The sequence below is a fragment of the Podarcis bocagei genome, assembly GCF_964188305.1.
Source record: "Podarcis bocagei genome assembly, chromosome: 6".
NCBI classification, from domain to species: Eukaryota; Metazoa; Chordata; class Lepidosauria; order Squamata; family Lacertidae; genus Podarcis; species Podarcis bocagei.
This window is the reverse complement of record NC_138130.1, coordinates 20,576,277-20,720,455: the sequence shown is the minus strand read 5'-3', so window position 1 is coordinate 20,720,455 and position 144,179 is coordinate 20,576,277. Positions and strand designations below refer to the sequence as shown.

Genomic DNA, 144,179 nt, shown 5'->3' with positions numbered 1-144,179 from the left:
CTTTTGGCGCTTTTTTAGAAGAAAGCTCAACAACTTTGGGGGTTCCTGAAAAAAGCTCCACAATCTTGGGTCTTTCCAAAGACAACTTTTGGGGTGTCGTATTTACTTTTGAAATATGGCAAGCCTACTCATAGGGCCACATAGGAGCCAACTCATAGGGGCTGAAGGGACTTGAGTCCCCCCCATAAAATTTTGAGGGCCTCCCAAGTTAATGGGTATTGCCATTCAAATGGTGTGTTTGTGCCACATAATGTGATCGACTGAGGGGATAGACGGACACAGTTTTTGTAAAGAAACAGCTCAACAACTTTGGGAGTTCCACAATCAAAGGGTCTTCCTAAAATAATAATAATAATAATAATAATAATAATAATAATAATAATAATAATAATTCAGCAACATTTGAGGTGTCCTGGTTTTTACTTTTTGAAATATGGCAACCCCATTCTTTCAGTGTAATTATCTATGGTTTAGGGTGAAATTCTACCCGTCCTCACTGCCCAGTGGGGCTGACAAGAGCGATGGGGCAAGCACCACATTAGCAGCCGGGCCACACACAGTAGCCGGGCCAGAAGGGGGTCAGGCTGAATGCTGGGCCAAGGATCCAACAGTTTCGACATTGGTTCAGACTCTCTCCTTCCTTTCCCCCAGCATGTCCCAGTTTGGGACTGGCCACAGGCATTTCTGCCCACATGTCTAGTGCAAGGTTACCAGATGTCCCTGTTTCCCAGGGACAGTCCCTGGATTTACAAATCAGCCCCCATACAAAATCCTATCATTCCTATTGAAGTTGAAAAGTGTCCTCGGATTCATTGGAAAAAATCTGGTAACCTTAGTCTAGTGGTCAGAAGGGAAGCTGGCACACCAACATTACTTTCAAGGCAACGGATGGCAGGAATGGGTGGAAGGTCACTTCTGATCAATGCAGATCCCCCAAGAGATGCTAAGCAGTGGGTTGCTCTGCCAGTTTGTGTTTGTGTATGGAGGTTGTATTATTTTAATCTTGATATTGCAAGTTGGCTTAATTGTTTGGGTGAACAGTAAGGTAAGATATAACTGTTTTTAATCAATGACCACATCATCTTGGGAACTGTAACTTGGAAAAGATGCTGAGAATTCATTCAGCCCACTTCACAGATAAGAACAACAGCCATCAGAATTCCTCAAGGAGAGGGAATGACTATTAAACCAAATGTAAAGACATCCATACATCACTGCTGGATGGAAGTGAGAGATGGACCATAAAGTAGGCTTCTTGGGAGAAAAGCAATAGCAAACCTAGACAGCATCTTAAAAAGCAGGGACATCACCTTGCCGACAAAGGTCCGTATAGTTAAAGCTATGGTTTTCCCAGTAGTGATGTATGGAAGTGAAAGCTGGACCAAAAAGAAGGCTGATCGCCGAAGAATTGATGCTTTTGAATTATGGTGCTGGAGAAGACTCTTGAGAGTCCCATGGACTGCAAGAAGATCAAACCTATCCATTCTGAAGGAAATCAGCCCTGAGTGCTCACTGGAAGGACAGATCCTGAAGCTGAGGCTCCAATACTTTGGCCACCTCATGAGAAGAGTAGACTCCCTGGAAAAGACCCTGATGTTGGGAAAGATGGAGGGCACAAGGAGAAGGGGACGACAGAGGACGAGTTGGTTGGACAGTGTTCTCGAAGCTACCAGCATGAGTTTGACCAAACTGCAGGTGGCAGTGGAAGACAGGAGTGCCTGGCGTGCTCTGGTCCATGGGGTCATGAAGAGTCGGACACGACTAAATGACTAAACAACAAAAAAGACATGATCTGTTTCAGTTCATGAAATCCGAAATTAACTTCAGGTGCTGCAGTGGAATGATTTAAGGTTCACTTAAATTGGATATTTTGTGCAAGAGCTCCGGAGTAGATTTGGTTGCAGTGGTTTTGTGAAGCAGGCAAACATTGCTGGGGAGGTGGTGCTCTGCAGCCATTGTTTCTGCCGAATCTTCAATAGATCTGGCTCCTTGCTAGATTTACTTTTGTTTAGCTTTAAGAGTTCCTTTAAAAGCTAGCCTATTTCGGTGGAGGTGGCGTGTGAATAGGGATAAAGAGACCAATTAACCATTTTTCCTTGCCTGTTCCCTCATACCCAGACATGTTCAGTACAATCCCCAGTTTTGATGTATTATTTTAATTAATCCAAGTCTCTTTGATTTCTGGGGGGGAGAAGAAGCAGGTTAGCAAATGTAACAATGCTCGGGAGTTTCTTTATCGTAAAAGACACATAATTTCAAGCATTTAATAAGGTAGATTTATTCTGGGTAGTTTAGTTTGCCCAGGCACTCAAACAGCCCTCCCCAAAGACAACATTAAAAATGTGATTAGTTAGCTGCCATCAATAACACAAAATAGAAAAACGCTCTCTGAAGGGACAGCTTTGTGGAGGGCACTGCACAGTGTGTAGTAAAAAATATATGGCCTAATAAGTTTACATTTGCAGGCTCATTTGTTAAAACTCTTGAATTTCTAATTTGTGTCTGAAAGATAAATGGATAGCACCTCAGTAAAGTGTGAGATTAATACTGATAGATGGGGATTCGGTTTTTTGCTAGGCTCTAACTTCCTTGCAACCCAGTAGGCAGTTTATGGGAGAAACCAAATGTAAATAAAAAGGCCGCACATTATTTACGTTGGTCAAGACCAATTACCTGGGATATTGTTCTTCGGAACTTTATAGTATTGATGCAAATTACCCTTATCTAATTATTGTTTTACTGTGCTTTGGTAATCGGGACTGTTGCAAAGTGTAACTCTCTGCTAAAAGGGACTGGCAGCCATCAGGTTTGAAAAGGAACCCTTTTTGGGGTACGGGACACTTTCACAGGAGATACCAAGCAGATGCCAGAAAGATAAAGGATATCAATGAGTTTTATTTTCAGTTTTCAAGAATTTACAAGTACACATCTTAGAGTCATGTACTTCCAATACAAATACATATCGGACTCCCCCCCCCCCCCATCGCCTTTGTGGTTTCTTCTCTTACTTAGATTTTTAACACTGCATTTTCTACTTTTTGAATTAATCTTGGTAATACTTTTCACTGCTCGGTTTAAGTTAACCCTACCAACGCACTTAGTTGCATACCATGAAAGGAAAGATAAAGGATTTCAAATCGGCTCCGTTAAGTTTCAGTTTGAGATCAAAATCTGCAACCGGAAAGGAAGTGAGGATAATGTTAATAGGAACTTTAAAGAATTATTATTATTATTATTATTATTATTATTATTATTATTATTATTATTAATTTGTACCCCAGCCATTCTGGGTGGCTTACATTATATATAAAAACATGATAAAACATTACACATTAAAAAGCTTCCCTCTACAGGGCTGTCTTCTAAAGGTTGCATAGTTACTCATCTCCTCAACATCTGATGCCATTACATCTGATGTAATGGCCCTCTGCCTGGTTCCCTGTAGCTTCACTTCTAGCAGAAAGGGAACTTCCAGAAGACCCTTGGAGCTGAACGAAGGGGATGGAGACGCTCCTTCAGGTAAAGGTAAAAAGGTAAAGGACCCCTGGACAGTTAAGTCCAGTCAAAGGCGACTATGGGGTTGCAGCACTCATCGCGCTTTTAGCCTGAAGGAGCAGGCATTTTTCCACAGACAGCTTTCCATGTCTTGTGGCCAGCATGACTAAACCACTTCTGGCACAATGGAACACTGTGACAGAAACCAGAGCGCATGGAAACGCTGTTTACCTTCCCGCTGCGGCAGTACCTATTTATCTACTTGCACTGGTGTGCTTTTGAACTGCTAGGTTGGCAGGAGCTGGGTCAGAGCAACGGGAGCTCACACCATCATGGGGATTCAAACCACCGACCTTCTGATCAGCAAGCCCAAGAGGCTCAGTGGTTTAGACCATAGCGCCACCCGCATCCCTTGCTCCTTCAGGCATACAGGGCCTAACCATTTAGGACTTTAGAGGTCAGCACCTGGCTTGTTCATCCCTTCATTCAGTTCTTATGCACCTGGAACTACCCTTGGCCTCCCCACTTCCTCTCCCCACCTCTAGTGTCCTGCCTTTCGCCTGCTCTTTTTTAATTGGTCCCACTGACTTTTCTCTTTTTCTTCTCTTTTTCATTTTATTTCTACTCTCCCCACCACACCCCTACTTATAGGAAATAAACAGCCCCTGGCTGGCAAGAAACCATTGATTATAAATGGTCATAATTGTACCAACTTATAGCTGTGACTGGCATAAATTTCCATCTCTATTTTAATTTCTTCCAAGTTATTCTTGTTTGTTTAGTACGGCGCTCTTTATATTTTGTGTGTAACAGGCAATTAAATCAGGTACATTTTCTAACATGTTCTTGAGGAACAGCCCAAATATCTAAACAGCCTGACCAATGGCATCTGTTCCATATAATCTCATTATTCTCAACATTGAGCAAAATGGTGTAATTACTCTAGGAAGTTTTATTCAGTTGTGAAATGGCTGGTTACATCGTTTTAACCAATGATCTGTAGAAACGCTAATCACACTTTTATAGCTCCTTTCCCAGCAGCAAATACAAGATCTGGATTCTCAAGTTTAAACATCAATGGTATTTAAGGTATTTTTATGTTTTTAAAAACAAACAAACAGGGTTGGTCATGTAAAAACGAAACTAGGCAGGTGTGAGGCACAGGGGGTCCTGAAATGGCAACCTCTGAGATCTCAAGTGGGAATTCAGCCTGGGCAGAAGAGCACAGCTGCTAAAAGGAATACTCCGACAAGAAAGCGTCTGCTTATTTAATCTTTCCTGCTGCAAGTATTTAAGTGAAACATTTAAATATTCTAATAGACTAATGTTTTCTTATGCATTCTGAATAAATACTGCTTAGTAATTGAAACCCTGCCAGCAACTTCATTTGCTTATATTCATCCTTTGCTATCCTGCCTTTCCCTCTGTTGTCATCCCCACCACCGAAATTTGAATTTGTAAAGTGTGGATTCAAGCGAGCTCTAGTATGAGCAGGAGCTACTTGCAGTAGGGTTGCCATATATCAAAAACTAAAAACCAGGACACCCCCACATTGTTACTTGTTGAGCCTTTCTTTACAAAAACGCCCCAAAAGGGCAAATTTTCAGTTGGCTTGCACAAGATCCAGGACAAAGCACCGCCTTTTGGAAATTTCTCCTGGATGTCAATTCCACCTTTGAAATCCCGGAGGTATGGCATCCCAACTGTAAGGCTACTCAGCAAGCCCATGGTTATACTGAGGTGGCTCTAGATGCGGACGTTCAGGCTTTTAATTCCTATGTTATGCCCACTTCAGAAATTCTAGGACAAACCTAAATTCCATGCATCTAACTTCAGATAGCTCTAACACAGTATGTCATAAGGGACAATGTGTTAAATAAGGAGTAAGATGCAAGAACATATAAAAAGCTCCAAGAACAGAGAGCCAGCTGTTCTCAAACTGATCCCGTTTGCTGACAGTCATCAACAACGGCTGGGCAATCACACGTACAATTTATTGACTGGGAGTGGCCGCCGAGACCATAGAACACCAGTCCTGAAAGATCTTGGCTCCCAGTACGTTTCTAAGCAAAATTCAAAGTGTTGGTGCTGACCTTTAAAGCCCTAAATGGCCTCGGTCCTGTATACCTGAAGAAGCGTATCCACCCACATCGTTCAGCCCTGAGGTCCAGCGCCGAGGGCCTTCTGGCGTTTCTCTCCCTGCAAGAAGTGAGGTTAAAGGGCACCAGGCAGAGGGTCTTCTTGGTAGTGGCGCCCTCCCATCAGATGTCAAGGAAATCAACAACTACCTGACTTTTAGAAGACATCTGAAGGTAACCCTGTATCAGGAAATGTCTAATGTTTTACAATTTTTTATACGCTGTAGGCCGCCCAGAGTGGTAGGGGAAACCCAGCCAGATGGGTGGGGTATAAATAATAAAATTATTATTACTATTACAGTGATACCTCGGGTTACAGATACTTCAGGTTACAGACTCTACTAACTCAGAAATAATACCTCGGGTTAAGAACTTTACTTCAGGATGAGAACAGAAATTGTGCGGCGGTGGCGCAGCAGCAGCAGGAGGCCCCATTAGCTAAAGTGGTACCTCAGGTTAAGAACAGTTTCAGGTTAAGAACGGACCTCCAGAATGAATTAAGTTCTTAACCCGAGGTACCACTGTATTATTATTTGGATGTCAATGAGATAAATAACTATACTGCTTTTAGGTGTATGGCTGCCCTAACTTAAAGCCAGACAAGGGGATTTCCACCTATCACACACACAAACCCAACTACAAACACTTTTCTAGGGAGACCTCAACCCCTTAAGAAACCCTTAAGCCTTATGAGGAACGGTTGAGGGAGCTGGGTATGTTTTGCCTGGAGAAGAGAAGGCCGAGAGGCGATATGATAGCTGCCTCAGAATATCTGAAGGGAACATGGAAAAAACTTGTTTTCTACTGCTCCAGAGGGTAGAAACCAAACCAATGGCTTCAAGTTACAAGAAAGGAGATTCCCATTAAACATCAGGAAGAACTTTCTGATGGTAAGAGCTGCTCAGCGGTGGAATGAACTATCTCAGATGGTGGTGGACTCCATGCCTGACGCTACCTGAAGGAGCGTCTCCACCCCCATCGTTCTGCCCGGACACTGAGGTCCAGTGCCGAGAGCCTTCTGGCAGTTCCCTCGCTGCGAGAAGCCAAGTTACAGAGAACCAGGCAGAGGGCCATCTAGGTAGCGGCACCCGCCCTGTGGAACGCCCTCCCACCAGATGTCAAAGAGAAAAACAACTACCAGACTTTTAGATGACATCTGAAGGCAGCCCTGTTTAGGGAAGCTTTTAATGTTTAATAGACTATTGTATTTTAATATTCTGTTGGAACCCGCCCAGAGTGGGCGGGGTATAAATTATTATTATTATTATTATTATTATTATTATTATTATTCATTCGCCATCTGTCCAGGATTATTTAGCTGTGCTTCCTGGATGACCTTTGTGGACTGGGTGACCTTTGGGATCCCTTCCAGCTGTATAATTCTGTTTGTTGGGAGACATTGGGGGCTACAGCATAAAGGAGGTCGGAAAGCCCCATTCTCGTGCTTGCCCCATAATACCCCAACACAGCATCACTCTGAGGCATTGTGGGAGATATTCAAGGTGGCTTTCACATCCCCCATTGTTAAAGCAGGGGCCCCAGCAGCTGTCTAAGAACGCTGTGTGCCCGTTTCAAGATCAGAGCCTATCATTCTTATGGCATTAAGAGGAGTAAAAAACCTAATTCACTTTATAACTGGATGAGCAAGCATGAAAAAAACAAAAAAGTTTTGCACATGCTAGAACTTATAGGAGACTAGAGTTCTGACATGCTCTGCAGAAAATCAAATTGCATGTGTGTGGATACTTTGCCAGCTCTGCAAGAGAACGTGGGGAGAGGGAGGGAATGGAGGGACGGTTATTTGCCCAGGTAGACAAGGGAAAATGAGAAAAATCCCCACACAATTCACAGAGGTACTAATGGAAGCGGGAGAAAAGACTGCTGTTAATCAAATGTCAATAGATGTCTAATAGGAGGATAAGAAGGAGCTGTGTGTTTGAGACCTAGGGGAATGGCACAAAACAGTTTCCCACTAATATTGGTTCAAAAATTAAATGGATCGTTAGACTTCACACATACCTTGTGTCAGCTCTGTACAAACATTCCGTCAAGAAATTTTACAACCGGGCAAGGGGGCGGGGGAGAGAATATCACAGAATCCTCTATAAGTAAACTTAGGATCATGGGTCCTCAGAAGCTCAATTTGTACATTTTAGGATTTAAGAACTGGCCATCTGGGGGTGAAAAACAGATGCACATTCAGGTGAGAGATGACCACATATATGAAGGTGGAGCAGAGAATCTGTGGGTCCTCTAGATCAGGCTCCCTCAAACTCAACCCTCCAGATGTTTTTGGCCTACAATTCCCATGAACCCTAGCCAGTGGTCAGCGATGATGGGAGTTGTAGTCCCAAAAAGCTGGAGGGCCAAGTTTGGCCATGCCTGGCTTCTACGTAAACCCAGCACTTATTTAGGAGACCACTGGAAACAGATGGAAACAAGACTAGGATTTTGACTCACTTGTAGTGTAAAAAATATTATGGATAATATGGCTTGATATAAAAATTGGAATCTGGACTAATATGCAGTTGTAGATGTTTAAAATAAGACTCCATGGATAGGATGGGGGGTGAGTCTTGAGATTTGGAGAATCCCCACACAGTATGATTCTATAGATCTCTGTTTATTTGTACTTTATATTTGTAAAACCATTAAAATACCTTTCTTTTAAAAAAAAAAAATCCCTCCACTTATGTGGCAAATCCATTGGTGTGTAGAGTCTACTTATAACCTGCTCCCCCCTTCATTTCTCAGTGTTGATTAAAACACAGACCCTTACACTTAACAGATGTCATTTGCTCTTACGCTTTTCAAAATTTAAAAGCAAACAATGTGTTTTAACAGCAAAACTCCCTGATCCCTTAAGGCACAATGCTAGAGCGTAAGTGCTTTTCATAAGTGTTGCAGCAAACATTATTCAGCTTTCGCCGGATGGCATTTAAAAGCCATTCAGCTATTCATTCCTGGATCCGTGACCTCAGTGTGGAGGGCCCGGACTCGAGCTTTCTTGTCACCACACAAGTCAGCTTTTGTGGATTGCAGGGATTCACACATGTAATTCCATAAAGAATTTATCCATACCCACAATACCTTGACTCAAACAACTACCTTTCCATGGCAGCAAGCACACACATTCGTGCAGTTCATCTCCTCCTCTTGCACTGAACCAAGAACACCAGGGACTCAGCTACATTAATAAAGAAAAATGTTTTATATGCGTTATAACACTGTGACGCCAGATGGTGCTGTGGAGCCCTGTCTTTCTTTCTTTTTTAAAAAAAAGATATTTATTAAGAAAATTTTTAAATATAAGAAAAAATGAAAAGTAAACATACAAAATAATAAGCAGTTAAAAACACACATTAATTTTCGATAACATAACTTCCATACCCTTATTTCCTCCGATCTCCTCATACTTCCCTTCTTTGTATTCCATTTCAGTTTGTTAGTTCAGCAAATCCTTACCATAAAACTTTTACCCATTTATAATCCTTTTTTCCTATCTCCTAAAGCATTACAGCTGGAAACCGCTTAATTTCTATCCAACATCTTTCTAACATTCATTAATTTTACAATATTTCTTTAAGTAGTCTTTAAATTTCTTCCAGTCTTCTTTCACCGACTCTTCTCCCTGGTCTCGGATTCTGCCAGTCATCTCAGCCAGTTCCATGTAGCCAATCACCTTCATCTGCCATTCTTCCAGAGTGGGTAGATCTTGTGTCTTCCAATACTTAGCGATTAGTATTCTTGCTGCTGTTGTAGCATACATAAAAAAAGTTCTGTCTTTCCTTTGCACCAATTGGCCGACAATGCCCAGGAGGAAGGCCTCTGGTTTCTTCAGGAAGGTATATTTAAATACCTTTTTCAATTCATTATATATCATTTCCCAGAAAGCCTTAATCCTAGGGCACGTCCACCAAAGGTGAAAGAATGTACCTTCAGTTTCCTTACATTTCCAGCATTTATTGTGGAGCCCCGTCTTTCGCCAACGGGATTCCCCCACCTTTGAGGTTTACAATGCGTTTTCCTGAAATGCTTTTCCGATGTGTCTAGATCCAGCCAAGGTCAAACATATGAACTGGCCATAGATAAAAGGTATGGTTGGATAGTGTTCTCGAAGCTACCAGCATGAGTTTGACCAAACTGCGGGAGGCAGTGGAAGACAGGAGTGCCTGGCATGCTCTGGTCCATGGGGTCACACAGAGTCGGACACGACTAAACGACTAAACAACAATAACAGAAGGTATACTTCATACCTGTTTTACGCCTTCAAGGTTGATGTGTATGTACATGTAACAGATATGCACTTTGTAATAGAACGCTATTTATTCTGAAAGTTATAGTTAACATATGGAACTTGTTCCCACAAAAGGTGGTGATGGCCACCAATTTGGATGGCTATACAGTGGATGCTCGGGTTGCGAACGTGATCCGTGCGGGATGCATGTTCACAACCCAGTGTTTGCAACCCGCAGCTGCACGTCTGCGCACGCACGGGTTGTGATTCACGCTTCTGCACATGCGCAAAACGCGATTTAGCACTTCTGCACATGCTAACATTCTCCTTTCCTTCCTCCCCCACAACAAACACTCTGTGAGGTGAGTGGGGCTGAAAGACTTCAAAGAAGTGTGATTGGCCCAAGGTCACCCAGCAGCTGCATGTGGAGGAGCGGAGACGCGAACCCGGTTCCCCAGATTACGAGACTACCGCTCTTAACCACTACACCACACTGGCTCTCATGAGATGATTGGGAGCAAGGAATTCCTTTAAAAAATGATTGGAAGAGGCAGATTGGAAGTGATCCTTTTTGTTTCTATAATATGCATGAGCCAATAATACAACAAAATGGATGAAACCACTTTAAAACCAATAAGGGGAAACAAGTTAAGTGTAGAGGAATTTTAGAGATTCATCAGAAATTTCCAATATGGCTTTGGGTTTTTGTTTTTGTTTTTTTTAAAAAAGACAAAATATTTTGGAAAAGAAAATGATCTGCCATACTCATATGGCATTTGGATATCTACTAATATTAATATATAATACTCAAACCGCTATACTGAATGTAAGAAGTGATATCACACACATTTTTTATTATGGTCCAAAGACCCACAAAAACAGTTTCTAGAGCAAAATGCAGCAGGAATACAGAGAAAACATCCCAAGGCAGCCACTATGTTTTATCCAGAGGATGTTGATTTCTAATTCTTATTACCTCCGAGAGAAGTTTTGACACGGCCAGGGTAATAACATTTGTCTTACCTTCGAGAAGATACTTGAGATAGGTTTCAGAATTTCAAGGTAAATTTACCAATAAGGGTTTAATTATGTGATCCCTGGAAGTAACTTTAACAATGACAACAAGCAGCAATATATTCTGCCAACACAATAAAAAAACCCACACAGAATTCGAGAGGGAGGGCACTCAACACACCAGTACACAACCGCAAATATCAATTTAGGGAAGATGCAACTGCCGTTGTCTTACCAGGTTTTTAATTATGTGTTTGTTTGCTGTGGTGGCCTAATTTCGTCAAGTAGATGAGCCGACATTAAAAGCTGGGGGGAGAGGTAAGTAATCCCCAGGGCGTGAGGTTCACGCAGACAGTTTAAAAGGTACAGGTATGGTAGCATAACGGCACAGCAAATTTGAGAAGGGGGCCTGCATGATGAACAGCGAAAAGCTAGCAAATCAGATTTTTCACAATTAGTTGGACAACAACTGTGACAGGTTCGGCGCTTAGCGTTTTCATTTGTGTGCTCAAATTTGGTTATCCGTCCTCTTTTATGCAAATGTGATGTGACAGGAAAAGCTGAGATCACTCAACCAGGCCGATCGCTCACAACAGGAGCTGGAGCCGCACAGAGGAGAGGCCCAGATTAAATGGACCGAAAGCTGATGGAGAAATGACAAGGAGGAGAGCTCTGGAAATCTCGTGAACTGATTTTCTTATTTTATTTTATTTTATTTTCTATTAACTGATATTTTATTGGGGGGAAATTCAAATATAAAGCAGTCAAGTGAGACAAAAAGAAGGAAAAAGCACAAAACAAAGAACTGTGTAAAGGGGGGGGACATTATTTGAATACATACTAAAAACACCCATAAATTCTTTTCTAAATTTGATATTGTTATCCTAATACAGTGGACCCTCTGGATATGAATGTAAATCGTTCCAGGGGTCTGCATGTACCCCAAAAAATCTGCAAGTAGAGGCGCCGCTTCTGTGTATGCTCAATAGAGCGTTTCTGCGCATGCGCGAGGTGCGCAGAGCGCTTCTGCGCATGCAGGCGAGGCGAAACCCGGAAGAATACACTTCCGGGTTTGCAGAGTTCGCAACCCGAAAGTTACGTTACCCGAAGGTAACGTAACCCGAGGGTCCACTGTACTAATAGAAAGATTAATAGTCTACATTTTGTATAAGTCCGTTCCAAATATTGTCGTATTTATCCAAGCAGAGTCTACGCCTGTAAGCAGTCCGTTTGTAGGTTGCAAGTGTTATCATATTATCAATCCACCGATTAAAGGAGATCAAATCTTCACTCTTCCAGTTCATCAATATCAGCCTCTTGGCTACCATTAGAGCTCGTATAATCCATTTTTGTTGTCCAGTTGTTAACTTCCATATGGTAGATATATAGTTCAGAAGAGTATTCTCTGCTTCTAGTTTTTTTTTTCTGAACAGTCACAGTTATACAATCCAGAACTTTAGTAAGTATAGAACACCAATTTTAAACTTCTCTGGGAAGGTGCATGCTGCAGGACCTCGAATGCCAACGCCGCAATGTGTCAAAGCAGAACAATAAGAAATGAATGCCAGTTGGGAGTATACTTCATCAAAGCCCATGTATTTGCCCTCCGTTGTGAATAAAGGAAGAAAATACATGATGAAGATTGTAATAATTGGGTTATGCATCTTTTTACGGGACTGTGACACTTTATGGAATGGCACTTGAGGAAGAAGGGGGGGGGGAGAAAGAAGAGAATGCAAACAAAGGAAAACATACTAGCCTAAGAGTTACTGGACTATAATTTGTTTATACAATTCACCTTTTGCTTAATCCATTTCCTCTACGGATATACAAATGGTACAGCAATAGAAAGAACTGGCCAGTAAATCTTACAGCACTTGAGGGTTCAGTTACAGTGGTACCTCAGGTTACATAAGCTTCAGGTTACATACGCTTCAGGTTACAGACTCCGCTAACCCAGAAAAAATACCTCGGGTTAAGAACTTTGCTTCAGGATGAGAACAGAAATTGCGCGGTGGCGGCATGGCAGCATGGCAGCGGGACGCCCCATTAGCTAAAGTGGTGCTTCAGGTTAAGAACAGTTTCAGGTTAAGAACGCACCTCCGGAACGAATTAAGTACGTAACCAGAGGTACCACTGTATTACGATGCTTGATTGAGCTGGAACTAAGGCTGCCATGTGTCCTCTTTTTCCAGGACTCGTCCTCTTTATCAGGGGTAAAATTTCAGTCCGGGCGGATTTTTAAAATTTGCCAAAATGTCTCTGGCTATACATTCTGGATGAGACATAGACACAACTGGTGGTTGAAGATTTGCCTTCCTCTTCTCTTCTCTTCTGCCCCCACCCCCTCAGCAATATATCACAACTTCTACAGCCCACATATAGTCGGGATATTTAAAATGAGAGTCGTCATAGAGTCCTCTTTTTTGCTCTTCAAAATATGCCAACCCTAGCCGGAAAGGATGTCTTTAGCCTAAACCTGACTATTCGGAAGTCAAGTTACACTGAATCCAGCATAGTATTGCAGTCCTGGCCACAGGAGAGAAAGAAAGAGAGAATCGTGTGCACAGCTCCACTAAACGGCAGGTATAATTTTGATAGAAAAATTACAGATCAGAGATTTCATCCATTTTTTTTAAAGAAACAGACTCCCACTGGTAATATAAACCAGAACTGCCCCGAGAGCTGGTTCCTTCCATCTCAACCAGTTGAAGAAATGAGCACTTGCATTCTTCTGCACATAAAACAGAGTAGCCTTCCATGCAAAAGAAAGTAATAACCGCCTTTTAAATTTTTTCGTGTTTTTTATATACTTCTGTTATGGCCACCAACTTAAACATGGCCTCAAGCCTGGAGCTGTCTCTGCGTACTGTGAGAGGAACGACAGTTTTAGATATTGCCAATGCAGAAACTGTTTCGTCCTCTCATTCCTCCACCCCAATTGGTCTCTAGCCAGAGCACCCTCTTAAAAGGTATTTTCTTAATAAATAAAAATGCAGAACCCACCAAACTAGTAGCTGGGGCACAACGGAGCCTAGACACTACTTATATCAGTGCTTAGCCAAGAGAGACAAGTAATGAACCTCATTCAGTGTCCTAAGAATGCATACCCCCAACATTTCTCTGATGAAAATAGGGACATCCTATTCAATAATAGGGATGCGGGTGGCACTGTGGGTTAAACCACAGAGCCTAGGACTTGCCGATCAGAAGGTCGGTGGTTTGAATCCCCGCGATGGAGTGAGCTCCCGTTGCTCAGTCCCAGTTCCTGCCAACCTAGCAGTTCGAAAGCACGTCAAAGTGCAAGTAGATAAATAGGTACCGCTCCGACGGGAAGGTAAACGATGTTTCTGTGCGCTCCTCTGGTTCGCCAGAAGCGGTTTAGTCATGCTGGCCACATGACCCAGAATCTGTACGCTGGCCAATAAAGTGAGATGAGTGCCGCAACCCCAGAGTCGGTCACGATTGGACCTAATGGTCAGGGGTCCCTTTACCTTTATTCAATAATAATAAAATAATAATACTTTTACTGTTTATACCCCACCCCAACAGTCTGTTCAGCAGCCTCAGCTTTTGTAGCTGGAGTCAGTCAGGGTCCTACCCTTCCAGGCCTGGCAGAAAAGGTCCTGCATATTCAATAGTAATAATACCAATAATAATTTTACTATTTATACCCAGTGGCGGAGCTCATGCTACAGCACCTGGGAGTGGAGAACAGGTGAGGGCGGGGGTGGCGCGTGTCCTGGGGGTGTGGCGCGTGACTTGTGGGCGTGGTTCCTAGTGTGGGCCAGGGGGCCGCTGCGATGGCACCCCACCAGGATCGTGCTGCCGGGGGAGGTGTGCTCCCCCCGCACCCCTCTTCGTCTGCCAGTGTTTATACCCCAACCAACAGTCTGTTCAGCAGCCTCAGCTTTTGTAGCTGGAGTCAGTCAGGGTCCTGCCCTTCCAGGTCAGGTGGAAAAGGTCCTGCGAGGCAGGGAGCTCACAGCCGAGATGGGTATTTGAGTAGTTAGCAATGTAACAAATAATGAACGACACTACAGGCTGCCTTATGTATGTACATGGAAGTTCATGTTTTAAAATCAAAATTCATTTTTTTTTTCTACTGGAGGCCTAACTCACAACAAGAGGAGAATTTATAACATTTGTATTCCGTCCTGCAGCCAGAAGCAAAGTATAATATCCTAGCCTCACACTCTATATGTAAAGTAAGGCAGAGTTGATCAGACCAGAGCTATCTGGTGATCTTCATAGCCGAGTTGAGGAACGCTACTCACACTGGGACCCATCTCGCCACAATCATCTCCTTTAAACAAAGAGGTCTTAATAATGACAAATGAAATCAGAGAAAGGGACCTCAGCTAACATGCAGGAACTATGAGTGTTTCTGCATTGCAAACTCTGGTTAAACTGTGCCAAGCAAACCTCCCCATTTTAAATTCCTTCCTTCACACAGAGATGGGAAACAGAGCTGGTTACGTTCAAAGGAAAAACCAAGCCACCACAGAAAAGAGTATTTCAATGTCACAAGCTATGGCTGCTGCCACAACGACTGGTTGTAGCTACTTTTTTGCTTCCTCACATCGTCTCATACTTGATTGAACTTGGCAGCCCCAGGATACGTCTCAAGAAACTCGCTTGTATCTTATCTAAATCACTATGATATGCTTGTATCCATATTGGGATCTCAAAAAGTAGCTGGGGCGACACTTTAGCTTGAAAAATCTGAATGGCAGCTGGTATAAATTGATTAAAGTCTTATGAATTTATGCTTCAAGTAGTCTAACCGCCACTTGCTCAAAGGTCTTCTTTTACTTACTTACTTCTGCTTATTGTCTCAACCAATACTTTAATCCGCCCCCCCAATATTCAGGGGATAAGCTTCCCAGTGAGAAGGGTTAACTACCTCTTCCAGCGACCAGAAGGTTATCCTCATCCTACAGAACTAGTATTTGAAAAGGGAAAGAAGAACACAAATTGTGGAAAGATTAAAAAGATAAAATGAGGAAACAGGGAGAAAGGGGGAGGTATAAGGGACCCTTGGGAATAATACCCCTCACCCTGACACAAAGTCCTTTGGGGTCTTTATGTGGCTAAAATGTGGCCTTGAATTTTGACAATATCTCTCGCTTGCCTAGACAAGCTGGAGAAGGCACTTGTAGCCACAGATGACATCTGGGCATCTAGAGACAAAGATGTCACAAGATGTCACAGACCGCCTCTCCCCACAGACCTGGACTTTGCAATCATCATCTGCGGCCCGTATGCAGCCCCCAAAAGATTGCCCAGAAGGGCTGGAAAAGGTTCCCCACCAATGGTATATGTTCTTGGCACCAGTTCCTGGGGGATGAGGCACTTTGGGGCCCCCTACAGGTTTCTTTTATTTGAGGGAGGCAGGACCCCTCTATGTTCAGGTGGTGTTTGGCTTCACCCCCTGTCGCGTAGGGCCCCCTCAATCATCCCGAGAAGTTGGCGCCTCCGTACACATTAATGATGTGCAGGAATTGTGAGAAGTCGCCGGAGAGAAAAATAAGGAAAGGAAAGGAATGGAAAGGCTACTCAACACGCCTGAGTTGAGCTTCTGTTCACCAGATTGTGGGCAAACAACACATTCAAGCTGCTGATCTAAGCATATGCCAGGAACGGAAAAACATTAGACCAATCTGTCCAAAGCATTACTACCCCTAAGTAGAATACTGGGAACCATGAAAGAAATTTTCTAATATCTTAACACATTAAAAATATCTTCTTGTGCGGTCTTGAAGAAAAAAGTTGTGCATTAGTATGTGTTTTTTTTTTTTTTTAAAAAAAGACTATTTTAAAACTACCACAACATAATGAGCGTTTAGTCGACTTTATTGCTGAGTTTTGGCAAACGTGCAACTTTCCTGCGTTTACAAGGAACGGAAATGCAAATTGCTCAGGAAAATGTTAGAAAGACACCTGAACCTTTTAAAAATAGTGTCTTTTTCCTGGTGAGTTGGAAGTTCATTCCTCCCCACCTTTCATGTTACAAATTATCATTTACGTAGTCCCGTGAGCCATATGCTGGCGATTATTCTGGCACATCAAGAACGCGAAACCTTTTCCTGTGGCTTACGCCTTTGGAGCAGCTGGCTAGCTAGGAAGCCATCATTGTGACCGTCTGGAGATTATCGGAAGAGAAGACAGAACTATAACAGCAGCTGGAAAACAAAGCAAAAAATTGTGCAGCTGTGGAGTCTCTCTGTAGGATTATCTATTTCTTTTCCGACTTGCTATGCTATGCTTCAGCAGCAACCTGTAGGAAGGGCAGGCAATGCAGGCAGGTAAAGACAATAATATACCTTACGACTGGGAATCGCATTCCAGGTCATGAAATCATCACCAACTATACATTTGATAAGAAGCCATGCGGTGACTTATAAGGTTAACAAATCACAAACCACATTATCTCAGTGGCTCTAAAAGCAGAGCAGGCTAAACTCTGAACTTTTGATGGAACCAGTTTTCAAGTGGGGACTTTGTAAGAATGTGCAACCTCAACGCAAAATACTGGCCACAAACATTAATTCATTCATTCGATGGGAAAGGCCCAAGAGAGGGGAAACTGACTGAAGAGGAGCCAGCAAGTGCGAGAAAATGAATTTGGTTTCACTTACGGAGACAGACTGCCCCCTAGCCTTCAACAAACAAAAAAACCATGTACATAACAATATTATCGCCATCAACATGTTTCTACTTCGTTTTCAGAAAATCTGGACGGAAAGTGTAGCTTTTGCTACAAGAAGGAAACTTTCCTCAAACTTGGCAACGACCTGCAAAGCATGTGTGTTCTCAAAATCTGGTCTTTGAGCAGATTGGTGGCCTTCTACATCCTTGCTACAGAAAAAAAGGGGGGGGGGGAATTAACAGGTGAGGAAAGCTCTCAGTCAGAAGAAGCATGATCTGCAGGGATTTCAAAAGCACACATGCAAATCAAGGGTCATTTAGTCCAACCCCTTGCAATGCAGGAATGTAAACTAAAGCATTCAGGATTCAGGACACAAGGCCAAGCAGCAGCCCTCTCCTGTTCTTGTTGACAGCACTGAGAGACAAACCACATTTGAATCTATATTCAACACTTAGCTATCATGCCTAGCTTGATAAGACTTTCCCTCCATGAATTTGTCTAAGCCCGTTTTAAAGTGATCTAAGCTCGAGGGAAACACTATGAACTTCTGGCAATGAAATCCATAAACAGAATTATGTCCTGTGTAAAGTACTTTCCTTTGTCGGCCTGACATCTCCTTACCGAAAAGTCTTGTTGGGTGGTGGGTTTCAAGAATTATAGGAAAGGACCCCTTATTGCCAAAAATGAAAGAATGGCTGTTATATTTCAAAAAGTAAAAACCAACACACCCTAAATGTTGTTGAGTCTTTTTGAGGAAGACCCCAAAATTGTTGAGCTTTTTTATGAAAACCTCTGAAATTGTTGAGCTTTTATTAGGAAAACGCCAAAGTTGATGAACTTTTCTTTTCTTTTCAAAAAACACAAAAAAATCCCCACACTTGTGGTTTTTCGATTGACTTGCCCAAGATACAGGGCGAAGCATCGTCTTTTGGAAAATTCCCCCCAGATGTTGATTTCGCCTTTGAAATCCCGGGTGTCTGGCAGCCCTAGATATAGACTTAGCTGAGATGTCAAAATTGGCATGTGTAACCATTTGTTAAAGACTGGAAACCTCTCATGGACTTCTTGTGTGAAAAAGAAAATGGTGTAATGATTACCTGAATTGGAGAATTGAAGATAATGTTTGTTGATATAGAAAGCGGCTTCGTTGGGTGTTGGAGTTGGATTGGACAAAGTGAATATTGTTTTTATATAGCGGATAGATGTAGAATCAGAAGCTCTTTACTTTCTGAATCTTATTTTTCTTTCTCTTTTAATCACTTTTCTCTTTTTTATTTTTCTTCCTTTCTCATCTCCCCCCCCCTTTTTGTGTTTTTTATTTTATCAAGATAAAAGTCTTGGTTTGGTTTAAAAAGGGGGGGAGATATTATGCTTTGTATTTGCCTTTATAAAACTTAAAACTATTTAGATCTAGATAGATCTAGATAGATAGATAGATAGATAGATGATAGATAGATAGATGATAGATAGATAGATAGATAGATAGATAGATAGATAGATAGATATTGAAAGGGAGGAGGAAACTTTAACCACTCTCTCAACACCATGCATAAAGGCGTGGCATTATAATTGCCAAAAATACATTTAGATTTTGCAGGCAAAAAAATCTCATTGAGTGTCATAAAAAGTTTTGTTTCAGGGTGGCTCAGTGGTTTCCTACAACCTAGGCTCAGAATTAACAAGAATACAGACTGACAATAGTTTGAAAAATGCAAGGAGAAAATAATTATTTGAGACAACAACCTGTGTACCACTGATCAAATGATATGCTGCATTTTCTAACCAAGCAAGTATTGAAATAATTTAACATGCAATCCTCGTCAAGTCTCTTTAACAATGTGGAATGTAAATGAACATTAAAATTCTGAAATGTCCCCCTTCACATGATATTAATCAACAAATCTGATAACAAGCTATACTGAGCCACTCATTTTTGTAGGGGAATTGGTTTACATAAAGCGCCCTTTTTGATCAAGTAAATTTTGTCACTTAACAGATCAAAGCCAAAATGAGACCAGATGAGCCATGTTCATTTCAATATTTTCAAATCTGACATTCTGTTATGGTGCTGAAAGGAAAATACAGTCCAGTTAGAGGCCTGACAAAAAATTAAGCATTTAATACAGAGTAACAATGATATGGGAGATTAGCAATTACTTTTTATATAACACGAAAACACTCAGAATGTGGGAAACATCTAGGGACTCCAATGTCATAATGCATTTGGCAATGAATATTAAAAAATACTTTTAATACCTTAATAGATATAAACCCGAAAGCAGATTTCCAATAGATTTTTTTTTAATCAGTGGTACTTTATAAAATACAAATTGGGGGGAAATACCTTCAATAATGAAGTGTTTTGTTTATCTAGTACTTCATCCATTTTCGAAATGTGAAAAGGAAAAAAATTGGGAAGGCTTTGATTTTATGTTGACAGGTTACAGAAGGTGCAAAAGTTGTTTTATTAATTTAAAATGGACCAGTTAAGGTGATAGAAACGAGCAACTTACGAAAACATCAGCAAAACCCTCAGTTGCTTATTTTTTGAGGCAGATCCTTGCTGCATTGCTATCCAGCTGCTTCTGTCGAATCCAGGATATGATTTTGACATGTTGCATTCAAGCTTGGGAAAGTTCTGTAAAACAAGGAAGTTCGTTTGGGGATAAGCAGTGTTTCTTTAATACTAGTATGATAAATTCTGCAGTAATATTTGGCCGTATACACCTGTCTTCTTAAGTAAACTGCTTTTAACTCTAATGTTTTTTTTCTATTTTGTTGTTTTCAAGACTTAACAGTATCTGGTCATTAGGTACTTTTTGCATCTCTTCTAGAATAGGGAAAAAAATAACAATGGCAGGAGCTAGAGCAAAAGCTGGGTAAAGTATCAACCTCTTAGAAGCAATCTCTTGAAGGCACAATAAAAAAAATCTGAGCTTAAAACTCCAGGCCTCCTATTTTGCAGAGATACACATGTACGGGTTGTATATTTGAATTAATCTTTAAAATACTGTATATTTTAACAATGCCAGTTTTCACAGATCATGCGTTTGAAAAGCCAAGAGCTATGATTTAGTTATTTGGATCTATCTAGCAATACAAAGATCTTGTTCATCGCAGATGGCTGGGATTCCAGCTGCGAAAAGGGGACTCGTCCTTATCTCAGCCCCTGGCTTGTAGTGCATCCATTTAATGAGATAGGCAAGTTTGCGATAAACTTGTGGCTCGTGATACATTTTCCAGTGTGCTGAACATGTTACTTTCCCTGCGAATGGAGCATACACAATACAATCCCAGCAGCTGTTTCGATTTCATCTTCCTTTCCGAGAAATCCCAAGGAACTTTTGAGTTCAGCAATCATACATACCAGTTTAATTAAAAATTACAGCCACCTTCCCAATTCATTTTCCAGAGGTAAAGATTTGTGTGACACTTCATTTGTGTAACGATTATAAAATCTCATTTTCCATCTTGCAAGGAAACCTGGCTCAGTTAACTCCCCGAAGACACGGTGACCAACAGAGGTCTCCCCATTTCCCCATCTTAACAGGGAAATCCAAGTTACGTCAAAAGGCTTGCAGTTGAATCCATATCATTTGGGGTTACCGGAGAAAGCCGTGACAGGGGTATGTGGGTATTTTCTGAGATGCCTCGTTCATTTCTTATTTCTTGGCAACGCAATGCAACTGATGCAGGTTATAAAAGCAGCCAGTGTCGCCGCAGGAAACAAAACACGGGAGAGGATTCATATTGCAATTTTCCTGCAAGTAATTCAAAGCATGCGTGTAACCACTTGGAAAGGTAGTCCATCTGAATTGCCTTGTGAAGAGGCAAGAAGAAGCCTAGCATAATTCCCACAAATAATAATAATAATAATAATAATAATAATAATAATAATAATAATAATAATAATAATAATAATAATAATAATAATAATAATTTATTTATACCCTGCCCATCTGGTTGGATTTCCCCAGCCATTCTGGGCGGCTTCCAACAAAATATTAAAATACAGTGGTGCCCCGCAAGACGAATGCCTCGCAAGACAGAAAACCCGCTAGATGAAAGGGTTTTCCGTTTTTGAGCTGCTTCGCAAGACGATTTTCCCTATGGGCTTGCTTTGCAAGACGAAAGCGTCTTGCGAGTGTTCCGATTTTTCCCCGCTTTCCCCCCCTTTTTCTAAGCCGCTAATAGCCTTTTAGCCGCTAATCCGCTAAGCCTTTAATAGCCGCTAAGCCTTTAATAGCCGCTAAACCGCTAATAGTGCTAATCCGCTAATAGGGTTGCTTCGCAAGACGAAAAAACCGCTAGACGAAGAGACTCGCGGAACAGATTAATTTCGTCTTGCGAGGCACCACTGTACAATAGTCTATTAAATATTAAAAGCTTCCCGAAACAGGGCTGTCTTCAGATGTCTTCTAAAAGTCTGGTGGTTGTTTTTCTCTTTGACATCTGTTGGGAGTTCCATAGGGCGGGTGCCACTACCAAGAAGGCCCTCTGCCTGGTCCCCTGTAACTTGGCTTCTCTCAGTGAGGGAACCACCAGAAGGCCTCGGCACTGGTGTTTGAAATTAGCCAGGTGCATTTTGCACACCGTTTTCGACCGCTTGCGACCGAGTTTCAACCACTTGGGGGCCAGGACGGTGCCAGACACCTCCAGCACCTGGAGGTGCATGCCTGAGGATTATTAGATCTGGACCATTCTTGCCCACTAAGACCCCCTCCTGTAGAATTCTATCAGTTATTTTTTATCTGCACAATCAGAATGAATTTCTGGAACCAAAATGCTTCTTCTGTGAAGCTTTAGCAGGAGCAGTCATCATTAAGAAAGAGGTAAGAATAGGGCTGCCACATTTCAAGAAGTAAAAATCCAGACATTTTGACAATTTTTGAAAATCCCCCCCATGGTAATTTTCCTGCCTGTCAGCAATATTAGCTGCCGACTCTCCTGCTTGTGCAGGCCAGCCAGACCCGCCTGCACATATATATTTTTTGATATAAAAAAGAACCCCAGAAACCCAAACATTTGCCCCCGGGTGGGCGTGTAGACCCTCAAAAGACGACATGTCCAGGATTTCGCAGACGTAGGGCAAACCTAGATAGGCCAAGAGGGAGGGAGGGAGAGACTGGTCTTAGATCAAGTGACTTTTCTTCTTTAAGTTCTCAAAATTCTTAACCTAGCTCAAGGTGGTCATCTGAACTAGCCAGAGGTTTAACTGAGAATCAGTCAGTCAATCCATCATTTGAAAAATAATACTCTAGAGCCATCGTGCCCCAAAATGGCAATTAGACATTCCATTTTGGGGACTGGTTTAAGGAGCCATTTGGCACCTAGATCAGTGTTTCCCAACCTTTTTTGGGCAAAGGCACACTTGTTTGATGAAAAAAATCTCGAGGCACACCACCATTACAGCCCCGTGACGTCAGCGCGCAGCGTCACGCCGGGAGGGACGCACGAAAGTGTAGGTTTCAATTTTTTCCCTCCCCCTTGCCGGGGAACCTCCAAGCTTTGGGGGTGGGGGGGAGGAGGCAGCAAAGCGAGGCAGGAAGGAGAGCGCGGCTTGGCTGGGTGAGCTTTGGCAGGGGCAGGGAATGAGAGCCGCGAGGCGGGCGCTGCGGACGGAGGCGCTGCCCGCCGAGCTCGCAGGCAGCCAGGCAGGCAGACGGCGAGAGCCCCGCGCTGGGCAGCCTCTCCTCGCCGTCGCCGCCCCACCTCTCGCCGCCCGACTCGCCCGCCTCCCTCCAGGCAACATCTCGCGGCACACCAGGCAACATCTCGCGGCACACTAGTGTGCCGCGGAACAGTGGTTGGGAAACACTGACCTAGATTATATATCCGAGTTTCTAACACTGCTTCTGGTGGAGTACCAAACTGTACTAAAATCAACATGTCAGAATGATCCAGGCAACTGGCCTTCCATGACGCTACATGTAAACTACCGTATTTTTCGCTCTATAACACACACCCGACCATAACACGCACATAGTTTTTAGAGGAGGAAAATCCGTAGGCATGCCACCCGTAGGCATTTCCTCCATAACACGCACAGACATTTCCCCTTACTTTCTAGGAGGAAAAAAGTGAGTGTTATGGTGCAAAAAATACGGTACATAAATCACCACACAGTAAACTGTATCGCTGTTGATAATAGTAAAAAAAAAAAAAAAAAATCACTAACACATGGTTTGAAGCTAATAAGTAGATAGATTATAAACGCCATTAAAAGTCAGTCATCAGAAGAACGATTATGCATTGAGAACTTAGTACGTTCTTCATTTTTCACTGCATTGAAGCTTAGGCTTACATGTGCACGATGGACAGCTTGTTTCAAGCTTTTATCGGTATGCACGAAACGTAAAACTAGATCTCTTGCAAGGAAGCATTTACTACACCCCACGACATTTTCTAGTGACATATATAAACCAATAACTCTGCAATTGTGACTATATTTTTAATTATTGCATTTAAAGCCTGCCTTTAAGAGAACTCAAGGGGAGTCTCCAAATCAAGCACTAACCAGAGCCAGACCTGCTTAGCTTCAACAAGTTTGCTTTGCGTTCCAGTAATAGACCTGTCTAGAAACTACATTTCCAGCATACGACTCAATGGCTTGAATTTAAAGATAGTTAATATAATAACATATCTGATCCAAGCCTGATATTGGACAATTCCCCCTCCCTTAGGGGTCCCTGTGCCCCATCACATATTGTTCAGACAAGTCCTTCAACTTTCCGTTAGGGGCATACTTGCTTGCAGAGAGAAGAACGGGGTCAAAACTTTCATTCAGATAACTTCTTTAAGCTTCCAACCTCTTCTTTAAAAAAAAACACAACCCAGCATCTGCATTGAGCTCCAACCAATCTCTTTGAAGTCCTAGCTTGGAAATACAGAACTGATTTCAAAGTAACTCCGGTTTTCATTAAAAAAAAGAAGATTTTATTGGTACCATGTTTCAAAAACATAACACGACACATAATATAGTAGGGTACATTGGACCTCGGATTATTAACTTAAAATTCCTCCTTGGGCTATCACAAAATCTTGGAGGAGGAAACAGAAATTTGGAAGTTAAATACTGGGGTAGGGGGCTTATAGCAAAAGAGAAAATAAATCAGAAGACAAATAATTTCCTAGGTGAAATACTGGGTTCTTAGTAAGCGGCAGGAGCTTAATGTACCCCAATAGACAAATAGGGTCCCCTGGCCCCCAAATCAACAAGAAAGAAATCAGTGGGACAAGTTCGCACTAAGGAGAATGTTAACTCCTGTGTCATGATAAAATTTGGAGCATAATTAAGCCCCAGGACCTGCTTCACCAAACTCTTTAGGTTGGTGGGCAAATTTGTAGAGTAGAGACACTGTCATGGGCACCACCTCTTCTATCAGCTACAAGAGAGTATGTTTTTCAAGCCTTTTTTCAGCAGGGTTGGTTCTTCAGTACCTGTGTCCCTGCTTACAAGGGCTGGGCAATATCTGTTTTTCAACATCAGGATATCTCAGCAGCTAGGTACCACGATATGCTGATGTATCACAATGCCTGGAATGTATCTCCCACCTTAGGGGAGGAAGAAGCAGTCAAGATACATCGTCCAGCCCTACTGAGCAAGCCCCCCCTATAGCTCCAGCTCACAGGAGCTGGAGGGGCAGAGCCTTCCTTAAATTGCTCCACTGGGGGCAGGAAGCTGAGTGAACCCCGGTAATGTTCCGGCTCGCACAAGCTGGGGAGGGGGGCTTCCTCAAAGCCACAGGCAGGTAAGGCAGGCAAACGGAGCCCCAAAAAGTGCTTGACCGGAGCCTTCTCAGATTCCCATCCGCCTGCCTACCTGCGCCTTTGCCACCTGCCTGCGCCTTTGCCGTCTGTATTGCCAGCTCAAAATGTCTGAAACTGGCATAGTGATCTGAACGCTGTACCAGTTTCTGACCATTTACCGATACATTGCCCAGCTCTATCTGCGACATTGGAGACCCCTGCACCAGGGTAAAATTCACTCTCGAGTTTCAATGAACCCCTACACTGCTTTGTAACGGGTTCATAGTGGGGGGGGGGGGTTGGAATACACATGAATGTACAGAAAAAGGTTTAGAAATTTTTTTAAAAAATCTCCTCCAGCATTCTCTAAGTTGCATAAGCACACTCTTAAAATAAAAAAATGATAAGGCAAAACACGAAGTTATTTCCCCTAGCCTATTTGAGAAGTTGTTGGGAGACAGAACGGACCCCAGCAAGCTTAAGAATTCGGTAGTTTCATCTTCTCGTTCATTTCAATATAGGTAATCAGACCCCACAAAGCCAGTCAGGGGAGGATGAAGTGCTTCAGGTTGCTAAAAAATATTTGACAATATTTTGAAACAGCTGCTTGGGTCCATAGCAACTCCATTAGCTTGCAAGAGTTAACTTCTCTTAGGTTCCCAGCTTACATGGCTTACCAATAAGGCATGTAGGCAGTACAGTTGTGATACAAAGAACAAATCAAAATTAAAGGCAGGGGGGAAAGACCAACAGTTGCGGCTTTCTTTGTTGTTTTTCAAACCATCTGCCTGAAATGAAAAAAGGAAATCATCAGAACAACTGTTCAACGGGTGATAAAATATAAAGGATGGAAAGCATAACTTTAGAAGGAAATATAACAGCAATCAATTCAATATTTAACTGGCTTAATAGATTTAAAATTGAGTAATTTAAAGCTGATGGTAGTCAGAACCTAGGAAGAGGCCTCGTGGAGTGATGAAGGAGAATAGGCCTGCTGTAAATAGAAGGGGAGGGTTTAAAAAAATAATACTTAACACTGGAGAATAATGGATGCCCAAAACCGTAAAGGCAAAATAGACACATTATAATCTGGTGCAAAATTGTATCTATAGGGTAGATGGCAGGGGCAAGGAGGCATGACTGGTCTGGCTACTTCTGGGTTCCTCCCTCCCAGGAAAGAACCTATGAGAGACCAGTCTGCCCTATCATTTGTAAAGTGATTGGACCAGATTTCTGGATGTTCTTGTTTTTTTTCCCCGTTGTCCCTTATGCCTTGTCTATTAGAGCATAACCCATTTTGATAACCTCGATTTTTATTCTGTGTGCAATTTATTCTTAACGAAGAATAAATAAAATTAATACCTACCAGTCACGTCGCTTTGCTGCATTTCTTTAAACGTGAGCTTCTGCCACACAAGAAAAACAAGCCTTCTTGCTTTCTCAAATGTGAGTGCGGCCATGCCGTTCTTGAAGCAAGAACTCCCTTTGAAAGCCTGGTTCTGAAGTTAGGTAGCCAGCTGGCAATTTAAATTGTGCGTAAAAGGATTTTCAGCATTTGGCTTCAAGGCCAAATTGTTTTATCGTTTATAAGGTTTAAATAGTGATAGTGATTCAGCTCTTTTTGTGAATATGGGGGGGGTGGGGGTCGCCACATGGAATGGTCTATCTTTTTTTCCAATTTTTTTTTCTTTGTTATCATGGGCCATAGTATAACGTCATTATTGCTTTTTTTTTCTTTTTTCCCCAAGACCATTCCATCTCTTTATTTTTTTAAACATCTTAAAGTGATAAGGAGATATATGCAAAGCAGTCATACACTGTATCATTAAAACTCATACGTAAAATACGTACACAAATCCAACAAAAGGCTAGTACATAGTAAAGCCTAAGTATACTACTATGCAATATTATGAATACGTAACTTTAGAGACTTCAGTTTAGTAATGTTATCTATTATTATTTCTGAAAACATTCACAAAGATCTTAAATGCAAATTTCCATTCCATACTTGGAATAAAACAAAACAAAACAAAAATCTATGTTATAACAACTCTTGGTCATCTTGTTGTGTGACCAATTCTTTAAATTACAAAGAACCCAAAGAATTCCGTAATGTTTCTGTAGGAGTAATAAAAACATTGCATATGTTCCTAATATGATGTCTTCAGCAATCATTTACCGAAATGTAAATGCAACTCGAACATCAATCACTCAAAAGACGGGACCAATCAGCTGCTTGAGTCTTATCTGAAATCCAAATTCACCACTTTCACCCAAACTCCTTGAAGTACAAATATGCAAAAGTACATTAGAAAATGCTAATGCAACACAGGAACAGTTCCAGCATTCTCAGCAATCCGCTGAATCATCTTCTCCAAGAACGAGATTCATTGTCATCGTCTTCTTCATCATCATCTTGAAGCAATGAGTCATCTACCAGGGATTCTTCCTGAAACTGAAAAAGAAATGTTTCGTAAGAACCTGCCGGAAGCACTGAAGATATGAAATTCCCTAACAAAAAAAGGGGGTGGCATTCAGGCACCTTTTAGGACTATGCAAATTACTTCTGCAGTTTGAAAGAATGGGGAAACACAATACCTGTGAAAATCAGAATGTTAGCATCTTCCACACCAATTATTGATTACGAAGATTAACAAATGGAGGGAAATTCTAAAGATCATGAGATATACATCTCGTGCTAGGATTCATTTATTTATGTTAAGCCGTTATGCTGCTGCAAACTGTATAATGCTTTCAAAAGCTATCTAATAAATTCTAAACATCACTGATTTATTGAGAAAGTGAAATGAGGTTTGGATAAGGTTGTAGGTCTTGTCTGGACAAGCCAACTTCCAAAATATGATTAATGTTCCTGGCTAGTTTTGGCAAACCACTGTTTAACCACACTTCAGTGTGCATGTAACAGCAAATCATGGCTAGCTACAAATGGAAAAGAAAGTTTTGCAGTTGCACCAGAGGACTAGAGGGGAGAGCATGAGTCATTTGCTCATTTATTTTACATCCAAACCCATCGCTCTTGTTATTATGGACCAACCCACACAGGGCTCACCAGGGCTGAAGACCTGTGCTCTGAACACTCGGCAAGACAGCAGATGAATATTCAGTTTTGGTTAATGCCACATTAAAACATAGTTAAAATAAACTTTTTAATATAAACATGAATTGTCCTGGTACATGTGCTGAAATCACAAGCTAAAACACCCCCCTGACCCCTTCCTGCTACTGCTGTACTGCTGGGAAACAAACCATGGTTTGGCTGGTCATTATAGCCAACCCTGGACTTGTGGTTTCTTTCCCTCCAAGCAATCTACAAGATATAAGCCCTAAACAAACCTTGCTATCTAGTAATGCGCATATATTTTACTTTCATCCTGAGCGTTTTGGATAGGGTTGAACCCGAGTAAGGAGAACACAAGCTTGATACTACTAAGCCAAAATTCTCCTATCACAGAAAGTAACATTATTTATTGAATATAGGTAATTAATTAATGTTTATTTAAATAAATATAATATTTTTGCAATCAACCAATACTACTAATTCAGAATGAGAGAGAATCCATTCCAGTGAGAAGTTATGAAACTAATTTTTCATATATGGAGTATGCATTTTCTAGGAGGTGCTTATGCAAAGGTCAGAGCCAAAACCCATAAATAACAGAAAATATCCTGACATTGGAACAGCAACTCTGACAAAATTTATAGTGAAAGCAATGTAGGTTCTCACTCATAATTTACTCTACAGCTGATACATACAGGACCTGGTGATTACAAATATTCTATTTCAATACTCCTTGGTGTCTGTGCTAGAAGCATTCGTGAAATTCTATCTTAGGAAAAGCTGACATTTAAGAAATACAAAATGCTTGAGGGAACTTTGATTGGAAATCCATTATGTATGGGAATTTATTGAAGAAAAGAGGGGACTGGTTCTGTAATAGTGGAAGAGAACGTAAATTAATATAACCTGGTTAAGTAAATCAGGAAAAGGCCAACGCGTACAGGACAAAAAACATGACTTAAGTCACAGAATGTATATTAAGACTATGAGCTAGTAAAAGGAAAATATAGGTGTGTGCTGTGCCAAAATTATTACAAATGCAAAGTACACAAATTCAGAGAAAATTAAGGATTCCCAATGGCATCACAAGATAGCAAGAGAGAGTTTGCAGTATTTTTACATTCAGCATGTACACCAAGTAAGATCTGAATATCAACCACTTGCAATAGTTCTGCATGAAAATTATTATCTGAGCATGCTATTTTGAATGCACTAGTTTGATGCTGTAGATAGAACCGGAAGTCTCAGTTTTAAATTTCTGCTTAGCCACAAAGCAATCTGGATAGTGATTGGCAACTCACTCTCTCACACAGCTGGTGTAAGGATAAATATGATAACATGACCCCTAAACTACTTGAAAGGGGGAACAGTAAACAAAATGTAATAAATGTATAAAAGTTGCTCCAATGCGCAATACATGGAAATTGTAGGGATATTAAGACGAAAGTGTGTATATGAACTACCCACTCAACTTTTGAATCATAGTCTATGGATGGTGTCTGATGAAGTCTTATTCCTAGTATACTCACTGAAATAATGGACACTTATTAATATATTATTTTACATTTTATTAATATGAAATAAATTGCCTTTCTTCAGTGGGTCAACTGAGTATGATCTGGTTGCATACTATCTCTAAGAGCTTTATATTGACATCCTCTTTTCAATAATTGTTTTCAAGTTTTCTGCTAATATTTCTGTTACCAAAAAGACACACGTTCCCCCAGAGAAAACAAGTGGTATTAGTGTTACAAAATCACCAGAGCTGTTATGAATCCGCAAAAGCTATCTTTATTAAACAGCAACAGTAACAAGTTTTCTATTCCTTCGTCCGTTTGTCAAGGAGGAGGAGATGCAAACTTACTTCTTCTTCATCTGGTTCAGTCTCCTCCGCTTCCATCGTTGAGATATTTGCGACTGGCTTGTTCCAGGCCAACTTCAGGTCTTGCCCTTTGAAGCGAGATCCATGGATAGCAGCCTAAAGAGAACAGCAATATTCTCTTTATAACGAAACATGTCCTCTGGGGGAAATGGTTGAATGGCAACAAATACCAGAATAAACTGCATGCACCTCTGCGTAACTAGGCTGCAACTGAAGTAATTGTCCCAACTCTCAGGACTTTTGTTTTTAGGACAGTATTTCACTATGCCACATGACAAATCACTTTGGAAAATGTGTGTATTAACAAAAGCAGGTTATGATATAGCATTGGGAGGTGGGGTTTTTTTTTGGTGGGGTTGTTGTTTAAAGAACAAATCAACACCCCAGTGGGCATCCCCAAGTCCTTTGGCAAATTTTAAGCCTAGGTTTCAATGCAGGTGTGCAGTATACAAGGTATACTGTAGTCTTAGTATTCTATTGCAGATTACTATTTCAAAGGTAAACGTGCATGCAAGCCTTTCCAGATTTCTTTTGGTGTCTAGACATACACAAGGCAATGAAGAAAAATGATTTTTTTTTTAAAGTCCTAAATTATTTCAACATGCAGGTAGCGTGCTGTTCAGAGAAGCCAATTGTTACTGAACAATCTCCTCATTGGTGTTTTGCTTTTGAAATATTGATACTTTTTAATCTTCATACATTATTACTACTGCCCAAAACGGGGCATCCTGAAAATAAAACTGAGTTGATTTTTTTAAAAAAAAATAAACTTAAAGAATATAACTTATTCTGCCGAAAAGCATTCCATTTTCTGTAAAGGCTTGGTAATTGAAATGTAAAAAAAAAAAAATTTAACCTATGGGATATTCATGCCTTCTTAAGTACCAGCTGCATTAAGTGGCTGCTTTGGAAATAGTATGTTCAAATTAAAGTAACATGAACTAGCATAAATCAGTGTTAGCAACATTCCGAAATAACTGCCACAGTCACAAAAGATTTATAGTACAATCTGAAAGTACAGCATAATGTGAAATGTGGAAACAATTACATGTTTGATGACATCTGAACATGAATTGTGTGATATTAAGGTCCCCAGGTATAAATTTTAAATCTGTACATATAAATTTATGGTCAATTTTAAAAGATTCCATGCCTATTAAAATGAACCACAGGAGTGGGCTTTTTGTCCATGGTCTCATCACAATGTCACAAACTGGAATTTTTAAAGAATACTTATATATGACATTTGGGTTCAGAAACAACTTGTAATCTTTGAAAGAAATTACTGCAACATAAAAATGCAACATTTTACAACTAGGGAACCCTCCTCACCCTTTCCAAGTTCAAATGCACACGACCATAAAACTTAAACCTCTTTCATTCAAGACAGTAAAATATTAGCTACCATTCCTTCAAAGAAAGCTATAACTACTTTGAAGATTAACTTCTACTACCAATTATTATTTATAATGTATTTGATTTGCTAACAAGTAGAAACTTAACTTGCAGGTATTTGATTTATACACTATGAACTTTTTTGTTGTTGTTAGTTTTACAGCTAATCAAGTTCCTCTGCTTGTATTCGAGAAAATATTCCTATCCATAACACAATCAGATTGAAAGTTTTAGGGAAAACACAAATGTGTTGTTCCATTCGCAATGTGCACAGAGGAACCCTCTTCCAGGCACTCAGGGTTTTGGAGCACATCTTTGGGGCCTTAATCTTTCCAAAGTAATTTTGCACAAAACTTTGCTTCACCATTTAGTGATGAAATACTGTTAGAAGCTGCAAGATGTGAAAGAGAATCCTAGTTGACTATCCCTGTGCTCACAAGCATGGAAAACTATATATATTTTGGGGGGTGAACGAATTCCTATGCCCCACAAATAACTCAGAGATGCATTTTAAATAAAAGGACACATTCTACTCTTGTAAAAACACGCTGATTCCTGGACTGTCCGCGGGCCGGATTGAGAAGGCAATTGGGCCGGATCCGACCCCTGAGCCTTAGTTTGCCTACCCAAGCCCTAGACACAAGCATTTTCGTATGATGCTTGGAACGAACCCCCCTCTCCACATTCTGCATGCTGTTGTGGAGGTTCTCTCAACGCTCCCAGAGCCAATCGGTTGTCTGTGCGGTGGCCCGGGGTGGGGTAGGGAGGGAAGATCCCTGCAGCACCAGCAGAAATCCTTCCATTAATGGGACTCCTTAGCTGAAGCCAATCCAAAGTGCTTAAGGTTACATTACCAGACACACTTCATTATAGGAAACGCCCCACCCCCACCCCCCGCAGTCCTCCGTCCTCCAACATCTTAGATTGAAACGGGAAAATGAGAGCAAAGCCTCTTTGTGAGTACACACTCACTTTATTTCAGTGGTTTGGTCTTCATTATTTAATTAAATAACTGAAGCCAGACAAAGTGTATGCTAATACACAACACATGTATTACAGGTAATAGGAAGGGGTAGAACACAGAAGCTCTGTACAATAGTTAGATGCAGTTAAACTCAACCTTACCGCCTAACATGAAAACAAAAAAAGGAGGATATACTTACTGCCTCGGCTTCTGCTCTCGTCTTGAAAGTAATCACTGCATGGAGAGACGAGTCATCTATCTGGCAGTCTTCAATTTCACCATATTGCTTTTTAAGAGGAGGAAAATTGTCACCTTACTGAAATAATCTCTCCTTGATGCATAACATGCAAGGGCTGTTAACAGTTCTGGATTGATAACGCAACCTAATGGTCCCAAATCTTCTAAAATAGTTGTAAAATAAACCATCCCCAACCCATTTTTTTAAAAAAATGGAAGAACAGGAAACTGAAAAATGAAACTTAAGCAAATTTAAATATCAAGGAAAACAGATATTCAATTTATAAATAGGTCACTAATGATAACTTTTATGATTCAAAAGAGCAGCCCAATAATTTATTATGTCAGATGTACTTGAAGTTTGACCTGAAACTTTGCTTGCTTTTGACTTTGGATCAAGAGCGCTATTTTCAGTTCTTAGTTCCACTAAGGGTAGCTTCACATGAGTATGTAAAATAAACTCCACGTAGAAAAAAACATAGGCATCGAGTGTTTTACACAGGTCAGGGAATGGCTGTTGCCTTTCTAGTTAATATATTCACAGTAGAAACAAACAGTTGCAACATACTTCAAATTATGCAACAGCACACTCTTGAGATAATTTCTGTGCAGAAAAGCCAACATGTGTGACAGGTGCCCATTTGTCTTCTCTCTGAATGACTGTTTGCCAGCACGGACGGACAAGTTAGGAAAGGCATCAAAGCAAACCTGCAGTCGTGGCTATAAGAACCAATCATACCTGGCCATTAGACTTAATTTCACATACTTGACAGAACATTATTATGGCGCCCGCCTAGCCTAAGGCCTTCCTCCGGAAGTTAGAGATGCATATTTGATTTATAACACTTTGCTGATTTTCACTGATCACAATCACACTGCAACAGAATGTTAGGTTTCTAAGACATATTATCACACTGAGATCAGGAAGGCAGTGGGGCGGGTACATACCGCAAAATGTGGGAGGAGATCTTCTCGGTCGTTCTCTGTAAAAGCAGAGATTTCAAGTGCCCTTGGACGATGATCCACCACGGCATGGATAGGAACACCTCTTCCCCGACCCCGGCCTCGTCCTCCCCTGCCTCTGCCGCGAGACGCACCGCGACCTCGTGTATGAATTCCTCTCCCACGACCAGACAAAATTCCTCGTTTCGCAGCCTAACATGAAATAACAACATCTAATACAAGCCAAACTTATCCATATGTGTTATAGTAATAATAATAATAATAATATTAATAATAATAATAATAATAATAATAATAATAATAATAATAATAATAAATTTTATTTATATCCCGCCCTCCCCAGCCAAGCCGGGCTCAGGGCGGCTAACAACAATGAAATAGTACAACATTCTAAAATCATTTCATTATAAAATTAATTCAAATCAAATTGATGGCAACCATTGGGCTAGAGTTCTGTGAAGATTACCAAAGGAGGGAGTCAGGCTGTGCCCTGGCCAAAGGCCTTGTGGAACAGCTCTGTTTTGCAGGCCCTGCGGAAAGATGTCAAGTCCTGCAGGGCCCTAGTCTCTTGTGGCAGAGTGTTCCACCAGATTGGAGCCGCAGCCGAGAAGGCCCTGGCTCTAGTTGAGGCCAGCCTAACCTCTCTGTGGCCTGGGACCTTCAAGATGTTTTTGTTTGAAGACCGTAAGTTCCTCTGTGGGACATACCAGGAGGGGCGGTCCCGTAGGTACGAGGGTCTGAACCTATGCTACTGTAAACCTTAAAACATCTCGATGATATACCAATATTGTTATTATTTCCACATTGTAAATGGGGACTCAGGGGAGATTGTCTAATTGCAGTGTTTCCCAAACTGTTTTCAGACTGCAATTCCCTTCATCCCTGACCACTGGTCTTGCTAGCTAGGGATGGTGGGAGTTGTAGTCCAAAAACAACTGGAGATCCAAGTTTGAGAAATGCCAGTCTAATGCTACCTCAGGAATTTATGGCAGAGGTAAGATCTGAGCCAGACTTGCCAACTGACAGCTTATTCCCTTTGCAGCACCACACCAAGTCACCTTGAATAGCAAACCTCTTGAAACACAACCCAGAGCAATTACATGCAACAACTTTCATACTCAGGCACAGATTCTAGGACTCCCAAAGACATTTGATCATTCCAGATGCTTACATCCACCCATTCATTTTCTTATCTCTCTAATATGAGGTAGTGGTCAGTCTGTTTTGTCCTGGGCCAAATTCATGTCTGCCCGATTTAGGAAATACTATGTGCCTGATGCGATTACAGGCTCTCTCCCCATGGATACGCTGCACTGAGTCAGAGATGCAAGGCAGGCAGAGGAACACACAGATGGAAAGATCCTTCAAGATTTTGCCCCTTCTTATTTCCGTATTCTTGGGGACAACATGACAGCAGTATATATATGGTGCAGCAAATCACCTAACAGGGCAGCAAATGCCAGTGTATGAAGTTTACGCCTGGTAAAGGCACTTCCAAAGAAATGAAATATGAAAGAACGCTGATCAAGCTGGCATTACATAACGCTTCGTTTTAATATGCTTTGCAAACCAATAAGAATTGGGAAGCAATAATTAGCAAAATTCAGTTTCAAAGAGAAAGAGGACTAACTTTGCATCAGATGACCTTCTGCCATTCATTTCACTTCACTCTAGAAGTCTGGGCTCAACATAGAATCATTTTAAGGTAATGCATTATTTTCAATGCGCTCACGCTCTTTTAAAGGCAGTGAATCGAAAACAGACATTTCCGTAACTGCTTACCAGTTCTAAACACCAACAGCACCACCTAGGGGAACATTTTGAAAATGCATGCTGCTCCCAAAGTTAAGTTATTTAGATGTTATTTTGGATATAATGCATAAACTTCATCTTCTGGGTTAGGGTGGGATATTTTATTTTATGCGTATGATGTTGTCATATGTTATAAGAATCTATTTTTTCCTAACTGTTACACAAATTCACTGAGGGGGGGATACATGTGGAATAGTGCCGTGCTGACCATCAAAAATGAAATGAACTTACTTCAAGCTGCAGTTCTGTGTACTTTCGTCTTAGTTCAGTGACTTCTTCGCCTGCCTGCATCTTCTTATACAAGTCCAACTCAGTGTCCAGCAGTTCTTTTTGCATCTAAGGGATACTAAGCAATTTAGTATGCATTTCTTAACTCGTGCAGAAAACGTGGGAGTAAATAGCCAGACTCCCATAGAGCATTACAATGTTTCAAGTTTCAGGGGGAACGTCTTCAAAAGAAACATTAGCTGACATCTATGGGATGGATGATTGCTAGGTTAGCATAAGGGCCTACTTCTTTTTTTAACGGGGTATAAATCCAGGAGGGTAATGCAGTTTTATTTTTCTCAAATTTCAAAAATTGTCTCCTCTCCCACACTGAAAACCGCCTTAAAGGTAAAGGGACCCCTGACCATTAGGTCCAGTCGTGGCTGACTCTGGGGTTGCAACACTCATCTCGCTTTACTGGCCGAGGGAGCCGGCGTACAGCTTCCGGGTCATGTGGCCAGCATGACTAAGCCGCTTCTGGCGAACCAGAGCAGCACACAGAAATGCCGTTTACCTTCCCACCGTTTACCTTATCTACTTGCACTTTTACGTGCTTTCGAACTGCTAGGTGGGCAGGAGCTGGGACCGAACAACGGGACCTCACCCCATCGCAGGGATTCGAACCGCTGACCTTCTGATCAGCAAGTCCTAGGCTCTGTGGTTTGGATTTAGCATAACCTTGGTGTGTTGTAATGACCCGCCAGTGACAGGTGAATGGATTCAAACTTCTAGTCAGCCATAAAGGTCACTTGGTGGTTTTAAGCAAGTCACTACTTCTCAGTCTTATCTATTTCGTGGGATTGTGGTGGTGGGAAAGAGAGAGTCCTATGTATGTTATCTTGGAGGATAAGCAAAACAAAAATGTGATCAATGCATCCGCTCCCAGCTTTCCACAGCAAACTTATACATCCAAAGAAAATTGATTTAAAGAAAAGAAAGATTAAAAGCATCCAATGATGACAAAATACAGATACCTGTGTTTTTGTTTTCATGTTTTTCAGGGGAGTGCTTGCTGGAGTGGAGACCCCTTTCAATTCATCCTTTAACTTGGTAATGCTGTTAGTCAAGGTCTCCAGAGTTTTCATGATTTCAGCTTTGTCCTCTGATTTCATCGTTTTATTCTTCTCCAGTTTTGAAATCAGCATCTATTGAAATTACACGTATTACTAACAGGAATCCTTTACACGTGGGTTATTTTTCATCTTCGGAGGAAGTTTATCCAAGCTCCCCACCATCGTACACATTTATGAAGACACCATTTTCTTAAAAAAAAAAATTCTCCATACATAAGGAAAGCTGCCAAATATCCAAAATGGCACCAACATCCATGGAAAACAGCTCCAACTGGAGAGAGGAATTGGACAACCCTCAGATTCTGATGTAGGAACTACAGTCTTGACACCAAACTTAGTGCGCTTAGAAAGATGCATGGAGAACTCTCCAATACAGAATCCCACTAGTCATTCTTGTAACTCTTCTACAAAATTTGTAAACTGTGCTCTCCTCTGTGAAGAGCTGGGAAAGAACAGCTAGGACAACTTGTGGAAAAGCTTGGCGGCGTTTGGCAGATTTGAACTGAATTTGTAGAAGCTCTCCACAACTTGACTTGGGAAGATTTTTTTACGCTGTTAAAAGCCATATTCTTAAAGTAGTACTAGCTTGGCAGTAACACCAGCTGTGAATAGCATGGATTGCTTCAGCTGAGAATCTGGAATTATTTTTCCATGAGCCAGATCCAAAAGGTTCTGTCCACGGAAGGAGTTATCTCTTTCTTGGAAGGAGTGTTTTACCTTCCACAGGGGCTTCCATGAATGAAAGTGGGAGGGCGATTCTTCGCTAGTTCTCCCTTCAGCCCTATGACGTCACCTCGCACAGTTTGAGTGTCCCTGGACCTTCCAGAGTGGATTTTTGGTTGGTGACCCAAGTGGAATTCCACTCAAATAACACAGACTAATACCTAGGATACGGAGGCAGAGGCTTCCACCCCATTAATTCCATCACCACTTTCTGTTTTACTTGCAAAGTTTCATCTGGGTGTGCACAAGCTCACACCACCCCAGATTCATTCATTTTAGTGGGATCCCTATGAGCACTGGAATGATATGTAAGATTTGTGCTTCACCTGAATCACCACTTAGCAACCTTTACAGCACAGGATTTTACAGTGATGTAGCAAGCACTGTATCTTACAACATTGCTTCTCAAACTATGTTGCTGTGGTGGATCAACAACCCACCCACAATATGCCATTATTTGGTTCCGGAAGCATCTTACTCAACCTGGGCTGTGATGGGGTCATGGACCAGCAACTGATGGCTTGTGGACCAACATCAGTCCATGGACCACCACTTTGAGTAGCACTATCTTACAATACATCAATGATTATTAATGTTATTCAACAGTAGTCCAATTGCATAAATGTATGTATTTACCTTTTGTGTTTCAATGTGCTTTTCTAAAATCTCTTGCTTTTTCTTTCTCACATCTTGCTGAAGTCTTAGTGCCTCCTGGAAGCATAAAAACACAATTATTATCACCCACTGTTAAACATAAGCTGATGAGTAACTGCGCAATTCCACCCATTTTACCCATATATACTGTCCTATTAGAATAAACCAATAATGTGGAAAGAACTGATGTGACTGAGCATGGGCACGGTGAAGGTGATCTCCAATAATGGTAGCCATACCACTAACTAGTGCCTATGTCTAAGTGTAGCACAACAGCAGAATCCAATGGGTATTTAGCATTTGTGAAAGATCACATTCAGCCCCTAGTGCAACTATTAAACTCTGTATGCTACCACGTGCACAATATTAGTTCTCAAACATCTTGAGCTAACAATACATGGAATCTCGCCTTGAATCGTTATGTGATATCATCTCTTCCTATATTTATAATTGACAGAGAACAGCAGTATACGCAGTTACATTATTTGACAAGTGTTATTTTTGGACCAAATGCTTGTGTTATATCTGCTCCTCTGGACACCTGTACACTCCCTTACCACATTCAGGATTAAGAAGTGCAAGGTTCCACACTTTGCTATGGGGATGGTGCACCATTGCACCATTTATGTATTTAGAGCTTTTTGTGCATTGCATTTTGTTACAGGTGCCATTCTGGAATTCCACGATTACTAATTCTGCGCTGTTTACAGGAGGATTTGTTGGAGCATTTCTAAAGTTAGGGATCTGGAGGATGCATAACTTTTATGGCTAAATTGCATCTTTCTAGTAGCTAAATTAACAAAAATATTAAAATATATTGGATTTCCAACTAATATGCATTAAGAGCCTACAGAAAAATAGCTACACATAGCAAGGAAATGCAATTCATTAAATCTGGAATGCATTCTTAGGACTGCTTCAGTAAATGTTTCTGAATTCCTTGTTTCCTTTCTGTTTGACCTTTCCATGACTCTTTGAATAAGGAATTGCAAATGAAGTTGTTTTATGTTAACAGAAATATTTACTGGTTCATCACAGTTGTAACTGCACATTTATGGTTTTTTTTAAAAAAAATATATTAACAGAAAGTTTTCCATTTTGAGGCAAGACACAGTAATGACAGTCATATACTTCAGTTTCATAACTTGAACAAAAGTGAAATTTAAAACAGTTTAACAGAGAAAATTTGTCACAAAGCATGTAAGACTCTAAATTAAGGAAATAATTATCGCTGTAACCCTATGTAGCCTATTTTGCTATTCCAAAACCAGCTTGTTCTCCTCAAAAACAATTTCTTAAAGCACTGAACCACCTACATCATGACTTTCAGAGCAAGATACCCAGAAACTCAATTTCTGGTGACAAATATGATTAATATGCAAGGAAATTAGAGGAAATTACTTTTCCCAATGATTAAATACAAAAAGATGCGACACAAATCTGGGTTATTCTGAATCAATGGCCTCTGAGAAAGAAATCTGCATATTTGGTCTCTGCAAATGAAGAAACCAGCCCGCAGAACTGCTACATTAATGAGACTACAGTACTGAGTAATCCAGTCGTTTTCAAATGGAGGTGAATCCCATTCATGTCTGAATTACAATCGAAGAAAATGTGATGCAATAAGAGAAGCTTTCCAAAATATTTGATCAAATGGATTTTATTTTATTGATTTTTCTGTAGTAGCTGAAACAAATCTGAACTTGCAAGAGAAGTGAAAGAAACTCTTTTATCATGACAACTTTCTAAAGTGGTTAATAGGAATACCAGATTTATAAGAAATCAAACTTGTTTCTGAAAGCAGGTTAACTATGGATCTCACCCCCTTTTATTAGAACATATGCATAGAAATTCTAAAACGTTAGAATTAGGTGTTGTCAGGGAACTGCCATCAGAGCATCAGGTGGTGGAGGGACTCAGGCAGGATGAAAGAGACTCAACTGCTGAAGCAGGGACCAGCAGGGGGAGGAGTGGGTCTCTGAGGGAATGCGAGCAGGAGGGAGGGCTCAGGGAGGCTTCCAGCGAAAACAGTGGGGAGGTATCGGAGTCTCCCATAGGGAGACCCATACCTCGCAGGAAACTGTCACGCCGTGAGTCCAGGAGACGCGTTTCCGTTAAGGAACTTCTTTGTTGGAAACGCTTCCGCAGACAGCCACTGTCGGACTCTACTAGTGACTAGAGCAGACATGTCTGAGGAGCTCCGTCACACACGGAGGTTTGTGGGGGCGCACAAACTCTGAGGGAGCACGTTTTCACGCACAAGCAGCTAATCAAACCCTCACAGCAGTCCGACAGTCTTTGTACGCTGCCTGTGCAAGAGAAGGCATCATGAGCGAACCAACCGGAACCGGAGGAGCAGGGGCTGGAGCTGGTCCAAGCTTGGAAGATAGATACCGAGCGTTGGAGGTTCAACTGGCCCTGCAGACGGCGAGGCTGGAGGAGAGAAGGGCTCAGGATGCAGACAAGAAGGGGAGAGCCACTCAATTCCCCAGAAAGGTACCAGGATTGGTGCAGAAATTTGGGGGGGACCCCAAGGACTACCATGCTTTTAGGACAGAGATGCAATATGCCCTTAATGTGCAGTTCGATGAGTTCCCTGATGAGGAATCGCGAGTTGCTTTTGTAATTGGGCATCTTGAGAAAGGGGCTAGAGACTGGGTGCGACCCCTAATGGCAACGCACAATGACATACTAAAGGACACAATGAAGTTCTTTCGTGCAATGGATATCATGTTTTCCAGCGATATTGAGGAAGGGGTGGTGCGCAGACAGCTAATGGCTTGTAAGCAGGGGAGTCGATCTGTCCGTGAATATTGGACTGAGTTTACCATGCTGATTCACAGACTGAGTTGGGATTTATCGGCGGCACCCGTTCAAATGCTATTTGAAGAAGGTCTTTCTTCGGGGGTGAAAGACGAGCTGGCACGGAGCCCCAGGGCGGAGTCTATGGATCAGCTGACCAAATCTGCGCTGACCATAGGAGCGCGGCAGGAGGCAAGAGCCTTGGAGAGGCGGGAAGGGAGAGGGGAACGTTGGAAGGAGTTCCGCATTCCAGACATTCCTGAGCCAGCTTTCCCGCCGGCAGAGCCGATGGAAATCGGAACAGCGCGCGCGCGCGCATTTTCAAAAACCAGCGAGGGAGCTAAGAAGGAGGGAAAGGGCCCCCGGAAATGCTATCTCTGCCAACAGCCAGGCCACTTTGCCAGAGTCTGCCCCCAGAGGAAGGAATGGCAAGGGATGGTGGGAGCTGTTGAGGGGGGAGAAGAAGGGGGAGCGGAGCAGGTAAAAGCCAACGCCTGGTTGCCACAATTGGGGCACTGCAGCCAGGCCAAAGAGCAGTGAAAGTGCCCGTGCCAGAAGCTCCTCGACCTGCTCTAGTGATTGAAGTGTCGCTAGAGCTGCAGAATGGGCACCCCCTAAAAATAAAGGCGCTATTGGACTCAGGCAGCTCCTGCAATTTTATGAGCAAGGAGTTTGTTGCTGAACACCAGATACAGACCATCCCTTTAAGCAACCCCCTGCAGGTGACCACGATTGATGGCAGGGAGTTGTTGGGAGGAGGAGTCCGCTTGCAGACTGTCCCAATGATAATGAGGGTGGCAAGGCACACAGAACTGATAGCGTTTAATGTGGCCACCCTGGGAGGCGCTCCCATTATTTTGGGAATGAGCTGGCTAGCTCTACATGATCCGCTGGTTGGCTGGCATCAAAGAGTGGTGTCCTTTGGTTCAGCACATTGCCTAGAACACTGCAAAGGGGAGAAGGGTTCAGTAGGGGCCCAAGCCACCCTAGCAGGGACTGAAGTAATGGGAAAGGTGAAGGTACCACCACAGTATGCAGATCTCAGCGACGTGTTCAGCGAGAAGGAAGCTGACCAACTACCACCTCATAGACCCTTTGATTGTCAGATCAATTTACTCCCTGGAGCACAGCTTCCCGTGGGCAAGTTGTATGCCATGTCAGACAGGGAAATGCAGGAGTTGCGAGGGTTCATTGACAAGAACCTGAAGAGAGGCTTCATCAGAGAGTCCAAAGCAGCAGGGGGGAGCCCAGTGTTCTTTGTGGACAAAAAAAATGCGGACAAGCCGAGACTTGTATGTGATTTTAGGCGGCTGAATGCAGTGACTGAACCGGTGGCGTTCCCTATGCCCAGAATTGATGATATTTTGACCATGGTGAGGAAGGGAAAGATTTTCACAAAGCTGGATCTAAGGGGGGCGTACAACCTGATACGCATAAGGAAAGGGGATGAATGGAAAACCACCATGTTTACCCCTTTGGGGGCGTTTGAATACCTCGTTATGCCATTTGGATTACAAGCAGGCTCCGCGTGTTTTCAATCTTTTATGAACCACGTGCTGGGCCCTTTGCTCTACAAGAATTGCGTTGCCTTTCTAGATGATGTGTTGGTGTATTCTGAGAATGAGGAGCAACATGTAAGAGACGTCAGAGAAGTGTTGAGCAGACTGCAAGCCAACAGGCTGTGGGTCAAACTGGAGAAGTGTCGGTTCCATACCAAGGAGGTGGAATTCCTGGGGTACCGCCTGTCAGACAAGGGATTGGCCATGGATCCCGGCAAGGTACAGGCAGTGCTGGAATGGAAAACACCCAAAACCAAGAAGGATGTGCAGAGGTTCCTAGGGTTTGGAAACTTTTATCGTAAGTTCATCCGCAACTTCGCCCATCTGACGGCGCCCATCACTGACTGTCTCAGCAGTAAGAAGAAGTTTGTATGGACGGCGGAGGCGGGGCGAGCGTTTGAGGAACTGAAAAGGGCCTTCGCCTCTGAAGAACAACTTCTGCATGTGGATTTACGAAAGAAGCTAAGGGTTGAAACAGACGCATCTGACAGAGCCATAGGGGCGGTGCTTCTTCTGCAGCCGGGGAAGGAGGAGTCGGAGTGGCGTCCGTGTGCCTTCTTCTCGCGGAAGCTGAACAAATCCGAGAGGAACTACACGGTGTACGACCGAGAACTGCTTGCTATTCATGAGGCGTTCCGGAGATGGAGGCATCTGCTAGTTGGTGCACAACATAAAGTGCAAGTGTGCACGGACCATAAAAATCTAGAGTACTGGAGAACGGCGCGAGTGCTCAACCAAAGGCAGTTGAGATGGGCCCAAGAGTTCTCCAAATTTAACTTTGAGATTTGTTATGTGCCAGGCCCAGAGAATGTTAGGGCGGACGCTCTCTCACGCAAGCCTGAATATTTGGAGGGGGAGGGAGCACCCGAAGAAACCCATATCATTCCAGAGGACCGCTGGGTGTGTGGGGCGACTTTGGTGGGGCAAAGGGAATTGGTAGAGGGTACGGTGCAGGATGCATACGCCCAGGGGAAACTCAGGGATCTCAGAGGGGAGGAAGACAAACCCGGTGGTTTTGAGGAGAGAAATGGGGCATTGTATTATAAGGGAGCGTTATATATACCTGAAGGGGAATTGAGGGAGAAAGTACTCAAGCAGCTGCACGATAGCCCCACAGCAGGGCACTTTGGGCAACACAAAACCATGTGGCTGGTTACCAGGGAATTTTGGTGGCCCAAGGTCAGGGAAGATGTGCGGGAGTATGTGAGAGGGTGTGAACAATGCCAAAGAGCCAAGGGGGAGAGGCAGGCGCCGGCTGGTTTATTAGAACCACTGCCCACACCTGAGAGACCGTGGGAAGCAGTGGCAATAGATTTCATGACTGATCTGCCAAGGTCTAGAGGGAAAACAGCCATCATGGTTGTAGTAGACCTGTTAACTAAAATGGCCCACTTCATAGCCTGCTCACATGCGGTTACAGCAGAAGAAACCGCCAAATTGTTTGTAGAGAATGTGTTTAGGTTGCATGGCGCCCCCTTGAGGGTGGTTTCAGACCGAGGGAAACAATTTACTTCCAGGTTCTGGAGGAAGCTCATGAGCTTACTGCATGTAGAGGTTAATTTCTCGACGGCCCGTCATCCTGAAACCAACGGGCAGGCGGAAAGAGCAAATGGGGTTCTCCAACAATATTTGAGGTGTTATGTTAATGACAGAGAGAATGATTGGGTGGAGAAGCTGGCGTTGGCAGAATTTGCCTACAACAATGCAGAGAACGTGTCCACGGGGATGAGCCCCTTTTTGGCTAATCACGGGTGCCATCCCAGAGCCTTCCCAGGGGGGGAGGGGGAGAACTGGAGCGTTCCAGCTGCAGAACAGTTCGTGGAAGAAATGGAAGCGATCCATCGCCAGCTCCAACTCAACTTAAACAGGGCTAAGGAGGAATATAAGAGGCAAGCAGACAAAAACAGAAGGGAAGGTGAAAGCATCAGGGTGGGGGACCAGGTGTGGCTGTCAACCCAAGGGTTGCCATTCAAAGGAGGTTGTAAGAAATTAAGACCCAAAAGGCTGGGTCCGTTTGAAGTCATACAGCAGGTCAATCCAGTGGCTTTCAGGCTCCGGTTACCGAACCACATGAAGCTGCACCCAGTTTTTCACAGGTCGTTGCTGTCACCGTATAGAGGAGACAGTGAGGGGAGGGTCACTAGGGGACCAGCAATGGAGGAGAAGGAACACAGCTACCATGTAGCGGAGATCCTCGATTCCAGGTGGAAGGGAGATCAAGTAGAGTATTTGGTAATGTGGGAAGGGGAACCGGAGTCGGAAAACACCTGGGTTAGGGCAGAGGATGTCAATGACGAGGTTTTAATAGAGACTTTTCATCAGAGGTTCCCACGTAAACCTCAGCCTGTAGCGAGGTTCCGAAGGGAATACTTTGCCACCACCGACGAGGAAGAGGAGTTGGAGGGGTTCCCAGATTCTGAAGAGGAGGAGGATTCAGCTGGCCAGGACGACGATCGATGGAGAGAATTGTTCGAGACGTCAGAAGATGAGGAAGATTCGTTTCGGGGTTTTAGCCCTTCACCTCCCAGGGGGGAGGAATTGGGAGGGGGTGAGGGGGGCCCTGGAGGGGAGGTGGATGTCAGGGAACTGCCATCAGAGCATCAGGTGGTGGAGGGACTCAGGCAGGATGAAAGAGACTCAACTGCTGAAGCAGGGACCAGCAGGGGGAGGAGTGGGTCTCTGAGGGAATGCGAGCAGGAGGGAGGGCTCAGGGAGGCTTCCAGCGAAAACAGTGGGGAGGTATCGGAGTCTCCCATAGGGAGACCCATACCTCGCAGGAAACTGTCACGCCGTGAGTCCAGGAGACGCGTTTCCGTTAAGGAACTTCTTTGTTGGAAACGCTTCCGCAGACAGCCACTGTCGGACTCTACTAGTGACTAGAGCAGACATGTCTGAGGAGCTCCGTCACACACGGAGGTTTGTGGGGGCGCACAAACTCTGAGGGAGCACGTTTTCACGCACAAGCAGCTAATCAAACCCTCACAGGTGTCAATGTTTCAGATATATTGCGCATATTAGCCCTATGTGGCATCTCTTAACCAAAGTTGGGCACCAAACTGAAGGGGTGCTATTCAACTTATTCAGAGTAGACCCATTTAAATTAATGAACATGACTAAGTGCTATTAATTCCAAGAAGTCTACTCTTAAGTAAAACTTAGCTGAGTATCACTCAAGGCCTTTCCCCGAATAATCCAGAACATACAGAGAAATGCAAAGGTCAATAAATGATTCCAAACTGTTATGTTTGAAGACTAAACTGGATAATGCAAGAGTTTCAATTGGTGAATTATCTGATTTACTTAAGATAACATAGATGTGTTGTTAATCTTGGGACATTAGGAAGTAAATTTACCAAGTTTATTTATCTTACGGCAAAATGAAGTATGCAGAATGTCAAATGATTTCTACCACTAGGTGTTACATATATGAATAATACCAGAGTTCGCATCTTCTGATAAATTTTACCACCTGCATCCCTGTTCTGAAGATCTTATCACCTACCCCAGCATTCAAATAAATTCTCATGTCCATAGCAAAGTTCAAATACTAATCACCTTCCCCTAACTATACACTGATAAAAAATTTTCAACTAATGAAAAATGGTTTGCAATTCTGAAAAGGAGCGTGCACAATATTTTGTTTTTATACTAGGGTTTCTTCAGCAAAATACTGTGCAGAATATTGCAAATCTGATGTTGGAAACTTACAGCCCTGAAAGGAAAATGCCGATAAAACATTTTACGCTTGTCCACATCAAGTGAAAAAAGAAAGAAGTCTCCTCTCCGTGGATAATGAGAAAATGCAAGACGTTAAGAGAAGAGAAGCAGCAGCTCAAGGCAGAGATTGTTCAGGATTATTTAACTCTAGAAAAGTGAGATGAATACACCCAAAGATGAAGTGCATTGGAAAAAAAGGTAAGAAGAAAACTGGTCCACTATGTTGTGAAAAAAGTGACGACTCAGAAAGCTATGCAGGAAGAACAGCAGCAGAAAATACATACTACTGTAAAATGTAACGTGAAGCAAAGTTCTGTCCTTAAGATCAACACAAGATTAAACTGCTACTTGGAGCTAAGGGCATTTCAGTAATTGGTACTGAAGATGTTTCTTTCATGCTTTTGAGTGTAAGATCTTCAATAGCTCATTGTGCTTTATCATGTAGAGGTCATCGTTTGTGTTCTTTTGTCCACAGTACAGGGATTAAGCAGGCCAGACGTAATTCATGATGGTATTATTTCTATGTAGGCACTGAATACCAGAAGTTAGGCACCAAACCAAGTCTAATGAAAGTCACAAGATATGAGCAACTCCTAAGTAACTTCCCCTACATTCTCCTTTGCTTCGGCACGTAAATCCTCCTTCCATTTTGCTTTATAATGCTGATATAGCACTAAATCTGCACCTGAATTTCCACTAGCCATGAACTGCTCAACCTTCAGTTTACAAACCCACCACTAACGCTGGCTGCAACTGATTTGGAGTTAAGCGTTTTTTAGCAAGCACACTAGTGAGGACAGGACACTACAGCACAGTTAGCTCGAAAAATGGAAGGGAAGGGAATCTGTTAAAAAGAGGGGAAGACGCAGAGAAGGGGCCATCTTCAATCTAATCGTTGTTAGATGATCAGAAAGCTTTAGGCTGCATCTGGCCTGATCCGATGTAAGAAAGGCATCCTTCACCTACAGGCACAACTGCAATTACAACAGTCTTATCTTTTTGTAAATCGCTTTGGGGTTTTTTTCTTACATTCAAGCGGTATATAAATTATTTTTCTATATAAATAGAAAAATAATTCACATAACTAAATTCTAACAATTGGTCTGAATACAATGTAACAAATCTTCTGCAACCCTAGAAGCCAAGTAAGATCATCAAATAGCATCTAACAACCCACTGCCTTAGGTAGCAAGGAGAAAATTACCCCTCTTCCTAAAATGTGTCCATGAAAGCAGATTCAGGTTTAGCCTTTACTGAGAAGATGCACCAACAAAATATCTCAAACTGCAACTTTTGAAATAATTTTCAGAACTCGACAGAGATTCTGGCAAAGGCACAGTATCCAGCTTCTTCAGGAATAAGCAATCATGGCAAACTATGTTCTAGATGTTGCAAATTTCTAAATAAATTATTGCTGTTTTATAAATAAGCAGAGTTCAATTTACCTGTTTTTTCTTCTGTGCTTCACTAGAATCTAGCATGGAACTGTTAACAACAGGCAACATTTTCTGCGCTGCTTTCAAAGCAGCTGGGTTATACACTGTTTTTGTCAAGCCAGTAGAAGTAGACAACACCTACAGAAGGAAACCATTTTATTTTGCTAGTAAATAAAGAATTCGTAAATATAGGATTCAAAGTATATTACTCCAAGACAGATGCTTGTTGCTGTGATTGCAAAGATGGCATGAACATAAAAAATGGAGTACACAGACTCATGTCAATTTAAAGACAGGCTAGGACTGCCTCTAAGGTGAGAATTGTTTTCCATATGTTGTAGAAAACAATCTACTTGAGCTTTATCAACATGTGCCTCTGTTTCAGCACGAAAGTTGTGCCTGGCAGTTTCTATATGAATCAGATGATGCAATATAAACAGTTAATGAAGAGATGGGAGTTCTCATTTCTTCACTTATTTTGGGGTGAATATTTTAAGTGCTGGCAAGTGATGTAGTTACAAAGTCATAGAATTCCACAGCCGGAATATACCGTATTTTTTGCACCATAACACTCACTTTTTTCCTCCTAGAAAGTAAGGGGAAATGTCTGTGCGTGTTATGGAGGAAATGCCTACGGGTGGCATGCCTACGGATTTTCCTCCTCTAAAAACTATGTGCGTGTTATAGAGCGAAAAATACGGTAGTTAATAAGATCAATTCCCAGCTGCCAGCAATTGCCCGAGATGTTTGTATGTCCCTAGCATCCTAGAAAGAAGCATTATATCCAACATGGAATATGGTTGGTTAAAAAACATATAGCTCAAATAAACAAGCAAGCCAAGCTGCATGCAAGCCAAGCATTATGCAGTATTGGAGGATAAAACACAACAACTCAGTAAAATTGACTTGGGGAGAGATTCATTCCCACTGTGGAACAAGTTGATCACTTACACCCAAGTATACAAGCAAGACACATAAGTACTCTACTGACTACAGAACCCTAGGATATAGTAGCTCTATAGCCAAGGGAGATATCTGCTTAGCAAACCTAAGAATTTCTATATCGCTAAAAAGTCTTTCATTGAAAAACACTAACTATACAGAGTTTAATGTTCTTCTCAGAAGTTCCTAGCACAGTAAAACCTCCGCTGATCCCTACCCGCTCACCCCCAAATGGTTGTTGCTTAACGTCTGAGGATGTCCAGTGGGACTGCTGACTTTCCCCTTTGAACGGCAGATTGCCACCCTGCCATACAAAACTGCTTTTAAACATTTCTCGGCTTCAAGAGAGTTTTGCTATGCAGTACTGAATATTACGGTCTAAGAAACAAGTCTCAGAAATATGCTTCATAAACTTAGCACAGATCTTATTCGTCACCCAAACCCACACACAGGGGGAAAAAACAATAAGGAGGGGAAAGGTGTTAACTCTCTTGCCTCACACTGTGTCACAAATGAAAGGATTCACAAATAAAAAAATCAGAACCAGACTTATTTTGTATTGCGCGTCATTAAATACAGAAGCAATGCTACCAAGTCAAGCAGTTTGTTTATATGTATATTGAAGCTATGTCAAAATAGAAATAGATAACACCTATAGAAGGAAACCATTTTCAAAATATTCCTTTTAACAGTCACTAGAAATGAATTCTGGGCTGCCAAATCTATTTTAAGCATTCTCAAACATGCAAGACCTCAATTTTAGGTTACTTTCCCACCCCCTTTTCTGCAACATTGACCCTATTCACACGTAACTTGCAAGTAAGGCATAAGTATTTAGAACAAGCAGCTGGACTGTGTTCTTAGCATGACCTGAGCCTTTCCCCACTCCTCAAAAACCATCAAATGTTGTATGAACAAAAAGCCCAACATGTTGAGTTCCTGATGCACTCAATCAGAACACCTGATCATGTGGGTGTCCTGTTCATGTGGAGCCACTACTCGTGAGCAAGAGTCTGCACACTGGGCCCTCTGTTAATACAACCACACATAGTGCTACATTTGTGGGGAGAAGGAAAAACACACAATGCTGTGGGCAGGCCTAAAAGCATAGCCCTGCTCCTTGCTTTATGTGCTTTTATGTCCAACATACAAGTAAGATGTTAACAGGGCTTCCAACTAGCTTTCAGAAAGCTTATAGCACTAAGTGTGAGCAATTTTCTCCAAGTCATAGAATCATAGAGTTGGAATAGACCACAAGGGCCTTCGAGTCAAACCCCCTGCCAAGCAGGAAACACCATCAGAGCACTCCTGACATATGGTTGTCAAGCCTCTGCTTAAAGACCTCCAAAGAAGGAGACTCCACCACACTCCTTGGCAGCAAATTCCACTGTCAAACAGCTCTTACTGTCAGGAAGTTCTTCCTAATGTTTAGGTGGAATCTTCTTTTTTGTAGTTTGGATCCATTGCTCCGTGTCCGCTTCTCTGGAGCAGCAGATCCTGAAGCACATTTCACGTATATTGATTCAGCAAAGGCAAGAAGCTAAGTCCACAATCCAAAGGCAGCAGTAGACAAAGATGCTCTACCCACTCCAGACAACCTCTCTTTCCCCTTTCTATCATGCAGTTTTCACCAAGCAAAACAGAAGAGCTCTAGAAGGGAGCGGCATCTCAATCCTGCGGGATGCAGGTCACGCACCCAAGCAGACTGGGCAAGCAGTAAGGCAACAGAAAAAGCAACGTCAAAAGCAAAAAGCAGAACTCAGCAGAAGCTACCCCTCACTCACTAGGAACATTCAGAGTTTTCAGGAAGAAGGCAGCTCCCCCATGCAGTTCCAACTCTTACTGAATATCCTAGACCTCCAAAGAAGTAGAATCACGGTAAGGGATGCCTGTCACCAGATCTCAGAGACTATTTCCAATGGACCATAATTCTGTCCACTCTTCATTCACAGGCCCAATCTCAATTTAGTATTACAAATAACAACCCTGTCATGCAAGCTCCTGCCCAAACCGCAACCATTTAGGTTTCATGAAGACGCCTATATATACTGAAAACTTTATTTCATCTTAACTTTGTCAGCAAGGTTTAGTTGTGTTCAGTTCACTGCAGAGTTCTATTCATTGGGAGGAGGAGGAGACGGAGAGGAAGAAGAAGAAGCATGCAATCATTTTGCATTCACATGTTTAATGGACATTAGAAGCACCTATGCTAAGTGTGCACATGATATTATTGCTATGTGACAGTTCAAGGGCACGATTATTTCCTTACCTTTTCAGTGGCTGGAGTGGGTGGTTTAGGTACAAAGCCCAGCCTTTCCTTCACAGACAGTTTTGTTACATTCTAGGAAAAACAATTAAAAAAAGAGTTTGTGATCATGTGTTTTTAAACTAAACACGGCATTTCTCACTTTAACTGAAGCTATAAGCAAAGCCATTATTTCTCTTAAGCTTCTGCATTTTCAAATATTCTTTTAAGTTCAGTTAGAAAGGCTGGCCTGGTTGGTAGGTAGGCCGGAGAGATGGATCTAGTTCAGCCTCCAGGAGGTTGAAAGAAAAGGTGCTTGCAGCATACGAGAGTAAGGAGCACCACTTTAGCAGTCATGGCCAACAGGTAAGAATATGTCCCCCCACCTTTTGCTGGATGTGGTAGGATTCAGGAGCTCCATTGCTGGCATGGCAGGTGCCCTACCCCAGCAACAAGGAGGTCAAGGTAGTGAAAAGTTGTCAGAGCACCATGGCAACACATCCTCCTGCATTATCACAAGACCCTGTAGCTTTGCAGGACCTTGAGGGTTGGCAGAGAGATGTCAGCAGTTTGGAAGCCATGCTACAAAATGCTTGGGAAGAGCAGGCCAATGAGATGCAGCAACAAAGCTTGCAAAAGGGGCTGTGGAGAGGCTAGGATGAAGAGAAACGCATCAGGGCATCGATGAACCAACCCCCTTGCCTCCAACTAAGGTCATATGGTTTTCCACACCCAGGCTGAAGCTGTGCAGTAGTTCTTGTTTGGATAATATACCAAGAACTGCATGAAGACAGATTGCAAACCGATTTAACAAACGTGAATACAATTCATCAACTCAACAGTGTGCTCTCTGCATTTTCTTTAGAGGGCACACCGTTAAGATAATCTTATAATGGAATTAGGAGTTATGGGAAGCACACAGATATCACAAAAAATAGCAGGGCCATGTCACTACCTCAATCTCCCTAAAACATGTGACAAAATGACACTGTTTTCCATAGTTCCATAAAAACAGAAAATAAAAATTGCTTTGCCCATATTTTTCCACATAAAGACCTTTGCTTAAGTGTATAGGTTTTGCTTGTAAAATAATTGGCATTTTCAAATATTGGTATGATATGTATTTTGTACCAACACTTTTAATATAACCCAACCAGCAGCATAAAAGACAGATCTTTCATCTTTGACAAAATAGTATATCACAAGGGTATTATGCCAGTTATCGTCTAGGGATGTGAAAGGGAGTTTTTTAAAGAGCCTATAACCTGGTCCACAAATTGAAACATGGTTTTTTTACCAGTAGTCTGTAATAGGGGAGGGAAACTATCTATACATTTCAGTATGTTTATTAAATAAAGGCCACCAATTTCTGCTAAATAGAACCTTTTATCAAAGAGAAAATTTCAGTTTAGTTTTACAGATCTCTTAATATTTTAGAAAACAAATATTATACCCACCTGAACAGCTTCTGTACTGGCACTCTGAGCTTCAGCAGGCTCAATGTTACTGGCAGGTACTGGACCTAATCGTTCCTTGACAGACTGCTTCACAACAGGTAAAATGGGCTGTTGAGCTAAAGGCTGCATTACCTTAAAAAGAAAAGCAGATTTTTATAGCAGCACATGAACATTTCAAAATGAACTTTTCACCCCAATACCATTTTTAAATGTTTAAGTGCAGATGTTCTCATTCCTCCATTGCTTTCTAAACTGCAAGTATTCATCTGCTGAAGAAATTTCCTAAGCTAAGCATCAAACACTTTTGTATGAGCATTTATATTTCAGTGCAATTGTTTACAAGGCTGCAGTACTAGAGTAAATTCTAAGTCTAAAAATGAATTACTTCAAAGTCTAAACAGTCTGACAGTTTGTTTTTACTAACCACTGTTGGAATAAATCAGAATTCTTCATTCCGATGTCCCTAGGAAGTGTAGTTCTAAAGCATAAGGTGAAAAATATTCTCCTTTCATGAAGGAGAAGCATGCAAACCTAAGGCTCATGCAGACTAATTTCTGAAACACTGGACTCTTTGGAACATAAAGCTAAGCCATTGTTTGTTTAAATAGTGTGGCTTGTTTGAACATTTGAACTGAACCCAGTCCTGTAGGCTAACCATGGTTTGTCTTCTAGCAACAAGTCCTGATGTGAAGCCGTGATTTTTTTGTTGGCTTGTTTTAACTATGGTTTGGTATTATGCCTGAACAGCCTTGCTTAACCATGGTTTAGTTAGCTACTCTACCCCAGGTGCTTGCCAGGCTACAAAGGAACAATGCAAAAGCAGGTGGAAAAGCAAGCAAACCGTGGCTTAGTTAGGTGCAAATGCAGTTAGGTATATGCAGTTAGGTGTAGTTTAGGTGCAAATGCAGCCACTGAATTACCGGTACATCTGAGCCAGGCTGCTATCTTGTGTTTGTAGCACATCAGATATTAAATGAATTACAACTGCTAACCTTCCAACATTACCCCTGAGGCCTCCTCAAGGGTAGGATGTTTTTGCATAAATAAACACAAGTATACATAAATGCGTATGTGCATGAAAACTAATGTATGTTTACGTGGATTAAAAAAAATAAACAAAATTTAAATCAGGTTTCTTCTACCCCTTTACCTTCTGTATTGAAGTTGACATTGGTGGGGCACTGCCTTCTCTATGCCAATAGACTTTGATGAAGCGATTATTTAATACTGCTTCTGTGCTCGATATAGCTTTCTTTGCCTCCTCATGGGTAGCAAACTGGATAAGGGCACCTTCTGGATCTCCCTGATAAGCAACCTATGATTTTCAAGAAAAGCCAAGAATAAGAGCAGCCACATCCCTTGGGAAAACTGGGAAAACTAACCCCAAACCGCCAGCGTGCTAGACTTTCAGAAGCAAAATGTGACCTGCCTCAAAGGTACCTACAGCTATAATCTAACCAGGCAACAGGAGTTGGATAGGGAAGTGAGGAGTAAGTAGCAAGAGAGAATGGAGATAGAAGAATAACTATTAATACAGTCAAACCTTGGTTCCCAAACACCTCCGTTTTGGAACGCTTCGGCTCTCGAAAGCCGAAAACCCGGAAGTGTTCCGGGTTTCAAATGTTTTTCAGAAGCCAAATGTCCAATGCGGCTTCCACTTGAGTGCAGGAAGCTCCTGCAACCAATCAGAAGCAGGACTTTGGTTGTCAAATATTTTGGAAGCCGAGTGGGCTTCCAGAATGGATTACGTTTGACAAACAAGGTTTCATTGTAATGCACTTGGAACACCATTTCTATATGTACAAACACTGTCCAAAATGTGCATTAGTACTTTATAAATAGTAGCCTTTCTTTCTAATTTCAGGCCCTCTTTTTTACTATATACTGGTGGAGGGGATGACAGAACATTATTTTCCAGAGGGTGAAAACAACAACATGGTCACACTTGCCTCTGCACATCCTTCTGTATAATGATTTGATGTGTGCAGAGCTCTTTTCTTTTAGGAACAGCAATGTAGAAAACCACTGCAAGGCTATCTGAATATGGAAGACATGGCAGTTTTGTGACATCAACATCCCTAGACCAATCATGCTTCATGTCTCTGCACAATCACAAATACCTTTGCTCTAAGGGATGGAAGTAGTGGCCAGAAGTAAGGAGACAACTACAGCAGGAGACAAAGACAATGGGGCTAAGGAAGTGGGATGAGTGCTGAAAGCATAACCATTTATACTTGGCTGTTATATTAACGGTAAAGTGGACTAAATCAAAGAATTTTCAGCTCATCCTTATAAAGCAGGGGTTGCTAACCTAGAGCCCACCTGATGTTGCTAGACTACAGTTTTTTAATCATCCTTGACCACTGACTACACAGGTGAGGTCTGATGAGAGTCTAACAACATCTGGAAGGCCAAAGGTTGCCACCCTGTTAGAAAAAGCACCCTCATGATCTAGGCTCTAATAAGGAGCAATGAAAAAGTCAAAGATACCACCTACCTGCAAATTTACTAAATTTCCAAATTTGCTGAAGTGCTCATTTAGTTTGCTGATATTGTTAAGCTCTGGAGGAACTTTCCTCAATTCAAGTTTAGTATTTTCATTTCCAAATTGCACCTTCTTCTGGAAAGCAGGACTGCTTGTTCTATTAAAGTTTTGCCTGCAATAAAACAATGAGTTGGGGACTGTCTTGAGCTACTAGTAGTAAGTTAATTTGCAACAGGACAGACAGGTAAGATGTGGAATTTCAGTGAAAACAAGTCTAAAGCTGCATTTTAGGAAATGTTCTGGTGTCAACTGAAGACGCTCCTGTCCCTTCGGGCTTTTGGGAGACAGATGTGGAGTCTAACAAGACATCTGGTCTGCTGAGATAAGAAAATTGTTGCAGCTGAACAAATGCTTACATATGTTTTTAATAGCTGTTCTGCAATTCTTACTATTTTGTTAACTGCCCTGAGAAGGGCTGTTTAGAAATGCAAAAAATAAAAAATAAAACATGAGAGTAGAAGGAGTGCACATATTGACACCAAACCATTAAACACCTGATTGTACAGGTGTACGGACAAGTTAAGTGTTGACTATTACACAAAACAACCTGTGACAAACAACCATATCACGGAGAGGGGGATACTCCAAACCAAAAACAGAAATTTTAATTGGAATATCTTGAATGGTTTGGAAAAGCAAACTTGAAACACATTTCATAGTTCAGGCATTAGTATGCAGTTAACACATCTAGCAACTACTCACTTGTCAAACCAATTCTTCTTTGCTGGAACTCCATCACCTGCACCAATAGTTCTTTTTCGGGACTCAGAATCCACCACTATCCTCATGCTGCTTTTATTAGGAGGTTTTTCTGTGTGGAAGAGAAGAGTACACTGATTAATTTTTAAAAGATGTTTGTCTGTGCATTTTATAGTAGGATTTTCTCTCCTTATTACCATCAGCTGACTTATTGCATTTTTGAAACATACTAAGTGCTATACTTCTTCAAACCCAAGGTCCCTTTGGTTCAGCATTGGTCTCCAACAGATACCAAAACCAGATGCTTCAAAAGGAAGTGCAAGAAACCCCACAGGGCAACTATAGAATACATTGCCCAGAAAGCAAGATTTCTTTTCAACTCTTAGATATTTAGCAGATGGCTTATGACTTGAGCCCGAAAGGGATGCCTTTGATATTTTCCAATATTTTTGAAAAAAGAAGCTAGACAAGAGATGGGGGGCTGTCATAGATGCACAGTACAAATATAACATGGGTAGTTCAGGAGAGCCTTGCAGCTTTGCAAACTTTGTCTCCCTTCCTCCCACACAAATTTACCCTTCCTTTTTCAGATCCAACCACGCCTTCCGTTGATACCCTGAGTTTAGGCAAGTCTTGTTGGCACCCAAACTGGTAAAAGTAGAGTTTCCCTAAACATCTTTCTGAGCAAACTGCCCTGGCCTCAGGTGATTCAAGCTGCAAGCCAGGGAACCAAACCAGTCCACCAGAAAAATGAGAAGTTTTGGCATGCGCAGAAAGAATTAAAGGAGTACCATTCTGTACTGTGTGGGGTATTGCAAAGTGAACCAAAGCACTTTAGTTCCCCACAACTCTTCAAGCCAATTTATAGTAAAGCAAGATGAAGGTATAACATCATCTGCATCAATCATATATGTAACATGGTCGCTTTATAATATCCTGAAGCAGCTATACCATTTCTAGTGCCCTAAGTACTGACCATTCCAAGTTTTCCAAAATGCACAATATGTTTTATGGCGATGATCAGAAGCCCAGGTCTCATCATGCATTAGCTGATATCTCTCTCCCTCCCCACCAACCATTTAATTTTAATTTTTCTTTTTTGGTGCATTTTTTAAATCAAATAATGAACTTGTAAACTGGGACTTGTCCACTTTAATCAATGAAAAACACATCTATTATTTTGGATGGTTTTTGTACATGTGCAGAACAGTATGGGATTAGCTTCTACACAGTAGAATATCAGTCAAAAACAAACACACACACAAAATCTTGATTTGTTATTTTCTCTACTTCTTAACATTTCATAACTACATAAATACTTCCTTAAATCAGATAAAAGATGTGACATAGCAAAAATGTATGTTCAAATGATATATTAAGCAGGCTTTTAAAATCTGCCTTTGGACAACATGGGAGGCCCCAAGACATCTTACAAATACAAAAACATCAATAAAATTGGTAAAACCCATACATACAACAATAAAATATCACAATAGCATTAAACCAACATTCAGCTAAAAAAATTACAAAAGCAACATGTTCGCTGTCTATGAACAGAGGCTTCCATAATGAGCATGTCACTGTCAAACAAGTCCTTTATTATCAATATGTTTTATTCTAATATCACAAGCTGGTTAGGCAGCAGAGCTTGGAAAACATCTTGCTCCTAGCAGATTTCAAAATGGCAGAAATCACACACACACACACACACACACACACACCAGGGCAATTATTCCTAGTACTGTATAATAAAACAATGTGAAGACGAGTCTTGAGAACATAGATCAATAAATCTTTCACGATACCTCTTGGTGGCAGGTCCATATCCCCTGATGTAAGTCCTATCAAATTTGGTCTTTGGGCATGCACTCTGTGTCTATACATGGGCCTTGAAGTGATAGTTATACTTGGTGCTTCAGGATTATAGCCATCTGTGTCGTATGTTTCTGTTAAAGAAAAAGTTGTCTAGTTACACTACAATACAGAAAGGGTTACATAGCTCCATATTCAAACAAGGCAGTCTATACAACACTCTCCATAGCTATGAAGCTAAAACTATCTGTAGCGGACAGATCAAAACCTTCCTTTCCTCTGGACAATCTTCGCCAGGATCCAAAGAGCTGCTTTGGCTCCTCTGTGGAGCCTGAACTACCTCAGTGGATTTAAAATAATAATTCTGTTTTGAATTTGAACATCTGATCCCCATGACAAATTTCGTATTTTGTAGATTTTATCTTATTTTTATCCTGTTGTACACCACTTGGATGGCTTCAGGCTATGAAGCATTCATAAATTTGCAAAAAAATAAATAAATACAAACTGCTTAAGCCCCATGAGTTTCAAAAATAGTTTGCTGCAAAAAGTTGGCTGCTTGAAAAAAATACATTTCATGTTTCATGGGGCTCGGAACTAATTTTGCAATGCTTTTGATCCTGTTGTCGAGTTTAAAACGACATTCTACAGTTTTATTCTTTGACAATGACAAGTTTCTACCAGATGATAAAATCTATTACACTCCAATGTCCATTGCATCTGTCTAAGGATAATAAGACTTTCTTTATTATGAGTAAATATTCTAGTACTGCACCTGTAAAAAGAGAGGGTGGAGCAGGCAGTGGCTGGTGATGAATACCGGTTGTTACAACCGTAGGAACAGAACTAGTTGCAGAATTTGGGGGAGCATCCATACCAGAGGGTTGCAAAGGTGGGAGAGGAGGTGGTGGTCCTGCCAAAACCAGAAACAATTTAATACCAAAAGTGAAAAGAAAAAAGCAACCACATACAGCACAAAATATAATATCCTGACCATTGACAGCACTATGGATCTTCAGAGGTAGACAGCAGCATAAAGGCAGACATAGGGATAGAAGAACTCACTGTTTAGCTTCTGGCTGTTTAATTAAGGCTATCCTCAGTATGTAAATAAAGATCCTGGTTGTTTTAACCAATGTTTAACAAGTGTACAGTCACCAGGGAAGCTACTTGCCGTACTATGTAGGTTCACCATAAAAATAGTAGCATGCTGTTCCCTATTAGTGTAAGGTGAGGAGTAAAAGGAAAGAGGAGTAGTGCTTGGTTGGTTACAGATTTCAGCTTGCTGCCTGAACCACAATTAGTTCAAGCTTCGGCCACCAGAATTTTAAATGCAACAGGTAATAGAGACAATATAAACACTCATCTTTAGAGATACAATTGGTCTGAATGCAAATTTAATAAATGTGCCAATTTTGACCTTTGAAACTTACAAGATCTGCACCATTATACCTCAAAGTACACTACTTTCTATATGTTCCCTCTCCCAGGCAGCGAGACCTTCTGTGCTTGTTTTGCTGAGGCCCTTATGCTTCAAGATGTATCAAGCTGCTGCAAAACCTAGGGACTTCTCAGTGATGGAAACCCAGTTATGGAACTCCATGTCCCAGGATATTTTCTTGTCTTCCTCCTCATTTTTAAGAAAACAGGCATTTGCCCCAATTTGGTTTAGAGACATTGTATCTGAACAGTGTTTTAATGGGTTTCAACATAGTACAGTAAGTTATTTTGAAATTTAAAAGGTACATCCTACCTGTAACAGGTGGAAGGCTGGGTGGCAAAGGGCCTGGAGGTGGAACAGGAGGCCTAAGGTTTACAGGAGGAGGAGTAAGAATAGGAGGCGGTGGAGGAAGTCCTGGAGGTGGTGGTCCTTCAACAACCGGGGGCTGTGCTGGAAAAGGCAGTATGCCTGGAAGGTTCACATCTTCTACAACTACAGGGTCACTTCCATGATCAAATGGACACATATCTCCTCTCATACAGAAACCCTTTTCTGAAAAGTTAAAACAGTATGTTACCAGGTAAAGTCTGCAGTGTTCTGAGCAGTGCAAATTAATAGCTTTCCATTCAATTTCGGAACTGAGTTCATAAACCTCCAATCGCAAAGAAAGCTCCACCCATTTTTACTTTTTATGTTTCACTTGTAAAACAACAAAATGAAATGCGAAATACTAAGGATAAGAAATAGTTTAAAAGAAAATATTTAAAATGTCTGAAGATGTAATGGTTATTGTCATCAATGCTTGGCAAGGCAATGGGATAATTCATTTTTTGTTCTTACCATCATAGTCTCTGCAACGTTTCTTTGGCAGTGGAGGTCTCCCGTAGGAATTGTGGTCTAATTGTTCTTCATGAAAATCTGACCAACTTTCAGTAGTATTATTTCCATGGTGAGCAGGAGCGATAACCGTTATAGTGCTACTTAGTGTAGGGGCAGGGTAATGGCTGGATGAAATGTTTGTTACAGAAGAAACAGGAGTATAGTTGTTTTCTAATGGCTCTGTTCTGTCCAAGTCATATTTTGGTTTCCCTATATCCCTTTCTGCAAAGAAGAACAAGGCATCCACATTATGTCAGTAAGACAAGTATTGCACAAACTGATGAACATTTTTAAAACTAGAAAAACTCCCAATCCCAGCTGGTTTATCGATCTGAAAGCATGCAAGACAGCCAATGGCAACCTCAAATCACATTTACAAAATACAATTGGCTAAGCGTCTTAAATCCTGAAACATATAAAGAAAGCCCTTTGCTGTGGGACAAATGAAGTATCAAACCTAATAACTTGTTGTGATGTCATTTCATCAGATTTCACCCAGAGAGAGATCTGGAGGAGGCCTCATGTGTGTGCTCTTCTTCCCCAATAATCTCACCATGGGAAGAAACAGGCAAGTGAACCAGAAGAAAGACCATTCAAATATATAGTTTTTCTCAGTTCAATCGCTCCTTTGCACCTCTAGTGTACAGAGTGTGGGAAAAACATGCGAGGGAAAGCAACAAGCACGTGTCTGCTCATCCAATGCATGAGAACAAACACCATCAAACACCATGGTTTTACTTCTAAGTATATATCCACAGGATACCACTGTACTTAAAACGTATGTGTCTTAGAACACACTTGTGTGGCATATTTGTATATTATTGTCCTGGTACTTTCAAAATAAATCTTCACAGCTTTTCTAGAGCATAAACATAATCATATATATTTATTCCTACTTTATATCCTGCCTCTCCTTTGAGGATCCCAAGGCAGCACATATGATTCCTCTCCTCTCAGTGGTATCCTCAGACTTTTGCAATGTCCGGCATTGGACAGAATATTAATGCTCATCTGAATGTATCAAATGATATCTAACCACATATACTGAAAAGTCTCTGGTAAGCAAGTCTTATCCATCCAAACCTGAAAACGTTCCTTTACTACAGAGTACCAATTTGTAGTCTGGAGACAGTTCTACACTCATTCATTCATTCATTCAAGTTTATATACTGCTTGATTGTAAAAAAACAAAGAAAAACTTTAAAGCAGTTTACAAAAAGAATTGCAATGCTGCAAGTCAGCATGTGCAGAGCATCGCTCACCTCTGCTCCTTGTTCTACTTCTAGTTCGACTCCTGCTCCTGTCGCGGTCTCGATCCCGCAACCTCTCCTTGCTCCAGCTTCTACTGCGACTCCTGCTGTAGCTCCGGCTCCGCCCCCTTCTTCTGTTGTAGCGGTCTCTATAGGACTCTCTTCGCGGGGGATTCCGGTCGTAGTCTCTCTTGCGAGAACGCTCCTCTTTCTTTCTTTCATCCCTGCTTCTAAATATTTTGGATTGTTACACAGAAATAAATTCTAGGCTCTAAACAGAAAATTCATACCAAATATAAGAGTGTAACCATTTGTATCAGAATCAGTGAAAATATTTTTAAAATGAACACAAACACTATTTTAAGTGCCAATTCTGGGCAAAAACAAACTTTGAACCAGCACCAGTTATCACCTACCACAGGCCATTTTAAAAGCTATATAGTTTGGGGCAGTGCTATTTTTCTGGAAAGAGGTGCTGGAACTCACCAGGAACACCTTACTTGTTCGTTTATAATGACAATGGCACCCACCAAAGAGGTGGTGGAACTAAGTCCTGGTGAGTTCCAGCTGAAAAAAAGCCCTGGTTTGGGGGCTTGTTCAGGTATCAATACATCGCCCAGGACTGCTCTGGGGGCCAGAGCACAATGGCATCTTTCTGAGCGGTATATCATGAGTGAAACCACCACCGCTCTGGAGTCCCTCTGCTGCCAGCACTCAGAACGCGGAGGGGAAAACGAGCTGCATCGGCCCCAGCCCCATGAGGCGTCAGGGGTCGATGTAGCTTGTCCCCCCCCCTCCATTTTTCATCATCACAATGCATTACTATATTGTAATGTTAGGCTGGTAATACATTGTGATGTTGAAAGGCGGTATCGCCCAGCCTTAACCTACACTCCTATTCCGCCCTCAGCATGAACTCCCCATGGATGTAGGAACATGCTATGCCATTTGAGTTTCTGAGCTCAAGGACATGAAGCTCTGTTACTGCATATTAGAAGCAAACTGGAATACCAATAGCACAGCGCCAGTGTTAGAAACTGAGATAGGAAACCTAGGAGCTCCATGACACCTTAAACCTAGGTCATGGGCACATCAACGGAACGTCTCAGCGCACTGTTTTATAACAAGAATACAAAGCTGAAAATGAATGAACTGCAGCTAAAATATCATGCTCATTTTTCACAGGTCTCTTTCCAGTCTTCAGAGAGTAGCTGGAACTGGGGAGGCAGAAAAAAGTCCTCCTTTCCTTCCATTCTGAAGTTTTAATCTGAAATCTCAGGTGCAGTACTGCACCCAGACATGAGAAGCTGCTCACATTAATGACATTCCACGTCGCAAAATGTGCCTAGAACAATGAAGTTTTGAGCTGCACAGCAGACACCCTCCTCCTCTCATTGGAAACACAGGAGCAGAGAAAAAAGTCTGCCCCGATGTAGACTCTCACAAGAGAAAAAGCAAATGAAAGGGGAGAGAATACTTCAAATAACCCAGCAATGTATTGTAAAGTGGCTTATATTGCCACTGTTTGATATGCAGCCTACACCTTCATGAGCTCAGACATTCTAAGCGGTAGCCAAGGCAGGATTTGCTTCCATGAAAAATGGATGCATACCAAAGGCAAATCCTAATTCAAATGCAATAATCTGTGCATAGTTGGGTGCTTTCCTGCAGATGCAAGTGTTGTGCATTTTCCCCAATATATCATACAAAATGTATATTGACTCAAGACAATCACCATCCATTTAAGTGGGTGTAAAAAACACTGATGATGCAGTCGTTGTAGGAAAATTCAGAGGTTGACAATTTTCTAACACAAAATTCACTAAGGTGCTCTTTAACTTCAAAACTGTCAGGTGGAAGGAGATAGCTATGTTTGAAAGCACACTCCCTTATGTATCTATAAAAACTTCATTAAAAACTACAAAACTTGGATTGTGCTCTGTATGTATTACACATGGAGACTTGCTCATTTATACCTTTGTATCCTTACCATATAATTTGTTTTCAAACTGCTGTAACAGCAAACAATGTAACTAAATCCACCTCAAAACATTTATACATGAAAAAGGTAAAGCCAGTAAAAAACAACAACATAAAAACTTTATTAAATAACCTCTCCTGGTTTTTACTACAAGGGACAGAATATATGATCACCTGGTTTCTCGATAGCGTGAACTTGACTGAGGGGGACTATGGTTTAGCCTTCTAGAAAACTTTTTCTCTCGCTCTTCCTCTTTAATGACCTTGATAAAGAAGGAAAATGAAAATCAGATAAGAGTACAGCACCCAGAGAAACAACCAGCAACCAAACAAAATAGAACCATTTCAAAATCCTTCTCAAGAATTCTACGCCAACCTCAGCCCTCAGAACTGCACATCTTTGTAACAAAGAAGATGCTTTGACATGAGAATTTGAAGTTTAGAAGAGGCATCAGGCAAAAAATTCCACTTCTCCCATGCCTTGGGTTAATTAAACAATCAATGGCCTTTTAAACTGGGAGGTATTGCTTTTGTTTGTTACTATGATATATCCTTTTGTGTTTTTATATTGCAAATCGCTCTGTGAACTTTGGATGAGGGGCAGTGTAGAAATTTATAAACATAATGAGTAATACAATAAATAAGGGTTTTTAGACATATATGTGATAATCCACTCTCGCTCCGGGTTCGCCAAACAAATATTGCACCTGTAAATACTAGTCCCACACCCTTGATCCAATAGTAACACCCATAGCTTCATTCTCTAAGGTTCACTATCTTTATCATGTAGTTAAGAGTCACCAAGTGAAGTTTATCCTCAACGATCACCTATCAAAAGTATTGAGCTTTAAGAAATTGGCATTTAAATACATTGTAATTGAAAACAGATTAAACATACAGACGCAAATTGTAAGATACGCATTAAGAAGAGGATGCATGACTGATCCGTACCTCTTCCTTCTTAGTTTCTTTTTCCTGATGCTGAAAAAAGTCTGATTTCAGGCTTCCCGATGTCGGCTGCTCCGGTGGAGGTAGATAGCTCTTTGTATTCACAGCATCAAAAAGTTTTTCTACGAATATCTGGGTCTCTAAAACAAGATCCAAAGGTAACATTTGACAAACAATTTCTATGGTTAGTATTACTCAGAATTCAATTAGCCATTTTGAATCAGTTGAGCAAATGGTCACCCTCCTGTTTGCTTGGGGTACATGACAACTGTAGGCAATAGAGAAGACCAACAGTAACCCTTTCACCAACCCTTTCCCATCAATGGCACAGTGCTATCCCCAAAACCCATCCCTGGAGCTTTCAATCTTGAGAAAAGCAGCATCAGGCATTCATCTGCCTCCTCAAGTGTTGGCACACTCTTTATAGACAGCACATGGGAAAAGAGCAGTTCTGGCAAGCAGAGCACAGAGGAGAGAGAAGAGAAGTATATCTACTATGCACTTTGGAAAGTTTTGTTCGTCTGTTCTCTATAGGTTGCCTCTTGATATACCGTCACCAAACCTGGTAGAAGAATGCCCAAGGTGGGGGTGGTAGTCTTCGTCAATGTTTGGATGCCAGGAGCCATTTTGAATCAAGATGGTAGACTAAAACACAACTTTGGGTTGACTACATCCAATTTTTGGTGTGACAGATACAAACTCACAAACTGCACTATTCATTTAAAAATGACAAAATGTTTGGGTTTATAAAAATGCCTGGGGAGTGCTCTGTAATTGAAAGCAGTTGATTTATTATACTAACAGTCATACCTCGGAAGTCAAACACCTTACGAGTAGAACGTTTTGGCTCCCGAATGCTGCAAACCCAGAAGTCAGTGTTCCAGTTTGTGAATGTTCTTTGGAACCCAAACGCCCAACGCGGGTTCCGCAGGAGCTTCCTGCAGCCTATCAGAGGCCACGGCTTGATTTCCAAACGTTCTGGAAGTCAAACAGACTTCCGGAACGGATTCCGTTCGACTTCCAAGGTACAACTGTATTTTTTATATATCTAAGGCATCTACTATTTAATTCTTAGTATTTCTAATACTTAATTCTAGATGATGATCCAATAACCACTCAAAAGGATTCAGAGCTTCCAAGAGTGAAACATATGATGCATTTATTTTCTACAACAGGATTTGAGTATCTGTAATGTCTCTTAGATGTTATACACTACTTTATTTCTTTGAATCAACAAAACTGTTGGGCTGCATACTTTTTTGTTCTATTTAATGAAGAGCCATTCAGCCCAGGATGCAATAATAATCATATACAATTAATTCAAGATGGAGTCAGAATTCAAAACAAGTCAGTGATATATTTACAAGAGCTTACCCTTTTGAAGAAACACATCCAGCTGATCAACACATAGTGCCCTCAGTTCTTTCTCACTTTTATCCTTCTTTACCAAAGCAAGAACATACTTAGCTAGAGCTGATGGGTCTGCATCACATCTGTAAAAGGAGCAAAACAAGACTGCTGTCAGTAATGAAGATATCCTAAAAAGTTAACTCAAGTTGGTGCAGTATGCCCAGGGTGTTCTGTATCTTTACACTTTCATTTTGCATTGATGTGTGTTATATAAAATGAATCAAGTGTCAACTTCTACTGAAAAAGCCAGTCTATGAGTTTCATCAATTTGTTTTGCTTTACTGCATTTTGGACCACTGTTGTGCTCATGGCTGTTCCCATCCTTAACAAGGGTTACCCAGCCTTCAGTGACGGGGTCAAAATGTGTAAGGTTGACCCAAAATGCTGGGCATTGCGTACCCTTCAGCCAGGCTTTCTGCAAAGTATTAAATCCCCTTTGCCCCAACCATTAAAATACAGGCATGACCATTTTAGGAGCGTTCAACTGATGTGTAATTGCCAACACTTGGGAGCTTTTGGATATGGAATGGGGGCGGGGCAGAACAGGACTGGCTAATATATGCTCCACCGACATGTACAGGGGGGCAAGAACAGAAACCCCATGCAATATGGTCACCACCTGTAACATTTTGCTAGTTAGTAAAGGAATTGTGGCCTCTGCTGTTCTTATTTAAAAAAAGGTGTGTGAAGTTTCATTGGAATAGTTTTACCATTGTGATGTTCATTTTATCAATGATAATTACTGGGCTTCTAGCCATTAGTTACTGTTCTGCAGACTATATGTAATTAGCTGATGAGGTATGACACAGAGAAAAAGAGAACCGGCTAATACTAAACATAAAAGCATTTCATGGCTAACCAAAAGTTGGCTCAAGGACAATCACATTGTCACTTATTTCTTAACCATCTATTGACAAGTGGGGTTAAATACACCCCAACAGCACTGAAAAAGCATTCATAAAACTTTTGGGTTCTTCCACAATTCAATGTTGCAAATAGTTCTCAATGATGAAAGGTTGTGGAATACTGTTATATATTGATACCTGTATGTATTTAGCTTGTTATAATACAGTTCTATTTTAAAAAGCACTATGGTGAAGTATAAATTGCCATAGGTTGTTTCTGTGAAGATTAAATTATGGAAAAATCAAGGTTTTAACTTTTACAACTTTTGATGTCAATTCTGCCACTACTGTAGTAACTGAGAAACCATAAAAGCTGCACAAAAGTCCAAGAAGTCAACATGATCCCAAGACATTCACTTCCTTTAACACCACCACAAATGGTATCAGGGCAGGGTCAATAACATTCCACACATTTACCACCAAATTGCTTTAGAGTTCCAGATAAAGGGAGATCTAGGCTTTTCAATATGCTCATACACGTCATCTTCAAATTTACTTATCCAACTAGAGTATCCTTAAGATGTAGGTGTGATACACGACTGGCATAGGGTTCAGCTGAAACTTTACTAACTTGTTTCATCATTGTGCATCTATCTAAAGGAGACTTATTTCAGTCTCTCTGTGGAGGAGTGTGATATTCCATCTAAACAAGTAATGTTCTCTGACTGTCATGATCAAAGTAGCCTTAAAGAGATGGTTCAAGGAAACAGGGAACACCTGAAAGCATCAATGATCTTTGCAAGACTGGATGTTCTTTTAAATTAAAAATTAACGTTACACTATTTTAAATATTCCTTATCCATCATGTTCTTCAAGACAAAACAGTCGGTCACTTGCACAGAGATTAGAAAAAACACCGAACATAATATTAAACATAAGCACTTCCCATTCTTAAAAACAAGATACAAGGTGTATCTTGCCACCCAGAGTGTGGGACAACCCAATCAGATGGGCGGCATACAAATAATATAATTTGTTGTTGTTGTTGTTGTACTGAGAATAGAACCACTGAAATTAATAAGTACATTAAATTTCAATGGGTCTACCAACAGAACTTAGCTGGCTACAACCCACCATTTTGAGGCACTGAAAAATAATAACAATACAGTGATTGAGTACCAAGTAACTGAAGTTTGTGAAATATGGTATAGGATACCTTAAAGCAGTGGTTTTCAACCAGTGTGCCATGGCACCCTGGGGTGCCTTGAAAGAAGGCCAGATGTGCCACAGGCAATACTGGCCTCAGTCCCTCTTTCCTCCCCTCCCTCCTCTGATGTCCTCTCATGTGTCTGCCTCCAAGGGCTTTCACAGCTGTTTGTTGCAGCAGCCCTGGCTACAAGCTCCCCAGGCGAATGGTGTGTCTCAGGGACTGGTCAGGGGGTGCTGGTTGCCCGGAGCTGAGGAAGCCTTGGAGCAAGCAAGCAAGCAGGCGAGGGAGCTCAGCCAGCCAGTCCGCCAGGTCCTTACTGTTGGGAATGGACAGACAAGTGGGAGGCCTGGCAGACAGGCACGGTTCTGCCTTTCTTGTGCTTGCTGTGTGCAAGGCCTGTCTAGGAGCCTGAGTGTCTGGTTCTGAAAGGGTGCCTTTCCACCACACAGACCCAGCAGCACCCGCTGCTGCTATTGCTGCCTCCCAAAGTGAGTAAGGTGCTGGCCTCATGTTCACCTCTGGCCAGGCTCCGTTGGGCCACCAAGGCTGGGGACATCCTCTTCCCAGGCCCCTGTGAGGCAGTGTGAGGAGGCACCTCTCTTTGGGGTGGGGGGGGGGAGCTCAGAGACCAGGGTAGGCAGTAGTGACTGCCTGGAGGACTTCCAAGGACAGGTAAGAGGAGGTTGAGGAAACACTCCACAAGGGAGGGTGTTCTAAAAAGGGCAAGAGGCTGCCAGTTCTGTGAGAAAGGGGTGACATAACTGGGCTCCTGAGCCCCACAGGGGTGCAGTAGAAAAATGGAGTTGGTTAAGGGAGCTGTGGCCTCAAAAAGGTTGAAAACCTCTGTCTTAAAATTTCAAAGTTATCAGTGAAAGGTCCCCTACCAGTATTACATTAAAGTTTCTAAGCATTTCAGGAATTCATACATCTATTATATATTCTGCACATTATATGGCCACTGAATTAATGTTTCATAGAATCATAGAACTGTAGAGCTGGAAGGGACCCCAAGGGTCATTTAGTCCAACCCCAGCAATGCTGGACTCTCAACTAAATCATACATGACAGATGGCCAACCAACCTCTGCATAGAAACCTCCAAGGAAGCTCGACCACCTCTCATGGGAGTCTGTTCTACTGTTTTATCTTCTGGAAACCACCTCCTCCTCTGTTGAATTTACATTGTTCTCTTCTGTTTGGAACAGTTTACATACATTATCATTGCAATTGCTTTATCTGTTTTCATAATTTTGCATTTTATTGTTGTAACCCATCCTGGGACCTTACAATGAAGGGTACATAGGAAATCATAAATAAAAATATGTGGGCTTCTCAGAAATTCAACAGTCTGACTCAAGGATGAAAATCATGTCGAGTAAAGAGGAAGGTGAGCCAACAATGGTGCTGGGATGATAACAAAAGACCTTGTAGGGGCTGGTTGCCATGATGATGTCCCTTGTTGTGTACCCTTTAAAACCTTTACCATATGAACCTTCCTGTGTCATGATTCCCCTGGATGCATCAAGTTCAGAAGCTTACATCTGCTTCAAATGTTTCAAAACCATGCTAGACTGCAACACACACTTGTTAAAAATCACTGTATTTTGCAGTTACTCAGCAAACCTTTCGAGGCTGGAGAGTTTACACAATTACACGGTACAAGATTAAATACCTTTTTAAAAAAGGTCATTTAAAAAAATGGAAGTTTAGCTCTCTTGTCAGTTACAGACATTCTTCCAGTTTTTATATAGCTCACAAACTCATTCGAACTATTTACATACAACATTTACCATTTTTAATTGACTTGTTGACAAGAATCTTGTTGCCAATATGGCATAGCATCATAATTTGTTTAGCCATCTGAGCAAATATTTCCAGAAATCAAGTTTCAGAAGCCTAATGAAAGTTATAAATGTATACCCCGATTTTGAGCTACAAACTCTGCCCACTCAGCAACATTCAATTGTACACACTTTATCTTTGTATTCTTTTGGATAACATTATATAAAAGTGGTGCAAACAGCAAAGAACAAATCCAACTACTAGTAGCTTACCTGCAACATCATATTTTCCAAACATAAGTTTTTAGTGCTGTTCCCTGGGAGCAAAATGAATGGGTCATCCATGCAACTTGCTCATATATTAAGCTATGAACTATGTATAAAGAATCCAAATGACATGAAAAATGTGAGAAAATATAAGAAAACAGGAGACCAAAAACTTTTAGAATATAGGAAGAAAACAAATCCTCTCAGGAAGTTAAAAAAGAAAGGAGGACTTTAAGTCTCAAAACAGGCAACTGTAGAAATACATTACAAAATAAAGTATGTCCGTCATGCTGTATTTACTCGAATCTAATGATCACCTTTTTTTGCCAAATGATGTTGCGAAAATTAAGGTGTGCATTAGATTCTATGGCACATTTACATACACCAGCCAATACTTTTTCGGTTTCAAGGTTCTGAAAATCGAGGTGTGCATTAGATTCAATGGCTTATTAGATTCAAGTAACTAAGTGATCACCTTCTTCAAGAAAAAGATTTCTATTCCACATTGTGACGATTCAGTCGAGCCATTTTAACATTTATTCAGGCAATGTAAATGGAATAGAAATTTATTTGCCTCAGAAATGTATACAATGCATTTCAGTTTACTGTTCCAATAAATGTCTGCATCATTTTGAGGCTTTGCCTCCTTTTGGGGACTTGCAGGCCTCTCAATGCTGTCCCTTCCTCTTCCTGCCCAAAGATTTCCCTCCACACCGCTTATTTACGGTACTATAAAAGATGGGAAACCAAAGTAATAATAAAACCATGAACTACATTTAAACCATCTCCTTGATTGTATTCCCGTCATAATGAATTACAGCAACAAAATCCCAGGGCATTTAACAAGCAGAAGGAACACTTTCCATTTTAATGAGCCTATGCTTCTACAATGTCTCTGTACAATACAAATGTTTAACCATGATTTCCCAAAATAACCTGAGTTAGAAAATAATAAGCTTGTGCAAAAAGTATCATTCCAAGAGAACTAAAGGGCAAAAGGTTGAATATCCTGAAAAAGCCAAATCAAACAAGTAGTTCAAATGAGAAATAAATATGATTGAAAACTCCAGGGAGCACTGCAGTGAATCAACATGGCAACAACAATGACTGAAAGTGTTTGCCCAGTCTACACGGACAGCACCTCCAGGGATGTTTTTAAACTAGGAGACAAGTATATTAACAAGGAAAACAGGGAGAAAGACTGTTCAGAATAATAATCAAAACCTATTTTCACAATAACCATTCCATATTTACTTATTGTGTTCACAAGACTGCTGTCTTATGAGGACACTCATCTTTTATCAGATAGATTCTCCATTAAGAAATTCTACCATATTTGAAGTGGCATCGGTAGCCAAATGAAGGAAAAGTTTATGCATGTTTCTTGTTGAGATTGATTGCAAAGAAGTCTCCATGTTTGGTATCCAAAAGTGATATTAATAAAAAAAAGGATTCCAAGTCAATGTTTTCCTTAGCCACATATTTATTTGCAAAGAATAGCTTGGTCCAGACATGCAGAACTATAAGATGGGAATGGGAATGGCAGAACACACCATCTCAATTCAGACGATGGAATGAGTCACATTTTTTAAAGCTCTCTGGTGTGAAAAAAAGTGTGCTCATCCAGTGCAACAAGAACAAGGCTGAACTAGAACCTTTCTCCATGGTGTGCTACTATTATTTGCAAATGTAGCTATGTAATTTGCTACTCACTTAGGGCTGGTAATAATCGTTTCCGAAGATCACCTGAAAGTTCAAGGTGAACCTGCCCAAGCAACTATTGCTACACTATGCTACTCTGCCCCAAGCAGGTAAATAGTGAAATGCTACAATGGTTGTATTTATTCCCTCAACTCTACCTAGATAAGACCTTTTGCTTGTTAAGAAGGCTAGACAACAGAGCACTAGGACTGCATCAGCAGCAGTACTGCATTTCCCAGCTCCACAATTAACAGAAAAGTACTATGCAATATAGGAAACGACCATACACTTAGTCAAAGCAGCTCAGTATTATCTAGACCCGTGATTCCCTAACACTTTCCCCTCCATGAACCGCTTGAAAATTAGACTCTTGAAGGGCCACTTAATGATACCCCACCCCCGCGTGCCTATTGTAGCTATTGTAATGCACTAGGCGAAATGATGTGTGACTTCTATTTGCATTTTAACTGCTTCTTTTATTTCTTATCCAACACTGATTACAAGTTGAAGTCCACAGAATTCACAGGCACACTGTGGAACACCAGAATGATGTTTGTGGACCACAGTTTGTGAACCCCTGGTCTAGACCGACAATGGCTCTCCAGGGTTTCTAGCAGGAATTTCTCTTAGCCCTACCTGGAGTTGCCAGGGATTGAACCTCCTTGCAAAGGAAATGTTCTACTTCTGAGCTGCAGCCCTTCCCATTTTATGAAGTGGCTACATGTGTCCTAGCTCTTCTGTTCTTAAGGCAGAGAGCAACCACAATGCGGTGCCGCTTTTACCAACAAGATGTAGCAGATGACCAACCACTCCTGAAACCTAACTGCAAAACTGCACAAAAATATACATATCTGACAAAGGATTTCAAGATTTCCCCTTCTTTGCACATATACACATCAATGTTTCCACACACAGCACACTTCACTGGGCACAAGAGTTAAAGAATCGTCTTGCATTTTCAGTACAGTGGTACCTCGGGTTACATACACTTCAGGTTACATACGCTTCAGGTTCAGACTCCGCTAACCTAGAAATAGTACCTTGGGTTAAGAACTTTGCTTCAGGATGAGAACAGAAATCGCATGGCAGTGGCGCGGCAGCAGCGGGAGGCCCCATTAGCTAAAGTGATGCTTCAGGTTAAGAACAGTTTCAGGTTAAGAACGGACCTCCAGAACGAATTAAGTACGTAACCAGAGGTACCACTGTATTTATTTGGCACCCAAAATCACACCTTTAGAATCTAAATGGTCATCTGCTCCTTCCAGGACTTTTGTGTTAAAAAAGCTCCTATTGCATTTCCATCTAGGGTTCACTATCCTCAGCCAAACAAATCAGCTCTTGCAAAGAATGTAACGATTTCTGTACAAAGTCCCTACTTCTGCATTTGAAACAAGAATCCCTGGCGTGACCAAAAACTGGACAAACTGAGAATCAATGATAACTCTTCATACCATTTCTTATCACGCTGGTTATGGAGGCTTAATCTGCACACAGCATAAGATTGTTAATCTCAGGGTTGTGGGTTTGAGCCCCATATTGGGCAAGAGAGTCCTGCATTGCAGAGGATTGGAATAAATGACCCTTGGGGTACCTTCCAACTCTACAATTCTGTAATCCCAAAATGTAGTTACACATCCAGAAATCAACTTACAGTGTTCAACTTCTGAGACAATGCAAAGGAGTAGCACAGTCATTAAATTTTATTATCGTGTTTTGTCCATTCTGCTTTTATGCAGTAAGTTATATTAAAATCATGTTTTGTTATGTTAAAAGAATTACTGATTCTTCATCCCAGGAGTATTTCCACTCTACCAACACCCTGCTTTGCCACAAATCACAATTCCTGCATGTTTTTCTACATATCAGCTGCACAGTGCAAACCCTTTGAATTGGTGGTAGCCCAGAAATAGCTGGCAAGAATAATCATCTATTAAAAACACACTGCACTCTCAAACTTTGGTGTCAACAATTCAATTCAAAGTACCAAAGAGTGAACCAAGAATTCAATTTAATACATTGTTAGGTAAGAGTCTCAAACAGGAAAACAGTTGACATTTCAAAAAAAAAAATTGCAACTGAACTTTTACTTTTACCCTTTAATTCCCTGCTCACAAGTAACTGTGAAACATACGACTTTATGACAGAAGTGCATAAAGCATTTGTTAATTAAGTGTGCTTTCTCATAAGGAAACTATACATCATCCAATTTGATGGCAGTATAATTCTATACAGCATCAGTTATTTACACACTATAAAGTCTGAAACATACATATGTAAGAGTCAGGTGTACCAGATCAAGGTATACATACATACATAACCCATAGGTGCAGATCAGTTAAGCACAGCAAACTTTCACAACAACTACAGCAAGGGAAGGTCAAGTCACCCATCCTCTTGCGCAGCAGTGCCCTTCCACAAACTTTGAGGCAGCAATAGCTATGTGGGCTAATTTCCAACTTTTGTTTCGAGTTGTACCACTACAGGCTGCACGTATAGGGGCTGTCGTGAGCTGAAAGCACCTCCTTACACAATGTTCCCCCCTCCCCCCACCCCACCAAAGACAAAAAACAAACACACCTTCACAGAGTGAACTAGATCAGTGGTTCCCAATTAGCTAATTACTGAAGACCCCCTATTTTTCAAAATCCAAGCCATGGGAAAATTTGATAACTCTATGGTAGCTACCTCTGCAAGGCAATTTTTTGAACAAAATGTGGAGCAGCCCCTGATAAGCAAACGATTTTAAGTACGCTAAAAAAACAGACGATAAAATTTGTGATATTACCATGCAGAAATTTATTTAAGGGAGAAGCAAGGGATGGAGTTGCAGACCCCCGGGATAGGTTCTGTGGACCCCCAGGGGTCCCTCAACCCCTAATTGGGAACAGTGATTCAATAATCATAAGGTGATGATGGTTTTCTTGCTAACCACAGACAGCCTTTAAGGCTGTCACTTTCTGTTTGGGTAGTGCACTGCAATAGCTTTGAACAGAACACGTGTGCTACTTTTAAATTGCCTACACCCAGCGTTCGAAACTCCCATTATTCGAGGCGTGTTCTGTGACAGGGAAATCATTAGCATGAGCCGTTTCTAAGCTCTGGGCGCAGTACAGCACCTGAGATTTCTGCTTAAAACAGCAGAGTGGAAGGAGAGGAGGACCTTTTTCTGCCTCCCCACTTCCAGCTGCTCTCCGAAGACTGGAGAAGAGGCCCTCTTAAGAATACAGTGGTACCTCGGGTTAAGTACTTAATTCGTTCCGGAGGTCCGTTCTTAACCTGAAACTGTTCTTCACCTGAAGCACCACTTTACCTAATGGGGCCTCCTGCTGCCGCCACGTGATTTCTGTTCTCATTCTGAGGCAAAGTTCTTAACCCAAGGTACTGTTTCTGGGTTAGTGGAGTCTGTAACCTGAAGCGTATGTAACCCAAGGTACCACTGTATTAGGGAGGACCAGACCCTGTGCAAAATCAACGTAACGTTTTAGCTGCTGTTCATTCATTTACAGCTTTGTATTCTTGTTAAGACAATAAAAAAGCACACCGTGGAGCCCATAACCTAGGTTTAAGGTGCCACAGGGCTCCTAGCTTTCCCATCTCGCTCTCAACCCTGGCATTCCAGTTTGCTTCTGAGGTACAGTAATAGAGCTTCACGTCTCGAAGCTGTTCAGACACTCCAATGCCTACGGCGTTCATGGTGGGGGGGGGCGGGACAGGGGTGTGTTAGGGCTAGGCGACCCCGCTTTTCAACATCCCCTTGCAACGTAGTCACGCGTCGCGATTGGGAACCACTGAACTGGATGCAAGGGAGGAAGAAGTCGTCAGGTTTCTGCCCACCAGACACCCCACCCCCCCACCCCGGTGACACTATGGGTCCATTTTTGTAACCCCCGCTTGCAGAGCCTCCACGCGGGCGGGTGCGCATTTATGCACCTCCGCACACGCATATACAGAATGAAGGCGCCCTGAATACACGTGTGCGCGCGCGTTCAGACGTTCCCCACGCTCCCTACTACTCACATGGGCGCCAAGGTCTTGCTGAGCCACGATTTCAGCGCCTCGAAGTTTTCTATGATCATTCTCGCCACCATCCAGAGCCGGACCGAGCCCCGCCTCCTCAGGCAGCGGTGACGAGGGCTTGGCGGCGAGGGCCCCGGGCCTGAGGGGACGTCGAGAGAGAGAGGCCCGAGCCAAGGAAAGGGGTAACGGCAGGCGGCCAAGCAGCCTCCCCGGCCCTGACTCTGAGCCCGGAATGCTTATGCGGACGCGGCCCCAGCTAAAGCCTCTCTCCTTTCTTTCTTATTTCCACCCCCCCCCCTTTTTCCCGCCCCTTCCCTTCCTTTCCTCGTCTTCTTTTCGCGCAAGGAACAACTAAGATGGCGGCGGGGAAGCGTCGCGAGGCTTGCGGAAACCTCGCGAGGGGGCGCAACGCGCGGGGAAAGCGGGAGGCGGGAGAGCGAGCTAGCGCGCAGGCGCACGGCTGGGAGCGGCGTCACTAGCAGGAGGAGGCTGCGCGCGCATCCCCGGCTGGTTTGAAGGGCCGGGATCTTCTTCAAAAGGGGGGGGGGCGTGGCTGGTCGGAAGGGTATGCAATCCCATACAACCTTCAGGCAGCCCTGTAGAGGGAAGTTTTTTAGTGTTTTATTTTTATTATGTTTCTTATATGCTGAAAGCTGCCCAGAGTGGCTGCAGCAACCCAGCTACACAGCTGCAAATAAAACGTTTTAAATGTGTCTTAAAGTGCAATATATAAATGTGATGCTAGATGGCGACAGTAAGCTCTGCAAAATGCAATGTGTTTTTCAAAACTTTTTTTTAAAAAAGCATTTTTACAGCGTTTTTTTATGTGTGTGTAGATTCCACCCCAGTCTTGAGAGGGTGGGGAATAAATACTAAAATTATTATTATTGAATAAGATGTACCTGTTTTCATTGGAGAAATGTTGGAGGGTTTGGAATTTCCGCCCTCTATATAAATGTGCTTGTGTGCCTGGAATGAGCCCTTTCTGCCACAATGTGCTTGCCTTTCCATGTTCTGCAAGACTCTTTTGCGTCTGGCATATGACTATGCTGTGCCTTTGGAACGTATCCTGATGCCTTGTGCTTCTTTTTTCCTCTTGCTCACCCCAGTTACTTGGCAGTAAGTACTGCCAAACCCTGCAGGAATCACTTTCAAGATTCACATCATTGAATTGTTAGGAGCACAATCTTTTCAGTGCTCATCTATGCTTCTTTATTGTTAACTTAAGTAAAGGTAAAGGACCCCTGGACAGTTAAGTCCAGTCAAAGGTGACTATGGGGTTGCGGTCCTCATCTTGCTTTCAGGCCAAGGGAGCCAGTGTTTGTCCACAGACAGCTTTCCATATCATGTGGCCAGCATGACTAAACCACTTCTGGCGCAACGGAACACTGTGACAGAAACTAGAGAGCATGGAAATGCCGTTTACCTTCCCGCCACAGTGGTACCTATTTATCTACTTGCACTGGTGTGCTTTCAAACTGCTAGATAGGCTGGAGCTGGGACAGAGCAACGGTAGCTCACCCTATTGTGCGGATTCGAACCACCGACCTGAGGCTCTGTGGTTTAGACCACAGTGCCACCCGCTTAAATATTGCCTGCTTAAATAATGCCCAAACCAACCTTTAAGTGGCTTACAAAATATAAAGTAAATTGAAATCCATTATTGAAATCCACAGTAAAACAGTACCATAAAAATAATGCAACAGGTTAAAGGGTCAGGAGATCAGAAAAACGCTTGCATAAATCATGGGAGCCCTGGAAATTGCCATTGACCATTGATATATCTAGCTTAATATTATCTCTGGTAACAGGCCACAGATCTTCAGGGTTTCAGTGATGGGTCTCTTCTAGCTTTCCCTGGAGATTAGTGAATTGTACCAGGGACCTTGCCCGTGCAAAGCTCTATCGTTGAGCTTTATGCCCTGGAACACCATGGGGTTAGCTAAGTGTGGCATGAGTAAACATACACAGAATGGCACCTTTAAAATGTATTTCTAATATAGGCCAACTGCCCTTGCTCACTCTGAAATATTTTAAATGGTGTGGCTTTCAATGGCCTCGGTCCAGTATACGTGAAGGAGCGTCTCCACCCCCATCATTCTGCCCGGACACTGAGGTCCAGTGCCAAGGGCATTCTGGCAGTTCCCTCGCTGCAAGAAGCCAGGTTACATGGAACCAGTTAGAGGGCCTTCTCGGTAGTGGCACCTGCCCTGTGGAACGCCCTCCCACCAGATGTCAAAGAGGAAAACAACCACCAGACTTTTAGAAGACATCAGAAAGGTAGCCCGATTTAGTGAAGCTTTTAATGTTTGATAGATTATTGTATTTTAATATTCTGTTGGAAGCCGCCCAGAGTGGGAGGTGTATAAATAAATAAATTATTATTATTATTATTATTATTATTATTATTATTATTATTAGACCCATTTCTGAGCGAGTAGCATACTTCGGACTGCAACAAACGCATCATTCTCAGTTCATGTTCTCGTGTAATTACTTTTAAAAAAGTCGAATTTAATTTGGAGGAAGCACAGCTTCTGGGCTCACAACAACACAAATGCATGACAATTTCAGCTCTGTGCAACTGAGTGGATTGCAAATCTGAATGGTCTACAGTGGTACCCCGCAAGACGAACGCCTCGGAAGACGAAAAACTCGCTAGACGAAGGAGTTTTTCGTTTTCTTAGCCGCTTCGCAAGACGCATTTCCCTATGGGCTTGCTTCGCAAAACTCATAGGGGACCCCTTTTGAACCAAGGGGCGGCAACGGGGAGAAGTGATTCTCCCTGCTGCCCCTTCCCTTGCTTTAAAACAGGTCCGGGGACAGAGGGGAAGGCACGCGCGCCTTCCCCTCTGTCCCCGGAGATTGCGGGGCAGGCAACGGGGAGAAGCAATCTTCTCCCTGCTGCCCCTTGCTTTAAACAGGTCCGGGGACAGAGGGGAAGGCGAGCGGCGCTTCCCCTCTGTCCCCGGACGGTCTCCATAGGAACGCATTGATTGATTTTCAATGCACTCCTATGGGAAACCGTGCTTCGCAAGACAAAAAACTCGCAAGAAGAAAAAACTTGCGGAACGAATTAATTTCGTCTTGCGAGGCACCACTGTATTATGTATCAGATTGGCTGGCAGGTGACCTGTGCTTTTCGGAGGCCAGAGATTTCTAGTGCAATCCTAGGCATGTACAATGGGAATTGCTCCCAGAGAAGTGTAGGATTGTGACTGCAAGGCGCCAACAGTGGACAGCTATCGTAAGGACACATCTCAGCGTCTTCGTTGGCCCTCAAAACAGACTCCGGGGCTAAAATGAAGCCTTGGTTGCATGTAGAAAAGGGCAGTGAAGTTGTAGCTAATTTGCCTGTGTCACAGATTAGTTCAGAGCTTTCCAAATAGTGTCTGGAACTGGTCTGTGACCGAAATAATTTCCAAATAGTGCAACACGTTAGTATGTCGGCTGCAGTCTGTAGGTGTGTCTCACGAATGCTCCTTCCGGGGCTGGAAAGGGGTTAGTTTAACCTCTGGTTTGCTAGTAAATCACTGGTGTTGGGAAAGATGGAGGGCACAAGGAGAAGGGGACGACAGAGGACGAGATGGTTGGACAGTGTTCTCGAAGCTAACAGCATGAGTTTGACCAAACTGGGGGAGGCAGCGGAAGACAGGAGTGCCTGGCATGCTCTGGTCCATGGGGTCACGAAGAGTCGGACACGACTAAATAACTAAACAACAACACTGCATCGCAAAATGATGCAAGTCTTAAAAAAGCATATCAGCAACATGAAAAGTTTGCAAAGCTCTTACTATACCACAAACTCAGCACTCAGTCGCTAAAGTGGACTGGAAACTCTATTCATAAATATTCACTGGGGAAACAGCTATTTTGCCCATTTTTGCCTACCCTAACACTGAATATAGCAGGCTGTGGGGAGTGTATTAAAGTGTATCTCGCCGCCATTAAGTGGGTTTGAATATACCAATATGGAATAACAAACTGTATTAGTGATGTAATTACAAAATGAAGAATTAACTTCATGATTTAGCTGGACTCGGGGCTGGTGGAACAGCAGCACTTGTAACTCTCCATGCTTTATGATAGAACATTTTCATGCTGGATGTAGTGTTGTACAACCGTAGCTGCATTCCTGTTCATGTTTTATGAGATATATGTGGCCTATCACATGTAAAGCATCCTGAGAATGCTAGTCTTGTCTGATGATTCAATAAATCTTGGGTATGAGGGCTCAAGACTGTATGGCATATGCAATTGGTGGCTGCTAATTTAAAAGGAAAGGAAGGGACTGTTTTGAGGATAAAGGTTTTTGGCCTTCTTTATCATTCCCCATTTGGCTATTTCTGTATTCCAAGTGCCTCCAAGCAGCTAACTGCTTCCGTGTTCATGGGAGTATCAATTATGGTCATCAATACTGTATAATAAATATTATAAATAGTTTTGTCCTCCTCCTGAACACAGCAGAAATAGAAACGAATTCCGTCATGTGACTACAGCAGTCAAATGTGAAGCCATTAAAATCCTGTAGCGTGACAAATCCTCTGAGGATTTAAGCCGTAAAATGCTACATACCGCGAATGGACCTGAACTGAGGATCTCAGGCTGAAATTCTCCATGTTCCTGGAATGCATCAATATCCTTAGCAACACGGAGACTCTTGGCTGTTAAACAATTGTTTGTAGAATGGAATGACCGGGCATGGAACTTGGTGACATCGGGATGAGCCTGTCAAGCCCATGGCTGTCGTGCGAAAAATGAGATTTGACACTACGGTCTGTGGGCATGATTTTGTGTGCCCATGAAGTATGGAAATTGACACAAGGGGAATTTCACCATCTGGCGTAGGAAACAGGGAGAATGGATCTCAGGTACTGCATCTTCCCTCATTCAAATAGCTCGTTTTTTTACAGAGGAGGAGAATAGTGCACCCCCGGAGTAAAAACAGCAGGCGTCCGGGGAAAACACTGCAATGTAAGAATATCAGTGTGTTGTACATATACATGGAGTTAGAAAGCAGTTGTCTTTTTGTAAGATGGGAATGTGGGGGGAAATGAACGAGAAAATCCAAATGGAAATCTCAATATTTCAGGTTCAAGACTGGAGGGGAAATGGTTAATTCCAAATATCGGAATGTTGATATTGGCATTCTGGGTAGGGTTTTTTTTTGGGGGGGGTGACCGTCGGAAATCCTGTTCCTAGAAAATGGACCTCCACAGCAATGTTCATATACTTACATAAAATAAGAATGTACACATTTGAACATTTCTAAACTTTTAAAAATGCTTCGGTTTGACAAATTTCACCTCTGCTTCTTGTTGCGAATTAGAGTCGGCAAAAGGAAACTCGACAATGTAAGCCTACTGTCTTCTGTGCTTGCTTCATGCGGACTAGTGTCTTAGTTGGGTGCCATGTTTGGAGGTGGCATGGCTTCCCACAGTTATCTGGCTGGCCACTTTGAAAACAGGATGCTGGGCTTTTGGTCCGATCCGCTGGGCTCATCTCTATGTTCTTGTGCTCCCTGTTCCCTGCCTGTTTCCTTGTTTGTGACACCCTAGCTCTCAAAGTGGCAAGGACACTGCCACCACAATCCTGCGCATGTCCGTTCAGAAGTCCCAGGTAAGTGGTTGGATTGGAGTTACGAATCGGCAAATCCTCCATTCAAATCTTGCCCCTTCCATGAACTCATGAGGTGGCTTTAGGCAAGGGACGGCTTTGCCTCAGTTCTCCGTCAGTACTATGGGCATAATAATACTATTTTGAGTTGGGGGGGGCACACAGGCACCTGGCTCCACCTAACTATTTTTCAGAAGGGTTGAGAACATGAGGCGTCACATGCTCCAAGGAGACCGCAAGGCCTGTCACGGCAGCGGGAAGGTCCGAGGGCCCCCGCTGCAAAGATAATTTTCAATATGGTGAAAAGGAGACTGTTTTCTTGCCACTTAGCCTTGTTTGAATAAGCGGGTATAGTTTCAACCAGGATGGACTTTGGTTTTTCAGTGGCTCCCTGTGCGAACCCAAAATTTGGTGCTCCCTCTCCGCCCCTCTCTCTCTGTTCTGCGCATGCACCATGTCCTAACTGCGACACCCTGGCGTGGAGAAACCAGTCATGCTGCCCTAAATCTGACTCTGTTTCTATACCATAAAAAGGTAAAGGGACCCCTGACCATTAGGTCCAGTTGTGACTGACTCTGGGGTTGCGGCGCTCATCTCGTTTTATTGGCCGAGGGAGCCGGCGTACAGCTTCCGGTCATGTGGCCAGCATGACTAAGGCGCTTCTGGTGAACCAGAGCAGCGCACGGAAACGCCGTTTACCTTCCCGCCAAAGCGGTACCTATTTATCTACTTGCACTTTGACGTGCTTTCGAACTTCTAGGTTGGCAGGACCTAGGACCGAGCAACGGGAGCTCACCCCATTGCGGGGATTCGAACCGCCGACCTTCTGATCGGCAAGTCCTAGGCTCTGTGGTTTAACCCACAGCGCCACCCGTGTCCCGCCTGATGTGCTTACACAGTAGTTAAACACTGTGCTTTTCTTCCAGAAAAAAAGAGTGCCGCTTACTAACCATGATGTTGTTGCAGGAAGCACCACGCTTTTGACCAGTGTTGTTGTTGGTTTTTTTTTTTTAGGGGAAAAAGGGTGCTGGTACTGCTTACCCTTGAATACCTCCAGAAAAAAGTACTGGTTAATTGTCTATTTGTGCCACATTTCAAAGTGCATTTCCTCATTCCTTTTCTAACCCCAAAGTGACCTCTCTGGTTTCCTTTACAAGTGGATTTGTTGGGCTAGAACAATACAGCATTTTAGTTCTCTTTAATTGCACAAACCTGAATTTCTGGTAAGGGATTGATTCCCTGCTGTAAAACAACTGGCAGTCTGTCAGTGACCAGAGTTTATTTTATTTCCTTCTTCTGTGGTCCCACCAGAGGGAGCTCAAACATTGTTTCTTCTTCTGCTTAAGTGGCTGCCCTATATGTTTGCTTTAACAATTCCCATATTTATCCCATAATGATACACAGTTCAGAGGTATGCAAGAAAGGAAAACTCTTCCCAATCTTTTTAAAAACTCTAAATCTTTCCAAATGTGTATGTGATACAGCAACCTTAACAAATACACACGTTTCTCTTTTTAAAAAAAGCATTTCTAATACAGACAGAAAACCGACTCTGCAGCAGGGAAATCAGTACGGCTTCTTTTTTAAATAAATAAAATTGCAAACATCTTTATGAAGGACTTCCTTTTCTCAGACGAATGTACCGTATACAGTTCATTTGGATTCTCTCAGGAATCTTCCAGACAGGACAAGTTCTGTAATCTTAGAAGTGTTTGTTGTGGTGGTAGCTGTACAGAAACAAAGCGCAAGACATCCGTATTTAGATGGAATTGTGATGTTTCTTTCCCACGTCCTTCCCTCCTATATTGTCCTAAGTTTCAGCAGTTCAGTGTACTCCACAAGGGTCAACTTTCTGGCACCCCCAAAGTTTTATATGCAACATTTGCTTCCCTCAGGTACAATCTCTGGATCATTGTGAAATAAGAAACGTACTTGTGATAGATAGTTCTCCTTTCAAGTGGCTCAAATCATCTCAAAATGTTTGCACATGAATTTAAAGAGAAAGATCTTGTAATGCTAATGCTTGTAGCCATTGTCTACAGAATAGGATTTTAGTAAGGCAGTCGCCCAGATTCCACTTGAGGTACTCAAGGCAAAACTTTTGAATAATATAAAGACAGACATAGTACACAGGGTAAAATGGCACTTAATTCATGAATGTCATTCATCAGAGCCGACAACTGAAAAGTTTGCTGTATTGTAAATCTGAAATCAGAACTCCTGCCCTAGGGTGGACTAATATACAGTTCAGCTATATATAGAAATTGCCACCTGACTAAAGGGTTCTGCAGGGAGATGATATTGGCTATAAATACACCAGGATGCATGCAGATTAGAATAATCTTGCAGAGAAGATGCATTGCCATTGCACGCAGCATTGTGAGGTCAAATCTGTCACAAACATTACAATTAAGTACCAAAGCCTATTTAAGCAGCTACTCTGTGGAATTCCATTCAAGATGCAATTTTATTGCTAACTGAAAATGGCAATGCATGCAGAATACAAATAAACTTACCAAAGTTACTGTTTTGCAAAACGTGAACCTTACAAATAAGCTTACCAAAGTTACTAGTTTGCATTGTTTATCTATATATGCCATTTAATCCATTTGGGGCACATTTACAACCTTAACCAAAACGGGTAAGGAGGGAAATTTATTCCCTACATTTACAGTACGATCCCCTTCCAATGGAAACTTCACCTTTAACTATACCGATGTTAAACCAGCGTTTCCTTTAGTGGACACATAACATACATGTATGATCATCATACCTGTGGACATCTTTCCCCTCACATTTTATTTAAAGTTTTCAATTTTACAACAAATACACATTTATTAAAGTAATCTCATTATCCTCGACTTCCCTTCCCCACCTTCCATGGTTCATTAAAGTTTCCCTTATTCGACTGCATATCCAAAATGCTCTTTTACCATTTTATATTCACCTTCAGCCTTATTTCGTTTCTCTGCTCTGATCATTCTAGTCCTGCTAGCGTTTTAAGGTGTTTACAATAATTCTTCATATATTCCACAAATTTCTCCCATTCTTTCTTAAACATCTCCTTCTCTTGGTCTCGAATTCTGCTTGTTAAATCAGCCAGTTCAGCAGATTCCCACAGTTTCATCTGCCATTCCTCTTTTGTTGCAGTTTCTCCTTCCATCCATTTCTAGGCATATAACATCCCTGCTACTGTCGTAGCATACATAAATAAGTTCTTTTGATGTTTTGGAATCTCCTCCCCTATTATTCCTTTAAAAAGGGCTTCTGGCTTCTTCTTAAAAGATACCGTATTTTTCGCCCTATAGGACACACTTTTCCCCCTCCAAAAATGAAGGGGAAATGTGTGTGCATCCTATGGGGCGAATGCAGGCTTTCGCTGAAGCCTGGAGAGCGAGAGGGGTCGGTGCGCCTCTCTCGCTCTCCAGGCTTCGCGGACCTCTCCGCAAGCAGCGGGAGCGCTCCCGCTGCTTGCGGAGAGTTGCCGGCATGCCGAAGCCTGTGCGCGCTGAGATCAGCGCGTCCAGGCTTCGCGGACCTCTCTGCAAGCAGCGGGAGCCAGCGCTGGGCTCCCACGGCTTGCAGAGAGCTGCCTGTTTGGGGGTTGGGGTCGGGGGAAGCTCGGGCCTCCCCCGCCCCCGCCCCGCGCCTGGGGGGGAAATAATTCCCCCCCCCTTTATTTCCCCCCCAAAAAACTAGGTGCGCCTTATGGGATGGTGCGTCCTATAGGGCGAAAAATACGGTACCTTCATCATTTCCCCCCCATTTCATTATATATCATTTCCCAGAAGTCCTTTACTAATTTGCAAGTTCACCACATATGATCCTCCTTTTCCTTTACATTTCTAACAAATACCTGTGGACATCATTTTTAAACATCACTTTAGATGGATTTTGAAATCTTGTCAAATTACGATTTCCTTAACGTGTATATGTACTATTTAACATGCTCATACTTGTATGTATGAAACCAAGGCCTTTTGTGCTAGCTGAATTAAACACCAGTGTTTCCCTAAGCACTTGTCAAATGGATGGATCTGCCTGAAGATGGTAGTTTCATTGCACTATGACATATTTGGTTTTTGTACCTACACATACAGGTGAAACTCAAAAAATTAGAATACTGTGGAAAAGTTCATTTATTTCAGTAATTCAACTTAAAAGGTAATATATGAGATAGACTCATGACATGCAAAGCGAGATATGTCAAGCCTTTATTTGTTATAATTGTGATGTTTATGGTGCACAGCTGATGAAAACCCCAAATTAACTATCTCAGAAAATTAGAATATTAAATGAAATCAGCAAATAGAGCAATATTGGACCTCTGAGAAGTAGAAGCATGCACATGGACTCAGTACTTGGTTTGGGCCCCTTTTGCATCAATTACTGCCTCAATGCGGCATGGCATGGATGCTATCAGCCTGTGGCACTGCTGAGGTGTTATGGAAGACCAGGAAGCTTCAATAGCAGCCTTCAGCTCTTCTGCATTGCTCGGTCTCATGTCTCTCGTCTTTCTCTTGGCAATGCCGCATAGCTTCTCTATGGGGTTCAGGTCAGGCGGGTTTGCTGGCCAATCAAGCAGAGTAATCCCATGTCCATTGAACCAGGTTTTGGTACTTTTGGCAGTGTGGGCAGGTGACAAAGTCCTACTGGAAAATGAAATCAGCATCCCCATAAAGCTCGTCTGCGGAAGGAAGCATGAAGTGCTCCAAAATCTCCTTGTAGACACGGCTACGTTGACCCTGGACTTAATGAAGCACAGTGGACCAACACCAGCTGATGACATGGCTCCCCAAATCTCTTTTCTGATGAGAGCAGCTTTTGCATCTCATTCGGAAACCAAGGACCCAGAGTCTGGAGGAAGAATGGGGAGGCACACAATGCCAAATGCTTGAAGTCCAATGTGAAGTTTCCACAGTCTGTGTTGATTTGGGGAGCCATGTCCTGACCTGAACCCCATAGAGAATCTATGGGGCATTGCCAAGAGAAAGATGAGAGACATGAGACTGAGCGATGTAGAAGAGCTGAAGACTGCTATTGAAGCCCGCCCCACAGTATGCCACTGTATGATGTTCTTGGAATGGGTCAATCCCTGACCGCTGGTCCTGCTTGCTAGGAATGATGGGAGCTGTATTCCAACAGAAGCTGGAGACCCAAGAAACACTGCTCTAGGTCCTATCCTGCTAATGTCATTGAATACAAGCTGGTGCCTTAGGGGCCTCTGGGAAGGTTAGATCCTTGGGGACTCATTTCCAAAACTATTGCAACCATCTGCTGATTTCAAAAAGATACCTCAAACCAGAGAGTATGCAAATCCAGCTTAAGAATTCTGCTGAACTAAGAGTTCACAAGCAATTCTCTTCTTTCCTTATCCGGGAGCTGTTGCTCTCCCAGGAAGAAGGAACACACACAGCGAGCTTCCTGGGGCTCGTCTTGGAATCGTTAATCTTCTTTCTAGATAAACAGCCAGATAACCCAGGTATCTACCGTAATACCTTGATACCTTGAGATATTGGAGTGGTTCCAGAAAATTATGCTGCATCTTTAAAACTATTCGTGATTTTTCTTCATTTTCGCACGCCACCGTTAAAAATACCGTATATCTTCAGCTAGAGACAGGAACATAAGATGCTACCTCATATGAATCAGACAATTGGTTCACATAGGTAAATACTGTCTTGTCTGGTAGGCAGCAATACTCCAGGGCTCCTTCTGACCCCTGTCTAGAGATGCCAGGCATCTTCTGCATATGAAGCAGATGATCTGCCACTGAGCAGTGTCCCCAAGCTTTGCCCCATTGCTCTTCTAGTATAGTGGTCACCAACCTTTTTGGGCCAGTGGGCACATTTCAAATGTTGAGAGAGTGCTGGGGGCACCAGTCACAAAATGGCTGCAGTGGTTTTAGTTTTAGTTTTTTTATTCAAAATTAAAACAAGACATAGTATCCAAAAACATATCATCCTTGTCCCCCCCCCATTTTTCCTCCCTCCCCCCTCCCACACAAAACCCACCTGCCCCCACCCCCCGACTTCCCTCAATTCCAGTCTTTGGTTTCTCTGAGACTGCTGTTTTCTGCATGTTACAAAGTTGCATAGATCCTCAAACTATTTAGCTGATTATCATCAATAAAAAGTTTGTGAATGTTTATTCAAAACCTGCCAAGGAGACCAGTTCGCTTTGTTGCATCTTCAGATACTTTGTAAAGGGTTCCCATTCATCCTTAAAGTTACAATTATCCTTGTCCCATAGCTTATATGTCAGTTTTGCCAGTTCTGCATAGTCCATCAGTTTTTCTTGCCATGATTCTTTAGTTGGGGCTTCTTCAGGCTTCCATCCTTGTGCTACCAGAACTCTTGTGGCCGTTGTCACATACATGAAGATGTTCTTCAGCTTTTTTCGCAGGACTTTCCCTACAATCCCCAACAAAAATGCCTCGTGGTTTTTAACAAATGTTATATGGAACATTTTCTTCAATTCATTGTATATCATTTCCCAAAATTTTTAAATTACATTACAATCCCACCACATATGATAAAATATCCCTTCCTTTTCTTTACACTTTCAACATATATTTGAACTAGTTTTGTACATTTCCCCTAACTGCGCTGGTGTTGTGTACCATCTATACATCATCTTCACGTAGTTCTCCTTCAATAGGGAACAATTTGTAAATTTTAAATCAGTTTTCCATAATTTTTCCCAATCTTCCATCATAATGTTGTGACCGCAAAACAGCTGCAATGGTGAGGGGGCGGCATGGCACAACACAAATTGGCTGCCACAAGGACCATGGCATAACGTTAGAGAGACAGCCACTTTAGACCACTTTAAATGGGGTGTCAGCTATACCCTACTGGCCCTGAATGTGGAGATCAAAAGGTATTGATTTCATACACACTGATGCTGTCGGTGTCTAATCGCAACAGGGAGCATTCCTCAGCACTAGCAAAAATATGCAAGGTTGTGGCCACAACACACTCATTCTCATTTCACAGAAATCACTTAGAGTGGACCTGCACCTTTTGCTCCATAACTTTCAGTGGGGGGGGGGGTTGGCTAAAGGCTTGTTTCTCCCCCTCCTCACTTTTAAAAAATGAAAGTTCAGTCTGGGACACGTGTCCAGCGATACCAGTGGACAGGTTGCCAAGTTGGCAACCCTTGCTTTGGACAGTGGTTTGGGTACTGAACCTAAGACCTCCCACTCAAAGCAATAATTATGCTGCTCTATTAACAAGTTAGACACAATAAGGAAGATTTCATTTTGGCTGCCTTTCGTTTCTTATAGGACATGCCAACACATGCTGATTTTCCATTGTGCAATCAGCATCTATCACGCCCTGAACTACAGTGTAATGCCATTTGGGTTTTCCTTTTTCAGCATCAACAATAGTACCCCACAACAGAGGCATATCAACCTGGCTACAAAATGACTTGTTAGCAAAGGGCATTTGGTACTGAAATTTCTTCCATCCTGGGTTTCATCTCATGAGTTTTCTTCCATCTTTCTCTCAGGTTTGGAATGCATATTTTTTAATCTGAGTCTGCTGTTTCGCTGTTCCTGAAAATTTCCACCAAAGAGGCTTCTTTTCAAAATTATCTCTCACCCCCACCCGACTTTGATTGTCACCACATTCTTCTGAATCTCTCGGTCCATCCCCTCTCCTATTCCCACAGTAAATGTATGGGATGAAGGGGACTAGCAGCCAGGTATGTGCAGATTTGGCACAATCAGTTTCAAAACAGATGCAAGACGTCCGTCACTCATCACAAGAGAAGGAACTGTGTGTGTACTGTAAACAAGGCACAGTGTACAAAGAGCACAAAACCTTCTGTTTGGGGCTAACATGGTGACAAACATCAACAAACAAAACATTAAGCCTAACCCAGATTTTTCTGGGTAAAACTACACCCCAGGTGCACTTTTCACTGCACAATTTTGCACAGAAGTAGACCTATAATGTAGTCCTCCTAAGATATTGTTGCTAGCACACAAGTAAAAAATGGGGCTTGTCCACGCCTACATTTGATGTGCTTTTGATGCTGTTTGCATTCCTATTAATGTGGTGTTGTCCGCATGATGTCTCACTCCAACAGCAGCTATCCTGCTTGTTCCCCCCAGTAAATTTGGATTTCCCCAATCCAGGGATAATTCGATAAGTTTGGAAAAGACGGCTTCCAAGCCACTCCACCCAAGACAGTGGGCACATCACTTTTATCTTGGCGGGTTGAAGAAACACCCATTTTTACGGCTTTCCTTTTCACACACCCCACGTCCCCTTAATGCCCGTTCCGTTTCAGCTTAACCTTAGTGGAAACTGTCATTGATTGTGGAGCTGAAAGACTCCTCTTTTTCAGTTTAGGTGAAAACAGCCTGTGTGGGCTTCGAAGACAGATTTGACTGGTAATCAGATGCCTGCCCAGCTGTCTGCTGTCAACCAAAGAGCTCTGCTAGATCTGAGGGTGTTCAATTTGCCCTTTCATGTAATCCTAGTGTGGGTACACTTGGGAGTGAATATTCTTTCCTTAAGCACTGTTTAGGCTCAAGTGTTATATCAGGCTTCCAGTTTGAAAGCAACCTGTGTCGGGTTTTCAGGGTTTTCAAGTTCTGCTCATCATATTGATCTTTCAAAACAAGTCTTTTTAAACAAATATGCAACTTATGGATGCAATGTTTACTTGCAGGAGAAGTTTCGCTATATTCCTGGCATGCCCATTTAGCTATTGAGAACCACACTTTTCATTTAATGCAATTAACATAATAGTTGACCGGCGGATTGGCTGTTATTTCTTTGTAGTCACTAATATAAAGAAAGGGTGCCATCCTTGCTTAGAAGTAAGTTACATTGAAGTCACTTGCCTATGACTATTGAGTAAGCAGGCAACGGCAGAAGCTTCTGCTTTGGTTTATTGTGTGAATTTTCACCTCCCAGTCTGTTACGTCCTTGGCTAAGTGAGTGTAAAAAAACCTATGCATCTGTTTGTTTTTGTTGTGCAATTCTAGGGTTGCCATATTTCAAGAAGTAAAAACTCCAGAGGTTTTTTTGGACAATCGTCCAAAAAGTTGTTGCGCTTTCTTTTGGCAATCAGCAGATGTTTCTGCTTCCACCAAGGAACAGACAAAATCCTGGACATTTAGTATGAAATTTTAAAAATTCCTCCGAGTGGCCATGTTAGCCTCCGCTCCCAGGACACCACCAGAATTTTCCGGTATATATGGCGATCCTATGCCTTTCACTGCAAGCATCATCCAAGGTCAAAACTGCATGTCATGTCGGCAGCAGAACTTAAATACTGGACATGGAGCTGATCCATTCTCATCCAAAGCAGAAAGAAGGGGTGCGATTTAGTAGGCTGCACAGCTGGAGGGTGACAAACCCTTCCTCTGCTCCTGACATTTCCTCTTGGTGCCCATCCTATCCCCTAACCCTTGTCATCCAGCTAGGTTCAATTTGCTCTTGGAGGCTGACCAGAAGAAAGAAAGAAGGAGAAAGCTCCGTGGAGACAGATTGTAGGGGTAGGGATTGATGGTGCTGCAGGGGACTGCTCAACACCTCCACTTCGGGAACCCTTTGCCTCACCCCTTGGCTCGGCATGTAGCCTTTTTCCCAATTTTTTAAAATTAATTTTCCAAATTTATAACAAACATAAAAGAAAAACATTACAATATAAAACAAACAAACAAACAAACATTTATCCTAACGGTTAAGGGTATCAGGTGGTTGCTCGAGAGCAATCAGGCAAGATGCCTCACTAGTCTGTTCTAAAGCTTTCTTATTGGTGCTAAAAAAACCTTCACCATGCAGAGTGCCACTCTTCCGTGGCTCGCTCATTCACTGGCAGAATCTGAGAGTGGGCGGTCCTTAAACCTTCCCCAGCAGAGTAGTTTCTTGACCCCCAGTCTGCGCCTCCCCTCTCTGCGCGAAAGCCTACTGCGCAAGGAAGGCTTGGGTAACGGGGGACCTCTCTCCTCCCCGCTTTGCTCAGGCAAGGTGTCCTGGCACTGCCTTCCATCCTCCGAGCCCTGCATCTCCTCCCCACTAGAGGCGTGGCTTCCTTCCTCCGCTGAGGAAGTGCTGCTTCCCACGATCTTTGGGGGCTCTCTGTAATCCATCCGCCTTTTCCCTTCTCGCCCCTGAGCCGATGGCAGTTCCCTGACACTAACTGTTAAAATCCCAATTTTGTTATCATTGTTGGGTGACTTCCTCAAATCCTCCTAGCTGAGTTTCCATATAAGTCATTGTAGCAGTTTTCTAATACTTCTTTCAAATGAGATAAACTTAGTCAATTAACATCTTTCTTTCTTTTTATATTATCCTTTATCCATAATGTTATACAATTTAACATATTGAACTCCTAGGCCAATTTGGTACTTGCAAATAATTCTACTTACGTTATCTTAGCATATTTAACTACATAACCCTTAAATTTCATTCATTCTTCTTGGTGTTCCTCCTCTTTCTGTTCACGGATTCTTCCAGTCAGGTCGGCCAGCTCCAGAAAGTCCATCATCTTCATCTGCCATTTCTCCACTGTAGGCATTTCTTGTAGTTTCCAATTTTTGGCTAACAAAATTCTTGCTGCAGTTGTGGCATACAAAAAACAAGCTAACATCTTTCTTGGGCGATTCCAAACCAATTATTCCCAGCATGTAGCCTTTAGACGGACCATTCACTCCTATGTGTAAGAGAATGAAGCATGCCTCTTTTAGGACAGAACTGCTACCTGAGGTTTCCTGCAAGTATTCCTATTAAAAATAAGCAATGCTTTTAAAAACAACTGTGTTTCTAGCAGACTATTACTTCTTCTTCTTTTTAAGGCCTACTGCAAGCCCAGCTGGCTTGTCCATTACTTAGAGATGAGAGGGGCAGGATGCCAGTTTGGAGTCTTCCTTCCTTACCTATCTGATGATATACTGTGGGCCTTCTCGGGTTGTGTTTCAGGATATGGTTTTGCTCATCAGACGCTTATAGCTTGTCTGTCAAGGAAATTTTAACAATTGCTTGGGTACACGGATGTGAGCTCAAGCAGGTCTCTTGTAACATCTATTATTGGAGAGCTGATGTCCAGAGAGCCCAGAGAATCCTGGCAACAAACACAAAGGGGTGGTTATGTTATCCCAACTCTCACTGTAAGGTTTAGTAGCTACATTTATCCATGCCATAATGATGATGATGATATTTTTTAAAATTTATATCCCGCTTATGTTGCTGGGTTTCCCCAGCCACTCTGGGCGGCTTACAACATATATAAAAACACAGCAAAGCATCAAACAGTAAAAAACAAAACATCCTAAAAGAGCAGCAAACAAACCAATAAATCAATAGAAACCAATAGTAACAATAATCGTAACAATAAGAGCAATAATAAAGAGTCTACAGTTATACCCAAATTAAAATAACCGCTATTCCCAACTAAACATTAAATCAACATCAAACCGACAAAAACAAAACAGAGGAACCAAAATTAGAACCGTTTAAAACATTTTAAAACCTTTTAGCCAGTTGCCCCAACCCAAGAGTTGTGGCATCACATTGAGTGTGCAGTCAGTAATGAGGAGCACTTACATGAGTAAGCACGCCTCATTGTTGGTGGTGTTGGTATCAGGGCTGGATTTAGGTTTGATGAGGCCCTAAGATACTGAAGGTAATGGGGCCCTTTATATGTCCAGCTGTCCTTTGTCAGCAACAAATTGTCTTTGTCTTTTGTGTTGAATATATGCTATATGATACCTTATGGACCTAATAGGTATCTAAAGCCATTTGCACATAACCAAAATGTATTTTATCGAAGTAATTGTTGAACTGAAATACAATTAAGAAGAAGTATATTAACAGTGAAATTTTTGGTGGTGCCCAAAGGAGTGGGGCCCTAAGCCCAGGGGTCAGCAACCTTTTTCAGCCGTGGGTCAGTTCACCATCCCTCAGACCCAGTGGCGTAGCGTGGGTTGTCAGCACCCGGGGCAAGGCAAGTAATTTGTGCCCCCTAACCCGTGGATTTGCGCCCCCTAACCCTAACCCCCAGATGTTGCGCCCAGTGCGGCCGCCCCCCCCCTGCACCCCCCATGCTACGCCACTGCTCAGACCATGTGGTGGGCTGGACTATATTTTGAAGAAAGAAATGAATGAATTCCTATGCCCCACAAATAACCCAGAGATGCGTTTTAAATAAAAGGACACATTCTACTCATGTAAAAACACGTTGATTCCTGGACTGTCCATGGGCCGGATTGAGAAGGCGATTGGGCCACATCCAGCCCCCGGGCTTAGGTTGCCTACCCCTGCCCTAAGCTATAGCCTGTTTAGCGTATACATAAATCCGGGACTGGATGATATGCGTAAAACTCAACATAGGCTTGTTATTTACAGTGATGCTTCTGGCACATAGATTGATGAATGCTCCAGGGCCAGTCCAAGGGGAACCCAGTGGTAGAGCATGTTTTGCCTGCAGAAGATCATACAATCATAGAGTTGGAAGGGACCCTGAGGATCAACTAGTCCACCCCCCCCCAGCAGTGCAGAAAGATGCGGCTGTCCCATACAGGGATTGAACTTGCAATCTTGGCACCAGGCTCAATCCCTGGAATCGCCAGATAGGAATCTCAATTCCTGTAGCCAGTACTAGGCTAGATGGACCCACGGTCTGATTCAGTATATGGTGGCTTCCTTTTCGTTCCTGCCAGAGTGAGGTGGCTGTGATGCAGCAAGCGGCTAGGGTCAGCCCCATACCCTCCAGTCATCACCATCCACCTTAGCTAGTAACCCACTGGTGACCGTGCTTGCTTGCTGGTGGCCTGGCCTGGCTGGCTAGCTAGCTAGCTGCCTCCCACTTAATAGCCAGCTTCCTCTTCATATGTCGCAGACAATACTATTCAGAGCTAGAGTATGGTTACCAGATTTTTTTCAATGAATATGGGGACCTTTTTTTTTTTTTTTTTTTTTTTTTTTGAAGCTGAGTAGCAACAGGGAGTCAGTAGTGGGGATGGTGAGGTGAAAGACCCTGGGCGCAAGCACACATGCATATTGTATAAAGCTGCAAAGTCCCTATTTTGCACCCTGTGAAACATAAATGCACAGAGTTTTTTAAAAAACTGGGCAACGGCCACCCACCCACAACTCCCGAGCCTCCCCCAATCAGTCAGAACAAAGGGGGAAGGGGGCAGGAGATCTGTACCACCGGACGTCCCCGGTTCCCCTTCTGGAGTGCCGCTCGCTGCTGTGGCGCCTGCCAATTTGCCTCCCTGAAGTCCCCATATGATGTGTCTTGTGCATAACACATCATATGGGGACTTCCGGCGAGGAAAAATGGCGGGCGCCATGGCAGCAAGCAGCTCCTGAAGCCAGCCAGAGCCAACTGCGCTACCAGGCTGGCTCCAGGGAACAGATTTACAAATCTGGGGACATTCCGGGGACGGAATTTGTCTGGGGACAGATTTGCAAATCCAGGGACTGTCCCCGGAAACCGGGGACGTCTGGTAACCCTAAGCTAGAGAGGCAACCGTCCTGAGCCATGCAGTTCAGCAGTCAGGATGCATGTACCGATGTGCCTTGGCTTATGTGATACAAGCTGGAGCTGCATTCCTTTTGCAACTGCACTCTCCCCTCCTGTGGTAGACAGCAGCTGGTATTCAGAAGAACAGTGTTATGTACTGAATTGAATAGGATCCAAATTCTGATTGGTCCTAGAACAGTAGGATTCAGAATGCAGCAGTCTGATTGGTCCTAGAACAATAGGATCCAGAATGCAGCAGTCTGATTGATCCACAGGAGCCACCTAATCCAACTCCAGGTGGAAGTGAATCCGCAACCTGATTGGACTACAGGAGAATCCTGGAACTAGCCAATCACGTGGGGCCCATTGTGTAAATAATGTATATAAAGCAGACATTTCGTGGGAACTTCCATTCCTCACTAATATGAGCTGATTAAAGAGCATGAAATCCACACTCGACTCCGAGTATATTTCAAACAGTATCCCATTGCCAGTGTTGAGGTAAGATTCAGCTTACTTCCATGTGCCTTCTGCACATGGAACAGAGGGAGAGGAACCAGATCAGGGCAGATTTAGGGCTGTGTGTGTGGTGCCAACCCAATCCAAATAAACTTTACTGGTCTTTTTTAAATTAACTGAGTCAGTTAGCAACTTAAGGGACACGTATGATGGCAACTTTCTCACAAATGTCCCTTAGAACGTATACAGCTTTTTTCCTATGTGTTTCTATATCCAAAACAATAGGATTGCCACTGGATAATACTTAGCAAGTATATATTGAAAAGTGAGCACTTCAAACATAGCATTGTAAGTATTGGGCCTAAATTGAAGGGGTATTGTGATGTCATTGCCATTCTCCACCACAACAGAGATTATTTTCCTCTACCCCCAAAACCTTGCCAATCTGTATTATTTACCTCGAGTGTTCTGACTCAGGTATCACCAAGGCCAGCATCTTAGCATGGTCACGACCAACCAGAGACAATAGCGGTGCCTACGCTCATAAGTAATAACTAAATGAATGTGCTTGGTGGTGGCCTTGAATGAAGCAAATGTGCAGGACAGTGGAGAGGGTGGCAAGAGAACTTTTCTGTTAAAGGGGACCTAACTTAATTTCCCATTACCTCCTACCATGTATAGGCACTTATAAGCGGGGTAGCTGCCTGAATGAATAAAGGCCTCTGTTGCTATGATACTTTTTTCGCCTTATAGAGGTGTAACAAATAACTCCTGCAAAGTGTGATATGGGGAGGGTAAGGTCCTTGTAACGTGGGAGGGAAATGTCTAAATGTAAAGAACTAACAATCATAAACGTTAATGTTTCTGGGTCTGTTAGCAGAGGCAGTAGGAATGAGGGAAACGATAACTCTAATCAGCAGGCTTTCGGAAGAATTCATGCAGCAGTCACAAGCCTTACTCTGCTCTTACAGCCCCCACAGCCCCTCCAAGTGTCCCTATTTTCCAGGGACAGTCCTGGATTCACAGAAGTTTCTGATTTCATCCCAGAATGCCCCACTTTCCCTTAGGATATTCCTATTTTCATCGGAGAAATGTTGGAGGGTTTGGAGTTATTTGACCCCTGAGCCATCTGAAGGCAGCCCTGTATAGGGAAAGATGTTTATTATGTTTTTATATAAGCTGGAAGCCATCCAGAGTGGCTGGGGCAACCCAGTCAGATGGACGGGGAATAAATAATAAAATTGTTGTTGTCGTTATGGAATAGGATGTCCCTATTTTCATCGGAGAAATGTTGGAGGGTATACCCCCATGGCTGTAGGGCATGGAAGAGGAAATTGCAGTCCTGTTAGACAGAAGCTCCCATCATCCTTGATCACTGACAATGCTGTCAGGGTATGATGGGAGCTAGAGGACTACAGGTTTCCTTGTGTCTATCTTAGAGCATGTCCAAAAATGGCATTTTAGTGACCAGGATCCCATATAAAGTTCTGTAATTACCTCAACATGTTGTCCAGCTCCTAAAACTCCTAAAAAACTCCAGCTCCTAAAACCTAAGAGTTTTATATCTATATAACAAGATCCTAGTAATCAGTTGTGCATGGTGTATGTTTATATTTTGCAAAAACAGATTTACTTGGGTTTATGATGCCAACTTTTATCTTTAAAGCTGGAATGCCAAGGTAACTAAGATAAGTTGCAGATCTTGCTGCATACTTTCCCATGATTGCAACCTTGACCCATGGCCAAAGAGACATAACTGTCTGTGAGTCTTGTCCTTCAACATTAAACTACTCCTTCAAGCAGACCACTTGCATGAACAGTTGTTTGCATGGACAAGCTTACTTGAATAATGCTTGCATTGACTCTTGGACTGGAAAGTAGAGTACCCCAATCAAATATCATCAAAACCATTAATTCGTTGGGTGGCCTCAGGCAAGCTAGTTTCAATCCACATCTGCAATATGGGGATCATAATATCAGCCAACCTTACACGGTTGTTGTCCGCAATACTAAAAGAATACATGTGAAATATTGTTAAATGCAAAGGATTATTTCCTCCAAGTATGAAGCCATTGTAAGAAAATACATTTATTAATGATAACTCAGATAGCATAATAATGACTCACATTGCAGTTCCATATTTTATGAAACTATTAAATTTATGAGACTGCCCATGTTGAACCTTTTAGTAAATAGTTGTGTTCGTCCTAAGCATGAGAGTAACTCCATTGCTCCTACTTTGTGAGCACTTGCCACAGTTCCTGCTTAGAGTAATAAAAGTGACAGAAACTGATAAAAAGTTAATACTATCTGCAAAGCCATTAGTGTCATGTTCAGGTATCAGTATCCAGATTATTTTTCCTAGCTGAAGAATTGCGATTCAAATATTATGTTACTCTGTTGCAGCAAGAACAACAAAAAGTCATAAATTTATTCAATTCCAACAGATTCATAGTGACATGAGTTTCTGGGAATCAGAGCCAACCATCAAATACATGTTTTGGGCATCAAAGTGGGGTGGGTGGGTATCTTTTTGGTGGGGGGGGAATGGTGCTGGTATTCATATCTTGATAAAAGTGCTGTGGATGCCAGCAAACGCCGAGGGCCTTCTGGCGGTTCCCTCATTGCGAGAAGTGAGGCTACAGGGAACCAGACAGAGGGCCTTCTTGGTAGTGGCGCCCGCCCTGTGGAACGCCCTCCCATCAGATGTCAAAGAGATAAATAATTACCTGACATTCAGAGGACATCTTAAGGCAGCCCTGTTCAGGGAAGTTTTTAATATGTAACGCTGTACTGTTTTTAACACTGATTGGGAGCCGCCCAGAGTGGCTGGGGAAACTCAGCCAGATGGGCGGGGTATAAATAATAAATTATTATTATTATTATTATTATTATTATTATTATTATTATTATTATTATTATTATTACTGGTGAATACAAAACAACCCCTTTGCAACGCTACAAATCCACCTCAATGGTGAAACGTTAGAAAGTGTCAATCCCTTTTCCTACCTGAGCAGTTATATTTACACAAGAGCTGACATTGATGCTGAAATCCAACATCGCTTGAGCTCTGCGAGCGCAGCTTTCTTCCAAGTGAAGTGCAGTGTTTGAGGACCGGGACATTTGCAGGAAAAAAAATATGCTTGCATACAAAGCTATTGTACCACCTACTTTACTGTATGCTTGTGAAACATGGTCCACTTATAAATGTCATCTCCAACTCCTTGAAAAATTCCATCAATGGTGTCTCTGAAAATTATTATACATCACTTGGGAAGACAGGCAAATTAATGTCAGTGTTCTGGAAGAAGCAAAGATCACCAGTGTCAAAGCAATGATTATTCAACATCAACTTCGTTGGACTGGTCATGTTGTGCAGATGCCTGATTATCGTCTTCCAAAGCAACTACTCTATTCCCAACTCAAGAATGGAAAGCGAAATACCAGTTGACAACAAAAGAGGCTTAAAGATGTTCTCAAAGCAAATCTTTTTTAAAAACCCCATAAGCACTGGTAACAGGGAAACACTGGCTTGCAAGCACTCCAATTGGAGAACAGCCTTTACCACATGGACTTTGAAGATGCTCAAACTCAGGACAAAAGGGAGAAACAAGCTAAGAGGAAGGCACACTTGGCAAATCCACACGGTGATCAACTCCCGCCCAGAAACCTATGTCCCCACTGTGGAAGGATATGTGTACCCAGAACTGGCCTCCACAGTCACTGACAGACTCACTGTTAAGACTGTGTTTATGGAAGACAATCTTACTCGGCTACGAGTGATCGCCAAAGAAGAAGAATACCATCTCAAAACAACAACAACAAAACAACAACTGTGTGTGTGTGTGTGTGTGTGTGTGTGTGTGAGAGAGAGAGAGAGAGAGAGAGAGAGAGAGAGACCTTATTAAAGAGGATGCAAGAGTATTTTTACAGAGCAAGGACAAGCAAAGAAAGAGGTAGTACTAGATGCATTACAGTTGAATTTGAGCAGAGCACAAATGAATGCAGAAGCCAACAAGTGGGACCTGCAACAAAATGTTGCAGCATAGAGTGAACAATTTATAATTTCACTCAGCCAGTCTGGAAGGACATTCCACTCCATTCCTTCTTCCATCTCTCCCCGCCCCCCCCCCCACAAGAGTGATTAAGCATTCTATGAATCCTGAGCATGCCCTGTCCTCATCAACTTTCCATAATGATTTTTACTAAAAGATTTTTTTCTACTGCTTCAAGCCTCAGGGTTTCACCAAGCCTATTGCCGTCAACTCTTGTGGAAGTGTGTGGTGTTGTTTTTGGCTGTATAAGCAACAGCAGTCCTGCCTGTGAATCAGAAAAAGTGGGAATAATTAAAGGAATGAGTTCAAGATGCCGTCAGCATGGGTGTGATCTACTTCTGAGGAGCAGCCACAACAGACGAATAGGTATAACAAAAACAATAGTGCAAATAAACAGCTAAAAAGAGACAAACGCTTTCGGTAATGAGCTAACCACACGCCATAGCATCAGAACTGCTAATGAATTCCAATTAGGAAGCTTCACGCTAGAGTTGCCTGCCTCCGGAGAGACTGAAATGCCCCTTCACTGGCTTTGGAAACAGTTTAAATGTCTTGATGTGTGCCCATTTATTTTCCGCAGTTGAACCTAACCCATTTGAGTTATGCCAGTTGCCAAAGGGCATTGTGGAATCATGATGGCATATATCGTGTTTGAAGATATGCATGAGAACGAGCCTTTGGCACCTCTCAGGTGGGCTCCATTGCCATCCTAAGAGTACAAGGGAAGTATTCACGGTGAAATCCGGCACCTCTTTCCCTAGAAAAACATCACTGACGATTACGATGTTGCTGATGATAACAACGCGGTGGACGGACACCATTTGAATGACAGTGCAACTTTGGGGCAGGGGGTGGCCCCCTCACATAAGTTACACGAAGACCCCTTGGCCAATGGGCGTAGCTAGGATTTTTGTTTGGTGGGGCAGAACCTCAGCTTTGTGTTGATTTGTTGGGGGGCAGGCTTTTGTTGGGGGGGGAACCTCAGATTTGTATTGATTTGGGGGGGCAGGCTTTTGTTGGGGGCCAGAACCTCAGATTTGTATTGATTTGAATTGATTGGAGATAGGCTTTTGTGTGTGTGTGTGGGTTCAGAACCTCAAATTTGTATCCAATTCGGTTGATTATTTTTTTTGGGCGGGGGGGGGGCTTGGCTGCGGCCAAGCCTCGGCCTCAAGGAGTTGTCTCCCACGCCTTTCTTAGAGCGATGCTCTGTCCTATTATAGTCATGTGCTCTGAATACTCCCAAGCATCGTTGCATTACACGGGGGTTGACTAGATGACCCTTGTGTCCCTTCTCATCTCCACAGTTCATTTTAGGCAGCCCTGCCGCCCCCAGTTAAAAAAAAAAGCAGCTCCTCTATCCGTGTATAGAGCCTTGCCGCCCACCAGGGCCAGATTAAAGTTTGATGCGGCCCTAAGCTACTGAAGGTAATGGAGCCCTTTATATGCCCAGCTGTTCTTTGTCAACAACAAATTGCCGCTGTTTTTTGTGTTGGATATGTGCTATATAGTTATTCATGGACCTAATAGGTATCTAAAGCTATTTGCACAATAGGAGCCTACACAACACAAAACACTGTTGCTGTATGTAGGTTTTATTTTATTTGTTTTTTTTTATCTTCTATTTTGGAAATGCACATCCAGGGTTTTTCCCCCTTTAAATTTTTTGGGGGCTCCCAAGAGAGAAGGGGCGCTAAGTTATAGCTTGTTTAGCTTATACGTAAACACGGCACTGCTTCCCTCAAACTGGCGCCACGCGCCCGGAATTTCCCGGACAGGCGGCCGCGCAAGTCGGCGGGACGGTCCGGACAAATCCGGACCCGTCGTTTGTGAGGGTGGGGGGCCCCGGTTTCATTCGGGGAGCCTCTCGGAGAAGCGGGTTTTGCGAAAACGGACCCGGGCCACCTTTACCGCGGTGCTTCGGGGCGAGCGCCGGAGAAACGAGGCCTCCGCCGACGCCGCCTCAGCCCGCCTCCTCCTCCTCCTCCTCCTCCTCCCGTCACGCGCGCGCCTCCGAGGGGGACGAGCCGAGAGAGGGCGGCCTCGACGCGAGGGGAGGAGCCGGCCCGAGAGCGACGAAGGCGGAGGGAAAGAGAGAGAGAAGGGAGAGCTAGAGAGACGCTGCACCTAGCCGAGCGTCAAGGCCCGAAGAGGCCTCCGTCGCCGGGATGGAGCACCACCAGCAGCAGCCCGCCAGCCGGTACCAAGTGGTGAGTGGCGCCGCGGGGTCCTGTCAGCGCGTCGGCAGGGCGGGGTTGGGGTAGGCCGCAGGCCAACTCGAGGCCTCCCCTGGCCAGCTTGGGAGACGAGGCTGAGGAGGGGAGCCCTCCATTCCCTCAGGCCTCCGGGGGCGAACGGAAAGCGCCTCCGCTTTCTGTAATACTGAGGAAAAGCGCACTTGGGGTGAGGCCTCGTCCTTAACGGTCCCCCCCTTTCCCCCTTTCCTCTTCTGCGCTTCCCCTTCCCTTTTGGCTGCCCCCCAGATAAGCTTTTCGGAGCCCCCGGTCGAGGGGACGCCGAGGGTCATCTAGTCCAGCCCGCGTTAGAAACGGGAGGTCGCCACTCGACGGCCCGTGGCTTTCGCCGAAAAAACAAAACAAAGCAAAACATACTGGGCTTTGGGAATAGAGAGCGACAAGAGGAAATGTTCCAAATCGCGAGGACAAAATGACACACCACCCTCGATGTGAAATAGTACACAATGTATTGTTGTGTCTTTGTAGGTTATCAGATGGGCGGGGTAAAAATAATAAAGGCACAGTGTTACCTCGGGTTACATACGCTTTACATTACATATGCTTCAGGTTACAGACTCCGCTAACCCAGAAATAGTGCTTCAGGTTAAGAACTTTGCTTCAGGATAAGAACAGAAATTAAGCTCCAGAGGCACGGCGGCAGCAGGAGGCCCCTTAAAATATTGTAACATTAGATTTTTACCTATTAATAGTCCGTTTTCTCATATTCCCTTATAACATTACAGCTATAAACCACTTAGTTTCTATCCAACATCATTCTAACATTCATTAATTTTACAATATTTCTGTAAATAGTCTTTGAACTTTTTCCAATCTTCTTCCACCGACTCTTCTCCCTGGTCTCGGATTCTGCCAGTCATTTCTGCCAGTTCCATGTAGTCCATCACCTTCATCTGCCATTCTTCCAAGGTTCCTACCCAAAGTTTTACTTTAAGCCCTTTCCCTGCCCGCCCTCGGTTGGTGAAGGGAGCGAGAGGGAACTTTTATGATTCAATAAGCAGGTGATGATGCTTTACTTTTGCCAACCGCAGACAGCCTTCAGTGCTGTCACTTCCTGTTCAGCTACAGTAGCATTGAATATACAGTAGTACAGTGGTACCTCAGGTTACATATGCTTCAGGTTACATATGCTTCAGGTTACAGACTCCGCTAACCCAGAAATAGTTCCTCGCGTTAAGAACTTTGCTTCAGGATGAGAACAGAAATTGTGCTTCAGCAGCGTGGCGGCAGCGGGAGGCCCCATTAGCTAAAGTGGTGCTTCAGGTTAAGAACAGTTTCAGGTTAAGAACGGACCTCCAGAACGAATTAAGTACTTAACCCGAGGTACCACTGTACCTCGTTTTGAGTCCGCCCTAACAAGCGTGTGTGCTGCTTTCGAAGGCCCGCCAATGAAAATGGCCTACACCCCCAGCGTTCGAAACGCCCATTGTTCGAGGCACGTTTTGCGACAGGGAATTTCCTTAGCGCGAGCGGTTTCTGAGCTCTGCACATAAGATTTCAGATTAAAACTGCAGAGTGACCTTATTTTGCTTCCCCGCTTCCAGCTACTCTATGAAGACTGGAGAAGACAGCCTCTTAAGAGTATTAAGAGGTGGTCAGGGGAAGGACTAGACCATGTGAAAAATGAACATAATATTTTAGCTGCCGTTCATTCCTTTTCAGCTTTGTATACTTGTTATTTTTAAAAAAGTGCGCCTAGATATTCCGTTGTGGCGCCCATAACCTGGGTTTAAGGTGCCATTGAGCTCCTAGCTTTCATATCTCCAGTTTCTAACACTGCCTACACCAATGAATCAGGCAAATCTTCAGTTAAGAAATCTACTGATTACCCGTGAAAACCTTGAAGCCTGTAAAACAACATGCAGTTTCCAGCTCCAGCTCTTATTCTTAATGCCATGCCTATACCACTCTGGGGCATCCCAGACCTATATTGCTTGGTAACACTGAAGAGTCCATAGACGCACAATTTCTCTTATTAAATGAAGAAACGACCAAGCACAATGCTTTTTCGGATTTCTGTATTGCATTTGAAAGTGAATTTTGTAATGGAGATAAGTGGTCCGAAGAAAGGAATATGTATTGGCAACATACTGACATAATAAAACATACTCTCGTGGAATCAGGTTCTCTTTAATTTTCCTCTAATTGCTTTTTATTTCACATTGAGGATGATCATGTAGTTTTGTCATTTTGTTGCTTCATATTTCATATTTTTGCTACCTATTTCTGAAATATTTTTTTTTCAGTGAAAGCCACTCGTTATTGACTGCCATCATAACTAACACTTTTATTAGGGTCTGAGGCTTTGAAACAAATCCCACCTATTTTATTTTCTCAAGATGGTACCTACTGTCCCCTAAATAGAAGGAACTTAGCTGAAATACGGTGGGGGTGGGGAGTATTGTTTTATACGAGGAATACTATCTTAATAGAGATGTTTGATGTCAGCTAGCAAGCCGAGAGAAGAAAATGTTGATGTACATAGAGTATGCCAAATGCCAGTCATTTCTCAACTTATATGAGCAATTTTATCTAAAAATGAAGTAAAAAAGAGATTTGCTCCTTGCCATTATTAACAGATTTTTTCTACATTGTTTCAATGATGCTCCCAAATTTTTTGCCAGTACCTCATGGATGTCTTTTTTGGGGTCAGTTTGAATGCTCTTGGGTACAGATTGGACAAAAGATGTGAAACCTATATCCCCAAACTGGATGTTACCTATTCTTTGCTGCTGCTTTTACATAATTAAGGTGTTTTTCAGTGATGGGTAAGCATTTTACTAGAAACGTAGACTATTAAAAAGAGCCTACCTCATTCTAGATGTTAATGACCACTCCTTATCTGTAAATTAACATGCCGTATTAGTACAAGTCTTTGGATTCTTACATCTCTCTGTAGGGAAGGGCTGGAGCTTAGTGGTAGAGCACTTGCGTTGCATGCAGAGGATCCCAGGTTTAATCCCTGGCATATCCAGGCAGGGCTGGAAATGTCTCCTGTCTGAAACGCTGGAGAGCTCCTTCCAGTCAATGTAGAGAATACTGAGCTAGATGGACCAGTGGCAAGGGCTCACTATAATAATAATAATAATAATAATAATAATAATAATAATAATAATAATAATAATAATTTATTTATACCCCGCCCTCCCCAGCCAAGGCCGGGCTCAGAGCGGCTTACAAGCAATAATAAAAACAAGATGAATGATTACAACTTTAAAATAAAAATAAAATACAACATTAAAATAATGGAACATTTAAATATTAAAATGTAGCCTCATCGCAGGAGGAGAAGGAAAAGAAAAAAGAAAGAGAGGGAGGGAAGGAATCAAATTGGCTCCAAGCCAAAGGCCAGGCGGAACAACTCTGTCTTACAGGCCCTGCGGAAAGAAATCAGATCCTGTAGGGCCCTGGTCTCATGTGGTAGAGCGTTCAACCAGGCCGGGGCCAGAGTTGAAAAGGCCCTGGCTCTGGTTGAAGCCAATCTAACTTCCTTAGGGCCTGGGACCACTAGGGTGTTGTTATTTATGGACCTTGAGGCTCTCCGTGGGGCATACCAGGAGAGGCGGTCCCGTAGGTACGAGGGTCCTAGGCCGTGAAGGGCTTTAAAGGTCAAAAGCAGCACCTTAAATCTGACCCTGTACTCCACCGGGAGCCAGTGTAGCTTGAAAAAGCAGCTTCCTATATTTAGGATGAGTGAGCCTCAACTTTCTGAAGCTCCACCCTATAAAATGTGCCCTGAAATAAGGAATATATCTGAATATAGTAAAAGAGCTCATATTTTGGAATAAAAGTTATTCCGGCATTGTGATTTTATTATGGTTTGCAAACCATTTTGAGAATTGCTGAGTAAGAATGCTGGATTTAAATTTATTATTATTATTAATAATAATAATAATAATAATAATAATAATAATAATAATAATTTATTATTTGTACCCCGCCCATCTGGCTGGGTTTCCACAGCCACTCTGGGCGGCTTCCACAGAAACCAAAAAACACTAAAATATCATACATTAAAAGCTTCCCTGAATAGGGCCGCCTTAAGATGTCTTCTGAATGTCAGGTAGTTGTCCATCACCTTGACATCCGATGGGAGGGCATTCCACAGGGCGGGCGCCACCACCGAAAAGGCTCTCTGCCTGGTTCCCTGTAGCTTCACTTCTCGCAATGAGGGAACCGCCAAAAGGCCCTCGGTGCTGGACCTCAGTGTCCGGGCAGAACGATGGGGGTGGAGACGCTCCTTCAGGTATACTGGGCCGAAGTGTTTGGCAAAAAGTTGCTTTGGACTTCGTTATTTCTTTATATTTCTCTTTGCTTTGAATACACACAGTCCCTGGAAATGTGACTATATACAAAGTGTACTTCAAACGATGTGCATTAAAACATGCTTAAAAGCAGATCTTTGCACATACAAGATTTAGAACCAGAGCATCTCTTACCCTGTGCCTCATTTTATGAATGGAAAGAGTGTAAAGCTCAATGTTTCTTAGAATGTTTCTTTCACCCCTGCTGAACCTTTTCTGTAAGCAGATAATAGCATTTGTTTGTGCTGGGAAACCGTAGGTGGTTTCTTGATTCTGCTGGAGGCAGCTGTAGTTACATCATAGGTGCCTTTAAGGATTGGCTGCTTGCAGAACTTAAGGAACTAACCACATAGCACTTAACTTGTTCCTTCCTTGGCTTATCACATGATGGACGATTTTGGCATGGAGCAACCCTTAAAGCAAACTCCTTTGCACTTATTGCTTTTGCTTGTTTGTTATTGCTCATGGCAAGTAGAAATTAAGGGTGTTAAAACAATTTAAAAGAAAAAAAAGAAACAAATAAATAGGCTTATAATTGGATATGTTCCAGTCGTTAAAGCAAGTAAATCAGAAAAACATAACCCTTGGCTTGCAAATGAAACTTTAATAGGCATTAATGAAATGATGTACTGTAAGACTTCCCCCATGCCTCTGATTTTAGGTTACATGCTGATGTGGTTTTAAATCTGATTGCTCATGCACAATATACAAAAAAGTATACCCTTTCATGCATATTTTGGGAAGAGAAAGTAAGGAGTATTTTGGGGTGCACATAGATATGCATAGTTTGAGTGAGGAAACTGCTGCAGATCTGTACTTACCCTTTCTTCAGAAAATTAAGCTCAGAAAGAACTATTCCCCTCCTCCCCCAAGCAGAAACTGACTATACAGATTGAATCAAGTCACTTCCCATATTTGGCCTATATATTGGGATGGGAAATTGGTTGCCACCCATTGACTGTAACTCCCCATTAGCCATGAAACTGATGGGAGGTGGAATCCTAATTCTCCTGGAGAGCCATAGGTTCTCCATCCCTGGCCTATGACAATATTTAAAGTTTAATCTTCTCCCCCCAAAAACATTAGCTTAAGAAATGGAAAGTGGCAAGGGAATGGTTCACTAGATGTCTTGACTTTTTGAAAACTGAAAGCCTGCCCACACCATATGCGTATGCGGGAGGCAGGCAGCAAGGGGTACGTCTGAAAATTGATGTACCATTTGAAGCATTTTGTCACTGGCCACTTAAACCCGTAGTTCTTCCCCTTGCTCCCTTCACCCCTCCCACCCTTAACTAATTGCACTGCTGTTACAGTCAGCTCCAGATACTCCTCCTTTGTATTACATTTCTCTTTAAAAAACAAAACCACCCAACCCTTACTATGCTGTATAGGGAAAGCTGGAAATTTATGCTGGGTTTGCTCCTCCTGTATACCGGTTATGTATATCAGCTTTTAGTATCTGTGTGCATTATGAATATGACCAATTAGTAGTTCACAAGTTGGCTTTCTACACAATCGCTGGTTGAAATCTCTGACCTAGGCAAATGTTTCTCCACTTCAATTCCTTGACTTCAGTATATTAATTTTACTGACCTAGTTTACAGGAATGCTGTAAGGGTAACTGACTGAGCATCAATTAGCATTTTATATAAGAACATAAAGACCTGCTGGATCAGTCCATTGGCACATCTAGGCCAGCATCCTGTTCTCACTGTGGCCAACCAGATTCCTGTGAGAAACTAGCAAGCAGGATTTCAGGCACAGGAGCACTCTTCCCCCCTCCTGTGGTTCCTTGTGGTACTCGGAAGTGTTGCTGCCTCGACTGTGGAGTGATGTAAAAATTGGGGTTTGGCTTTTGCTGCCAAATTCCCCATGGGACTCTTGAGTCCCCTAAGTCCATGATCGGTCAGAGAAAAATGGATGGAGGCTGGATCCAGTGGAAAGCAAGGCAGATACTTATTTTTCTGTTCCAAGGAGGGAGACAAAAGTGTGCAGGAACCTTTAAAGACTTTTGACATTGCCCAACCCCCTTAGCCAAAGACCACCCCAAAATCATCATACAGTGAGGGAGGAAAGTATTTGGTCCCCTGCTAAATTTGCCCTCTGACGAAGAAATGACCAGTCCATAATTTTAATGGTAGGTTTATTGTAGCCGTGAGAGACAGAATAACAACAGAAAAAACCCCAGAAACCCAGAAGACAAAAGTCAGAGATTTATTCTATATTTGAGACCTTAGAATTCTTATAACAGGAGGCAGAGTATGGTAGCCATCAATAGATTATAACTATGATGGCACTGCTCTTTCTATACAGTAGTGTTTTGCAAGGTTTGCTTATTTTTGTATGAACAACTTCCTGGGGTGTCATCATTCTAATACTTGCTCCATTTCAAGCAAGTTCCTTGTATCACAGTTGCTCATAAATGCATTGAGGAAGTGAGGCAACTGCTGCATCTAAAATCTATATGGACCTTGTAAGCAACCTGGCTGATCAACTATTTAGAAAACAGGAAGGAAATGCAGCATACCATGTCCTATTTCTCCCTTTACTTCTACTACATAACAAAAGAGGGAGAAGAGCAGGGTGGAGAACGTTTTTTCAGCTCAAGGGCTTCGCTGCCTTGTAGGCATTGGCATGGAGAGACAACTATGGCAGTGATGGGAGTGACCAGAGTCAAAACGTGGATAGGGACCATGGCAAAAGTGGGTGGAGCAAGATATGTGACTCTTACCAATGGCGCCATGAGTCAGTGTGTCCGGCTGTTAAGCAGAAAGTTGATGGTTTGAGCCTAACCAGGTGTGGCTGTGGGCAGGATTCCTGCATTGCAGGGGGTTCTATTGTATGACTCTCAGGGTCCCTTCCAACTCTAGACTTCTACCTTTGTACAGTAAGCTGCATAAGTCAGATGTTTCTATCTGTCTCCCTCTCTCTCGCACACACCTAAATCCAGGAAAGCAAGGGGCGTTATCACAGAGAGCAAATTCCAGCCAGGTAAAAGCACTCAAGGAAAGCATGGAGCAGGACTAGGGGAAGGGTGTGGCCTGGTTTGAGTCCTGAGGGACAGATCAGGAGTCCTAGTCTCCAAGCCGTCACCAAGCTTCAGAACAGAACTCACTACTAACTAGTGAAAGTTCAGTAGATATCTGCTGTCTCACTTTTGACATAATTCCGTCCATGTTATATGATATGATCAACCTCACTGTGAAATTTTGAACCACAGCCAAGAAAATCTGTAGGTTGTATATCTGAATGCGATAGGCTTGAGTTGGTGAAAGGGGCTTGTGCTACACTTGGAATCAATAATGTATTTCTGTCTATTACTGTGAATGTGGGAAATTTACAGGGGGTTTTTTAACAGATTTTTGTTGTTATTCTGAATATAGGAAACCACAAGTGAAGGGGGTCACCAATATTCAGCAGCAACTGGCAACTTTCCCAGTTTCTGAAGCTTATAGTAACAATCATTCACTTTGTCTGTTGCAATAGTGTTTGAACTCTGTTCCAGTGATTCCTTGGAAGGCTGTTCAGGGTTTTGTAAAGGTGGACAAGCTTCTCAGTAAGGCAGCTTCTGCAGCACTACTGATCTCCTTCAGTTTGCAGCAATAGAGATAGTGAGATTCACTCTCAGTTCACATGGTGCCTATCAAGATTGGCCCAGGGCCCTTCCTTCATTTGTGCCCTTGAACAGGGCTGACTTCAGTTTTCACCATCTGTGGTTTTTTTTTTACTAGAATTCTTATGCTCCCCCAATGTTGGTTTTACAAAGCAAGACTTGGGCATAACTTAATCTGTACGTAAAGTTTTTCAGGAAAGATAAATTGCTCAGTCCCCCTTAGATGGGCATTCTTGCAGGAATTCCAGCAGGCACTAATAAGTCCATCAGAAGTTAGCTAGGATTCCAAGGGGGAGCTGTCATCCCGCCCCTCATAAATCCTAGAACACTGCAGAATTCTCTGCAACACACAAGTGTTGCAGATTATTCTTTCTTTCTTTCTGCTGAGAAAGTAGATGGTTTGAAAGCTGCTACCTTGTTTGTCACTCCCATCTGCATTCCGTCACACACATACGAGTATCACTTCCAATGCAATATTATCCAAGTCTGATGAGAAGTAAGTCTTCTGAGTTCAGTGAAACTTGCTCCCAGATAAGGGTGAATAGGACTGCAGCTTTTCTTTCATTTGTGGCCAGATCAAATGTCACAGAGGTGGGTGGGTGGGGAATAGGCACATCACTCAAAAATGTAAGATTGCTTATCATTATTGTTGTCAATGTTTCCATCTGTGAAACATAAATGTAATTCAAACTGCTGGGCTAAGATTATCATCTTGCTTCCCTGCTTCCTTTAGAAGTATGTAGTTCAGAGGGCAGTGCTGGTCTTCTGTTGCTCCCCCCCCCCCCGTCAGTTGAATTCACAGACTTTCTGTTCAAGGGAGCAGGGATGGTTAAAAAAAAGTTTTAATGTTGGCCAAAGCAATAAACCAGCATGGTGTAGTGGTTAAGAGTGGTAGTCTTGTAATCTGGTGAACCAGGTTCGCTTCCCTGCTCCTCTACATGCAGCTGCTGGGTGGTGACCTTGGGCTAGTTACACTTCTCTGAAGTCTCTCAGCTTCACTCATCTCACACAGTGTTTGTTGTGGGGGAGGAAGGGAAAGGAGATTGTTAGCTGCTTTGAGACTCCTTAAGGGGAGTGAAAGGTGGGATATCAAGTCCAAACTCCTCTTCCTCCTTCTCCTCTTCTTCTTCTTCTTCAGAATGCTTTCTTTGTCTACCAGAATTCTGGAAATTATTCTTCCTTATTACTAAATAGTACAACTCAAGGAATAACCCAAGAAGCAATAAAGTGGAGCTGGGAAAATCTACTCTTTCCTACAGTTCACCCACACAGCCAGGTCTTATTTAGTAGAATCATGGTACCATAAAATTGCATGGCACCTCCAGCGGTCATTTAGTCCATCTCCCTGCAATGCAGGAATCACAGCTAAAACATCTGCTTAAAAACCTCCAAGGAAGGAGGATCCATCACCTTCTGAGGGAGTCCTTTCCATTGTCAAAACAGCTCTTTCGGTCAGAAAGTTTTTCCTGATGCTTAGTTGGAATCTTCTTTCTTGTAACTTGAATCCATTGGTTTAGGGCCTGCCTTCCAGAGCAGGAGAAAACAAGCTTGCTTCCTCTTTCATGTGACAGCTTTTTAGATATTTGAAGATGGGTATCATATCTCCTCTCAGTGCCCTCTTTTCCAGGATAAACATTCAAAGCTTGCTCTGTACAAGCAGCAAGATTTTGTTCAGTGGGAGAAATCTGACTCTGCAGTGGGCTTTCTACATATTTTTTATCAGCTTCCCCCAAATATTGTTCCATTCCCCAGCTGCTCAATTCAGCTGAAGCTTTGCACATGCTCAATATGTTTGTTTTGGCTTGGCTGTGAGTAATGAGTGTGGCTCTGTTGCAAGAAACAAGAGGAAGTTACAGTAGCTGAAACTAAGTATCACCCCAGCCTAATATTCTCCAAGCAGAGAGTGGCTCAAGCTAAGTATTGGTAGATACAGTGGTGCCCCACAAGACGAATGCCTCGCAAGACGAAAAACCCGCTAGACGAAAGGGTTTTCCGTTTTTCGATGCGCTTCACAAGACGAATTTCCCTATGGGCTTGCTTTGCAAGATGAGAACGTCTTGCGAGTCTTGCAATTTTTTTTGCTTCCCCCCCTTTTTCTAAGCCGCTAGGCCGCTAATAGCCTTTAAGCCGCTAAGCCTTTAATAGCCGCTAAGCCGCTAATAGGGTTGCTTCGCAAGACAAAAAAACTGCTAGACGAAGAGACTCGCGGAACAGATTATTTTCGTCTTTCGAGGCACCACTGTACTGACAAATATTCTCCCTATATTAGCTGTGCTGTAGAGGGAAGTTCCTTGTCTACATACCTAACTGGTTAGTTAAAATAACTGAGGCAACCCCCGCAGCAAGTACCAACTCGCAGTGATGAGATTACTGGGAGTTACTTTACAGTTATTGAAAAAGTGCTTATGTTCTTAGATGGCTTATAGAGGTTTTAAATTGTCTTAACATTTTGATGTTTGCTGCCCTGGAAGGAAGGGTAGGGTGCAAGTTTAATAAATATTAATGAAGGTAATATTCCTTGAAGTAGAAAAAGTTGTGTACTAAGAACATGGTCTGATTGGCAAGAGACCTGTCTTTTGCCTCCTTTCTGGCAGGGAAATTATATTTTGATGATAAAGGATAACTTGCTACCTGTGTTCTTTAATGCTGTGCCTCTTAAGCCCAGCCCTGCCCTGCCCTTAATAAGATCAGCCTCTGTGTCAGAGCAAAGCAGTGTTGGTATTTGCAGAGTAATCATGCTTGTTGCAATGAAATTTGTGGTGCACCTAAAAAGAACAGACACCACAGTGCTAAACTGTGTGTGAGAAGCTGCAGAATTGTGAAATACTATACACTTTCATGTGTACATGGTGTAAAGTCACATGCTATGAAGAATGTGAGGACATTCATCTGGACGTGAATCTAGGGTTGTGAAATGTAAGTGCTCTGGATGTCTAAGCATTAGGCCTAGATGTCTGCAAAGTAAAACTTGTGTAAATACGTCTGTATATATATGCTTTTCTTTGTAGAGGGCATCTTCATTGAACATATGAACATTGGGGTTGGGGCAAGTGGTATCATGTGACCTCAGGGTGCTTTCAGACATTGGCTGTACAGCCCTGTTGTACACAAACACCCCTTCACAAAACTGTGAAATCAGGGATGTTTGTTAGATTTCACAGAGCTTTTAAATTTTGGTATAAGGTCGCTTTTCATCAGGGGACATCGGGAAAGGCTTGAGGAATTGGAAGGTGTCTCGCAGTGCTTTCACTTACAGGATAATGCTTTTTGAGTACTGTTATATAACCTTTTTGGTTGTAGATTGAGTGGTGGAATTTTCAACTCTTGTTCAAGAGGAGGACATTAAAACAGCCAATGTGATCTGATATTAGTTGTTAATAGAATTATTTCTGTCTCGCACTATATGAGCAATGTAACTGCTGATAATGAACAAGTTATAGTACAGCTCTTTTAATTTCTTTAATTAATATCACGTAAGTGCAAACTATAACTGGCCTCTTGAACGTACCTAGATGAATCATAATGTAAATGCAGATGAATCACAAACCTGGCAAACAGAATGAGCTGTATAACAAGAATACAGAAAAAGAACAAGCGCCAATTTGATCACAAGAATTTACAGTTCTTGAGGAAATGGTAAATGGCTACATCTCAACCATTTCTGAATAGATTTTTTCTGAAATCTGGTCAGCTACAAGTGGTTTGCATAACCCTTATCATGTCTTGTTCTGACTTCATATTCTGAAACTAGGACTTCGTAGACATAGTGAAATAATTGGAGGATTTTCAGGCAAATCTGAAATGTTATTGTTGTTCATAGGAAACTTGTTTCATACTCTGGACTAGTATTTGAATCAACCATAATTAGACATTATAGGGCCTAACATCAAGGGTTGTTAGAAGCTTGCCTAGTACAAGCTACATAGTAAGTTACAATACATCAAAGGCGCAATGAGTTGGACTTCGCTCCCAATTATCTGTCAGGAAGAGTGCAGTTGACAGTTTAGGCAATGTTCTGTGATATTCTTAAATAGCACATTGTTATCTACATATCATGAAATGATTTCATATATTCTCACCCATTTACCATATTTTTTCCTCTATAAGACTCACTTTTTCCCTCCTAAAAAGTAAGGGGAAATGTGTGTGCGTCTTATGGAGCGAAGGCAGGCTGCGCAGCTATCATAGAAGCCAGAACAGCAAGAGGGATTGCTGCTTTCACTGCGCAGCGATCCCTCTTGCTGTTCTGGCTTCTGAGATTCAGAATTTTTTTTTTCTTGTTTTCCTCCTCCAAAAACTAGGTGCGTCTTGTGGTCTGGTGCGTCTTATAGAGCGAAAAATACGATACTTTGTCTGGGTCTAGTTGATCCTTATGTTCTTTTAGGAAAACTCTCAAATACACCCCTTCCCCCAATACACACAATAGGGTGATGGTGAAACACTACAGTACCATTCAGTCTTTTATCATGGGCAAATACTTGTAAGTAGCACATTATTTTTTGGGAAAAACATTTTACGTACTTGCTGCCTTTTGGGAGAGACAGGAGGTGAGTACAGTGGTACCTCGAGTTACAAACGCCTCAGGCTACAAACGCTTCAGGTTACAAACTCCGCTAACCTGGAAGAGTTACCTCGAGTTGAGAACTTTGCCCCAGGATGAGAATGGAAATCGTGTGCTAGTGGTGCAGCAGCGGCAAGAGGCCCCATTAGCGAAAGCACACCACTAGTTAAGAACAGTTTCAGGTTAAGAACGGACCTCCAGAACAAATTAAGTTCGTAACTAGAGGTACCACTGTAATATAGTTAAGTTCAGATTAGGAGTTACTCTTGTTACTGGTTTCTCTTCAGTCATTACTTAATAAATTGCATCGGAGTAGATGAAACAGTTCCCTGAATGTATTTGTTTTTCTTAAAAGCTTCACAATGAAGATGATCTTCCAGAATCATCAGTGGCTGAACAACCTTCCACATCTACAGAAACTGCACCAGCCTCTCAAATGGAGGCATCTTTACCTGAAGAAGATACTTCACCTCCACCTTACTGTAGTATTGCTGCAGAAGCAGCTGCAACAGCAGGTATTTCCTTTCATTTATATAACCTCAGATATTTTTAGCAATGCTGGAGCAGTAAATATAGCTTGAATAATCTTTTCAGAAGCATATGGTGCCATCATCTCTTCATGCTTCCTTCTGCTGCCCTTTATAAAATACGATCTGCTCTTTTCTTTTTGTACAGGACCCCAAATGACTTTGTGCTTAATAGAGCAAATAACCAGATTAAATTAATGTTCTTTGTGATATGCATTTATCTTGGATGCCTTTCTGTCTATGTATGATAAAGCTAGCATGTCTTATTTGATTAAACTTGGACCACAATCCTAACAGTACAGAGATATGAGGAATCAATTGTATTGATAAATATATAAAACCACCCTCACTCACTATTTCTAGCTATAAGAAACAATACAGCATTCTTAAAGGCTTTATAGACTTGTAGTTCTGACTAATGATTATTTAGCCTCTAAAACATGAGTTGATGTGTGTGTGTGTGTTTTCTTTTTAACAGAAATGGAATCGCCTAATGACTTTTACCCTGTGCCACCTCCATACAGTGTAGCTACCTCTCTTCCCACTTACGATGAAGCGGAGAAGGCCAAAGCTGCAGCAATGGCAGCTGTTGCAGCAGAAGCAGCAGCAGCTCAAAGAGTGAGTGAGCAATCTGTGCAGCATGAAAACATGCAATTTTGAAATACGTAACTTTGGATTGGCTTCGGTATATATTGGATAAAAATCAATTTCTGAAGCAAACTTCATTGACACTTGCTTAGCTTGTTAAAGGAGATAGTAGCTAGCTAAATGAAGGTGGGGTTTGTTTTTATTATTTGTACAAAGCACGAGAATGTTTCTGTAGCACTTTATGGAGTAAAAAAAAAAAAGACCCGTTGACTGCTTCAAGCTTTCTTTCATGCTTAGTATTCATGAACTCAGTTCATAACTAATCAAACCATGCACAGCCCACCAGCTACAAGAGCTCAGTAGTCCTTTCTACTTTGTAGACCTAGAGAGGCAACAATAGTAGCTCCACTGAATTCTTGGTGGGCCACCATATGCAGTGGTTAAGCTGCATTTAATCTGAAAGGTCACCAGTTACAATGCTAGAGAGTAAGTATATGTCACAGTACAAAACTGCAGGTACCTGGCTGCATGCACATGCTTAATAATTTTGCTGGCACATAGGAATTTTTGCAGGTTTTTATTCTCATTCTTGTTCAAGATTGGTATTATTTATATATATAAAACTACGGTAGTGCATAAATATTTGAAATGTTTTTCCATCTCTGATGTCATTGTACTGGGATGTAGGTGGTATTCAACTAAATAGCTGTGCTGTTACAAGGATATTTCCCTTCCCCACCTCCTTACACGCTCCTTGTACCACCCCAAATCTGCTATACAGGGTTGGAGGAATCGCCAAAATTGATTTAGGGGGTGCAGGTACCAGGAGAAATCCTTGCAGTGATGGAATGTTTTGGTTAGCTCTACATTGAATGCAACATATTGTATTCATCTGAATGAAAAGACATTTGCTTACTTAAACAAACAAACTCACTCACTCTTACACTTAAATGGGGGTAGCATTGGAAACTTCCTGCCCTTTTTAACTACTCTCAAATCTTATAAATCGGATAAGAAAGTGTTTGCTCAAATACAGGGGTTTGCCATCACAGTAACAATGTGATATGCTATCTCAGATAAATGTTAAGACCACAGAAAGCTGTTTTAGCCTGTATTTTGACCTCAGTTGCCCATTTGTCAAAGCTGTTGCATACTGTGTCGTAGAACACCTTTTGGTGTGACTGTTTCCTCGTGAGTTTTTCATTTCTAATCGGACCAAATAGCAATGATTTATTTCCATGCTAAAATTCTATGCTTCAGAAGTAAGTCCCATTGTACAGTGGGGCTTGCTTCTGAATACAAACGTATAGAAGAGCACTGTCAGTATTTGAAGTACTGGATCTCTCTCTGTGAGCTATTTTCAATTCCTTTTATATTACATTACATTTAAATTATAATTTAGTTTGCTAGAAACATTGCTTGAATGTTTGACTTGTACTGAATGGCTTAACATTCCTTTAGTTCTTCTGTCTTATTTTCTTTACATGCTTAGCACGGCCAATTTAGGGAGTCTAGGAGTCTGTTTGATGAAATATTCCTGAGCCCACCAGAGGTATGAAACAGTTCTATGAAGTTTAGATTTTGCAGTGAGTTTTCTTCCTGCCAAGCAGAAACAAATGAATTTCTCAATGCCTTCACTTGATGAACTTGCCACAATTCTAATATCACAATGCTGTATGAAGATTCTCATTAGTTTTCTATAAAGACTTAAATAGAGATAAGGACTACGGAGCACATTGGGACTTACGTTTAATTGTAAGCATGCATGAGATTCTGCTGTTATGAAAATATCCTTTCATCTGCTATAGTAGTGGAAATAAATTTGAAAACATGAGGGAAATAACCAGGAATACCTGGTAAGCTGGGCATCCTTGCTCTAGAAGAGCCTTCACTGTGTGCCTTGTACCACAGCTCCCATCATCCCTGACTATTGACCATACTGGCTATGACTGATGGGAGTTCTAGTCTAAAACAACTGGATAACATCAGTTTGGGGAGCACTGATCATGGTCATTCAAACTAGTATCATTTCTGTGGGCAATTGAGCCTCCCCTGTTTTAGAGTGTATCTTGCGGTGAACAAGGTTTCTGCCTTTGGATTGGATATTGTTGCAATTTCCAATATTTGGGGGTGGGGTTGGAGTGGGAAATGTATCCAGTAGGAAGGATGAAAGGAAATAAAATGCAATACTTGCTTTCGGTTCATTGAGTTTCTGTGAGGTGTTACTACGCAGCACCTTCATGCTTCCAAATGATGATTGTTTGGTACTTCTAAAATATCAACAAAGGTGTGTTTAGGCTAATTTATGTCAAATACATGTTTATGCTGCAGCTACTAAACATTACCAGGCAGAATGCGAAGCAAATATATGTTCGTTATAATGTCTTTCCATATAGTCAAAATAGGTATAATTTTCACTATTATATAGTACATATTAGCAAGTTAAAAAAATAATCATGAATAATTATCCCTTTAATGTATGGATGCCATACTGCTGCTTAACATTGCAATGGTATGAGCAACAAAACTATGGTACCTCAACTGAAGTTGTATTTTTTAGGATGTTAGCACCCTCTGCTGTCTGATAGCAGCAAAGCTTTTGATTTAGAATATTCATTACACACTTGTGGATGAACTATTGTCTTACATTGGACAATTACATGAGTACATGTTGAATATCTCAATAGTATAGCTAGAATCAATGAGATTTAAGTTCATATTATTTAGTGGGAATTTAGAGAGAGTCCCTAACTACGAAAACGTATGTGAACAGTTGAGGGTGGAAATCAGAAAACATTTAGATAGGTCTGTCTTTGTTTATACCGGGGCTGCTGCAGCATTTTAAATAATGCTCAATAATGTTCTATATGCATCTTCAAAATAAAATATATCCAGGAATGCAGTAGAATTATGGGTTCTCCAGCTTCTTTCATGACAAAGTTAACAAAAATAATCTTCAATCTTCCCAAAGTGCCACTAAGACAACAGGAAAACAATGACAAGAATCCTTGGAAGTTGCTGAAGTGTCTTAGCTGTAGTTCTAACTTCTGTCCATTTTGATCTAACGCTAAAATACTAACTGGATACCTTCTGACCACCTACTTTATTTACTGAGGAGTGGAAGCCAGAAGTTAAGACTTGAAGCCCAAGGCTCAGTAACCATAGGGAGCAGGTTAAACATTGGGCTTTGGTGGAGTTTCATTGCGTCTGTCTCTACAGCAGAAATAATTTTCCCGGAACTGATTTCCTTTTCAATACAGAAGTTGGGGAACCAACTTAGACCTTTCTGCAGTCCCTCAGTAAACTATGGCTCCTCGTTGAGACACATAAACTCAACAGAATCTAAAATCTTAATTATTGTAGCAAGACTTAGGTAATAAAGACACACACCTGAACTTTTCTCTTGAGTTAACTAGAAAGCACACAGGTGTTTCACACTTTAGGGTGTTGTGTTAAATATCCATGCATAAACTGGTGGCCCGTTGACATTTTAGTGTTCTCCATAAATGTACATTTTGGGGGAGCGGCCAGTCACTGCTGCCTCCTGTGTGTGTGCATTTTTAACCAGTGTCTTTGTCGTACATGTTACACTGCACCCCAACAACTTGAAATGTGAAGGGGCTCTCTGACTTAAGCGGCTAAGTAATTTTAGAGCGCAACTTTTTCGTAAAATTATGTGGTTCCATGAGGCCGCCACCCTTTGCTGCTTGTTTTGGTTGACTCTTGAGGGAGACAAAGGAACAACCAGGAAGGAATGTGGGCCTAACCCATTAGTTTGGGAAAAGAGATGAAGTGCTGAGGAATGGTGAGAATATAGAAGCCATTCATGGGCCTATACCAGGCTTCCTCAACCTCGGATATCCTGATGTTTTGGGGCTACAACTCCCATGATCCCTAACTAGCAGGACCAGTGGTCAGGGATGATGGGAATTGTAGTCTCAAAATATCTGGAGGGCCGAGGTTGAGGAAGCCTGGCCTATACTTTGGTAAGAGGGAGACTTGGTTGGTGAGCAGTTCCCAGGTCTGTATGGGACCGCACTCCTTCTGACAGACCAGATGTGTCATTTGGGGGCGGGGTGTGCTCTGTGATCCATCTTTGCCGAGGGAGATCTGGGTAACATCGATGGCAAGGCATGCCTATTATTGGCTTAATTTGGTTCACCAACTGTGACTTTTCCTCAGCAAGGATAGGTGGCCGCCTGATGTATGTGTGTTGGTAATCTCAAATTGGACTACCTTAATGTGCCTTTCAAGAGACAGCTCCACAAGCCATAGCCAGTGCAGAACACCACACCGCAACCAGGTTGTTGAGTTGAGTACATGGCTGCAGACATATTATGGAGAGAACTACACTGGTTGCCAATTAGCTGTCAGGTCATTTTCAAGGTCTTGTTCCAGTTGGACAGGGCTTCTGTAAGTTATTTACCTAAAGGACTGCCTTCCTCTGTAAAGTCCTGTACTCATACCCCACCCTACAGCAAGGAGAGAATCCATGGGGCCTGTAGATGCTGCTGAACTCCAATTGTCATCAAACCGTGCCAGCGTGGTTTGGCCAGGGATGGTGGAATTCGTAGTCAGGCAACATATGGAAGGCTGCATGTTTCCCATTCGAGCATTAAGCGGAAAATCAGAATTTTCTGCTCTTGCTCCTGTGTTCTGCATCCTGCATCCCTCCACTGCCCCTGAAGTGTCCTCTATCAGTTGCTTCGAGCATCTGACAAAGACAGAACTTTTTGTCCCAAGTTTTCCCAGACCCATAAGATTCGACCCTGCCATTACTATATTTGTTTTTATGATACCGTTTTTCTGTTTGTCCTTAGAAATCTTAGAATATGAAGCAATTTAGAAACACTTCAGTAAATAGGTTTAGCTTGGCTTCAGTACAATATTAAAATAAATGATACTGAACTAGGGATTTTTTTCTTAGTTATTTTTCTAATTATTGCATTTCATGTTTTTAATATTTCAGTTTTTATTTTGTAAGTCACAGAATTTTACTGATGTGTGGCCATGTACACTTAATAAATAAAAATAACTTATTATGAACAAGCAATCTAAGCAACTGAAGTGTACTTATGTAGTCACCTTGGTTTTTTACCTAGATACCTACTCCCACTTAAATTAGTAGTTTGAAAAGTATTAATTTAATTCCATGCAATGTGTGTTTATTAATCATCATCATCTTAAAGGAAGAAGAGTATCCCCCAAGGGACGATTTCAGTGACGCAGACCAGCTTCGCGTGGGCAATGATGGCATCTTCATGTTGGCTTTTTTCAGTAAGTAGCACATCTTTGTGTCCTCGTAAGCAGCAGTTGTTTGAGGCGTGGGTGGGGAACACCCTTCAGTCCAAGGGCCCCTTCTCATTGCAAAAACTTTCTGACAGCTGCATATCAGTGATGGGAGTGGCCAGACATCCATCACTGTCCATCCTCCATTCAGACATGCAGAAGGTTTCACCAGAGTTCAAGGACACATTCCAGCCAGGTAAAATCGACAGAGGAGGAAGTAGAGGGAAGGGGGAGCACAGAGCCTGGGTTGAGTCCTGGGGACACACTCAGACCCTGAGCCAGAGGTTCTTCCTCCATGGTAAATGCAGCAGGATTCTTGATGTCACTCAGTTGGTAGAGCATGAGACTCTTAATCTCAGGATCATCGGTTTGAGCCTCATGTTAGGCAAAAAGATTCTTGCGTTGCAGGGGTTTGGACTAGATGACCCTTGTGGTCTCTTCCAGCTCTACAGTTGTATGATTCTAAGAATCCTCTCTTCCCAGTCACACAAGATGCAGCATTTACTAATGGAGAATAGAGAAATATATTAAAGTCTTGTTCATACTTTAGCTCTCTTCTCTTCCACACATTAGGCAGTGGCAATGTACGCCACAAGGAGCCACAGCCAGCCTTGATCCTCACGTTTTACGATTTTAGGCATATGCGTCAAATTGCAAAGCATGTTAGAATCTTGAGAGAAAGATCTGTGTTGTTAAGAGTTGCCATTGACATGCGGTTTGAGCAAATTTAACTCCATGAGCAGCCAATGATATATTTGCACTTGACTTCCGAGGCTGGATAAGTGGAGGCAAAGTGTAGGTTGATTATCTGTACTCTCAAATATCATAGAATCATAGAATCATAGAATCATAGAATCATAGAGTTGGAAGAGACCACAAGGGCCATCGAGTCCAACCCCCTGCCAAGCAGGAAACACCATCAGAGCACTCCTGACATATGGTTGTCAAGCCTCTGCTTAAAGACCTCCAAAGTAGGAGACTCCACCACACTCCTTGGCAGCAAATTCCACTGTCGAACAGCTCTTACTGTCAGGAAGTTCTTCCTAATGTTTAGGTGGAATCTTCTTTCTTGTAGTTTGGATCCATTGCTCCGTGTCCGCTTCTCTGGAGCAGCAGAAAACAACCTTTCTCCCTCCTCTATGTGACATCCTTTTATATATTTGAACATGGCTATCATATCACCCCTTAACCTCCTCTTCTCCAGGCTAAACATGCCCAGCTCCCTTAGCCGTTCCTCATAAGGCATCGTTTCCAGGCCTTTGACCATTTTGGTTGCCCTCCTCTGGACACGTTCCAGTTTGTCAGTGTCCTTCTTGAATTGTGGTGCCCAGAACTGGACACAGTACTCCAGGTGAGGTCTGACCAGAGCAGAATACAGTGGCACTATTACTTCCCTTGATCTAGATGCTATACTCCTATTGATGCAGCCCAGAATTGCATTGGCTTTTTTAGCTGCCGCGTCACACTGTTGGCTCATGTCAAGTTTGTGGTCAACCAAGACTCCTAGATCCTTTTCACATGTACTGCTCTCAAGCCAGGTGTCACCCATCTTGTATTTGTGCCTCTCATTTTTTTTGCCCAAGTGCAATACTTTACATTTCTCCCTGTTAAAATTCATCTTGTTTGTTTTGGCCCAGTTCTCTAATCTGTCAAGGTCGTTTTGAAGTGTGATCCTGTCCTCTGGGGTGTTAGCCACCCCTCCCAGTTTGGTGTCATCTGCAAATTTGATTAGGATGCCCTTGAGTCCATCATCCAAGTCGTTGATAAAGATGTTGAATAAGACCGGGCCCAAGACAGAACCCTGTGGCACCCCACTAGTCACTCTTCTGCACCCCACTAGTCACTAGTCACTAGTCACTCTATGTTATTGATGTCAGTTTTTACTGACATCAATAACATAGGCTGGGCTCTTGATATGTGGAGTAGGATGAATAATCTTTCTCACCCAGCTCCTATCCTCCTCCCCAGTAGACCAGTGTTATGATAAAAGCACCTGGTTCTGAATTTACAGTAATTGAAGCATTGTAATTTGAATCCAGTAGTTCCATAGTGTGTCACACACACTGAACATTGCTCCTTATTTTGAAGTTAAATTAATTTCCGTCCTTGCTGTGGATCATGATACGTGACTGCCATCCTGTGACAATTCTCTGTATTGCAGCTGCTGTCATTCATGACTTATATGCAACAAGTGTTTAATGTTTTGCAACTATTCATGTCAATACTTGAAATTACCTGCAATAACTCAGGTCTTTAGCATAGAGATTATGTGTTTGTATTTTAATTGAATACTACAGATTTGTTATACAAGCATATCTTTGGGTGCTGTTTGCAAAGTAAAAAAAGCACATTAGAGCAGAGCTTTCCAAACTGTGTGTCACGACACGTTAGTTTGTCAGCTGCAGTCCATGTGTCACACGAAAGCCTCTGGTTTGCTAGTAAAACTGAATTACTGTGTTGCGAAAAGATGCATGCTTAAAAACATGAAATGTTTGGAAAGCTCAGCATTAGGATAATGGGGCAGGGGCTTTTTTCAATTCATGTCAGCTAGGTCAGCACTGCCCAAGCACAGCAGACGAGCCACGTAGGATAATACCAAATGGTTTCGCCGCCCCTAATTTTCACAGGCAGCAAAATCAGGAGATTTATCAAGCTCTGGGTAGTCACCATATATGGCCTTTAGGCTATGTTCAGTTCGGTGGGTTGCAAGTTGTGCAATCTAGATGTAAACAAGGAACTGGTGGAAGAGTAAAATTACATTTTGACAGCGCTGATTAATGCTTCTGGGAAACTGGAGCAGCTTCTCGAATAGCTGAGTACTCTAATGAAAATAAGAGCTCCACATGATGGAACTTGCCACTTGTAAATGGAAATGTGAGTTTGTGCACCTCTTTAGCACAAGGCATAAGACGTGATGCTCCTTTAAATATTTAGCACACCACTGTGGAGGCTGCTTTTCCTGTCTAGCAGTATTGAGCAATGGGGTGAGGAATACAAAACCTCCCTGCAATTTCTGGACCTCTAGAAAGAAAAGGACCATTAAATCTGTTAATCTTTGGATAGTGGGTTGTGTTTATCCCCAGCAGTTGAAGCCCCTCACTTTTAACAGAAATTTCCAGAGACGCATGCAATGTAAAACCTTAAAAACAATGAAAGGGTAAAATATATTCAATGAAAAATACAGATGGAGCAGCCAGCTAAAAAAAGAGTTGAAATTGGTGACCTAAAAAGCCTGTTAAGTGTTTCACCCTATGCTGAAAAGATAAACTTTGTATCTGGAAAATCTTTGGTAAGATAATTCTAAAGTCAGGATGATGCTAAAGAGAAGGTCCAATTGCTATCATCCTAACATCCTGGAGGAGGGTCTCTAAGGCAGATCTTAATACACGTTAAAGATCAATACGGATAGTTTGAATTATTCCTGGAAATGAACAGGGAGCTATTTTAGCCATTTTAAAGCGGGTGTAATGTTTTGTTCAACCAGACCCAGCTAGTTTGAAATATGGCTAGATTGCCAACTACATTTTCTGAGAGTTTTTAAAGGCACCACAGTACACTATAATCAACGGGAATGTTAATAGATCATGGATAAATTATCGCCAGGGTATCTTTGTTCAGAGGGGGCTAGAGCTGGTGCATTGCCAAAGCTGGTGAAAGCTGCTTTGTGCTATGGAAGCTACTCAGGGCTCCAAAGACAAGGAGAATGCAATCCCATCAAGAACAGGTTGAACTTCTCCTAGAGCAGACAACCCAACTCCTAACACCACCTCCATCTTGTCTGGACTGGATTTCAGGTTTCTGGCCCTCTTGCATCACTTACCAGATCCAGGCATCCATTTAGCATCCCTACAGTTTCACCTGTCTTGCATGACAAGTGAAAGTGCACCTGGATGTTATCTTCGTGTTGATGACATCTTGCTCCAAATCTCTGGATGACCTCCCTGGGTATTAAAACAATGAGTGCTTCTTTTAAAGCCATCTTTCATGGGGAAACTTTGTTGTGTTAGAAGTGAGGAAGTCCATATGTCCATAATACACTTTTTTGACTCAAGCTTTTTGCTATTTATTGGGAGATCCTCAGAGTTGCTCACTCTAGACATTTGTCAGGAGTGTCTGTGAAGCCTTAGAACAGGGGTCAGCAAACTTTTTCAGCAGGGGAGTCGGTCCACTGTCCCTCAGACCTTGTGGGGGGCTGGACTATATTTTGAAGGGGAAAAAAGAACAAATTCCTATGCCCCACAAATAACCCAGAGATGCGTTTTAAATAAAAGGACACATTCTACTCATGTAAAAAAACATGCTGATTCCCAGACTGTTCACCCATGTCTTAGAACTTTGATTTGGTTCATCCCAGTTCACCCTAAGTATTACAAGCTAATCCATTGCTTCTCTGTTCTTAGCGGTTTCTTTTTTATTGTTTGCTTTTACCTTTTAAACCATCTTAAATAAGTATCTTGATAAAGTCAATTTACATAGACACACACACACAAGAATTCAGCTAAAAGAAATGCATTTAAGTTTTAACGAGGCGTACGTTTCATTTTAGTGGCCTTCATTTTCAACTGGATTGGTTTTTGCTTATCGTTCTGTATAACGAACACCATAGCAGGAAGATATGGTGCCATCTGTGGATTTGGGCTGTCTCTGATCAAATGGATTCTCATTGTTCGAGTAAGTCTCTTCCAATTACAGATTTTAAAATGAATTTTAAAAGTCCTTTTTTTGTTTAAAATGAATATTGGCAGATAATTATGTCCCCTTTATCAAGAATCTACTTAAAGGACCAAGAATTTGTTGTAGTTTAACGCAACAAAATTTGAGTTATGTGGGTTTTTTGTGTGACATGGGAACTTTTGCCTTTATAGTTGTTTTGTTTCGTTGGATATCTTTTAATGCTTTAATTTTATTGAACTATGATGTTGATATTTCTGCAGATGATTCAATTTAGGCAAGAGGAACAACATGTCTATCAAGTAACTTGGAAGTTTGTGTATTCCATTCTAGCTAGTCATTATTATAAGACCTACTATTCACATTTAAGAATTGGTGTCTGAGTTTGCTTCCCCCCTCCTCCCTTCAGATCCCTTTTTCATTTTGGGCCATGCATTTTGGATTTTTTGGTCTGAAGTCTGGAAGTGTCCTCTTTTAATTGATTGTATTTAAGCTGTTGTGGGACAGGGTACAGAAGCTCCCAATAAATGATACAACATGGTACCTTTTTGCCCCAAACCATTAAAAGCTTTTCTAAGTGCTATTAATGTTAAAATTTGGGCCCAGGTTAGGCTTGAGGGTCTAGGCACGCCTAGGGCACATGGGCACCAGCAGCTACTTAAGGATGCCACAGATTCCCTGCTCCTGCCACATTTTTGAGAGGGTTTCAAAGGTGAGACAAGAAGGTCACATCCAAAGGAAAGCAGTGGGAGCAAAGGCAGTCTGTTGCAGTTAGCACAGCAGCAGAGACCCCCTTAAAATTGCTCAGGCATGGGAATTTTAATAGATGTCAGTTACTGGACCTGTTCTGTCTACAGCTATTACAAACCTTCCTTGCTGGCCTGTTTGGGTTTCCTGTAGCTCCCCTCTTTTTGCCCACAGCCTGGGGAAATCTCGGACTTACAGCAGGCTTAAGCCCTTTCCAATGTGTGTCCTCTGCTGCACTGCAGTTGCATCATGATGCTAAATCTAGGTGATATAAATAGGTGGGACCACACAGAAACAGAGGCAAGTGTACTGCTTGGTTGCAGTTGGCAGGAACAGGTTGTTCATGGCCCTATGAGACACTCATAGTTGGCCAAGCTATAATAATGTGGCCATCTCTTACTAAAGTTTAGTGAATGTGTTGTAATACTGTGGGAAGCTTTTCTGCATTTGATGAAGGCATATTGTTAGACCTTGTTGGAACTATTTTTGTTTTTACTGTGTTTTCTTTTTGCAAATGCCATAAATACACTAACAAGCTTTAAATAATGGAAATGCTCCATTAGCCAGTTTAAATGATTATGTGCAAACTGGCCTTATTTTTCTGCTATGTAATCATTTATAAGAGCATTTGGCCCTGCCTTGTTTCTTTAAATGTTTGACTTAACATACTGCACCAGCCAATTAGCCAATTATTTACTGACACGAAATAACCTAGAGTTGATTGGCAAGTTGGGACAATTGTAGCAACTGAGAAGGAAGTGATTGAACAGCCCCTGCTTGACTAAATTGTTTCTTACCACCCTCTAAAAGTTGCAGTGGACGTTCTGCGTTACTTTGAGTTTCAGGCTGTAACTGTGCTGAGTTCTTGGAGACATTTGAGTCAACCCTTTTTATCAGTGAAGCATGCAGTCTGCAGTCTGCTGAAGGCCAGATACCTGTCTCCAAAACCATCGCACCCTACCCTCCAGCTGCCTGTTCAGATTCCCACATCACAGAGAAGACAAAACTGTCTACCGTGCTCGCTAACAGGAACGATTGAATTGGCCCTTCAAGGTTCATTTAGCTGCGTTCAGCTCACTGCTGGGAACTGAATGCAGGAGAATCTAGTTTGAAAATGAAAAGAGTTTAATGAATCAGGGGTCTTTATGGAACTGGTATTCTTGGCAGCGATTATCAGTAGGGGGTGTACAGAAGGTCAAAAGCTCTCCTTTTGTGGGGTCAGCCAAACATCCCCATCTGATAAGATTAAACTAATGTGACTTTTGGTGTTAATATCGAAAGCAGCAGGCTCCTGTAATGTGTTTGAGATGGCAGACACGGGGGGGGGGGGAGAGATAGATTTACAAACGCAACCATTATTATGGTGACTGTCTGATTCTAATGAGCAATGCTTAATAAACCATTTTTTCACAGGTTGGTTGAGACTTCTTTGCTTGCAAGAAAGTAAAAGAAATAACTCCTCTTTTATTCTAAAGCTGCACAGAGTATATTTGTCTTCCCAAATGCACCAATTGGGATTTTTTATTTATTTGTTGTGTATGTTCTGTAATGTCTTAGATATGTATTTTCAGTAATCCTAATATGTTACAAGCATGATATGAAATGTAGCTAACATGTTGGGGGCTTTTTTCCCCTTCCAGTTCTCAGATTACTTTACTGGTTATTTCAATGGACAATACTGGCTTTGGTGGATATTTCTTGTACTTGGTAAGTCCCAATCAAAAACTTTACTTTTTGAATTTCCAAATAACTTGATAACTGAGTAGAACAATCCTAACTGGGTTTAAGAAAGATTGGCAGTAAATTTGCACCTGTATGCTCATTGAAATCAAGGGCTTACTGTAGCAGTGGTAGAACTTATCACAGATCAAGCAGGTTAGATAGAATTTCCATATTGCCTCTTCACAGACAAAGTAATTTTCACAAGAGGCGGTATCCTCAACGTTCTGTTTGAAAACCTGTTTTATATTTTTCATCCTCTGTGGGTTTCATTGATACTCTTTGTTTTACTACCACTCCTTTTTAAAAGTCAGAAAAATAGAAGTCTGTTAGAGACAGAGAGTAGATTTTTCTGAATTATTTTTTACGTTTTCTAAATCTGAATAAGATGAAGCTTATTTCCGAATTGATCTCATTATGTTTAAAACACAGCATCATAACTGAACTAAGACTATTCAAGTATATAAGGTCAAAGTTTACGTATAAGCTTTCCTTTTAAGATACCTAGTTTTAATAATTATTTTCTTGGACTATATGAATGGTTTTGAATGCGAGTGTGCCTGTCACTTTGTATTCAATCCATGGAGGTATCCTTTTTGCCTTAGAAATGCACTGTGCATTAATCATTATTCACTCAGGCAAGGGGAAGGGCTTTATGCTGTTGAACACAGTGCTTCTGTTCCCTCAATTTTCTTTTGAAAAGCTGTCTGCCGAGCTTCAGGCTTCTGGGGCAGCTGCAGGGAAGGTTGCTGGGGAAAAGAAGGCTTTTAAAAGTGTATTTGAGCATCTATTGTACGTCCGAAGCTTGGCTCACTTGCTTGGGTCAGCTGGTGATCTTGCCTTGTGGTGTAACTATCACCCCAACTATTTACAGCTTATTCCTAACACTTTATTTTAAAATTCCGTGCCAACTTTCTTGAAACGGCCCATGAACAATAAAATATAAGAACTAAATGTAAACAGTGGCAATTTATAGATGCACCACTGATGCAAATAAATGCCCATATAGCCCATACATACTGTGGCAGAAAAAGCAAGAGTAAAACTCAAGTCTAATTAAAATTAAGGCCGTTGATTGATTCAGTAATTTATCACCAAAATCTTAATATAGGTTCCTTTTGGAGATACTGTGATTGATTGCATAGGAAAGTTAAGCTTTCATCCTACTCGCCACATATTTTTAGCTTCTCTGTACAGTGCCCGACTTCCTACTTAGAAAGCCTGCTTAGGAAAGCACCCTTTCCTTGAACTTGCCAAGGTATGTTGATGTGACTGTGACTCTATAAAAGTTCCTTGGCATACGTACTGAAAGTGTAAAATGGCAAATCGTTGTAAGCTTGCTTCCTTTCAATTAGCATGAGAATGCATCTTTTAATCAATGTTTCACATTGCACCTCTGCTTTCAGGCCTCCTCCTATTTTTCCGAGGTTTTGTTAATTACCTGAAAGTCAGAAACATGTCTGAAAGTATGGCAGCTGCTCATAGAACAAGATTTTTCTTCTTGTACTAGAGGTAAGCACCGTAGCTCCTTTCGTAGGTAAGTACTTGGCACAGAAAATGCCTTCAGCCAAATTGCTTTCTCAGTTTTGCACACTTGGGCATGCATGCACAAATATTGCCTTCTATTGCTTGATAGTTGCCTTTGTTTTTCAAGCCTTTTTCTGCAATGTCAGGGTTGAGTTTCCCCCATTCTTTTTTTTTTTTTTTAAAAAAACAGCAAGTCCCATGCATTCCTCTGACGGAAAAGCAAGCTGTTAATATCTGATTTCCCCAACTTTATTAAATGTTGTAGGCCTCTACATAAATGCCTGACTCTTCTGTAGTGAGGATAAATCAACTCCCTAAACACCTTTTTAACATTTGGCAGGCATAACTATTATGTCTTCAAAGTCCATGAGCATTTAAACTTCAACCCACATTCTATAGAAAAGAGATATACCAGGCCTTGACTGATGGTAGTATGGTCCCATTGAACATTGCCCATGATATTTGCATTCCCTTTTCAGTTTCCAGATCACTTATCATAAGGCTTTTGCATGGATTGCTGACAAAATGCAAGTTAGACCGGCATTATTATCCCATGTTTCAGTTTGGGAGTGTGTGTCATGCTGGCTGAGAAAATAGCAAGGTGCATAAAAGTAGCTCGCAAGTTCATTGCCAAAGTGCGATTTGAATGAGAGGTTTCCCTTTGCAACACTTGTGGTCCTAGTATAATATTCATATCACAGTCCTGACTCTTTCCAAACATGCTCATCTCCCTGGACAAGGAAGAGGATGTTTAAACTGCACCGTCAGTGTGCAGTGGTGCCTTACAGAATTATGCCAGCAATGTAGATGGGTTCCTGTTTCCCAAGGAGCTTAAAATCTAAAAGGGAGAGTGGGGAAGGGGGGGGGGACAACAGAAGAGGGAAGAATGTGGGCAAATGCTGTTGCAAACACTTGAAGTTTGGATGAGGATTAAGAGGATAAACAAAAAGCCATGTCGAAAAGGTAGGTTGTAAGGAGTGATTTGAAGGAAGAGAGAGGTGGCATGCACAACGTTCACTTTCCGGAAGGCTCTTTAATGGGGGGGGGGGGAGGAAAGGACAGAGTAGTTTAAATGCATAATAGTCTGATTTATTGATTCATCCGGGTTATTTCCTGAAGTTTGGGCCACAGCGGTAGTCATCCCTATATTCAAAAAGGGCCTTGCATGCAGTCCGGCTAGTTATAGACCAGTTAGTTTGCAACCTGTAATTAGCAAATTATATGCAAAGCATCTTTACAATAAGCTAGTTGATTGTATAACCGATGAAGCTATTTTTGCCAAAGAGCAAGCAGGATTTAGATAAGGCGGATCCACTCTAGACCATTGCTTTGTACTAGCCCATTTTATAGATAAGTATGTTAAGAAACCAGGTGGTGTGCTATATGCAGATTTCATTGATCTGAAAGCTACATTTGATTCAGTCCCTTGAGTAAGACTGTGGGATAAGCTGAACTCTTCCAAGTATAGATAAAAATATTGTTGCTCTTTGTTAAATGTCTATATAAAAACACAGTGCTGAAAGTGTGTTGCTCTACAAATGGGCAGCTCACAGGATCCGTACCAGCCACAAAGGGAGTTAAGCAAGGTTGCATCCTAGCTCCCACACTATTTAGTTTATATATAAATGATATTGTCCAGAGTTTAACATCCCCAGAGTATCATGCCCCTAAACTGATCACAAAAGCTATCTATAGTATTATACGCAGATGCATGGAAAGGATAAAATGCAGAAAGGGCCCCCAAATATAGTGTGGTAAAGATGTGTTTAAGGCAAAGATTATCTTCACACTTAAATAGTTATCAATATTCAGTATTAATCTGTTATAATCTACTATACTATACTATAATCTAGTATTAATCTTTTATTACTCTTTGTATCAATGTCTGAATATAATTCAGGGGCTGAAGATAAAAATGTAGACCAACTAATTTAATATGGCTTCAGAACAATGTAAATGAGCGGTGTGCTTGTTTTCAAAATGTATAACTGACTGGAGCCCTTAAAGCATAGGTGAAAACAACATCATAGCATAAATTCTCAATAAAAACAGCTGAATGTCTGACCATTCTTGACATGGAATAGGTAAAGGGACCCCTGACCGTTAGGTCCAGTCGTGGCCGACTCTGGGGTTGCGGCGCTCATCTCACTTTATTGGCCGAGGGAGCCAGTGTACAGCTTCTGGGTCGTGTGGCCAACATGATTTAAGCCGCTGTTTACCTTCCCGCCAGAGTGGTACCTATTTATCTACTTGCACTTTGACGTGCTTTCGAACTTCTAGGTTGGCAGGACCAGGGACCAAGCAATGGGAGCTCACCCATTGCAGGAATTCAAACTGCTGACCTTCTGATCAGCAAGCCCTAGGCTCTGTGGTTTAGACCACAGCGCCACCCGCATCCCTTGACATGGAATAGGTAGCAGTCTGTAAACCATGTCTCCCAAGGGTTTACACACCTAAGATGTTTCCAAACAGAGAGCTTCCCATGGGCCTTGGAATGAATCTTGAGTTTTTCTGAAGGAAGGGAATTCCACAATCGTTGGCCACCACCAATGTGGTGGCCAGTCACATTTCTGATGGTGGTTACACCTGCAGGAAAAGCCTTGCTTCCTGTTCTTAACACCTGGGAAGGAATGCAGGGGGGAAATGCTCACTCAAATACCATAGGGGGAAAGCATATGGGGTTTTAAAGATTAAAACACCTTTAGCTTAGCCCAGAAACTAATTTGCCTCCACTGGAGTTCTTGTTGTAACGGTGAAAAATTCTCCATGTACTGAAATATCCCCAAGGGACTATATTCACATACATATTTCAGAATGCAGTATTGTTAAATATGTTGTTTGATTATCCCGCTGATTTTTTTAGTTAACTAAAATACAGCTCTTTTCTTTTATTCCCAGACTGCATCGACCAGACATTCCTTTCTCATACCAATGTGAACTTCCAGCCAATCTGTAACCTTCCAAGCGAATAGGGAAAGACGACTACTAGAAGCAGGAGATAAATTTGAAGCAGGATCTTTTTGCCGCTTAGGGAATGACAGGGTGGTCTATGCTTAAGTGCCATTTCTGTTCATTCCACTAAATATTTATATTAAGCATTGCCTTTTGTCTTGCACATATGCATATGTGCTAATTTAACAAGAACTTTAAAAAGAATAAATTCCATGCATATGGTCTGCTAAGCAGTTGAATACAGCCAGACTTGACTAATTTGTGTTTTGTATCTGGAAGATTTAAAGTGGTAACTTGTTTTCACAGTATTATGTACTATCTACTTAACAGAAGTTTCATTAAGTACAAGTAATTTGTACTGAATGACTCACAGTAAGCCACTCAGACTCTGTTAGTATGTAAATTGCATTCATCCAATTATGCACATAAAAACTGCTCTATCACATGATATGTAGTTCTATAAACACGCATTGAAAAGCTGTCGAGGGCTAACCAAGGTTTCCCTAGTGCACCTCTCTTACACTGGTGTGAATTTGGGTCCCCCCCTCCGTACATAGATGTGGGCCATAAAAGCAGTAGCCTTAATCACTGCCATTTTAAGCCCAATTTGAACACATTCTTAAAGTAAGCATATACAGTAAAAAAATCTGCATGTGCTATAGTTCTTAAGTCCCAATATTTGATCTGATAATTATATTACAGGAAAGTGTAACACCATCCCATGCTGTTCTAGTGATCTAGGAAACCGGAAGAGAGATTGGAGCAGTCGCCTCAGTTATCAGATCAGGAAGTAATGGGATTGCTCTCTCTCTTCCTATGTGGCCTCTCCATTATTTCTGCCTTAGCAGAGCAACACGGGATTGAGCCATGTTGGATCAGTGGCTGCGCTGTTCCCAAAACATTCCCACCAGTCCTTAAACTTCAAAAAGAAGTGTCCGGATTACAAACAATGGCAAAATGTTAGCAATATCACTTCTTCTCCAATGTCTTACCAGTTTGATGTGCATACGGGTCTTTGGGGCTGTGTAACTTTACGAGCATTAAGCCCTGCAAGAAAGCTTTTGGCAACAATCTGTACAGAGCCAAAAGAATTAAGACGTGCATCAGAACAATGATGTTTCCTTAAGGGCACAAATCTGATGGATTTTGAGTCCCGGTCCTGCAGGGGGGGAAATCTTACACTCGTTTCGCTGTCATGTTCATCATCTCATTGGAAAGGCTAGTGTAAGATAATTGCTAGTCTGATCCTGCACTTTTTTCTAGGTAGGTAGACCTCTACCCCACTCCTTTTTCTCACCCTACAATCATTGGCTCTAACTGGAGATCAGGGCTGTACACTCTCTGACTCCGACTGCACAACCTCCACTCCTCTAGGTGAGTTTGTCAAGGAGCCCTGCTCCATTCCAGGTGAAAGGAACAGACACTGCACATCACCAGTGGATGAACAACCTAGTTCTTTAAGCCGGAGTGTCAGCTTTCCTTGTTGTTGTGTTTTGTGGGAGTGTTTCCATAATCGCCGTTCCTTAACCCCAAAGGTTACTCGCCATGCTTTCACAGGAACGATGTTAAGTTTAGGTCGATTCCATTGGGCACATTTTCATTTTCCTTGCAAAAATACAAGCAATTCGCCATCTGTGGTATCCACACCATAGTAATGATGGCCCTCCCCTGCAAAGGAATATATCTAGGGCTTTTTATGGGGAGGCAAATGTTGAAGCACATGTGTTTCTTCCCCAAACATCTCTGGGACTCTGCACTCTGGCATGACGGGAGACAAAATCTCCCAGATATCCACAAACAGCTCTCATCTCAGTTGCTGCCAATCACTAATCACTCTGCGTTTGGGGAGTGGTAGATGCACATTTATTCTTTTGTTTGTTTCTTAATTTGAACTCTTGCATTTTTAATACTAATGTGTAGAGGAATTATATGTCTCATTTAGTGCTGTATCCAATTTTGTATCTATTGTATGCATAAGGTTTATATTCTTTAATATTTCAGGATTAATAATAATTAAAAAAAAAAGGCCGAAGAGTTTGAAAGCAAAAGCCCACTACTGCTTTTCATGAAAACAAGATTCTCTTGGGAATTCCCATGTGTTTCTCTCTGAATTCATCAGTATTTTTTCTATGATTTTCTCTCCTCTCTATCTCTCTTATTTATCTTCCTTTTTTTGCATTATTTGTTCTCATAAGAGGCAGGCGAATAAAAGTTTTTGTTTTGGAATAAAGGCTCCTGGTTTTATGTTGCACATTAGGAAACTCTGCTGCAGTTTCTATCAGGTCAAATGGTTTGTCTGGATTCTTTCTGCTTGATTCCATTTTTAAAACTATAAATTTGTTACAGTGTTGTGGAGGATTTGTAAACGTGTGTGTGTGTGTTAGAGAGAGAGAGAGAGAGAACATACTTGTGTGAGTGGTGTTTTTATCTAAGATCAAAGCTGCTGCTTACTCATAGCTGAGTAAGATTGTCTTTCATGAATATGGTCTTAACAGTGAGTCCGTAAGTGACTGTGGAGGCCAATTCTGGATCCACACTTCCTTCCACAGTGGGGACATATGTTTCTGGGTAGTAGTTGAAGGTTTGCCAAACATGACTTCCTCTTGGCAAGTTTCTCCCTTTCGTCCTGACACCATTGGTAAAGGCTGTTCTCCGATTGGAGCACTCGCAGGCCAGTGTTTCCCAATTGTCGGTGTTTATACTACATTTTTAAAGATTTGCCTTGAGAGAGTCTTTGAACCTCTTTTGTTGACCACCAGCATTACACTTTCCATTCTTGAGTTGGGAATAGAGTAGTTGCTTTGGAAGACGATAATCAGGCATCTGCACAACATGACCAGTCCAACGAAGTTGATGTTGCTTTGACACTGGTGATCTTTGCTTCTTCCAGTACAGTGGCGTAAGTGATGTGTAAGTGATGTGTAAAATTTTTCTGAGACATTGTTGATGGAATCTTTTCGAGGAGCTGGAGATGCCATTTTTAAATGGTCCATATTTCATAAGCATACAGTAAAGTTAGTAGTACAATAGCTTTGTAAACAAGCATTTTGGTTTCCCTGCAAATGTCCCAGTCCACAAACACTCAGATACTAGGGGCAAGGCACTAAGGGAGAGTCTCTTGGTTCCCCCATCCCGGTGGCAGTGTCCTGTTTTTAAATAACTCTGTGCACAGAGAAAGAAAGAGACTTGATATTTGCCCACAATGGAAAACATACAGGGATTTGAGATGAGTAGAAAAGTTATTTCCCATGGCTAGAAATAAATCATTTTAAGGTGACTTCCTAGGTTTGCTGTTGCTTATAAGAAACTGGTTCCTGCCTGGAAACTGCAAGGCAATAAAGGAATTTCTCATTCGGAATGATCTTGCTGCGGAAGTGACTGCATTCATTATTCTTCCCTGAGAAGTCAAGCCTGCAAGTTTCTGTCGTATATATGTACTTTGCAGTCCGCTTAAAAATAATGAGGTTGTAGGGCTAAGTTCTTGAATCTATTGTGTCTGCTCCACACCTACACCTGCCCCAGAGTGGATTATTTTTAAATGAAAGGTATAGATGAGACATTATTTAGAATCAGTTTCCCCCATGTATACTCCATGTGAAAGTGTTCAGCTAAATAGGAGCTTCATTCTACCTACAAGTGCAGTCCAAAGCCCTTAGAAGTGGGAGGGCAAGTAATAATGAAATGAATTATTTGGGTTTCTCTGTACACATAAGCAGACATTGAAAAACAGTGCATGCTTCAAGATGCAAGAGCTCAGAAGTTTTCATAAGGGGGAAGGACTGGTAGTAAGAGGACAATACATTGTCTCAACGGGTACAAGCTCCTAATTTGCTGCTTTGGGTCCCTTCCCTTTTGACTATGAATTCATCCTTTCCGCTTCTTCAGTTCTTCTATTAAGAAAAACAACCTGAATTATTTACAAGGGTTTTTATTATAGCTGCATTGGTTTCAGTGGGGGGGGGGGAACGTGCTAATTTGCCACAATAATACATAATCTATAGCAGTGTTTCCCAAACTTGGGTCTCTGGCTGCTTTTGGACTACAACTCCCATCATTCCTAGTAGGACCAGTGGTCAGGGATTATGGGAATTGTAGGGAAGATGGGGATTTGTAGTTCCAAAACAGATGGAGATCCATCCAAGTTTGGGAAACTGATCTATAGTGTCAAATGCTTGGATATTGTTCCCAATAGTTTTTTAAAATGTAGAATAGGCTTTAATAGAGGCTCATGGACTTGGTTTGTAAGAGATTTAAGTATAGAGTTTAACAGACGTCTGATATTAAATAGATTTTAAAAATAATCTGTTTTACATTTGAAACAGGCATTTCAGTTCCTGGGACCAAAAGTCCTTCTGCATCAGAGATCAAAATAGCAGAACCTTAAACAGCCCATTCATAAAGTTTTGTTCTTTGACTTCAGTTCTGGATATCTGTGAACTTATCTCAAGTTCATTTTGTGCTCTCTTCAGACAAATATTAAAGCCGAGGGATTAGTAGACATTGTTCTTGTAAAGAGTTATTTGAGGAAAATAAAATAAACAGGACTTAGACGATCTCTTCTGAACATTTTAATGGTTTTTGGCTGTAGTCTCTTGTTATTGCCATGTTGGCAGAAAGTCCTGCTTTTTTTTTACTTCTATATTAAGCTACTAGTATCATAGGAAGCGTTTAAATCTGCCATTGGAGTGACTCCTATACAGAATCTCCATCAATTGGGGAGACTTACTTGAATGGGACTGGTGCACACGTAACAAGATGTAGGCTCATAGCTTAGGATTTCCAAGACACCCCGAATTTTTTGGGGGGAAGGCCTTTTAAGGAAAACCCAAAAGTTGTTGAGGTGTGTTGTTGTTTTACAAAAACACGATTTTTTCAATTGACTTGTCTAAGATCCAGACCACCTTTTGGAAATTCCACCTTTGAAATCCCAGTAATGTCTGGGGGAAATCCCGACAGATATCAGCTCTATCATAGCTTCTGGGTATTAGATGTTTTGAGAAGTTTTGTAAATGTGGATTTGGTATTTTTATTGTGGAGTACCAGTCGGGGAACCCCCAGGGGAAGAAGGCTGAAGAGTCAGGGGATTGGTGGTGGGATGATGGTGAGTGGTTAGAGGAGAGGGAGCAGACTGGGAGGAGGAGGAGGTGTCAGAAGCTGATGAGGCAGCAGGGTTTAGTGAGCAGGAAGAGATTGTGGCAGAGAGCAGTCCAGACTCCTAGACAGGAGCAGAGACTGGAGACTGGAGAGGAGAGAGGGCAGGCTGAAGAAGCCAGGGAGTCTACCCCTCCTTCTGTGTCTAGTACCCTCCTCGCTCGCCTTCCAGAACACGGGAGACAAGAAAAACGAGGAAAAGGAGCCTCTGGTTGCTGGGGGAGGAATCTTAGATAGCGGTGGGAAGGTGGGGACCTTCATTCCTCACAACGGCCTCATTGGGGCAAGACCTAGTAAGAGTTCCTGGGATCACGAGGCCTGTGCTGTTTCGGTTTTTCTGAATAAAGAGTTGACATCACAGACAGGAATTAAGTGGCATCCAATTCTGTACATTCCCAAAGTGCATCACTCTCTGCTATGATGGGCAGAAATGTTAAGTATTGGAGTTCCCCATCCCTAGGGTTGCCACGTGTCAGGAATTTTTAGGACATATCTGGAATACTGCAGCCACAAGCAGTGTCCAGGCGGAAATCTGCAGAGAACAATAAAAAGTGGTGTCTGTGGGTGCGCAAAAATGGAGCCCTGTTTATACTGCAAATAAAATATCGGCAGCAAATGAAGGAAATGGTGAAGCTGGCATACAAAGCCCTTCCTATGATTTTGACGGGAAAGGTCACCAATCCGCCTTAAATCTTTAATTGCAATGCTTTGGCAGCCAGCGATTTTGTAGGAAACGGGTGGGAGTGTTGATTCCTTTCTTGCAAATGGAGCCTTACACTGTCTGCTCAGAAGGAAGTCCCACTGTATTCAATGGAGCTTACTCCCAGGTAAATGGGTCAACACTGGGCAGCCTTACACTGCGATCCTAAGCATTTTTACTCAGAACTAAGTCCCCCAGGGTTCAATAGGATTTACTCTCTGGTATGTTTCTGATCTCACAGTTTCCGTTGTTGTTATTTCCCCAACAGTGACTTGAGGGAGCTTGAATTTAATTTCATTCCATTTATCTGTAGAAGATGTTTCACACGATCCCTTCTCTTGCACATTTTTTTAAATGTACAATAATCCCGTGAGGCAGGTTCGGAGGAGAGGCTGTTGTTGGCTCAAGGAGACAGATTTGTATGTGTAATGAGTATGAGTTACTCGTGCGTAAACTGGTGCCTTTCTCGGTTAATTTCCCTTGTTAAACCTTTCTGACTGCACAGCCCCTTCTCATCGTGGCTGCCTCAGTCACTGGCAGAATCCGTCAGTGGGCGTTTCTTGAACCTCTTCCAACATAAAAGTTGTTTGACACCCAGTCTCCTCCTCCTCTCACTGCGCGGGAGTCATCTGCTCAGGGAAGGCGTGGGTAGCGGAGGACCTGGGCTCTCCTCACTGATGTCCAGTGAAGAGTCCTGGAGCCCTCTCCCCACTTCCCCCGTCTGCCTCCCTTTATCCCCGGTGTTGCGCTGATTGGCTTCCCCCTCTACTGAGCTGTTTCTCCCCCTGCTGCTGGGTCCTTCGCCAGCATCATCTGGGAGCCTCCCCTTCGCCTCTCGCTCCGATGTCAGTTCCCTGACAGTATGTGTTTATGACGTCTATGTGTGCAGCGAGATCGAACGCGGGAGAAACTTCCTGATGCAGAATAAAACGTCACTATTTTCGTGTGAGAAATGTTGGAGGGTCTTGCAGTTTTTAACGGCACAAAAGAGGCCTGATAATAAAAAAAGAAGTCAATCCTATTCAAGGCCCAGGAGAGGGCTGTCATCTCTTTCCCTCCCTGTGTGCTTTACAAGAGCCTGACAAAGAAATTACAGAGGTGATGCTTTTTCTGAAGGCTTCCTTCCTTCCTTCCTTCCTTCCTTCCTTCCTTCCTTCCTTCCTTCCTTCCTTCCTTCCTTCCTTGGATAAGCGTTTCTTAGTAAAGATTTTCCTGGATTGCAAAAGAACGTGCAATGTCTCTTTTCAGGTCTCGGAGTCATAGATTAGTTACGTTCAATGCAAGACATCAATGCTCAGTATAAGGTTGGAGGGGAAGACAAGTTGCGGGAGAGGGTGGGTGGTAAACTGAATCCTTTAAAAACTTAGTGCATGTGTGAGGTGTTTGCATCAGCTTGGGTATGTTCTCTTTCCATTCATTTATTGGTTTTTATTGGCAGTGAGAAAAAGCTCTGCCAGCTTTGGAGGGCAGCTGGTCTCCCATTTGGGACTGGCAGGGCGTAAGGCAGGGAGGTGAACAGTAGGGGGAGCCAGAGCAATGACAGGCAGAGCCAACTGATTCTCGTTTGTCTTTCTCTTCCTGCCATACGTCCTGATTTTCCAGGACATGTCCTGGAATTCGCCTCCGAAAATAACGTCCTCGGTTGTTTCTCAGAAATCGGGCAAATGTCCCATGAAACCGGCAACGGGGATTAAATTGTGCTGAAAGTGCCCAAACAAAGCTCCAAAATTCTTGTAGATCAACAACTTTTGTTCCCCTAAAAACAAACAAAAACTCAACAACTTCAGGCAAAAAAAAAAAAGCTCTACTTTGTTCTGTTTAATTTCTCCATTCGCTTCTGGAGGACCTATTGATTGCACGTTCCTTCCTACTTTGCAGCGAGGTTATACAAAATTGCATCCAGCAATTATCTTGTATTTTCCCGTTCATTTCTTTACTGTGTAAACTCTTGATGTTTTATTTTGGGGTTGTGGAGAGGAGGTTGTTCTGCAGGAGCACCAGATTCCTTTAATCGCACAAATAGATTGCACTGGGATTTGGTTGAATCCCACCTGCAAAAGAGATTGCAGCCCTCTAGGGCAGAATTTACCAAATTTGGGTCTCCAGCTGTTTTTGGACTACAACTCCCATCGTTCAGAGCTAGCAGGACCAGTGGTCAGGGATGATGGGAATTGTAGTCCGAAAACAGCTGGAGACCCAAATTTGGGAGACACTGCTCTAGCGGGTAAAGGAGCTTTGGAGACTTAGAAGTATGGGGCCTGCCTGCAGCTTCTGCCGGTGAGTTACCTGTGCAACGTGCCAACGTCCTCATGGGAGCTGTGCAACTGGGGAAGTGTCAGGGCAGCATTCTGCTGTGCTGTCTGGTCCATCAGCATTGCACCGTGGCATTTTAGGATCTTTTGGCTTTATCCAACTGACTTCCGTATGGAATACCCTCATGTCAAATTAATAGACCTAAGTAAGCCATATGGGACGCAGGTGGCACTGTGGGTTAAACCACAGAGCCTAGGGCTTGCCAGTCAGAAGGTCGGTGGTTCGAATCCCCGCGATGGGGTGAGCTCCCGTTGCTCGGTCCCAACTCCTGCCTACCTAGCAGTTCAAAAGCACATCAAAGAGCAAGTAGATAAATAGGTACCACTCTGGCGGGAAGGTAAACAGAGTTTCCGTGCGCTGCTCTGGTTCGTCAGAAGCGGCTTAGTCATGCTGGCCACATGACCCGGAAGCTGTATGCTGGCTCCCTCGGCCAATAAAGCGAGATGAGCGCCACAACCCCAGAGTTGGACCTAATGGTCAGGGGTCCCTTTACCTTTACCTTAAGCCATATCGAATAAATTTCAGTGGGTCTACTCTGCCTCTGGCTGTGGTTTGATGCAGCTCTGTATGTATCCCTCTGCCCAGAAAACTTAAAATAGAATCGTAGGGGTCCTCTAGTCCGACCCCCTGCAATGCAGGAATGCTGCTTTAAACGTTTTCAAACTCACCTGAGATGCTGATTTTGGAAACACGCACATTTTTTCCCTTCTGGTTGTGTACACACTATAGTTTAAAGCACATTCAAACCACATTCCCCCCCAAACCCTCAAAGAATTCTGGGCACCCTAGTTTGTTAAGCCTGCAGTTCTTGACATTCATTTATTGGGAAATCTTTCTAACTGTGACCTTTGGTCGGAACCGATCATTTCCCTTCTCATTTCCGGCCACTCCACTAGAATTTAATAGTGTTCTTTTAGTTATCAGATACAGGGGAACCGAAGGACTTTGCAAGATCGGGAGCCAACTTTAAAAAAACAAAACAAGACACCTCCCTCTTTTTTGACTTGAGTACAGAACATGGACGGGGGAAAAAAATGCCCACAGATATTTACACAGGGTAAATAACTAGTTGCGTAATGAGTATCCATACGAGGACCTGAAGGGTAATGAGTTCATTAAGCTTGGGTTTCTTCTTGACCGTTGTGACCACCCAGAAGGCTCAATAAACCACTTTCCTCTCTTCCGTTGTTCTCCGGAGAAGTGGCCTTCCTCAATCCAGCTATATAAGCATTTAATGAGTGACCTATTTGCGAGGCAGCTTTCCGAATTGGCAAATGAGAGGAGGATATGGAATGTCGAAAGCCTTTCCCTTTTATAACCCCATCTTCCTCCAGTTCCCCTCTGCGTGGAATGCGACCAGTGCAGAAATGGCACCAGTCACCGCAGGGCTGAAACGCAGCGCTGACAATAGCTGTCGGCAGCTTTTCTCACCTAACTGTCATCAGACTGAGCGGGGAAATGGGAGGGGCACGGGTGGGGAGAGAAATACTGAGCCGAGGTGGGACGCTTTCGGATTTTAGCTACTGAGAAATCTCCTAGCCCAAATGCAATATCTTTTGCTGCATTTCAGAAAGTGAAAATCTGGACAAAAAGATTGTTGACTTTCTCTTTCTTTCTTTCTTTCTTTCTTTCTTTCTTTCTTTCTTTCTTTCTTGAAGAAAGTTTTTCTGCTAGTTTAAAGAAAACTAGCAAAAAACACACACCAACCACTTGCAGAATGGGTTGCCATACAACATTTGAAACCAACAGTAAAAAATCCGTCCAGATGCCATTTTGGGGATCAAAATCCCGGCGATGCCCAGGATTTTCCGGGTGTGTGGCAGCCTTCTTTACAAATACAGGTGTTCTTGTTTTCAGTGAACAACCTTCTTAACCAGCGTGGTGTAGTGGCTAAGAGTGGCAGTCTCGTAATCTGGGGAACCGGGTTTGCGTCTCCGCTCCTCCACATGCAGCTGCTGGGTGACCTTGGGCCAGTCACACTTCTCTGAAGTCTCTCAGCCCCACTCACCTCACAGAGTGTTTGTTGTGGGGGAGGAAGGGAAAGGAGAATGTTAGCCGCTTTGAGACTCCTTAAAGGGAGTGAAAGGCGGGATATCAAATCCAAACTCTTCTTCTTCTTAACCTCCCAGTCTTGGAGTAGGTAGGTGACAGGGCTGGATTTAGGTTTGATGAGGCCCTAAGCTACTGAAGGTAATGGGGCCCTTTATATGTCCAGCTGTTCTTTGTCAACAAATTATCGCTTTTTTGTGTGTTGAATATATGCTATATGGTAATTTATGGAGCTAATAGGTATCTAAAGCCATTTGCACATAACAAAATATGTATTTTATCCAGGTTTTTTTCCCCTTTAAATTTTTTTGGGGGCCCCCAAGAGTGTGGGGCCCTAAGCTATAGCTTGTTTAGCTTATATGTAAATCCAGCACTGGTAGGTAACCACACTGGCAGATAAAACAGTGAGGGACCCATATTACAAACGTTCTCAAGCTGAGCTGTATCAGCCATGCACAGTGAGAGGAGAAGGAAAAGCATGCAAGTTTAGCATCTTGATCATTCACGGCTTATTTTTGTGGACTAGAATTTCCATTTATGACCCCCGAGAAGAAGAAGAAAAGCTGCGAGGACAATCCCCCTCAGGCTCCATTTGAAGCAGTATCATACTGTTTTAAACAGCAGCGGTTTCTCCCAGTGCTATTTTTCTGGAATATGAGGTGCCGGAGCTCACCATGAACACCATCCTTGTTCTTTTATAACAGAAACGACGTCCACCTGAGAGGTGCCAGAACTGAGTTCTGGTGAGTTCCAGCCGAAAAAATAAGCCCTGGTTTCTCCTAAAGAGTCCTGGGAAGTATAGTTTGTGAAGACCTCTGAGAGTTGTCAGGAGCCCTCTATTTCCCTCACAGAGCTACAGTTCCCAAAATTCCTTAGGAGCAGGGATTGACTGTTAACCTCTCTGAGAACTGAAGCTCCGTGAGGCAAATAGGAATATTATACTCCTGTGTAACTTTACCTTTTCATGTACAGTGGTACCTCGGGGTTAAGTACTTAATTTGTTTCGGAGGTCCGTTCTTAACCTGAAACTGTTCTTAACCTGAAGCACCACTTTAGCTAATGGGGCCTCCCGCTGCCGCCGCACCACCGGAGCATGATTTCTGTTCTGAAGCAAAGTTCTTAACCCGAGGTACTATTTCTGGGTTAGCGGAGTCTGTAACCTGAAGCGTCTGTAACCTGAAGCGTATGTAACCCGAGGTACCACTGTATGTGCTTTTTGGAATGCAATATGTCATCGGGCACTGAGGGGCAGGGGAAGATGATGATGATGATGATGATGATGATGATGATGATATTTGTACCCTTCCATCTGACTAGATTGCCCCTGACACTCTGGGCTGCTTCCAACAAATATATAAGCATATGAAAACATCAGACATTAAAAACTTCCCTATACACGGCCGCCTTCAGATGTCTTCTAAAAGTTCTATAGTTAATTACCTCCTTGACATCCAAATAATTTGTATGTGTGATTGCCCAACCATTGTTGATCCCTGTCAGCAAACGGGATCAGTTTGAGAACAGCTGGCTCTGTGTTCTTGGAGCATTTTCTATGTGCTTGCATCTTACCCCTTATTTAACACATTGTCCCTTATGACATAGGGACGCAGGTGGCGCTGTGGGCTAAAGCCTCAGCGCCTAGGGCTTGCCGATCGAAAGGTCGGCGGTTCGAATCCCCGCGGCGGGGTGCGCTCCCGCTGCTCGGTCCCAGCGCCTGCCAACCTAGCAGTTCGAAAGCACCTTCGGGTGCAAGTAGATAAATAGGTACCGCTTACCAGCGGGAAGGTAAACGGCGTTCCGTGTGCTGCGCTGGCTTGCCAGATGCAGCTTTGTCACGCTGGCCACGTGACCCGGAAGTGTCTCCGGACAGCCCTGGCCCCCGGCCAATAGATGTGAGATGGGCGCACAAACCCCAGAGTCTGTCAAGACTGGCCCGTTCGGGCAGGGGTACCTTTACCTTTACCTTTACCCTTATGACATATTGGAACTCTCTGAAGTTGGATGCAAGAATTTTAGGTTTGTCCTGGAATTTCATTGTCCCTGTTTTTTACTTTTTGAAATATGGCAACCCTCCCTTACAGCCAAGGAGAGTGTTTGTCATCCCTTCATTTGTTTAACTTTTGAATACCTCTTTGCATAGGCAGTCTGTGTCATGACTTTGCTTCACAAGTTGCACACACAGTTTATAAGAGAATAAACTTGCACACTGTATGCCTGCATTTATTCACATCATGTGAAATGTTTGTCCTGCTTGTTTTAGATGTATCATGGATACTTGGATAGGTGATTCACTATTTCTCTCAGCCTCAGTTC

General features: G+C 42.3%; 2 protein-coding genes and 1 long non-coding RNA gene across 8 annotated transcripts; 1 reads left to right on the top strand and 2 right to left on the bottom strand.

Annotated features, from left to right (window-relative positions):
• Positions 1-16,722: 16,722 nt before the first annotated feature.
• On the bottom strand, positions 16,723-21,373 carry LOC308589472. The gene is made up of 3 exons (XR_014009295.1): positions 21,143-21,373; positions 20,050-20,174; positions 16,723-17,069 (listed from the first exon to the last, which is right to left on the bottom strand). It is a non-coding gene; the product is annotated as an uncharacterized lncRNA (long non-coding RNA).
• Positions 21,374-26,918: 5,545 nt separating this feature from the next.
• On the bottom strand, positions 26,919-79,936 carry RBM26 (RNA binding motif protein 26). Of its 3 annotated transcripts, none has more exons than XM_081198314.1 (22): positions 79,852-79,936; positions 65,421-65,539; positions 64,050-64,186; positions 63,273-63,361; positions 61,131-61,348; positions 59,830-60,090; positions 59,302-59,541; positions 58,324-58,461; positions 57,542-57,682; positions 55,740-55,848; positions 54,990-55,149; positions 53,643-53,807; positions 52,493-52,624; positions 51,060-51,131; positions 47,858-47,986; positions 38,317-38,391; positions 36,859-37,029; positions 35,849-35,953; positions 33,791-33,997; positions 32,805-32,891; positions 30,229-30,342; positions 26,919-27,740 (listed from the first exon to the last, which is right to left on the bottom strand). In XM_081198314.1, the coding sequence occupies exons 1-22, from the start codon at positions 79,908-79,910 to the stop codon at positions 27,651-27,653; spliced, it is 3,018 nt and encodes a 1,005-aa protein (XP_081054440.1). In that variant the 5' UTR covers positions 79,911-79,936; the 3' UTR covers positions 26,919-27,650. The 3 variants fall into 3 exon arrangements, with proteins under 3 accessions (XP_081054440.1, XP_081054439.1, XP_081054441.1); XM_081198313.1 differs by lacking the exon at positions 79,852-79,936 and adding an exon at positions 75,277-75,609; XM_081198315.1 differs by lacking the exons at positions 47,858-47,986; positions 79,852-79,936 and adding an exon at positions 75,277-75,610.
• A 69-nt stretch (positions 79,937-80,005) lies between these two features.
• Positions 80,006-133,883, top strand: NDFIP2 (Nedd4 family interacting protein 2). 4 transcript variants are annotated; one of them, XM_081198628.1, is made up of 9 exons: positions 80,006-80,147; positions 113,989-114,148; positions 114,639-114,778; positions 116,241-116,300; positions 119,938-120,025; positions 124,584-124,708; positions 127,096-127,162; positions 128,581-128,686; positions 131,600-133,883. In XM_081198628.1, exons 1-8 carry the CDS (start codon positions 80,085-80,087, stop codon positions 128,682-128,684), a joined length of 807 nt encoding a protein of 268 aa, XP_081054754.1. In that variant the 5' UTR covers positions 80,006-80,084; the 3' UTR covers positions 128,685-128,686; positions 131,600-133,883. The 4 variants fall into 4 exon arrangements, with proteins under 4 accessions (XP_081054754.1, XP_081054756.1, XP_081054755.1 ...); XM_081198629.1 differs by lacking the exon at positions 80,006-80,147 and adding an exon at positions 100,952-101,110; XM_081198630.1 differs by lacking the exon at positions 116,241-116,300.
• Positions 133,884-144,179: the final 10,296 nt, after the last annotated feature.

Excerpts from the sequence above, each read along its gene's own strand:
- RBM26 (XM_081198313.1), bottom strand. The coding sequence starts at position 75,347 with ATGGTGGCGAGAATGATCATAGAAAACTTCGAGGCGCTGAAATCGTGG. Across the intron at positions 47,987-51,059 it reads CCACTCCAGCCACTGAAAAG|GTGTTGTCTACTTCTACTGG; the intron begins GTAAGGAAATAA and ends TTCCTTCTGTAG. Across the intron at positions 38,392-47,857 it reads AAGCACAGAAGAAAAAACAG|GAGGCACTAAGACTTCAGCA; the intron begins GTAAATTGAACT and ends TTATGCTTCCAG.
- NDFIP2 (XM_081198628.1), top strand. The coding sequence starts at position 80,085 with ATGGAAATTGACACAAGGGGAATTTCACCATCTGGCGTAGGAAACAGG. Across the intron at positions 114,779-116,240 it reads AAGCAGCAGCAGCTCAAAGA|CACGGCCAATTTAGGGAGTC; the intron begins GTGAGTGAGCAA and ends TTACATGCTTAG. Across the intron at positions 116,301-119,937 it reads TATTCCTGAGCCCACCAGAG|GAAGAAGAGTATCCCCCAAG; the intron begins GTATGAAACAGT and ends ATCATCTTAAAG.